The sequence below is a fragment of the Elephas maximus genome, chromosome 3 (genome assembly GCF_024166365.1).
Source record: "Elephas maximus indicus isolate mEleMax1 chromosome 3, mEleMax1 primary haplotype, whole genome shotgun sequence".
Lineage (NCBI taxonomy): Eukaryota > Metazoa > Chordata > Mammalia > Proboscidea > Elephantidae > Elephas > Elephas maximus.
In genome coordinates this window covers 150,848,118-150,992,296 of record NC_064821.1, presented here as the reverse complement: position 1 = coordinate 150,992,296, position 144,179 = coordinate 150,848,118, and the positions used below count along the sequence as shown (strand labels likewise).

At 40.4% G+C, this 144,179-nt stretch overlaps 3 protein-coding genes across 5 annotated transcripts; all 3 read left to right on the top strand.

Moving 5' to 3' along the window:
• The first annotated feature begins 46,011 nt into the window (after nt 1–46,011).
• On the top strand, nt 46,012–81,927 carry CDC7 (cell division cycle 7). 3 transcript variants are annotated; one of them, XM_049879824.1, is made up of 12 exons: nt 46,012–46,109; nt 46,753–46,944; nt 64,694–64,777; nt 66,539–66,674; nt 70,154–70,247; nt 70,333–70,475; nt 71,452–71,701; nt 72,360–72,455; nt 73,217–73,395; nt 74,203–74,285; nt 76,515–76,664; nt 80,129–81,927. In XM_049879824.1, the coding sequence occupies exons 2-12, from the start codon at nt 46,830–46,832 to the stop codon at nt 80,521–80,523; spliced, it is 1,725 nt and encodes a 574-aa protein (XP_049735781.1). In that variant the 5' UTR covers nt 46,012–46,109; nt 46,753–46,829; the 3' UTR covers nt 80,524–81,927. The 3 variants fall into 3 exon arrangements, with proteins under 3 accessions (XP_049735781.1, XP_049735783.1, XP_049735782.1); XM_049879825.1 differs by lacking the exon at nt 46,012–46,109 and adding an exon at nt 46,138–46,603; XM_049879826.1 differs by lacking the exon at nt 72,360–72,455.
• Nucleotides 81,928–120,996: 39,069 nt separating this feature from the next.
• LOC126071748 (thioredoxin-like protein 4A) lies at nt 120,997–121,425 on the top strand. The gene has a single exon (XM_049875986.1). The coding sequence runs from the start codon at nt 120,997–120,999 to the stop codon at nt 121,423–121,425; it is 429 nt and encodes a 142-aa protein (XP_049731943.1).
• Nucleotides 121,426–142,523: 21,098 nt separating this feature from the next.
• Nucleotides 142,524–142,952, top strand: LOC126071747 (thioredoxin-like protein 4A). Its single transcript, XM_049875984.1, has one exon. The coding sequence runs from the start codon at nt 142,524–142,526 to the stop codon at nt 142,950–142,952; it is 429 nt and encodes a 142-aa protein (XP_049731941.1).
• Nucleotides 142,953–144,179: the final 1,227 nt, after the last annotated feature.

Sequence of the window (144,179 nt, the reverse complement as noted above, 5' to 3'; positions counted from 1 at the left end):
AAACCTCTAACAGGGTGTACTGCCACCAATGACCATGTCAGCCCCAGGAAGAATCTTGCTAAATCTGAGAAACTTAACTCTCTACAGTGTCACAGCCATTTTATACTTGGAACTTACATCACCATTCAGGAAACACGTACACACCTTTCTTTAAACAGCCTCTAGTCTTGGTTTCCACATCAGCACACTCTGGATTTTCTTTCTACTCTATTGCCTAATTATTTTTTAGTCTCTTATGTGAGCTTCTCCTCCTCTATTCAACAATTAAATGTTGGCGTTCTTCAAAATTCTGTCCTAATCCCTCCACTCTTTGCTCTCTATACTTTTCCCTGAGGAAATATCATCGATTCTCATGACTTCAGTTATCTGTTATCCATATACTGACAAATCCCTAATTTGTATCTCTGGTGCAAACCATGCTTCTAAGTAAAATATCTGAATATGGAACTGCCTACATGACATTTCAATTTGGATGTCTCAAAGGCACCCCAAATACAGTATATCCAAAACTGAACTTGTGATTCTTTTCTAAGTAAATGTTCCTTATCTCAATAAATGGCTCCATTATTCATGAGTTACTCAGGTTATAAACCTGGGTGTCACTCATGACTCCAACTTCTCCCTCATCCCCACAACTAATCAATTAATCGATCAATCAACTTTCTTAGATATGATTCATCACTGTCGTCATCAAGTGGAGAGAGAGCCCTTGATCACAGATGCAAGCACCCTGGTCCCCAGATGGATATATCTCCATTATGACTGTCCATTTCCAAACCCTGAGCCAAGGAGAGACCATCATGTCTGTGCCAAACACTCTTCAGTGATGGTAGTTTATTGCCAACTGCTCCAGCAATACAATCAACTGTGAGTTATGTGTAGTTCCTGGCACTAATGCCAACTCTACCCATTTCCCTGTCACAAATGTTATGACACAAGGAGCTCTTCTTACTCTAACCCTTACTCAGAGTTTATGTTCAAAGCAAGTATTACATTCCTTGGGACAACTACTAATATATAGACATTCTGGCTTTTTCCATCAGTCTTTGTGGGCTGATGAATGTGAGCCAATAATGACAAATAGACCTATGTTGTAAGTGTTGATAAAATCCAGTTTCTAAATCTGTAGGGCTGAGAGCCAGGTCATGGACTGTGGTGAATTCAGCAAGATAATCCATCCTGTGGGGCCTTTTGAAAAGTAGCCAATCGATCTTGCCTAGAGATATCCATGTGCTTTCCATTTGAAATGTCTCTGAGACTTTCTTGGGAAGGTGCCTAAATCCCATGAAACACTAGTTACATATTGTTTAACTACAATATAAAGTAAAAACTGCTTCATTTAGTATAAGACACACACAGACTTCCTTTAGTCATGGGGGTTATTTGTAATAATATGCTGGAATCTCTAGCAGTGGAGGAAGTTACCTCACCAGCCATTCAGAGAGCTTAGCTCTGGTGTTCCTCCTATACTGGTAAATGCAGTAGCAACACAGAGAATTACAAATGTAGTATTTCTCAAGATAGAAGCCTGAATACAAATGCCTTTGTTCATCTAACATTTTATCCTTCACCCAAAGGGGACTTACCACCATAAAGAATATGCTTTTGGAGTCATGAGGAGCCCTGGTGGCACAGTGGTTAAGAGCTCAGCTCAGCTGCTAACCAAAAGGTGGGCAGTTCAAATCCACCAGCCGCTTCTTGGAAATCCTATGGGATAGTTTTACTCTGGCCAATAGGGTCGCTAGGAGTTGGAATTGACTTGATGGCAACAGGTTTGGTTTTGGGTTTTTGGAGTCAGGCTTGTGACGAGTCACCTCAGAGATGATTCAGTCCATACAGTTGCCTCTGGCACACCATGGCCAGAACACCAAGTTGGCTCACTGAAAGCATGCTGCTAGAGTCACTACAGCTTACACAGGAAAGAACCAGTTCTGGTTACTTCCCTCTGTGTGGCAGGCATTCTCATACTTCAGGGACTTCTTCTGTGGCCCATCCAATAGAGGTCCTAAACTGCTTTATGAATTTAGAAAGAGGAGGAACGGGAAAGTCAAAATAAAGGGCTTCATGGACGAAGTAGCATTCCTGGAGTAAAAGGGGTGAAGGTAGGGGCATTTCAGAGGTTGCCAAGTTTTGAATGCAAGAATGAGCTTTGAGGAGACCAGCCTGTAGGGAAAAACCAAAAACCAAACCCACTGCCATCGAGCCAATTCCGACTCATAGTGATCCTATAGGACAGAGTAGAACTGCCCCAGAGAGTTTCTAAGGAGTGCCTGGTAGATTCAAACTGGTGACCTTTTGGTTAGTAGCAGTAGTACTTAACCACTATGCCACCAGGGTCAGGCCATAATTAGAAATACAGTTCAAGTGGAGGGTTGTGTCAGATTGTGAAGGACTTAAAACCCAGGGAGAGAAGTTTAATCTTGATGTGGCTGGGAAGAGGGAACATTTTGAGGATAGGTTGGGGAGTGGAGGCTCAGAATCAGGAAGACTAACCAGATGGCTATTGTAATAACCAGGGCATTAAATCCTGAGAGTTTGAACTAAATCAATTGCCATAGGATAGAGAGGCATTCTGAAAGGAAAATGTTGTAGTGGGAAATAACCCAGTCCACACTGACCTGGACAATCCACACTACAAGACCCTACATGGCCCCAGGTTCATGCAGAAGAAATAGTGAAGGGCCCGGCACAATGAATCTCTTGGTGGGGCCCACAAAACACAATCACAGATATGCTCCTTGGGTTGCCTTTCATCACACAAGTCTTGACTTGATTGTCTGGGATGTTTTGCTGTTTCCTACCTGAGTTGCAGAACTTTTTGCAAAAACAGAAAGGTTTTTGGGCTTTTAGAAAACTCTTGGCCCACAAGGCAAGGAAATTTTCCTGGCTCTTTCCTCTCTCTTTACCACTTAAATTTCACTAGTTACTGTTATGGATTGAATTGTGTTCCCCCAAAATATGTGTTGGAATTCTAAACCCTATACCTGTGGATTAATCCTATCTGGAAATGTTTTATTTGTTATGTTAATTAGATCATACCTGAGTAGGTGGGTTCTAAATCAAATTTCTTCTGAATTATAAAAACTGCAGTTTAGACACTGAGACATGCACACATGGGGGAAGGGGACAGGGGAAAACAGATGCCATGTGAGAATTGTCTATAAGCCAAAGAACAAATGAACACCTGGGACTACCTAAAAGGAAGAGGTTGACATATCCAAGATCCTGATTTGAACTTTTGGCCCCCAGAACTGTTAGAAGGTAAATTTCTATTCTTTAAGGCCACCCACTTGTGGTACTTCTATTACAGCAGCACTAGGAAACAAATGCACGCCTCATAGGCATGTGAAAGCTGGACAATGACTAAAGAAGACTGAAGAAGAATTGGTGCCTTTGAATTCTGGTGTTGGCAAAGAATGTTGAATATACCGTGGACTACCAGAAGAATGGACAAGCCTCTCTTGGAAGAACTATAGCCAAAGTGCTCCTTGGAAGCAAGAATGGTGAGACTTCATCTCATATACTTTGGACGTGTTGTCAGGAGGGACCAGTCCCTGGAGAAGGCCATCATGCTTGGTAAGGTAGAGGGTCAGCAAAAAAGAGGAAAACCCTCAAAGAGATGAATTGACATGGTGTCTGCAACAATGGGCTTAAGCATAGCACTGATTGCGAGGATGGTGCAGGACTGGGCAGTGTATTGTTCTGTTATACGTAGGGTCACTATGAGTCGAAACCAACCCGATAGCACCTACCTAACAACAACAAGTACAGGAAACCAAGACAGTCACCAAGCCTTGAAAATTGTAAGCATTCTTTGTATTGCCCCTTTTCTCCATCCTCATTGTTTCTGTTCTCATTGCTACCCAGTTGTGTTCCTACCAGAGCCGTGTAACAGGTCACCCATCCTCCAGTGCTGCCCCACTCCAATCCATCCTACATACTTATAGTAATGAACTGGTATTCATTGTGAAACACAGGTCTGATCATGTCAATCCCCACTTTAAAACATTCAGTGATTTCCCACTGAATGTTTTTAACAGGAAGTTCAATCTCTTTCTCTTAACACACATAGGTCTTCATGATTTTGCCCAGATGTTGCATGCAGAAGTATTTTGCTTGATTCACGTGGTATTTTAATAGAGTGTTAAATTTCAAAGGAAAATCTGTATTTTAGGTTTCTCTTAAAAAATAACAAAACTATGTGACAATATTTGGGCACACATTCACAGCAGCAACATCAGGTTAGATTGAGGAGTGGTTGCCCATTTGGACATCGTATGTGCTCCCTGTTTTGTCACGGTCTTCACGCTTCATATTATTACCCAGCCTGTTTCACTCAGCAACCTTGTCTGCTTAGCCTCTGTAGGCATTTTTGTTTGTGGCCTACGGATACCCATCTATCATTCCCTATTGCTTCTTCCCACACACACTTAACTCACTGAACTATTTACAGCTCCTGCATGAGGTAATGTAATTTCAAGACTGTGTGCCTTTGCAAATGTTGTTTCCTCTGCTTAGAATATTCTTCCTTTCCCTTAATCCATTCTTTACCTACATAATACCAACTTCTCCTTCAAGACTCAGTTCAAGGACCCTTACCTAACTTTCCCTTAGCTTCCAGGCTGATTTCTTTGCCCCTTCTCTGTAGCTTTCAACTTTTATGATCTGACTTTTATTGCCCATCACACGCTATGCCTGTTGTCCCAAAACGCCTATCATATTGTGCAGTAATTAATGATGAGTTTTTTTTTTTATATTCTCTACAAAGGAGCCCTGGTGGCACAGTGGTTAAGTGCTCATCTGCCAACTGAAAGGTCAGAGGTTTGAACCCACCAGCCACTTCATAGGAGAAAGATATGGCAGTCTGCTTCTGTAAAGATTGCAGCCTTGGAAGCTCTATGGCACAGTTCTATTCTGTCTTATAGGGTTGCTATGAGTCGGAATTGACTCAACGGCAACGGTTTTTTTGTTTTGTATTGTTGCTTATATTGTCTAAGCTGGAATTCCTTAATGGATTTGCATTTCCATTGCTTAGCACCATGCCTGGTATATAATAGAAAATGAATAAATATTTGTTAAATGAATGTTGCTGAAAAGTTGGTTTAGAGGTAACAGGTGAAATAGAGAGTATAAAGGAGAACGTAAAGGAAGATGGAAAGAAGGTGAGGACTGAACATAGGGAAATGACAACAATTAATGAGTGAAAGGAGAAAGACCTGAGAAAGGAAACAAGGAAAGATCAGTATGGAGGAGAATTTGTAGTGTATACGGTCTTCAGAGCAAAGAGAAGAAAGAGTTTCAAGCACAAAAGAAGGAATACTCAGAGTCATCTAATGCCCTAGAACGGCCAAGAATAATGGAGCAACATGGTATATTGAGAAACCTCAGGCTTTAAACAAACTGAAGTCCAACCCTCTGTTCCACCACTTATTAGCTGCGTGATTCTAGCAAGTTACATAACTTAAGTTATTTAACTCCTTTGAGACTCATTTTTCTAATTTTTTAAATGGGACATACTATGACAGGATAGGGGTAGAGACCAGAAGTCAAAAACTGAGAGAATATTTTCACCAAAAACACTCCTATCAGTGTGTGGCAGAGGCATTCTTTCCCACTTCTCCACAGAACTCAGGTAGCTTTGGAACGCTGGGACTTCAGGCCATCAACAATGACAGCCAATGGAATTGACAGTGATGCCCAGCAGAAACAGTGGTACCTATTAGGAGCAGCAGTGGAAGACAATATTGATGTCTACTAACGGCATCGGTGCCCAGGGGAAGCAGTTCTGGTGTCCAGCAATCATAGCAATGTGTGCACGCAGGTACAGTGGTATCCAGGAAAGATGGTCACTGGCTAAACTCATCTGTGAACTCACGTGAGGCGCACTCTGGGGACTCCCAGAAAGACTTTAGGGGGGTGAGGGAGTTTGAAAGAGTTGATAAGTAGGGACAAGAGCCAGCAAAACTCAGGTTATAATACAATGGACACTTGTAAGGATTCAAGACAAGGCATGTAAAAGCACCTTCAGGGCACCTGGCACATTGCAGGGGCTCGGAAAAGATGACTTGCTCTTATCATTGTGGAAAGAGCCAATGCTACATCATCACAATGACCTTGTCACTGATCTGCCTTCCACTTGTTTTTTTCAGCACTGTATTTTACCTTTTCATTGCCTATGTTTAGGAGTCCTGTGTGGTACTCAGCTACTAACCCAAAGTTTGGCGGTTTGAACCCTTTAATGGTACCTCGAAAGAAAGGCCTAGTGATCTACTTCCAAAGATCACAACCATGAAAACTCTATGGAGTACAGTTCTAATTTGAAACACATGGGGTCACCATCAGTCGGAATAGACTTGATGGCAACTGGTACTGGTGTCTATGTTTATCTCAATGCAAATATTCAACCAAAGGGTCAGGCTTCTTTTCCATACCTCTCCACATTTTTATCGTATCTGTTTATTTTTTTCTCTCATCTTAGGAGGGAAAGCACTGACTTGATTATAATTTTTCAAATTGTCAGAGAGTTTCAGTTGAAGGATCTCACTTCATTTACCCATTAAAATATATCTTCTGGTTTTATTTGCAATGGAAGCTATGTCATCTGTTCTAATTTCCCAGCCCTTTTCCTCCTGGGCTCAACCTTCTATCTCCAAAGAATTTCCCTAAAATCTTTGAAATTCTGGCAACAGACATTTAATGAGGGCCCAAAAGGGCCTTCAGTTTTCCAGTCTCTTCTTAAGGAACTGAAGTATTTTATCTACTCCATGTATGACCATAGGGAATAATTGAACTCCTTCATGTTTCTAATTATCTTTGATAACTAACTCACTCAATAACCAAAAGATAAGAAATTATAGGATTATGTATCATTTAAAAAAACAGCTGCTCTTATGTCATTTTTATATCTGCTTATTTTGGTACCATTTTTTTTTTAATTGTTACATTTTCTTGTTCCACTTAAACATTGCTCACAATTTAAAAGTATTTATCAATGTTGCCATATTCTATAAGTGCCTCAAAGTAAAGAACAATTAAATTTTATTTTTGAAATGCTGTAAATTATTTTTTAAAAATAAGTATTTATATAATGCTTATATGATCTTTTAAAATTGAGTAATAAACCTATGTAAACTTGACATAAATAGGGTCAATGTATTTTTTTCATAAAAAGTAACTTCAAACATGCTATAAAGGCTGAGAGGGACATTTAAAAGAGGAACTATATAATGCCATGTGTATCAAAAAATTTATTTAAATTGACAAAAAACTAAAAGAACTACACTTCCTATGAACACAGAGCTGAAAACAAACAGTATTCCCTACACAAACTGAAGTTTCCAATAAGGGTAACCAGTGGAATTCTCTAGCAACAATAAGGGATAAAAGAAAGCAGAGTTAGTTAACTTCAGTTAGCTAATCATGTTCTAGGATGCCTAGTTAACTAGCTGACTCTGATGATTTTTAACAACCTAATTGTGATGGGGTGAATGTGTTTTGCTTGTGGCAAGGACATGAATTTTGGGGGCCAAAGGGTGAAATGTTATAAATTTAATTTTGCCCCCCAAAATACCCCTACCCATTGCCTTCCAGTCAATTCTGACTAACAGCAACTCTATAGGGCAGAGTAGAACTGCCCCGTAGGGTTTCCAAGGAGCAGCTGGTGGATTTAAACTGCCAACCTCTTGGTTAGCAGCCTGAGCTCTCAGCCACTGCACCACCAGGGATCTGTTAAATATATTGTAAATCCTGACTTCTATGCCTATGGTTATAATCCCATTTGGAAACGGCTTGTCTTTGTTATGTTAATGAGACAGGATTAGTGTAGGGTATGTCTGGAGTCCACCTCTCTTGAGATATAAAAGAGATTAAGCAAGCAAGTGAGTGAGCAGAGATGGGGTAAGATAGATGCCAAGACACATGGAGATCTCCAAGGAGCCAGAAAGCAGAAGCTGAAGAGACAAGATCCTCCCTCCAGAGCCAACAGAGAGAGAAAGCCTTCCCCTAGTGCCAACACCCTGAATTTGGACTTCTAGTCTCCTAAACTCTGAGAAGTGCCTTCCAACCTGGGGAGCTCATCTCCCAGCACTGTCAGACAACGTTCCACTGCTATTCATAAGGTTTTCACTGGCTAATGCTTTTCAAATGTAGACTGCCGGGTCCTTCTTCCTAGTCTGTCTTAGTTTGGAAACTCAAGTGAAACCTGTCCTCCGTGGGTGATCCTGCTAGTATCTGAACACCGGTGGCATAGCTTCCAGCTTCACAGCAACACGCAAGCCCCCACAGTACAACAAACTGACAGACACGTGGGGGCTCAAAGTGTTGAAAAGCAAAGATGTCACCTTGAAGACTAAGGTGTCTCTGAGCCCAGCCATGGTATTTTCAATCACATCACATGCATGTGAAAGCTGGACAATGAATAAGGAAGACCAAAGAAGAAATGACACATTTGAATCATGGTGTTGGTGAAGAATATTGAATATACCATGGACTGCCAAAACGAACAAATCTGTCTTGGAAGAAGTACAACCAGAATGCTCTTTGGAAGCAAGGATGTCGAGACTGCGTCTTACATACTTTGGACACGTTGTCAGGAGGGATGAGTCCCTGGAGAAGGACATCATGCTTGGCAGAGTATAGGGTCAGCAGAAAAGAGGAAGACCCTCAACAGTGGCTAGAACAATGAGCTCAAGCTTAACAAAGATTTTAAGGATGGTGCAGGACCAGGCAGTGTTTCATTCTGTTGTGCATAGGGTCGCTATGAGTTGGAACCGACTTAAAGGCACCTAACAACAGCAACAAACAACAAACTTTGAGAAAATAAATGTCTGTTTGTTAAAGCCACCCACTTGTAATATTTCTGTTATAGCAGCACTAGATAACTAAGGCATCACCTAACTCCTGAGGAGGCAAGCGGCCTTTCCAGGAATCAGTCTAGTGGGCTGCACCAGGAAATCTCTGTTTCCTGGAAAACATCATGGCTTCAGACCTCTTGTAATTTTTCTAGTAACTATTCTAACAGGCGATCACATGAATAGTTGAAAACGGGGATTTTATCCAGGTAGGAAATGTTTTCATTTTACTCATGGAAAATTAAGAGCTCTGAAAATAGTGGTGTGAAACATAGAAGAGCAGATGGTTTCAGGTTCTCTTTGCCACTCCAAATTAAATAGGCAAAGCAAGTTTAGGAAGCCACAGTAATAGATGTGAATAATGTAAACATAGGAGAAATGACTAAATAACATATCCATATATATATATATATATAATGATTTTTATATCAGAGTAAGGTAGCTGTTGGCCTACATAGTCCTAGAGTTAGAAACAAATACCAGCCTGCATCTCAGGTTCTTGGGTGATTTTGTTGAACTCATCACATCAGGGAAAATCTTGGGAATTAAGGCTTTTGGTATCTGTACCTTAGCGCCAAGTAAGAACATTTAATCAGGCTTACATAAGGTAGAAATAGGGTAACCATAAAATTTATTATCCAAGTGATGACAGTTTTGAGAGCAGAAAGGGAACCCTGATCAAATGGAAGAAGTGTTTAAGAGGTCAGGCTGCTAACCAAAAGGCTGGCAGTTCAAATCTACCAGGTGCTCCTTGGAAACCCTATGGGGCAGTTCTGCTCTGTCCTATAGGGTCACTATGAGTTGGAGTCAACTTGACAACAACAGGTTTTTTGGTTAACCAAATGGAAAGTCTATGGGTGGTACAAACAGTGTGAGCTCAACTGCTACCCACCCAGCATTATTTTGAAAGATAGGTCTGGTGATCTGCTTCTACTGTAACACATGGGGTCGCCATGAGTTAGAATTGACTCAATGGCAGCTAACAACAGCAGCAACAACCAGATGGAACATGAGGAAAACAAGCATACACTAGGACTGTCCCAGGCAAATCAGTATGTATGCTCATTCTAGTCTGAAAAAAAAAAACCAAAGCCATGACCATGGTACTCATGGTGACAGGGTAGAACTGCCCCACATAGTTTCCAAGGATGTAATCTTTACGGGGTCAGCAAAAAAAAGGAAGACCCTCAGCAAGAAGGATTGACACAAGGGCTGAAACATAACAATGTTTATGAAGATGGTGCGGGACTGGGAAGTGTTTCCTTCTGTTGCACATAGGGTCACTATGAAACAGCAGTCTTTATGGAAAGAGAATGTCACATCTTTCTCCCTGCGAGTGGCTGGTGGGTTCAGACAGGCTAACTTTCAGTTAGCGGTAGAGTTCTTAACCACTGTGCCACTAAGGTTCCTAACTCTAGTCTAGCTGAGGAGATAAATCTCTTCTCCCATCTCAGTTTTCCACAGGCATTTCCCAATTCCAGCCCTCTCCCACTCCCATGAGAGAGAAGTCCATTTTCATTCCTACCCTAACTTTTTCCCCTAGCTCAGAGATTCTGGCTTCATCTTTTCTTTGATCAATTTTTGCATCTGGTGACATTCAGCACTGCCTACATGTCCACCATCAACAAATCAAATGACTATCAAAATTACATAGATCATATCTGTCAACTAGGGAAAAGATAAAAGAAAGACTTTCAAAGACAAAAGAGATGTATGTTATCACCTATTGACACTTTAACAGTGTTGTGGAGTATTAATGGATTGTTTTTCTTTGACACTTCCACCTCATTTAGCATTTCCCCTCCTTCATTCCCTGAGGGACAGGGTGTTATAGGAGAAAAAAAAAGAAAGCAGATTAAAAAAAGAGTCTCTTCCTAGCTTCTGAGTTTCAAAAACTAGGCCCTAAAGGAAACAGAACAGGCTCAGGGCAGTTTAAAAAAAAGAAAACAAGGAAGGTAAGAGCTTAGTTTTAGGTCTGGGTGGTGGAGTCAAGGGGAGCCAATATGTTAAATATTTAAGTTCTTGAGAAAAGGTCCTCAATCTATCCCTCAGGGTGAGTTAAGACCTGGGTAGGTTTAGGAAACCCAAGAACAGAGATTAAGTTCTATATGTGGCAAGACTCCGGAGAAGACCAGCACATTAGACAACCTTTCCAACTATCTGACTTGGATATGCCCTAATGTGGTACACAAACCATGCAATGACTTCTACATGCCCAAGAACGGCACAAAACTGAGGAACGACCCTAACACAAACCTTACAAAATTTTCTATCATCCAGCGTGCCATGGGAGTAGCTGACCCTGCAGCAGAGGTGACTCAAGGGCAGCCCACACAGAGCACAAACTGATAGCCCAGTGAGCTGATGGTAGCCTTAGAGGATGTCAGCTTGACAAGATGACACTAAGGATTTAATGCTCAACCACAATCCCACAGCCTGGCACTCCTAAAACTTAGATGTAATCTTGGGAAAAGGAGAGGAGAACCAATTTAACAGAAATTATGTTCCTGCCATCAAACCAGAACTTGAGTTACAGAAAAATAAAGACGTTTATGTTTCTTATATATCTGGTTTGGAGATGAGATTTGAACCCAGCACATATAGACAAAGTCATGCTGGGTAACAGAATCATAGCACAATCTACTCAAAAAGAACAACAGAAGAATATAAACCTGAATGGCTTTGACTCCAGACCTCCCCCACTTGCCTGGTGAATCCAAATAGCTCCCCTGTTCATTCATTCTTCTGCAGCACCATTGGGTGGGTTCAAACCACCATTTAGGTTGGTAGTCAAGTGCAAATTGTTTGTGCCACCCAGGGACCTCGAAGTCTCCTTAAAAACACCCTCAGCCTTCGAGTCAATTCCAACTCATAGCAACCCTATAGGACAGCGTAGAACTGCCCCATGGGGTTTCCAAGACTGTAATCTTTACAGAAGCTGGCTGCTGCATCTTTCTCTCATGGAGTGGCTGGTATGTTGGAATTGTCAACTTTTTGGTTAGCACCCAAGTGCTTTAACCACTGAGCCAGCAGGGCTCCATAATAAGAATAAATTAGGAAAAAACAAAAAATGTTGCCATCAAGTCCATTCTGACTCATAGTGACCCTATAGGACAGAGTAGAACTGCCCCATAGGGTTTCCAAGGAGCACCTGGTGGATTTGAACTGCCAGCCTTTTTGGTTAGCAGTGGAACTTTTAATGACTGTGCCACCACTGTTTCAACAATAAGAATAGCAAGTAAACATTCATTTGGACCTCATTATGTGGCAAGGACTGTTCTGTTGCTGTGTATTTACGAACTTTTTAGAATTATCAGTCCTATGAGGTAGATAACCAAAAACTATGAGTCAGAATCAACTTGATAGCAGTGTTTTTTTTGTTTGTTTGTTTAAATGAGGTTGATGTTATTTTTGTCCCCATTTTACAGATGGGGAAAGTAAGGCACAAAGAGGTTGTTTGTCCATGGCTATTTTTTTTTTTATACAGCAAGAAAATGGTGAAGCCAGAAATCTGGACCCAGACTGTCTCCAGAGCTCACATTTTTAACCACTACACTATACTGCCTCTTTCTAGTTTCCTAACCCTCCCTACATATAACATGGTGCCTCTCCACTCCACACTATTCCTTGAAAAATCTTTCTAAATCAGAGATCTGAGCAGTATGCCTTACATAAAATCCTTCAATGGCTCCCACACTGCTTTAAGCATAAAATTTAAGCTTCATTAGAAAGGCATACAAGAGCTGACATGATCCAGCTCCTGCCCACCTGTCCAGCCCCATAGACATTCCCTGGTGGTATAAAACTGTTGGCAGTTACTCCTTGCCCCAAATAAGTGGACAGGTCGCACACACACATACATACACACACAAGCACACACCACACAGTACCACCACCAATTCCTACTCCTTTTAAGAGTCCATTTATGTGCCTTCTGGTTTTAGAGGCACTTTTTTTAGCATCCTGTACAGACCTCTATCCTAAAATACATAAAATTAAATTCTAATCAGTAATTTCCTTGTCTAATTGGTGATTTTTTTTTTCCTTTGGTCTGTCTTCCCCATTAGACTGTGAGCATCCTATGGTCAGGGTTATATTTCCATTCTGCTTATGCTGGGCTTGGAATGCAGCAGGCACCCAATACAATTGCCAAATGAAATAATCAAAGTATCTTCCACATACTCATCTTTTTTCTCTGATTCAACAAAAATTTCCCAATTTTAAATTAGGTGCCTGCCAGTGGCACTTTGACGTATACTTTTAAATTCAGCTCTCCCAGCAATACTGTAAGATAGATGTTATCAGATCAGCTGTGAAGATAAAGAAACCAGACGCTGAAAGAACACACATGGAATAAAACAAGACAATAATATATTATCATGCAGAAGCTTTTGAGAATTTAAGTTAATGTAAATAAGTACTAAGTCTGGGATTCTGTACATAGTAGGAACTCAGTAACTGATAATTCTTACAATTATTCATCAATAATAAGTGCCCGAAGGAGTCCTACTGGCACAACGGTTAAGTGCTGCTCAGCTGTTAACCAAAAGGTTGGCAGTTCAAACCCACCTAGCGTCCCCTCAGGAGAAAGAATTAGTGATCTGCTCCCCAAAAGATTACAGCCTAGAAAACCCTATGGGGCAATTTTACTCTGTCACATGGGGTCGCTATGAGTTGAAATCAAATCAATGGCACCTGACAACAATAAGTGGCAGGGCTACATGACAGACCAGATTCCATCACTTGTCTCCCAGCTATATGTCACTGCTGATCCAGATACACCACAGCTGCTTATCATAAAAAATTAATGAATCATCTTCTTTTCCTACGACTATTGCTTCCGTTCTTCAGCTTCATTCTTTCTGACTCTGCTACCCCTCAGTTCCCACAAGGCCTGCACTTGTAATTCCTAGAGATCATTTCGCCAAATGAGACACAGTCCCCCTCTGGGGACTTTCTGACCCCACTTTGGGGAATACATTCTTACATTTTCCCAGCATTTTGAAAGAATTTCCTTCCTGGCTTTGAGAAACTGAATGCTGCCCGCTTCTTGTCATTTTTAGAGTTGATGAGTTGCAGCCCGGCCTAGCAGTCAAACTAGTATTACTATTGAGGCCTGGGAAAAAGCCAGATGGCTCCACTCAGATGAACAAAGCAAGACACCCTCAAACATCAATTTCACTTTCCGGCATCTCTTATCTGTCACCTGGAAGTGCTCGTGTTCTTTAACGCCAATAGAGCATCAGTAAATATTTGCTTCCGGGATGGGCTGGCGCTGCCCAACACAAATGAACAGCCCCAACCCTGGCTGCACAGGCCCCTTCCCGGCACTTACATGACCACTTGTGGTTTTTAGGAAGAAGAGAGAGAAAGAGAAAAAGGAGAGTATAAACAACAGGCAGGAGGGGGTTCCTAGAATAGCTTATACTTGCTTAAAATGGGACCTGAATTTTAACAGCCTGGTGTTAGAGAATCAAGAAATTCTGGTGGCTCAATGTTTAAGCACTCAGCTGCCCACCAAAAGGTTGGCAGTCTAAATCCACCCAGCAGCTCTACATGGCAAAAGACCTGGAGATCTGCTCCCATAAAGATTACAACCTAGAAAACCCTATGGGGCAGTTCTATTCTGTCACATAGGTCACTATGAGTCAAAATTGACTCAACGGCACCTAACAACAATGACAACAGAGCTAGAGAGGAGTCACTGGGTGGTACAAATGATTAACATGCTACGCTGCTAACAAAAAAGTTAAAGGTTTGAGTCCACCCAGAGTTGCCTTGGAAGAAAGGCCTGGTGATCTACATCTAAAAAAAATCAGCCACTGAAAACCCTATGGAGCTCAATACTACTCCTGGAGTCACCATAAGTAGAAATTTACTCAGTGACAACAGGTTTTTGGTTTCATATTAAACATAGCAGAATAAGAAAGGATCTTAGAGGTCTTTTAGTTCATTTATTGGTGAGTAAATTTCTTTGCATGAGAGTCAATTCAGGAAAAATGAAAATGCTTAAAGATTTACCAGGAATGGATATTTACAGTTTAACAGACATTTTCTCATACCTCACAAGCCTTCTCTTTACTCAGGTAGCAAATTGAATACGAGACATGCATTGCATCAAAGAAAAGATGACATACCAGACTGTAGATAATAATTTGAGGTTTATGAATTTCAAAAACCTACACCTAGGCTTAATAATGTACTAACTAAGCATTTCACATGTATTATTTTATTTAACCCTCACAATAATCCTTTTGGGTGTAGTAGGCTTTCTCTCCATCAGCTCTGGAAGAAGGTCCTTGTCATCAATCTTCCCCTGGTCGAGGACTTTCTCAGCACAGAGACCCCCATAGGGTCGCTATGAGTTGGAATCAACTCTATGGCAAAGGGTTTGGTTTGGGGGATTTTTTTTTCATATGCATTTGAAAGTTGGACAATGAATAACAAAGACCGAAGAAGAATTGATGCATTTGAATTATGGTATTGGCGAAGAGTACTGAATAGACCATGGACTGTCAGAAGAACAAATTTGTCTTGGAAGAAGTACAACCAGAATGCTCCTTGGAACTGAGGATGGCAAGATTTGGTCTCATGTACTTTGGACATGTTATCAGGAGGGACCGGTCCCTGGAGAAAGACATCATGCTTGGTAAAGGGTCATTGAAAAAGAGGAAGAGCCTCAATGAGATGGATTGACACAATGGCTGCAACAATGGGCTCAAGCATAGCAACAATTGTGAAGATGGTGCAGAACCAGGCTGTGTTTCATTCTGCTGTACATAGAGTTGCTATGAGTTGGAACCAACTCGACGGCACCTAACAACAAAAACAAGGAACTAAGACAGGTAGGTGCCTTTGTTACCCGCATTTTATAAATAATAAATCTGAGACACAAGAGACTAACTTTCCTAAGGTGCCATAGCTAGTAAGTAGCAAAGGCAGGATACAAAAGGAACTGTCTGGTTCCAGAGCCTAGATGCTGGTCCACTACGCTGTATTGCTATATTGCATAAATCAAGAGATTAAGATAGGTGGGTAAGGACAAATTCTTTTTCACCACTAGGTGAAAAGAATCCTGGAGCCTGAGAGGGAGCCTTAGCAAACCCTCTTGAAAGACCAAGAACTAGGAAGGAGAAGGAGGGAACAAGAGAAACCCGAGACTGGGATCTAGGAGCAAGGTATGCCTTTGGCCTCCTGTCAAGGAGAGCCCAGGGAAGTGACCAGACCAGCATGGTGTGGGGGTAGAAGAAGTGGCTGGGTAGTGAGTTAGATGAGTGACACTGAGGCAGTCTCACTGAGTTTCTCTGCACTCCAGAGTGTCAGGGGAGCTGGGTATTTTCTTTATATTCAAAAGTGGCCTAAATGAGGGAAAAAGGAGAGCTATTGGACCTAAAAAGATCCTGAGGAAGGAAATTAAGACCATTTCATAGGGTCTTGCCTGGGCTGGAAGCCAAGGGCAGGAAGGGAAGAGGGACATCTCAGTGGACGCCAGCCCACATAGATAGCACAGCGCAGGTACCCACAGATGGACACATCTTGGCAAATATGCAAGTCTTGATCTATGAAACATAGATACAATTATAGAAAAAACTTACAGAAAAACTCTGAATATACAGATATTGACAAGCCACTGGATTTGTGAGCCTTGAATTGCTTATCATTGATCAAGTCCACCCTCTCATTTTAGAGACTGAAGAAACTGAGACCCATAGGGTTTAAATAACTTGTTTAGAGTGAAATTGCTAGTAAATCCTAGAATTGGGAATTAAGTTCATATCTTCTAATGCTGCAAGACTAGCGCTTTCTATTTCTTCCCCGGCTCCCTGTCTTACTTACTTACTTGGCATTTATTAAAAGACTACTGATGTTAGGTAATAGGGATAAAAAGGTGAGTTCCTTCCTAGAGCTCCTACCCCTTCACCTAAGGAATATTCCATGACGAAATATGGCCCACATGGTCCTGAGAGCTGCTGTTATTGCTGAATAAGCATGATCCACAACAGGTTACCTGACAGCACCCCTCTCCATGCTTAAAATAGGATTAAGTAAAATAATACTTGTAAAATGCTTAGCTAGTTCCTCTCTCAGCATCTGTAGTGGTTTCTTGGAGAACATAGGTGCTCCCTTCAGGCCTTGGCCTGTTTTCTTGGCAACCTGTTGCACTTAGCAGGTGGCCACTGACTCTTTCTTTTATTCACGACTAACTTTTTTCTTTTAAAAATAACTTTGTGTGTTGATGCAGTTTTAATATAAGGGTAATTCCCACTCACTGTAAATTTTAGAAAATAAAGACAACAATTTTTTAAAAGTATCTGTAATCCCATTTTCTAGAAATAAGCACCATTACTAGTAATATTTTCCTTCTAGCCTTTATTATGCACATAAAGAGTTGCTGTCAAGTTGACTTTGACGCATGATGACCTCATGTACAACAGAGCAAAACACTGCTCAGTCCTGCTTCACCTTATGATTATTGGCATGTTCAAGCCCATCGTTGTGTCTGTGGTGCCAACCCTTTACCAAAGGTTTTCCATGCCCTCACCGGCCCTCTGCTTCACCAAACATGATGTCCTCCTCCAGTGATCGATCCTTCCTGATGACATGTCCAAAGCAAGCCAGTTGAACAATGTTCCATTGTGATCCATAAATTTTTCATTGACTCTTATATGCATACACACACACTGTTTTGTACAATTAAATACATTACTTAAATAGTTCATTTTAATTTTTTCAACATAAAATATAACCATATAGTACAAAATTCAAAAGCACATGCGATTAAAGCTAATTTTTCCTCTCAACTGCCACCCACTTCTCTCTCCAGAGGTAGGCCTTATACAAAAGCTTATATATACTTCTAGAGACATTCTATGTATATACAAGAAAATAAATATTTTTTCCATAAATATAGTCCACTACCCAAACTGTTTTCTTATTACTTTACAAAATGTCTTGAAATCCTTCCGTATCAGTACATAGAGACTTTCCTCATTCTTTTTTCAATTCACTGTAGTCAAAATCACCAGGAACACACCTGTAGTTGAGCAATAATGAAGACAGCACACCAAAAAATGTCTCAGTAAGAGGATGTTAAAATGGATTTCTTATAGGCTTTAAGGAGCCTGGATGGTGCAAGCAGTTTGGAATCAGCTGCTAACCTAAAAATATGTCGATGGTTTGAACCCACCCAACTATTCTGCAGAAAAAAGGCCTGGCGATCTGCTTCTGTAAAGATTATAGCCAAGGAAACCCTATGGAGAGGTTCTACTCTGTAACACATGGGGTCACCACGAGTCAGAATCGATTAGATGGCAACAGGTTTGATTTGGGCTTTTATAGGATTTGGACTTGTATTAGATGATTTATGGGAGGGTCCAAGGAAGCAGGGATTTCCTCTGTGCTGGATGCTCTCAGGAAGCAGTGATAATAAGACAATTCCAAACCAAATCAAACCCACTGCTCTCGAGCCGCTTCTGACTCATAGTGACCCTATAGGACAGAGTAGAACTGCCGCATAGGGTTTCCAAGGAGCACCTGGTGGATTTGAACTGCTGACCTCTTGGTTAGCAACCATAGCTCTTAACCACTACATCACCAGAGTTTCCAATAGGAATCTTAATACATCTTATCAATAGGAAAGAGAAATGAATTGCAGCTAAGCTATAATTGGTAGAGGAGCTCAAACAGTCATTCCTGTTAGCCAAGATAGGGGAATGTTTTATCATTTTTGTGATTTCGACAAGGTTCATGCTTTGTTCAGAAATAAGTATGGCGTGGTCTTCTTTTTGCCTTGACCCATCACAGTCGCAGTGGGGTTCTCTGATGTTGCTGTTCTATAAAATGATGTTCAACAGGAGAATACAGTTGGCAGACAATCATGTGAAAAGATGCTCTGCAGCATCAGTCATAAGGGAAATGAGATAATACTATACAACTATTCTACCACTACCACCATTGCCGTTGAGTCAGTTTCAGCACACTTGGAGACCTCGTGTGTGTCAAAGTAGAACTGGACTCTACAGGGTTTTCCATGGCTGATTTTTCAAATATACATCACCAGGCCTTTCTTCCAAGGAGCCTCTGGGTGGGCTCAAACCTTCATCCTTTTGCTCAGCAGCCAAGCACATTAACTGTTTGCACCACCCAGGGACATAATATTACAATGGCTAAAATAAGAAGACTGACCATACAAAGTGTTGGTGAGGAAGTGGAGGAAAATTTAGAACTCTCAGCACTGCCGACAAGACGTAAAATGGTACAACCACTTGGAAAAACAGTTTGGCCAGATCTTAAGAAGTTGAACATATACCTACCATATTACTCAGCCATTCTATTCCTGGGTATTTATCCAAGAGAAAAGGAAATATATGTCTATACAAAGGCTTATACACAAATGGTAATAGCAGTTTTATAGGTAATAGCCCAAAACTAAAAACAACCCTAATGTCCATCAATAGGAAACGGATAAACAAAACATAGCATGTCCATACAATGGAATATTGTTATTGTTAGTTGCCGTTGTGTTAATTCCTACTCATGGTGACCCAATGCGTGCTGAATAGAACTGCTCCATAAGGTTTTCAAGGCTATGACTTTTTGGAAGCAGACTGCCAGGCCTGTCCTCCGAGATGCCTCTGGATGGGTTTGAACCTCCAACCTTTTGGGTATTTTTGCTTTTTTATTGCACTTTAGGTGAAAGTTTACAGCTAAAGTTAATTTTTCATTCAAAAATTTATACACATATTGTTTTGTGACATTGGTTGCAGTCCCCACAATGCAACAGCACACTCCGCCTTTCCACCCTGGTTCCCTGTCTCCATTAGACCACTTCGTGTCCCTTCCTGCTTTCTCATCTTGCTTTTGGACAGGAGCTGCCCATTTGGTCTTGTAAATTTGATTGAACTAAGTAGCACGTTCCTCTGCATGTTATTTTTGTTTCATAGACCTGTCCGATCTTTGTCTGAAAAGTGGGCTTTGAGAATAGTTTCAGTTCTGGGTTAGCAGAATGCCCGGGGGCCATGGTTTCAGGGGTTCCTGCAGCCTCTGTCACACCAGTAAGTCTGGTCTTTTTTCTCAAATTTGAATTTTGTTCTACATTTTTCTCCTGATCTGTCTGGAACTCTCTGTTGTGATGCCTGTCAGAGCAGCTGTTGGTGGTAGCTGAGCGCCATACTGTTTTTCTGGTCTCAGACTGGTGGAGACTCTAATTCATATGGTCCTTCAGTCCTTTGGGCTAATATTTTCCTTGTGTCTTTGGTTCTCATCATTGCCCTTTGCTCTGGGTGGGATGGGAGCAATGGATGTATCTTAGATGGCCACTCATAAGCTTTTAAGACCCAGATGCTGCTCACCAAAGTGCGGTATAGAACATTTTTTTATAAACTATGTTATGCCAATTGACCTAGATGTCCCCCGAGACTCTGGTCCTCAGCCCCCAGCTCCAGCTATTCGGTGCCTAAAAGTGTTGAATGTGTCTAGGAAACGTCTATGCTTTTGCTTTTGTCCAGTCATGCTGACTTCTCCTGTATTGTGTGTTGTCCTTCCTTCCACCAAAGTTGACACTTGTCTACTATGAACTGCCAGCCGAAAGCACTTAACTGTTTGGGTCACTCAGGAACTCCTATAATGGAATACTACACAGCAATAAAAAGGAATGAACTTTTGATATGCACAACATGAATAAATTTCATAAAAATTATGCTGAGTGTAAGAAGCCAGACCAAAAAAGAGTACATCTGTATGATTCCATTTTTATAAAATTCTAGAAAATGCAACTAATCTATAGTGACAGAAGGCAGACCAGAGTTAGCCTAGATAATGGGAAGGGGCTAGATGGAGAGATTATAAAGTGGAAGGAGGAAACTTTTGGAGGTGATAGATTCACTATCTCGATTATTGTGATGGTTTTATGGGATATACATATGTCAAAACTCATCAAATTATGCAATTTAAATATATGCAGTTTATTGTATATCAAATATGCCTCAATAAAGCTCTTTAAAAATGGAGTGGGGGTGGGCTTCAGGGTCCCTGGAGCTGGTAACTGTCATCATCAGAGACCCAGTACCTTTTGCTTTTTCCACTGTGCCTCCTGACTGAGAAGACAAAAATCTACCCCTGATTGACAGGGGGATCCCAATACCTGAGACCTGAAATTCACCCTGACTGGATATGCTTAGATTATTGGCTACTTCTGAAACAATTACTGTGGCCAGGGGACAAGAATACAGGCAGCCCCTGGATTATGAACAAGTTCCTTCCCTAAATCTTTCTTTAAGTTGAACTTGTACATAAGTCGGAACAGTTAGATATGGTCTGAAGCTAAGGTCAGTTAGTCAAATGTTTGTCTTAGTATATAGTATGGTGTGCCTTTCCATGTATAAAAAACATTGAAGAAACACTTCCAGATACTATGAGTCAGAATGGACTCGATGGTAACAGATTTGGTTTTTTTGGTGGTTTTCTAGATACACTAAAACATCTTTAACATAATAATACAGTAGTAATAATAATGTTTGATGAGTGTCTTAAAGTAGCACTCATTTGTTATTACAAATCATTGTATGTACCTTAAATTTTTAATATAATAGGCTTTAAGGAGGTTGGTTCGTGGCCACAGGTTGTACAGGTTGTATGTAAGTCGGACATTCATAACCCAAATGCGGACTGCCTGTATAGCGAACAGGGCCCACTGCCCTGGGAGTGGGGTTGTTAATCTTTGTATACCTGATTATTTTCTTATGAAAGCTAGAAATAAAAAATTTTGAGGTGTAATGTCCTGGGCTGGGGAGTGGGGAAATACTTAAAAGGGTAATTGAAGAGAATTTAATGGAGGGCTGTTTAAGTAGGTGTGAGAAGAAGTAAGGGCTAATGGAACTGCCAAGGACCAACTGAGTGAGGTGGGTGGAAAATGCTTTCCACTTTCCAGGCCTGAAGGTGTCAGAGGGAGCTGCTCCTGCAATCTGGTGAGAGTGAAAACTGTGGGAGAGGAGCTATTTGGGAGAATACAACCTGGGCAATTTGGAACCTACGAAGGAGGAAGCCGGTGAAATAAACAGCCTAACCTCATTCTCCTTCTTCTTTTCTCTCTCCTGCCCATTAACCAACCCCAAACAGAATCAGTAGAGTAAGGGAGCCTGGATGATGTGGACCAGCCAGTAGAGGTCAGCCTCCTAGGGCACAGAACAGAGTAGAAAAGCGGGCGTGGAGAGAAGAGAACATCCAACACGATACCTGTTGGCTTGGAGGCTGTGATCTGTATGGAAGCAGATGCCACATCTTTCTCCTGCTGAGTGTCTGGTGGATTTGAACCACCAACCTTTTGGTTTGCAGCCCAGTGCTTAGCCACTGTGCCTCCAAGACTTTTCTCATTCAGCGCAATTAAAAAAAAACAAACCCATTGCCATTGAGTTGATTCCAACTCATAGTGACCCTATAGAACAGAGTAGAACTGCCCCACAGAGTTTCCAAGGAGCATCCAGTAGATTCAAACTGCCAACTTTTGATTAGCAGCAGTAGTACTTAACCACTACACCACTAGTCTTTCCATTCAGCACAATACCCATTGCTAAATTGCTTTCCAAAGCCACCGCTTAAGAATTTCACTTGTATTATCCTTTCTTTAAGTACCTCCAGGAGGTGATTAATGAGAAACTTGCACACGCAGCTAAGAAACAGCCTCCCGCTGTTACAGGGCAAGGCTTCCCAGCTTGGGACTAAGCCCTGCTTAGGTCCTTACTTTTTCCGAGCAAGAATGACCAGGAGAGGCTCAGAGGTTCCACATGAACAAAGGTTTATTAGGTACAGGGTAAAAGGCTCTCGAGGGAGCAAAGAAGAGGGATTCCCACCTACGCTAGCCTCCAGTCTCTCCCAGGACAAAGGATTCCCTGGAGCTTATAAAGGTTTTAGGTGGGAAAAAGGCATTATCCTTATTCATTAGATGGGTGGAGATTTCCAGGAGAAGGGAGGGATTATGAAAATCAAATGCACGTGCAGTTAGAATTCAAGATGGACTTCTTCGAAGAGGTTGCTGGAACCAAGATGGAGTCTGTCACAAAGGCTGCTGGGAAGTCGAACAGGACTTATTCTGGGAAGTTATCCATGCGTGATGCCTCTGGACCTTGATTCAAGCCCCGATGAGGGGTCCCTGTTCATACTTGTCTCCTGTGGAAGGTCAGTCATAGGCCACGTTGATCTTTACTGCACATGCTCTGCACCTGGTGAGGCCTTGAAAAACAAGTCAGAAAGGTTATGGGTAATTTATAGTTGGTCAAGCACACATGGCCTTGAAATGTAGCCCTTTATCTTGTCTAAGCACCTAGTTTGTTAATCACAAGTAGCTTTTGGGTGCCAGCAGAAAAAGTTATATGGTGGTCTGCACTTAGGTTTAGATTCAGAGACCATTTAATTACAGCTGGTCAAGCATGCAGGGCCTTGAAATGTAGCCCTTATTTAATTTAGCCAGCCTGATCTCTTCCCTGTCTCACTGCCCCACCCCTGCACCCAAACATGAATTTTATGCTGTTTTACAACAACTGAAACCACTTTACATAAGAAAAAAGTCCAGGTTATCTCTTTCTCTGGGTTTCATCCCTCTCCTGACCCCAAATTCACAAGCAGAACATTTCTAACTAGATATAAAATTTAAAGCAGCAGTCTCCTCAGTTTGTCATGGAATATGTAAACACATAAGGCAGTGCCATTGAATGAAAAAAAGATGGGACATACTACCCGAGAATAAGCCGTATAAGGAAATAGGAAAGCAGTTGAGCAGAGATAGAGGCTCCCTTTCCAATGTAAAACAAAGAGAGGAATTCCTGCCTTTGGTTCGCAAGGTTGTGTATCTATTATAAAGTTGTGTGTGTTTAATTGAAGGAGCATAGTCTAAGCGGTGTCCAGTACTGGAGTCCTAATTTGTCTGGGCATGTCTGCAAATCACTCGAGCCAAATCCTATTAAACGAGGGCTAAGGAGCCTTCAAGGAGCCCTGGTGGCACAATGGCGCAAACGGTTTGCATTTGACTACTAACCTAAATGTTGGCAGTTTGAACCCACCCAACCGTACTGCAGAACAAAGGCCTTGTGATCTGCTTCTGGAAAGTTTAAACCAAAAACCACATCAAACCCATTGCCATTGAGTTGATTCTGACTCATAGTGACCCTGTGAGTCTGGAAAGATTATAGCTGTGAAAACCCTGTGGAACAGTTCTACTCTGAAACACATGAGGTTGTCATTAGTCAAAATCAACTTGATGGCAACAGGTTTGTTTTGGTTTTTGGGTTTGTTGTTGTTGTTGTCGTTTTTTGGTAAGAAGCCTTCAGGGGTCCCTGAGTGGTGCAACTGGTTAACACACTCATATGCTAGCCAAAAGTGCGGAGGTTCAATTTTACCCAGAGATACCTTGTTAGAAAGACCTGGTGATCTACTTCCAAAAAATCAGCCATTGAAAGCCCTATGGAGCATAGATAGTTCTACACATGAGGTCACCGAGAGACAGAGTCAGCTCAGAGTAACTGGCTTTTTAAGGAGCCTTCAGGGAGGAAATAAATCCTAGAAAGGAGAGTTTCTCAAACTCAATTGTATGTATGAATCACATAGGTCTATCAAAAAGGCAGGCTTTGTTAAATGGGCCTGGGATGCAGCCTGAGAGCCTGCATTTCTAATCTGCTCCCAGATGGTGTTGATACTGCTGGTCTTTGGACTGCACCTTGAGTAAAAAAAACAAAAAACCAAACCCATTGTCATCAAGTTGATTCTATAGGGCAGAGTAGAACTGCCCCATAGGTTTGCAAGAAGTGGCTAGTGGATTTGAACTACTGACCTTTAAGAGCAGCCGCAGCTCTTAACCACTGTATCACCAGGGCTTCTTAAGTAGCAAAGCTATAAAATAGGGGCGCAAACTCAGGGTCCAAGCTGGTAGCAGATGTGTAACGTAGGATACAATAAGACTAATGGGAACTGTGATGCACTGAAGAGTGCATGCCCTATCTTCAAGCATTTAAACAACATCGTGTTGGCCTAACATGTCTGTGGCTGAATTCTACCCCACAGTTTTCAGCTGCTGCACAAGGGAAGAGGCAGGCAGACGTCCTTGGACTAGTAGCAACACCTAAACAAGGGGGCTAATTCTGGCTTGTTCAGAAGTTTCTCTCAGTTTAATCCCCCATGGACTCATGTCTAAGTGTTACGGAGAACAGGAAGCACTAACTAGCATCATAAGAGCTGTCGCACTTATAATTCCATAAACTATTTGGCCATAAGCAATATACCTCTTCTTTCCAACACTAAAGGGTCAGAGAAGCATTCCTCTCCATTTGCAACAAGGTACAATTTTTTCATAGTGATGGTTCATCTGAAGTAACAGAAGGGGCAGTACCAGGTGCACAGAACAATCAAATGTTCTAGTAGACGTGTTAAAAAAAAAAAAAAGGTGAGATTCATCTTAATAAGATATTTTAATCCAATATATAAAAATATTATCATTTCAACATGTATTCAATATAAAAATTCTTAGTAAGCGTTTTTTTTTTTTTTTAATCATAGTGAGTCTTTAAAATCCAATGTGTATTGAATACTGCTACTGCTCCAGATGCAGTGGTTGCCAATGGAAGCAGCAGCCATGGTGCCAGGCAAATAAGGACGTGCCTATACAAGGCGGGATGGAGGAGGAGAAATTTAGAAAAAAACAAGCCACTTGGTAACTTAAAAGATTTGTTCATGGGAACCCCAGAGAACACCCGGAAACAACAGGGCAGAGTGGGGATGAAAGGCTTTCTGGGGCTAGGATCTGAATTGGTGGGTGGAACAAGAATCAAACACAGGTTACATCAGGATCACTGGGGAATGGTTCATTCATCTTATGAGATATCTTCGTTTCTACTTTTGAAACAGGTTGGACCTGCAGAGTCCAATAGGTATGTAATGTGAGCCACATATGGAATTTTAAATGTTCGACTCATAGCGACCCTACAGGACAGAGTAGAACTGCCCCATAGTTTCCAAGGAGCACCTGGTGGATTCGAACTGCCAACCTTTGGTTAGCAGCCGCAGCACTTAACTACTATACCACCAGGGTTTCCTTAAATGCCCTAGCAGACATATTTTTTAAAATAGGTGAAATTAATCTTAATAAAATGTTTTAATCTAATAATCAAAATATTATCATTTCAACATGTATCCAACATGAAAAAAAAATTCTTAATAAGACATTCTTTTTTATCATACTGAATCTTTGAAATCCAACGTGTGTTTTACTCTTACAGGACATGTCAATTCTAACTAGCCACTTTTCAAATGCTTGGTAGCCGTATGTGGCTAGTGTCTATCATATTGGACAGCACAGGGGTAGTCTGTACTACATTCTTGTCTTGTGGTTTGAGAACCTCATTTCACACACACATACACACACACATCCTTATTCCATAGGAACAATTTCCACAAAACATTAAATGTCATGCATTGTATCCTAGAGTTTGTGAGGACATTGGTGGTTCAGTGGTTGAATTCTCTCTCGCCTTCCATGCCAGAGACTTGGGTTTGTTTTTCTACAAATGCACCTCATGGGTAGCCACCACCATCTGTCGGTAGAGGTTTGCAGGTTGCCGTAATGCTGAACAGGTCTCAGTGGAGCTTCCAGACTAAGATGGACTAGAAAGAAAGACCTACTTTCAAAAATTAGTGAATGAAAACCCTAGGGATCACAATGGTCTGATCTGCAGCCACTCGTGGGAATGGTGCAAGACCAAGCAACTCCGTGGCAGCTAACAACAACAATCTTAGAATTTATGAAGGCAGCTATAGACAGTATAACTTATGTGACTGTTAATAATTTCAATAAAAATGCATTTTAGGTAACGTATTTATTTACTTACCTCCCTTTACTCCAAGTGCTTTGATGGAAACAAACAAAAAACTTACCGTCTGATCTTGAACATTTCTATTAAATCTGTTAAACATCATTTTTATTGAACAAGTCTTATGAATCCTGGGAGAGAATTCTCCATTGATCTCTCATGTTTCTGCATGCCTCGTGAGCAGAGCCACTGATAGCTTTTGTTACAGACTAGGATGTCTGTTTAACGGTCTTGGAAGACTGAGATAACATTTCTCCATGGGGCAGAGGGAAGATTTGTTTGCCAACCAGTAAAACAAAGGTAATGTCACCCTGTGGGTTAGAGAAAACACAGTCTGGAAGCCTTCCTTATTGGAGTGTTTCTCTGGTGTCACCCAAGACATCATGAGGTTTTCAGAATTCAAGATTACTTTCTGTCCTTCAGTCATAGGGGCAATTTCAGTTAAAGCCCAATAACCAGCTAAGTATCTCTCGAATGGAAACTTTCTGATCTAAAATTCCACAGGTTGCTGCTGGGAGTCAGCCACTGGCTTTCACCCTAAACCCCAGTCTGTGCTTCACACAGGGTTATTGTACAGAGAATCTGTTGGTACTGGCACTCCAACTTCTAACAGAGCATTAATTAAAGTGGTATTCTATGCTGTTTCAAATTAATGGCTTGTGTGGCTTGGCAATATTGCTGGTTCCCATTTAGCATGTTCAGTCAACACTGGCTTAAAGGAGGGTCCCTTACCTTCTAGTCCTTCCTAAAAATGGTGATCTATACACTTTAAGGATGTATAGCCACTGTCTCTTTCAGCTGTCATATAGTTAAGAAGGAAAGAGAGAAGAAAACAGAGGCCTAGGAATGAGAATGAATGGTGACTTATCCCACATAAAGTATAGAGCATAACACCCTAAATAAACAGCAGTCCTACAAAACAAAAATCTTTAAATAAAAAACAAAATATATTCTATTTTTAGATCCTGTCAACATACAATTGATCATATAAACACTTGATTTCTAAAGAGCAAGAAATCACATTTCCATGATCTACGCTAGGTTCTAGTACCTCAATACTTCTGGTCAGATGAAAGACATCTGGAACTTGTCAAAGCAAGTTAACTTTACAAGACAGCTCCTTGTAGCAAGACCCCTGGCCAACGTGTTCTTTCCACCACATTTCCACTGTGGTTTAACCATGAATATTAAAAATGAAGAATAAGTTCCCTTCAACTTTTTGTTTTGCTTGAACAAAGTGAACACTTTACCTTAAAAATAGTCTAACAACCAGAATTTCAAAATGTCTTGTTTTTTCTTCTTCTTTTAGTAAAACTAAAACTGAATGTGTTCATGTGATATACCTGCTTCCCTCTTGCATGCCATTTTGTGGTTATCACTTTACGTTTGCTCTTTTCCATTTGAGGTTAAGAAGTCTTACAAATAGAATTAATAGGGAGACTAAACACTCTCTTCAAGGTACCTGCAAAGTGGTGGCATTCTGTTAGAACCCAGGATCTCAGGCTCTTTGCCTTGAAGAGCTTAATCTCAACATGGGTACAGTAATAACTCTTCAAACATTCAGGACAAAACAATTGCTAAAGCTGAGACGTGTAAGATGGTATCATAGTTTGGGTTCTCCCGAAGGCCAACACAACTTATTTGAGAATGTGATCCCCAGGGGACAGGTGTGTGTGTTCCACGGCAGGAAGGAGAAAAAGCCAGGTCAAGGAGTGTTAAGGAGTTGACCACCCCTATGGGTGACTGATACATGATCCTACAGGATCTTCTGAGGAGGCATTTGAATATGTCACAGAAATTTCCATCTGGTTTCTAAAGGGAAGCAAATATTAATCCATTGGCTTCTGTTCCCCATTAGTCAACTACCTCCCCATTTCCGTGTTGCACATGCCACAGAGCTGAGTTCACATGGACGTTCGACACAGGGGTGTCAGAGGTTCCCCAGGGCAGAAAGCTAGAGGTACACTTCATAGGTCAATGCAAGGGTGCTATCAAATTATTTCCACACAAAATTAGTTGAGGTCTACATGAAACAAAGGAGCCCTGGTGGCTCAGTGGTTAAGTGCTCCACTGCAAACCCAAAATGGTTCGAACCCACCAGCCTCTCAGTGGGAGAAAGATGGGGCAGTCTCTTCCGTAAAGATCACAAACTTGGAAGCCCTATGGATCAGTTCTACTCTGTTCTGTAGGGTCACTGTGAGTCGGAATCAACTCAACAGCAACTAGTTTGGTTTGACATGAAACAGGTTGTTGCAGCAGTGGCTGAAATGAGAGGTAGGACTGATAGGACTTGAAGTAGTACATTGTCAAGAACCGTGAAAAATCTGAGATTTTACCCTACTTGCAAGCTAACAAGTTAGCCTGTTACAGTTTTCATGATGCTAGCAGAAGATACACGACTCCTGAGTTAGAGACAAAGGACATTATTGCTTATAGTACAGAAGGCAGGATAAGCTTCATGTTCATGCTGGATGACCTTGTCCCCAAGTCTCAGGGGGGCAATACAGAGGTGGGCCCAAGTAGATGTGGCACACATAATGGGTTTGTATCACAGCTGAGGAACCCAGAGCTTAATAACCTTTAATCTTTTACATGGAGGTTACAAGCAAACCTGCTCAACCTTTGCCCATAAGATAGTAAGTAGTAAAGAAATTAACTTTGCTCTGTCTCACAGAGACCTTATGTATAACAGAACGAAACATTGCTCATGTGCCTTTCTCATGATCATTTGTATGTTTGAGTCCATTGTTAAGGCTATTGTGTCGATCCACTTCATTGAGGGTTTCTCCTACTTTACCAAACTTGATGTCCTTTTCTAGAGACTGATCTTTCCTGGAACATTCCAAAGTAAACAAGCCAAAATCTCGTCAGCCTCCCTTCTAAAGAACATTCTGGTTGTATTTCTTCTAAGACTGATTTGTTCGTTCTTCTGGCAGTCCACAGTATATTCTTCATCAACACCATGTTTCAAATGCTTCAATTCTACTGTCTTCCTTTTTCATTGTCCAGGTTTCACATGCAAATAAGGTGACTGAAAAGGAACCATAGAAAATACAGAAACAAATGAGTGTGGCTGTGTTCCAATTCCAAAAAAACCAAAAAACCAAACCCCTTTCCATCAAGTTGATTCCAACTCATAGCAACACTATAGGACAGAGTAGAACTTCCTCATAGGGTTGCCAAGGAGCAGCTGGTAGGTCTGAGCTGCCACCTTTTTATTAGCAGCCTTAACTCTTCACTACAGTGCCACCAGGGCTCCATTGTTTATAGATACATAATTCTTATGTGTTGCAAAATATTAATCTTTAAAAATTTTTTTTTCAATCATTTAAAAATGTAAAATCCATCCTTAGCTTGTGACCTATACAAAAACAGGTGGGAACCTAGATTTGGCTTCTAGGTTTTTGCCTGCAGACCTGAGTGATGCTTCAAAATCAAACTAATGAGAGTCAAAGCTATCATTCATTGCCTTTAAAGCTTCAGAGTAAATTATGCCTATGCCTCCATTTAAAATCTTAGTATTTTGGGGGAGGGGCAGGAATTTATAACCTAACTTTAGAGTTCTTCTTTGGAATAATTTAGTATTTAAAACCTGAAACTAAGACAGTATTTGTTCTAAATATGAAAACCCTGTAGCATTAAACCCCAATGAACATGCCTATATTAAACTTTATCCTAAAAAATTGTCTTACAACACACAATACAGTAGAGGTCAGCACACCTGGAATAAACCAAAAGCAAAGAAGTTTCCTGAATACAACTGAATGCTTTGAAGGCCAGAGTAGCAGGGAGGGGGATCTAGGGACCATGGCTTCAGGGGACATCTAGCTCAATTGGCATAAGAAAATGTATTAAGAAAACGTTCTGCATCCCACTTTGGTGAGTGGCGTCTGGGGTCTTCGACGCCAGCAAGCGGCCATCTAAGATGCATCAATTGGTCTCAACTCACTTGGAGCAAAGGAGAATGAAGAACACCAAAGACGTAAGGTAAAGATGACCCCAAGAGACAGAAAGAGCCACATACACTACAGACTACATCAGACTGAGGCCAGAAGAACTAGATGGTGCCCAGCTACCACCCGTGGCTGTCCTGAAAGGGAACACAACAGTGAATCTCTGACGGAGCGGGAGAACAGTGGGATGCAGACCTCAAATTCTTGTAAAAAGACCAGGCTTAATGGTCTGAATGAGACTAGAGGGATCCTGGAGGTCATGGTCCCTGGACCCTGTGTTAGCCCAAGACTGGAACCATTCCCGAAGCCAACTCTTCAGATAGGGATTGGTCTGGACTGCAAGACAGAAAATGATACTGGTGAGGAGTGAGCTTCTTGGCTCAAGCAGACACATGAGACTGTGGGCAGCTACTGCCTGGAGGAGAGATGAGAAGCCAGTGAGGAACAGGAGCTGGTTGAATGGACATTGGAATACAGGGTGGAAAGGAGGAGTGTGCTGTCTCATTAGGGGGAGAGCAGAGAGGAGAACATAACAAGGTGTGCATAAGTTTTTGTATGAGAAACTGACTTGATTTGTAAACTTTTGCTTAAACCACGATAAATAAATTTTTTAAAAGTCTTAAAAAATGGACACACATATTTACATTTATAAAATAAAAGCTAATTAATTACAATCTTGTTCTGGAATTTAAAAAAATAAAAGAATATAAAATGTTTTACACGATATTGACATACCATTTCGATAATGTGCTTTCAAGCATATTTCTTTTCCAGCAAAAGAGCACAAAACAAAGTCCCTGAGCTTGGAATTTCTAGGGAATTTTCAAAACTTTAAATCGCCTTCTTTAAAGACAACAATTAGAATTCAAACCATTATGACTTTATTGCAGTGGGTATTTTTCCCATTAATGGCTGAGCTGACATTGTCAGCCTATTTCAGAGTGGTACACAGATGCTAGCAAGTCTTAATCCTTGGAGATGAAATTTGACACATCACAGTACTTGCTCCTTGACCTTCCAGTCTTTGTAGTATTTTATTTTATATTGAGGCTCCAGTGAATGTAAAAAAAAAAACTCAGCTTTCATAAGTTTGCATTTAAATTCTAAAAATATAAATTTGGTCCTATGAGTCTCTCTAAATTTTAGTGATGATAACATGATCTTTTCCAGAGTGTTTAAAATCTGTATGTTTTACAGGAAAAAATGTTACTTGTTATCTTTGTATCTGCAGGAATCCTCAAGCTCATCATATTTAATCCTATGAATGCTTTTTCTCCCTTGGTAGGTTTCCAGATATTTCTTTTTGAGCTTCCCATCATTACTCGTGTTTTTAATTCTTGAAACTGGATTACAACTACCCATAGGTACCACAAAGATGGATAGACGAAGAGAGAGAGAGCAAGATAGGTAGATAACTATTATACTAAACGGCCCGGTTTCCTTTGTTTTGTTCTTACTCAACCCTGAGAGATTTTATCTCCTTAAACTATGCTACAAAACAATAAGGCAAAAGTCAGTGTCCTCCTTCCAATAATAGAGCCTGAGGTTACTTGTACTTTCAAAATCAGTTTCAAATTTAGCCAGAGTAATTTATTTGCTGGCTATGTTAAAAAACAAAAAAACTTAAAAAAAAAAATTAAGTCTGATATAAATCAAGACATTTGCAATCAAAGACTCCTGTATTCAAATTCCAGCTCTGCCACTTACGGACTTGTGGTCATCAGCAATTTAGTTAGTCTTTTCTAAAGCTCATTTTTTCTGACCCATAAAATAGGTCCAATAATTAAAAAATTAATAAGATAACACACATAAACATCCTACTACAGTGCCTGGCACAGTGCTTAATCACAGTATCCATTAAATGAATTCCCTTCTCTTCCTCTCATTATGCCAAGAATTCAAATATACATCAAGTGTGATTGAGGGAATTGTGTAGGTTTTCCCTTATAGCACTGCTACTGAACTTCTCTAATTTTTGTACCTTGTGCCTGGATGGAGGTGAAGTCCCTCAGTTTAGCTGATAGAATTCACATCCCTCTATCCCAAACCAAAAAAAGCCAAACTGGTTGCTGTCGAGTCAATTCCAACTTACAGTGACCCTATAGGACAGAGTAGAACTGCCCCGTACAGTTTCCAAGGAGCACCTGGTAGATTCAAACTGCCAACCTTTTGGCTAGCAGCTATAGCTCTTAATCACTACACCACTAAGATTTCCAGTGAGGTTAGATATTATCTACTACCTCAACTCCTGCTGAATGCTAGAAAGGCCAGTGGGGGGAGCACTTATCCCAATATTCTCTCAACTACCCACCCCAAAACCAAAACCAAACCCACTGCTGTCGAGTCGATTCCGACTCATAGCGACCCTACAGGACAGAATAGAAGTGCCCCGTAGAGTTTTCAAGGAGCGCCTGGTGGATTCAAACTGCCGACCTTTTGGTTAGCAGCCATAGCACTTAACAACTACGCCACCAGGGTTTCCCAACTACCCACCAGGTTCTTAAAACAATCAGGCCTATTTATTAGAGAAGCAGTGGGGGAAAAAAGAAAGTGGTGTCACGAGCTGCCTAGCTCTTGTTGTGAGCCCACACTTTATATATAGGGATTATCTGATTTCTTTGTTCATAATCTCCCACCTTTGGACCCAAAGCAGCATATTCTCTTGTGTGGGGTGTTTTCCCAGAGAAGAAATGTGTCTGGAGGCAAGGGTCATCCATGTTAGTTACCTCTCTTGGACCATAGCTTTGACAGCTACTGACTCTCATCTTCAGTGAGGAGCTAAAAGAATAGAGTCAAGTCTCAATCCATCACCTAGATGAGCAGGTGGTTCCTCCTGTGTCCAGGGCTCAGGCTTTCCCCACCCAACCTCTACCCACAACAGGGACATACTGCTTACCTCCCCCAAACATGGCTACCTTAGAAGAAGGGACACATATTTCACTGGCTTAATGGTGCCTAAAATCCACTAATTAGGATCACTGACCTAATTATTATCAGTTCAACTGCTTTGTTTTGCAAAGAGATCTCCTTTGGTAACACTAGAAACAGAACATTCCTGTGGTCAAGTCAGCAATGACAGGAACGGTGGTGCTACTTTTACTTATTATAAGCCTTATAGTTCATAAACAAACAAGATGCTTGCTTTCATCATTTCTCAAGGAGAAACCAACACAAAATAGAAATGCCCTGTATGCGGCATAAGACCTCAAATAGGAGTAGAATCAAAACTTGAAGCTTTTCCAAAAAGGCAGTGATAGAGACCATGTTAGGTAATGTATTTCAAGTTCTTTCTCTCACTCTGTGTCTCGCTCTCATTCCCTCTCTCTTTGTCTTTCTCCTTTCTTTCTTCTTCTCTCTCGACATTTTTTAAAATCTCTCCTAGCTTACAGCCTCTTTCTCCTTTAATTCATCTCTCATCTTCTTTCCAAAGTGATCTTAATAAAACTTAGCTGTACTTCTATTTCTGCTCCATTTAATACGCTTCATTAGACCTCTATTGCCCTCATTTTGGAACAGTTCACAAGAAGCTTCCTAATGTGGTCCCTATCTACTCTTTAGCTCATCTCCCAACAATCCTTCTCTCTCTGTTTGTGTTAAAATAATACAAAACAACTAACTTACAGTTTCCTGAACATATTTGTCTGTTTAACAACTCTTAGAAGCCTTAGAAACTGCCTTTTCCGTGTTCTATATCCCACTTTGGTGAGTAGCATCTGTGGTCTTAAAAGCTTGTGAGCGGCCCTCTAAAATTCATCTATTGGTCCCATCCCTCCTGGAGCAAAGGAGAATGAAGAAAACCAAAGACACAAGGAAAACACTAGTCCAAAAAACTGAAGGACCAAATGAACCAGAGACCTCTCCAGCCTGAGACCTGAAGTACTAAATGGTCCCCAAATACCACCAATGACTGCCCTGACAGTGAACACAACAGACAGTCCCAGACAGAGCAGGAGAAAAACATAGAACAGAATTCAAATTCACGTAAAAAGACCAGACTTAATGATCTGACGGAAACCTGGTGGCGTAATGGTTAGGAGTTTGACTGCCTACCAAAAGATCGGCAGTTTGAATCCACCAGGTGCTCCTTGGAAACCATATAGGGCAGTTCTACTCTGTCCTGCAAGGTCACTACGAGTTGGAAGGAACTTGGCAGCAATGAGGTTTTTTTTAATGATCTCACAGAGACTAGAGGAACTCCCAAAACTATGGTCCCTGGACAATCTGTTAACCCAGAGCTGAAATTATTCCCAAAGTGCACTCTTCACACAAAGAGTAGACAGGATTAGAAAACAAAAAATAATACATGCGAAGAATATGCTTATTAGTTCAGTCAGATATATAAGAGCAAATGGGCAGCTCCTGTCCAAAAGCAGGATGAGAAGGCAGGAAAGGACAGGAATGGGACGAATGGACATAGGGAACCCAGGATGGGAAGGAAGAGGGTGCTGTCACATTGTGGGGACTGCATCCAATGTCACAAAACAATATGTGTATAAATTTTTGAATGAGAAATTAACTTGAGCTGTAAACTTTCACCTAAAGCACAAGAATAAAAAAAAGAAACTGCCTTTTCCTTTTCTATTCACCTGGTAAATTACTTTTAATTTTTCAAACCTCACCTTGGATTTCAATTTCTCCAGAAAAAGTTCCCTGGCCCAGAGTTAATCAATCTCTGTTCTGTGCACTTATTCTATTGTACGCTTTCATTTGCTTGGCAAATTCAGTAGCATTGGACAAATATTTACTGACCACTTAGTATGTGTCAAGTGCTGTGTTAGTGAATCTCATCCTCATTCTCATCATTGTCATCTTCATCATGGCTAACACTCACATAGAGCTCACCACAGGTCAGGCACTGTTCTAATCAAGCTGCATTTATTAATTCATTGACCTGCACAACTCTATGAAAAACACTCTGAGTCAAAACTGATTTGATGGCAATGGGTTTTTTTTTTTTTTTTGGCTCATCATTGTATGAACACAGTTACTGAAGTGCAGAGAGGTTAAGCAACTTGCCCATGGTAATCCGGGCAGACCAGCTTCCATGTACATGCTCAAGACAGGAATTGACCCTACCATCATGGAGATAATAAGTCTAATGAGAAAGATTGACATTAACAACTAGTTATAATAAAATGCGATAAAAGGGGAGTACAGGGAGTTACTCTCTTGGAAGACATACAACCAGAGTGCTCCTTAGAAGTGAGGATGGTGAGACTTGGTCTCACACACTTTGGACATATTATCAGGAAGGACCAGTGCCTACAGAAGGACATCTTGCTTGGTAAAATAGAGGGTTACTGAAAAAGAGGAAGACCCTCAACGGGGTGAATTGACACAGTGGCTGCAACAATCGGCTGAAACAATTGGCTGAAACATAGCAACAATTGTGAGGATGGTGCAGGACTGGGCAGCGTTTCGTTCTGTTGTTCATAGGGTCGCTATAAGTCAGAACTGACTCAACAGTACCTAATGACAACTCACTTATCAACTGTCTTCTTATCTGACGTTTCTCATTTACAACAATACCAAAAAAAATTTACCATGTGATTGTTTTATGTATTAATGATGTACATCTGGTAGTAACGTATGCCAAGGTGTGAGGCAAGAGTAACGGTGACTGTGATCATTAAGATTATGTGTCAGCTTGGCTGGGCCATGATTCTCAGTGGTTTGGCAGTTACACAATGATGTAATTTGGCAGTTATATAATGATGTGGTCATCCTCCATTTTTGCATAACACTGATTTTCACGTAACGACTTGGTCCTTGGCACCTAACCAGGTTGATAAGTTAGGAGTGGGTGTATACGTTTAAATAGAGGAAATAACTTTGACAAGCATTATGATAATGGGTTTTATAGATTAATGTGACCAATTTCTAAGTCATGATTCTCACCCTCGCTTACACACTGTAATCAAAATGGGAGGTTTAAAAAATGCTGATGCAGGCAGAACCAAGATGGTGGAATAGACAGACACTTCCGGCAAGCCCTCTTTACAACAAAGACCCAAAAAAACAAATGAAACGAGTATATTTGTGACAAGCTGGGAGCCCTGAGCATCAAAGGCAAGCTTAGACAATGAACTGAGGGGCTGTGGGAGGAAGAGACCGTTCAAAAGTGGAGAGGAGTTACTGGACCTGAATCACAGGAAGCCCTCAGGCACCATTCCTGGGGTGGCGGCGGCAGGCTGCTACTAGCATCTGGCAGCAGTTTCCTCAGGGAGAAGCCGCCAGCCACACAGCCTACTCATACCTCCGGAACCTGAGGAGAACGGCACTCTGGGCAAAACTAAGTACTTGCGTACATTTTACCGCGTCCCCCCCAACCCCAAGCCACCTTCAGCGGCTGAATCCCTGAGCCTGAGGTAGACCCTGGTGAGCACCTAGAGCCATCCTCCCAGCCTTGGGGAAGGAAAAAATCTGCAATTGGCGGGAAAAGATAATTCGCTAGCTCCATTAACTGGAGGAGCTCAGGACAGAAGTGGTTCCTGTCCAGGCATAAACCGTCTGTGGACTTTGAGCACCCTTCCCTTCTGCATGGACCTGTGTGGGCCTATTTAGGGAGAATAGGCCCTTGTTGGCAAATTCCAACCATTTCAGCTGTGCGGTGGAAAGGTGGGTGTTGGATGTTTGGCATTGCTTTGCCTATTAAACAAGGTCCTCACCTATCCACATCAGGGACCTAAGGACTGATAGCTCCACTCAGGTCACCCAGCCACCCACGACAGGGGTTCAAAGATAACTGGTACCTCCCAATCCTTACAACCAAAAACTTTGGGTGCCCATGGTCCCTTGGCAGAACCCACCCACCAGCATGCTCTAGGGAACAGAGATGCGTTTTCCTCAGAGACACTTGGGGGTCAGTTCTCAGCCTCCTGCCCTGTTCAGAGTGTGACCCCCTGCTGCAATCAGATACCAGTATATACGCCAATCACCCCTGCCCCTCTAAGACTGTAGGACAGAGCCTATACGACACACTTGATGATCAGCTACCTGGAAACCTGAGCTGAATTCATACAAGAAAACTGAATGGACTCCTAGACTGATATACCTGATAACAGATCCAGCCAGCTAGGGACAGGACACCAGAGCTCCAAAGGTGAAAATAATCAAGCTACCTCACTCAAGGAACCCATACGAGTATAACAAAACAAAGCAAGCAGCTACGACACAGTAAGCAAGCATAAACTAATACAATAACATATAGATGGCTCGGAGACAACAGTCAATATCCAGTCACATAAAGAAACAGACCATGATGACCTCAAGAGGCTCTCAGAACAAAGAATCCAAGGATCTTCTAGATGAAAGTGCGTTCCTGGAATTACCAGATGCAGAATATAAAACTTTAGTATACAGAACCCTTCAAGACATCAGGAAGGAAATGAGGCAATACGCAGAACAAGCCAAGGAACACACAGATAAAGCAACTGAAGATATTAGAAAGATTATTCAGGAACATAATGAAAAGTTTAATAAGCTGGAAAGATCCATAGACAGGCAGCAATCAGAAATTCAAAAGATTAACAATAAAATTACAGAATTAGATAACTCAATAGAAAGTCAGAGGAGCAGAATTGAGCACGTAGAAGCTAGGATTTCTGAACTCGAAGATAAATCACTTGGCACTAATATATTTGAAGAAAAAGCAGATAAAAGAATTTAAAAAAAATGAAGAAACCTTAAGAATCATGTTGGACTCTATCAAGAGAAATAATCTACGAGTGATTGGAGTACCAGAACAGGGAGGGATAACAGAAAATACAGAGAAAATTGTTGAAGATTTGCTGGAAGAAAACTTCCCTGATATTGTGAAAGACATGAAGATATCTATCCAAGATGCTCATTGAGCTCCACATAAGGTGGATCTGAAAAGAAAGTCACCAAGACATATTATAATCAAACATGCCAAAACCAAAGATAAATAGAGAATTTTAAGAGCAGAGAGGGATAAACGAAAAGTCACCGACAAAGGAGAGCCAATAAGAATAAGCTTGGACTACTTAGCAGAAACCATGCAGGCAAGAAGGCAATGGGATGACATATTTAAAAAATTGAAGGAAAAAAATTGCCTGCCAAGAATCATATATCCATCAAAACTGTCTCTTAAATATGAAGGTGAAATTAAGACATTTCCAGATAAACACAAGTTCAGGGAATTCGTAAAAACCAAACCAAAACTACAAGAAATACTAAAGAGAGTTCTTTGATTAGAAAATCAATAATATCAGGTATCAACTCAAGACTAGAACACTGGGCAGAGCAACCAGAAGTCAACCCAGACAGGGAAATCCAAAAAAAACAAAGCAAGATAAAAAAAAAAAAGCCCAACACGGTAATGGCGATGTTATTATATAAAAGAAGACAATGTTAAAATAATAAAGAGGGACTAAGAAATGTAATCATACACCTTCCACATGGAGAGGAAGATACGGAGATACAAAGAAATAAAAGTTAGTTTTAAATTTAAAAAATAGGGGTAAATAATAAGGTAACCACAAAGGAGACAAACGATCCTACTCATCAAAATAAAATACAAGGGAAAAATACAGACTCAGCAGAAACAAAATCAATAACAACAAATATGAGGAAAGGACAATATATAAAGAAAATCTACTCAGCACATAAAATCAAGTGGGAAAAAGAAACTGTCAACACAAAAAAAAAGACATCAAAATGATAGCACTAAACTCATACCTATCCATAATCACCCTGAAAGTAAATGGACTAAATGCACCAATAAAGAGACAGAGAGTGGCAAAATGGATTAAAAAACAAGATCCATCTATATGCTGCCTACAAGAGACACACCTTAGGCTTAGAGACACAAACAAACTAAAACTCAAAGGATGGAAAAAAATATATCAAGCAAACAACAATCAAAAAAGGGCAGGAGTGGCAATATTAATTTCTGACAAAATAGACTTTAAAGTTAAATCCATCAGAAAGGATAAGGAAGGACACTATGTAATGATTAAAGGGACAATACACCAAGAAGATATAACCATATTAAATATTTATGCACCCAGTGACAGGGCTGCAAGATACATAAAACAAACTCTATCAGCATTGAAAAGTGAGATAGACAGCTCCACAATAATAGTGGGAGACTTCAACACACCACTTTCGGTGAAGGACAGGATATCCAGAAAGAAGCTCAATAAAGACACGGAAGATCTAAATGCCACAATCAACCAACTTGACCTCATAGACATACACAGAACACTCCACCCAACAGCAACCAACTATACTTTCTTTTCTACTGCACATGGAACATTCTCTAGAATAGACCACATATTAGGTCATAAAACAAGCCTTAGCAGAATCCAAAGCATTGAAATATTACAAAGCATCTTCTCTGACCATAAGGCCATAAAAGTGGAAATCAATAACAGAAAAAGCAGGGAAAAGAAACCAAACACTTGGAAACTGAACAACACCCTGCTCAAAAAAGACTGGATTATAGAAGACATTAAGGATGGCATAAAGGAAATCAGAGAATCCAATGAGAATGAAAACACTTCCTATCAGAACAGGACACAGCAAAAGCGGTGCTCAGAGGCTAATTTATATCAGTAAATGCACACATCCAAAAAGAAGAAAGGGCCAAAATCAAAGGATTATCCATACAACTTGAACAAATAGAAAAAGAGCAACAAAAGAAACCCTCAGGCACCAGAAGAAAACAAATTATAAAAATTAGAGCTGAACTAAATGAAATAGAAAACAGAAAAACAATTGAAAGAATTAATGAGACCAAAAGCTGGGTTTTTGAAAAAATCAACAAAATTGATAAACTACTGGCCAAACTGACAAAAGAAAAACAGGAGAGGAAGCAAATAACCCGAGTAAGAAATGAGAGGGGCAATATTACAACAGCCCCAACTGAAATTAAAAGAATCATATCAGATTACTATGAAAAATTGTACTCTAACAAATTTGAAAACCTAGAAGAAATGGATGAATTCCTAAAAACACACTAGTGGGTTTGGTTTGGTTTGACCTAAACTAACACAAACAGAGGGAGAACAACTAAATAGACCCAAAACAAAAGCAGAGATTGAAAAGGTAATCAAAAACTCCCAACAACAAAAAAACCCTGACCCAGAAGGCTTCACTGCAGAGTTCTACCAAACTTTCAGAGAAGAGTCAACATCACTACTACTAAAGGTATTTCAGAGCATAGAAAAGGACTGAATACTACCAAAATCATTCTATGAAGCCACCATATCCCTGACACCAAAACCAGGTAAAGACACCACAAGAAAAGAAAATTATAGACCTATATCCCTCGTGAATGTAGATGCAAAAATCCTCAACAAAATTCTAGCTAATAGAATTCAACATCATATCAAAAAAATAATTCACCATGACCAAGTGGGATTCATACCAGGTATGCAGGGATGGTTCAACATTGGGAAAACAATTAATGTAATCCACCACATAAATAAAACAAAAGACAAGAATCACATGATTTCATTAACTGGTACAGAAAAGGCATTTGACAAAGTTCAACACTCATTCATGATAAAAACTCTCAGCAAAATAGGAATAGAAGGAAAATTCCTCAACATAATAAAGGGCATTTATACAAAGCCAACAGCTAATATCACCTGAAAACATTCCCCTTGAGATCGGGAATCAGACAAGGATGCCCTTTGTCACCACCTTTACTCAACATTGTGCTGGAAGTCCTAGCCAGAGCAATTAGGCTACATAAAGAAATAAAGGACATCCAGATTGGCAAGGAAGAAGTAAAAGTATCTCTATTTGCAGATGACATGATCTTATACACAGAAAACCCTAAGGAATCCTCCAGAAAACTACTGAAACTAATAGAAGAGTTCAGCAGAGTATCGGGATACAAGATAAACATACAAAAACCAGTTGAATTCCTCTACACCAACAAAAAAACATCAAAGAGGAGATCACCAAATCGATGCCATTTACGGTAGCCCCCCAAAAGATAAAATACTTAGGAATAAATCTTACCAGAGATGTAAAAGACTTATACAAAGAAAACTACAGTACACTTCTGCAAGAAACCAAAAGAGACTTACATAAGTGGAAGAACGTACCTTGCTCGTGGATAGGAAGACTTAACATTATAAAAATGTTCTACCAAAAGTGATCTATACATTTAATCCAATTCCGATTCAAATCCCAACGACATTCTTTAATGAGATGGAGAGACAAATCACCAACTTCATATGGAAGGGAAAGAGGCCCTGGATAAATAAGGCATTACTGAAAAAGAAGAAGAAAGTGGGAGGCCTTACTTTACCTGATTTTAGAACCTATTATACCGCCACAGTAGTCAAAACAGGCTGGTACTGGTACAACAACAGATACATGGACCAATGGAACAGAACTGAGAATCCAGGCATAAATCCATCCACATATGAGCAGTTGGTATTTGACAAAGGCCCCAAAACAGTTAAATGGGAAAAAGACAGTCTTAACCGTCTTTTTTAAACAAATGGTGCTGGCATAACTGGATATCCATCTGCAAAAAACTCCGTGCACAAAAACTAACTCGAAATGGATCAAAGACCTAAATATAAAATCTAAAATGATAAAGACCATGGAAGAAAAAATATAGACAACGTTAGGAGCCCTAATACATGGCATAAGCAGTATACAAAACGCTATAAAGAATGTAGAAGAAAAACTAGGTAAGTGGGAGCTCCTAAAAATCATCCAAAGACTTTGCTCATCCAAAGACTTCACCAAAAGAGTAAAAAGATTACCTATGGACTGGGAAAAAGTTTTTAGCTATGACATTTCTGATCAGCATCTGATCTCTAAAATCTACATGATACTGCAAAAACTCAACTGCAAAAAGACAAATAACCCAATTAAAAAATGGGCAAAGGACATGAATAGACACTTCACTGAAGAAGACATTCAGGTAGCTAACAGATACATGAGGAAATGCTCACGATCATTAGCCATTAGAGAAATGCAAATCAAAACTACAATGAGATTCCATCTCACTCCAACAAGGCTGGCATTAATCCAAAAAACACAAAATAATAAATATTGGAGAGGATGTGGAGAGTCTAGAACACTTATACACTGCTGGTGGGAATGTAAAATGGTACAATCACTTTGGAAATTGATTTGGCACTTCCTTAAAAAGCTAGAAATGGAACTACTATACGATCCAGCAATCCCACTCCTTGGAATATAAAACCACCACTGCCGTCGAATCGATTCCGACTCATAGCGACCCTATAGGACAGAGTAGAATAAGAATATATCCTAGAGAAATAAGAGCCTTTACAAGAACAGATATATGCACACCCATATTTATTGCAGCACTGTTTACAATAGCAAAAAGATGGAAGCAACCAAGGTGCCCATCAACGGATGAAATGGATAAATAAATTACGGTATATTCACAATGGAATACTACGCATGGATAAAGAACAGTGAGGAATCTGTGAAACATTTCATAACATGGAGGAACCTGGAAAGTATTACGCTGAGTGAAATTAGTCAGTTGCAAAAGGACAAATATTGTATAAGACCACTATTATAAGAACTTGAGAAATAGTTTAAACTGAGAAGAAAACATTCTTTTGTGGTTACGAGACGGGGGAGGGAGGGAGGCTGGGAGAGGGGCATTCACTAATTAGATAGTCGATAAGAACTACTTTAGGCAAAGGGAAAGACAGCACACAATATAGGGGAGGTCAGCACAACTGGACTAAACCAAAAGCAAAGAAGTTTCCTGAATAAACTGAATGCTTCGAAAGCCAGTATAGCAGGGGCAGGGTTCTGGTGACCATGGTTTCAGGGGACATCTTGGCATAATGAAATCTGTTAAGAAAACATTCTGCATCCCACTTTGGAAAGTGGTGTCTGGGGTCTTAAACGCTAGCAAGCGGCCATTTAAGGTCCATCAATTGGTTGCAACCCACCTGGATCAAAGGAGAATGCAGAGCACCAAGGATACAAGGTAATTACAAGCCCAAGAGACAGAAAAGACCACATAAACCAGAGACTACATCAACCTGAGACCAGAAGAACTAGATGGTGCCCAGCTACGCTGCCCTGACAGGGAACACAACAGAGAACCCCTGAGGGAGCAGGAGAGCAGTGGATGCAGACCCCAAATTCTCATAGGACCAGACTTAATGGTTTGACTGAGACTAGAAGGACGCCCGTGGTGATGGCCCCCAGACCTTCTGTTGGCCCAGGACAGGAACCATTCCCAAAGCCAAGTCTTCAGACATGGATTGGACTAGACAATGGGTTGGAGAGGGATGGTGGTGAGGAGTGAGCTTCTTGGATCAGGTGGACACTTGAGACTATGTTGGCATCTCCTGCCTGGAGAGGAGATGAGAGGGTGGAGGGGGTTAGAAGCTGGCGAAACAGACATGAAAAGAGAGAGCTGAGGGAGAGAGCTGGCTGTCTCATTTGGGGGAGAGTAATTGGGAGTGTGTAGCTAGGTGTATATGGGTTTTTGTGTGATAGGCTGACGTGATTTGTAAACTTTCAGTTAAAGCACAATAAAAAGTATATATATATAAAAAATGCTGGTCCTTGGATCTCACACCCAGAAGTTCTGTTATAATTGTTCTGGGGTGCAGCCTGGGCTTCAGAATTTTTAACAGCTCCTCAGGTGATTCTAAAGTGCAGCCAAGGTTGAGCACCCGTGTTCTAGAACAGTGCTTCTCAAAATGTAAAATTCATGCAAATCACCTGAGGGTCTTTTATAATGCAGATTTTGATTCAGTAGGTCTGAGGTGGGGTCCAGGATTCTGAATTTCTTGCCTATGCCTGTTCGCTGCAAAAAGTACTAATGGGGATCAGGGGAGGGGATTACTTACTGTCTGGGGAGAAAGTGGATTAGGTAAAATAACTGGTATCTCAGTGGTGGCCTGTGCATGGGTTTTGGAGTTAGAATAATCTTAACTTTTCACACCAAAATGAATCTTTTCCTCCAACAATTTTAGCTATCCTCTCCAATGATCTTATCTCTGAAACCCCAACTTTCACCATCTTATGCACCACCCTTACCTTTATAACTCATACCTCCATTATACAAATTCTTAGATTACATACTGATTTCCAATCCATTGTTCTCCTGACTTTTATCTTTCTACCAACTTCCCTATCACCATTCCTCCTAGCCTCCTGGATTCCATGATGCATCATTACAACCACTTCCTTGTAAATACCCTGACTTGCACTCCCTCTGTGCGAAGTGTTAAATCCACCTATGTTTTCCATGTCTGCATTCTCTTGGCCTGAAAGTTACTTGAGAACCCTGATGCCAATGTCATAATCTTTCTCCCAGTTCACATTCTCACTCAGAAGATACTTCAGAACTTTTTCTCGCTCCTCCGACTTCTAATACCCCTTCCTGCCTTTCTCTCAGCTCATATTTTATTAAGAAAACTGATACGATCAGGTAAGAACTTATTTTCCAACCCATACAAAAATCACCTGCGTCTGAATCCTTCTCTTCTTTTCCTGCCGTTAAAAGGATGGTAATCTGGGTTCATTTCAAAGGCATATCCCCCTCCATGTGCTTTGAATCCATCCCTTCATCCTCCTTGATAACTTCATTCCTGTAGGTATTCCCTTTTTCTCCCACATCAACAATTTCTTTCTCTACTAGATCAATCTCTACTGTTCACCACTCCCTTCCCCCTCTAAGACAAAAACAAAACCTCAAGAACATCTTTCGTTCCTCAAAACACTCTAGTCTTTCTGCCTTATTACATCTCTGAAACTGCTCTTTCTCCTTTTTTATTTCTTTGGGGCGCTCATCACTATCTGTAAGAATTTTATTCATTTGTCATCGCCTCACTAGAATTTAGCCTCATTAAGTGTCGACTATTTTTTTTTTATTGTCTACCTTGTTCACCTGCCTACCTCATAGTCAAGCACTCAATAAATATATGCTAAATGAGCGCCAACTGTACTTATTTCTGTGAATAGTCATAAACAATCAGGAATTGGCATTTTGCGTTTGTGTATTTTTACCGGAAAGGCAGAGCACTCAACGGAAAGGAAGTAAAAGAGCGACAAAGTACACGTCTTTAATCCAGGCTGCCCATGCCTTGGTGTGGCTACGGTATGGAGAAATGTGTCAAGACTCCAGAGCCTGAGGCTTTCCTTTTTCTGAACTATAGTCTTTCCTGAAAATAGTGTTGGACCCTTAACCTAATGGTTCACTCTATTTTTTAGTAAACGATTAACCTCAGATTTTATTTCTATAATCGCTCTTCTAGCCAAGTAGCAGCTAGCAACGGCCTTGGGGGAAGAAACCTAACCTTGCTGCGCAAGCGCCTAAAGTTTTCCAGTGCGCATGCGCAATTGAAACAGCGCGGCGGGAAGTCTAGCGCAGGCGCGTTTGGCCAGCTGCTAAGTGGGGAGAGCCGGGAGCCGGCGACCCAGGCATGTGGGGAGCCACGGAAGTCGTACTCCCTTAAACCGTGAGTTTCCAACGGTTTGTTCTTTCTGAGGGACTAGAAATGAATTCGGAATTCGTGGCTAGTCTTGTCGCAGTGCAGTACCCCCACCCCTTCTGGTCCCGCTGGCCTGCGGCGGGAAAATTGCGCGTCTGCGCACTAAGCATCCGCTTCGTCTCTGGTCTGAGCGGAAGGTCCTGCCCTACTGAGCTCGCGGCCGGATAATGTCCATTCATTGCCCATTCCCTTCCTCCGCCCGCCGCTAGTGGCTCGTGGCCGTATGAGTTCTCTGCCAACTCGCGTGAGTCCCCGTACTAGCTTCCTGGAGTTCCGTCTCAGTGGTCACAGTTTCCTCCTTCAGTCCCCTTCCTCAGGTCAAACCGCTCCGGGCACCCCTTCCACGCCCAAATACAAACGTCAGCAGTTCCCCACCACCCTTCCCATCGCCGCCAGCTGCTGATGTCCCCCGACATGACATTCTCCCTTCGGCCCCCTGCCGGGATTTCTGGGAGGTGAAGGTAAAAGCAAATGGAATCCTTAGAAATAGTTCACAGTTTCTCTTTGGGGATTTGAACATACAGTGCTTTTAAATGTTTGTCCCTTTGGAGACAGTGGCATTTTTTGGTGCTTGCTTCGGTGAGTGATTTAAATTTCTCATCTTCTCTAGCATTCTAATTTTCCCAGCTGCTTTGCTACCCCTGTGGACATGACCTCTTAGCTGGCACTTTACATCCCAGTTTTGTGATGGAGGCGTCTTTGGGGATTCAGATGGATGAGCCAGTGGCCTTTTCTCCCCCGTGTAACCGGCTTCAGGTTGATGGCTCGTTAAAAAAAGATGAGCAGAGTTTTAAACTTCCAGGTATGTGTTTCATTCCAAAGATGTACTTAGAGGTAACAATTCTGAGTTTGTTGCTTTAAAAAAAAAATAACTCGAATCTTTAAAGTGAGTTGTATATTTGCGTAGGAACATTTTACAAATCAGTAAAGCTTTATAAGATCTAGATTTAGGATTGGATTGCAGTTTAGAAAGAGGATTGTAATCCTGTTTTGTCATTGTACAGATGAAGTTGCTAAAGTCTGAACAATTACCCATTGCCACCGAGCCTTTTCCAACTCATAGCAACACTATAGAACAGAATAGAACTGCCCCGTAGAGTTTCCAGTGAGCAGCTGGTGGATTTGAACTGCCAGCCTTTTGGTTAGCGGAAGAGCTCTTAACCACTGTACCACCAGGGCTCCAAAGTCTAAACGTTAGTGACTGCCTGATAACACCAAGTTTGTTAATGCCCAACCTAGAATTTGCCTCTTCCTAGACCTATGGTCTTATCTCTTCTCACTGTATTGTCTTAAGCTTGACACTGGAGGGATCTTTACTAAAGTATTCAGAGGCAGAATTCACTGACACAAATACATGAAATGTTTGTAGCAACAATAAAGCACAAAACCTGTGGGAGCACCGGCCGCACCCAGTGGTGGCTCAGTGGTAGAATTCTTGCCTTCCATGCAAGAGACCTTGGTTTGATTGCACCGCATATGCAGCCACCATTCCTGTCAGCACAGCGAATGTTTGCATGTTGCTGTGATGATGAACAGGTTTCAGCAGAGCTTCCAGACTAAAACAGACTAGGAAGAAAGGCCTACTTCAGAAAATCAGCCAGTTAAAACTCTGTGGTTCACAGTGGCCTGATCCGTAGTCAATCATGGGGATGGCACAGGACTGGGCGGCATTTTGTTACTGTTGTACATGGGCCATTATAAATTGGGGGCTGATTGCATGTCAGCTAACAACAACAATCCTAGATTTTATTGAAAAATACAGTATAATTTACTTGATTGTTAATCTATTTGAATAAAAATGTGTTCCAAGTAATATATTTTTGCTCTTTTCCTGCCACTCCAAGTGCTTTGGTGGGGGAAGAAGAAAATTATGGTCTCATCTGAACATGTCTGTTACTAAATCTGTTAAGCATCATTTTTATTGAACACCTGTACATGTTGGAAGACAATTCTCCATTAAACTGTCATGGCAGCTAACAACAATGTATCTCAGTGTGTATCATGAAGCATTGTTTGAATTTATCCCAGACCTTGGGGTGAGGAGGAGAGGGTCAAACAATATCTAGTCTTGTACACTAAAATGTTTGTCTTCATTCCTGTTTTAGCACAGTGCCTGGGACATAGTAGGCATTCAGTAAATATTTGTTAAATGGAGGAGTTCCAGTTAACTGTTATTATTATTTTTTTTTTTTCCTTAAAAGCTGGCTAAGTCTTTTCCATCTTTCTTTTAAGTGAATTTAGTGTTTGTCCAAAGCCGATTAGTTTTGGCCTTTTGTCCATGCTCAGTGTATACTTATGCTTCCTGACTGAAAGTAAGCTCATTTTTGGTCTCAAAATGAGTACATTTCGTGGGTTCCCTAATTTTGGTGATGAATCCAGGTTACCTATGCTCAAAACTGTAGAGTTGTTACGGAGTTAATGCTTTGTATTTGCTTCCTAATCTAGTTCACCCAGCATTGTCTTCTTTCTTTTTAATGTGTATAGCATTGCCTCTCCATTCCCTCTGCCACCACATTAATTCATCCCTTTATCACATTGCTCCTTAATTGTAATGAAGTTTCTTACCTAAACTGCCTGCTTTCACTTCCTTTCCACACTCCAGTTCATCTCATACACTGGTACTAATAATCTTAAAATGCCCCTTTTGTCCAGTTGAATGAATGGTGTTCCTCTTCCATTTTTCTTAAGATTACCTGTATTTAACAATTCAGCCTTATTAATCATTTGCCACATCATTGTGCACTGCCTTGTGTTGTTATTCCTGTATTTTGAATCTCTTCAATGTATACTATAAGCTCCTTGAAGACAGTGTCTCCCATAGCTACTGACTTATGTTGTGTCCTAGGCAGGGTGCAAAGGATGAATCTGATTTGGTTCTAGTATTATGTTCAAAAAAACCAAAACCAAACCCAGTGCTGTCAAATCGTTTCTGACTCATAGCGACCATACAGGACAGGGTAGAGCTGCCCTATAGAGTTTCTAAGGAGCGCCTGGTGGATTCGAACTGCCAACCCTTTGGTTAGCAGCCGTAGCACTTAACCACTACGCCACCAGGGTTTCCGTATTATGTACAGGAGAACATAATATTCTAATACTCTTCTGAAAATCTTGAAAGAGTGGGGAGAATTTTATCCCATATTTCAAAAATTCTGGCCTTTACATGAAGGAACATTGAATAACATTGTAAATAGTGTCTTCGATAATCTATAAAATATGCTGGAATTTTATTTACATGGTTCTTTTTTACATGGCCCGTAATAAAATCTGAGGTTTTTATCGAAAATATAACTCAGTTCCATAAGGAATAAAGCGATGAGGTCTAGGCACTTAACTGTCTCATGATCTAACTTGGTATACTTTCCCCTGATGGACTAACTCTTGGATGGTGGGACTTGTTTTACATATCTTTGTGTTCTCAGAATCTAACTGTCCGGCTCATGGTAGGAACTTGAAAATATTTGAATGAATAATGTAATGTAAGGATGTAACACAATACCTGGAGTAATGGGTAATGAATAGCATGGTCTTTTTTTTCGGGGTAGTTTTATAACCCTTTTTCTTGATAAAGCTATACATCTTTATTGGAGAAAAATTAGAAAGCATGTAGAAGCCAAAATAAGGAAGTAATTATCTATAACCCCATATCCAAATATTGCCACCATTGACATTTTGTAGTCACTTAGTCTTATTCTGTATACATATGAAGGTGCCCTGAGGACACAGTGGTTAAGCTCTCCACTGCTAACCGAAAGGTCTGTGGTTCAAACCTGCCAGCCAATCTGCAAGAGAAAGATGTGGTAGTCTGCTTGCATAAAGATTACAGCCTTGGAAACCCCATGGGACAGCTGTACTCTGATCTGTTAATTGCTATGAGTTGGAATTGACTTGACAGCAATGGGTTTGGTTTAAATACGTTTTTAAAAGCTAAATTGGGATCATAGTTAACCTATCATTTCTAGTCTCTATTTTTTCTTAGCAATATATCTTGAACATTTCTTATGTAATTAAATATTCCATATCTTGATCTAAGTTGACTGCCTAATGTTCCATTGCATAGTAAGCATTTGCTTAATTACCTTTGGCTGTTGGACTTTTAGATTATTTCCCATTTTTTGCTGTGAAGAAAAATGCTACAATGAACAAAGTACCTGCCATAGTATAAAGGATCAAATGTTTATTGTTTTATTCATTCAGAAACTAGTTTTTTTTTTTTTTCAATTTTTTTTTTTTTTAGTGTCTATGCCAAGTAAAGAAGATATGTTCAGTGAAAAAATAAAGTATAAACTATATACACACAATGAATGTCTCCTCTATCCTGTTGAACTGTACCGAAAGCCCTTAGGCCGTGCTTCTGAAGTGGGTTATAGTTAGGGTGACCTTCCATCATGGTTTGCCTGAGACAGATCCAGATTTTGCCTATTGTCACAGTGTAGTTATTATTTGTGCCCCCTTTCTTTCTTGAGTGTCCCAGTTTGGACTAAATTATATGATCTTCCTGGTTTAAGAAGGTATAAATCAGACAGTACACAAAACCCGGCATAAACATGATATATATTCCTGGAGCGTCAGTTTTACACCATGGTAAATAATGAAAAAGATTTCATTTATTTGATAAATACTTATAAATGTGTATTATGTGCAGGCATTTTTCTAGGTGCAGAAGAAAATCAATTCATAAAATAGACAAAAATCCGTGCCTTTAATCCAATGGAGAGATATAAGACAATAAACAAAAGGAAAAAATTCAAAAGTGATTAGTGCTATGAAGAAAATATTGAGAGAAAGGGGAGTGTTGGGGGAGGCAATTGTGATTTTAATCAAGGTACCCGGTCATAGAAAACATAAGTGAGCTGACAATTGAGCTAAGCTTTGAAGGTGGTGAAGGTGTGAGCTATACAGGTATCTGGGGAAGAACATTCCAGGCAGAAGGAACAGCAAGTGTGAAAACCCTGAGATGGGATTGTGCCTAGAATTTAGGAACAGCAAGGACGTTGTGGCTGGACGCGGGAGAGTCATGGGAGTGAAATCAAAGAGAGATGTGCAGATGAAGGTTCTTTGGCTTTTGTATGGAGTGAGACCAGGAACCATTAGAGGGTTAAAGCAAATCACTGTGGCTGCTGTGTATGGGCAAGGATGGAAGCAGGGAGAATAGGAGGCTATTGCTATATTAAAGCCAACTCAAATATATTATATAGTAAAAGATGAAATTTGCATAAAGTTTCAAAATAGAAACCTAGACGCTCATGTATAAAACATGGGCATTTAAATCAATATTTAGCTTGTCTGGCTTAGACTTTTCAGCATCTTCCCCCAAATACTCAAAGTACATATTTATCTGCCTCTGCCCTTGGTAGTATTTGGCAGCTTTTTTTTTTTTTAATTGTCCTTTAAGTGCAAGTTTACAAATCAAGTCAGTCTCTCATACAAAAATTTATATACGCGTTGCTATATACGCCCAGTTGCTCTTCCGCCTAATGAGACAACACATTCCTTCCCTCCACTCTCTCTTTTCATGTCCTTTCGGCCAGCTTCTGACCCCCTCTGCCCTCTAATCTCCCCTCCATAGAGGAGATGCCAACATAGTCTTATGTGTCTACTTGAGCCAAGAAACTCATTCTTCACCAGTATCATTTTCTATCCCATTGTCCAGTCCAATCCCTGTCTGAAGAGTTGGCTTTGGGAATGGTTCCTGTCTTGGCCTAACAGAAGGTGTGGAGACCATGACCGCTGGGGTGCTTCTACCTCAGTCAGACCCTTAAGTATAGTCTCTTTAGGAGAATTTGGGGTCTGTATACCACTTTTTTTTTTTTATCCCACTGCTCTTCTGCTCCCTTAGGGGTTCTCTGTTGTCTTCCCTGTCAGGGTAGTCATTGGTTGTAGCCAGGCACTGTCTAGTTCTTCTGGTTTCAGGCCGATGTAGTCTCTGGTTTATGTGGCCCTTTCTGTCTCTTGGGCTCATAATTACCTTGTGTCTTTGGTGGTCTTCATTCTCCTTTGATCCAGGTGGGTTGAGGCCAATTGATGCATCTTATATGGCAGCTTGCTAGCGTTTAAGACCCCAGATGCCACTCTCCAAAGTGGGGTGCAAAATGTTTCCTTAATAGATTTTATTATGCTTGTTGACTTAGATGCCTCCCGAAACCATGGTCCCCAAACCCCTGCCCCTTTACACTGGCCTTTGAAGCATTCAGTTTATTCAGGAAACTTCTTTGCTTTTGGTTTAGTCCAGCTGTGCCAATCTCTCCTCTACTGTGTGTTGTCTTTCCCTTCACCTAAAATAGTTCTTACCTACTATCTAATTAGTGAATACCCCTCTCTCTCCGTCCCTCCCTGCCCACCCTCTAACCATCAAAGAATATTTTTTTCTCTCTTTAAACTGTTTCTTGAGGTTTATAATACTGATCTTATACAATATCTGTTCTTTTGCAACTAATTTCACTGAGCATAATGCCTTCCAGGTTCCTCCATGTTATGAAATGCTGCACAGATTCATCACTGTTCTTTATCGATGCGTAGTATTCCATTGTGTGATTATACCATAATTTATTTATCCATTCATCCATTGATGGGCACCTTGGTTGCTTCCATCTTTTTTGCTAAACAGTGCTGCAATGAACATGGATGTGCATATATCTGTTCATGTAAAGGTTCTTATTTCTCTAGGATATATTCCAAGGAGTGGGATTGCTGGATGGCATGGTAGTTCCATTTCTAGCTTTTTAAGGAAGCACCAAATCGATTTCCAAAGTGGTTGTATCATTTTACATTCCCACCAGCAGTGTATAAGTGTTCCAATCTCTTCGCAACCTCTCCAACATTTATTATTTTGTGTTTGTTTGGATTAACGCCAGCCTTGTTGGAGTGAGATGGAATCTCATTGTAGTTTTGATTTGCATTCCTCTAATGGCTAATGACTGTGAGCATTTCCTCATATATCTGTTAGCTACCTCAATGTCTTGTTCAGTGAAATGTTTGTTCATATCGTTGGTCCATTTTTTAATTGGGTTATTTGTCTTTTTGTAGTTGAGTTTTTGCAGTACCATGTAGATTTTAGAGATCAGGCGCTGACTGGAAATGTCATAGCTAAAAACTTTCCCAGTCTGTAGGTAACCTTTTGACTCTTTTGGTGAAGTCTTTGGATGAGCATAGATGTTTGATTTTTAGGAGCTTCCAGTCATTTAGTTTTTCTTCTGCATTGTTAGTAACGTTTTGTATACTGTTTATGCCATGCATTAGAGCTCCTAATGTCCCTATTTTTTCTTCCATGATCTTTTTCGTTTTAGATTTTATATTTAGGTCTTTGATCATTTTGAGTTCATTTTTGTGCATGGTGTGCATAGGCCTTGTTTCCTTTTTTGCAGATGGATATCCAGTTATGCCAGCACCATTTGTTAAGAAGACTGTCTTTTCCCCATTAACCGATTTTGGGCCGTTGTCAAATATCAACTGCTCCTATGTGGATGGTTTATGTCTGGATTCTCAATTCTGTTCCATTGGTCTATTTATCTGTTGTTGTACCAATACCAGGCTGTTTTGACTACTGTGGTGGTGTAATAGGTTCTAAAATCCGGTAGAGTGCGGCCTCCCTCTTTGTTGTTCTTTTTCAGTAATGCTTTACTTATCCGGCGCCTCTTTCCCTTCCATATGAAGTGGGTGATTTTTTTCTCCATCTCATTAAAAAACGTCATTGGAATTTGGATCGGAATTGCATTGTATCTATAGATGGCTTTTGGTAGAATAATCATTTTTTCAATGTTAAGTCTTCCTATCCATGAGCATGTTTTTCCACCTATGTAGGTCTCTTTTGTTTTCTTGCAGTAGTGTTTTTTGGTTTTCTTTGTATGTCTTTTACATCTCTGGTTAGATTTATTCCTAAGTATTTTATCTTCTTTGGGGCTACTGCTGTAAATGGTATTGATTTGGTGATTTCCTCTTCGATGTTCTTTTTGTTGGTGTAGAGGAATCCAGCTGATTTTTGTATGTTTATCTTGTATCCTGATACTCTGCTGAACTCTTCTGTTAGTTTCAGTAGTTTTCTTGAGGATTCTTGAGGGTTTCTTGTGTATAAGATCATGTCATCTGCACATAGAGATACTTTTACTTCTTCCTTGCCAATCTGGATGTCCTTTATTTCTTTATGTAGCCTAATTGCTCTGGCTAGGACTTCCAGCGCAATGTTGAGTAAAGGTGGTGATAAAGGGCATCCTTGTCTGATTCCCGATCTCAAGGGGAATGCTTTCAGACTCTCGCCATTTAGGATGATGTTGGCTGTTGGCTTTGTATAAATGCCCTTAATTATGTTGAGGAATTTTCCTTCTATTCCTATTTTGTTGAGAGTTTTTATCATGAATGGACATTGAACTTTGTCAAATACCTCTTCTGCATCAATTGATAAGATCATGTGATTCTTGTCTTTTGTTTTATTTATATGATGGATTACATTAATTATTTTTGTAATGTCAAACCATCCCTGCATACCTGGTATGAATCCCACTTAGTCATGGTGAGTTATTTTTTTGATATGTTGTTGAATTCTATTGGCTAGAGTTTTCTTGAGGATTTTTGCATCTAAGTTCATGAGGGATATAGGTCTGTAATTTTCTTTTTTTGTGGTGTCTTTTTTTTTTTTTTTAACCTGATATTGGTATCAGGGATATGGTGGCTTCATAGAATGAGTTTGGGAGTATTTCGTACTTTTCTATGCTCTGAAATACCTTTAGTAGTGGTGGTGTTAACTCTTCTCTGAAAGTTTGGCAGAATTCTGCAGTGAAGCTGTCCGGGCCAGAGCTTTTTTTTGTTGGGAGTTTTTTGATTACCTTTTCAATCTCTTCATTTGTTATGGGTCTATTTAGTTGTTCTACCTCTGTTTGTGTTATTTTAGGTAGGTAGTGTGTTTCTAGGAAATGATCCGTTTCTTCTAGGTTTTCAAATTTGTTAAGAGTACAGATTTTCATAGTAATCTGATATGGTTCTTTTAATTTCAGTTGTGTCTGTTGTAATATCGCCCCTCTGATTACTTATTCGGGTTATTTGCTTCCTCTCCTGTTTTTCTTTTGTCAGTTTGGCCAGTGGTTTATCAATTTTGTTGATTTTTTTCCAAGAACCAGCTTTTGGTCTTGTTAATTCTTTCAATTGTTTTTCTGTTTTCTATTCCATTTAGTTCTGCTCAAATTTTTATTTGCCTTCTTCTGGTGCCTGAGGGTTTCTTTTGTTGCTCTCTTTCTATTTGTTCAAGTTGTATAGATAATTCTTTGTTTTTGACCCTTTCTTTTTATATGTTTGCATTTATTGGTATAAGTTGACCTCTGAGCCCTGCTTTCACTGTGTCCCAAAGGTTCTCATAGGGAGTGGTTTCACTGTGATTGGATTCTATGAATTTCTTTATTCCGTCTTTAATATCTTCTAAAACCCAGCCTTTTTTGAGCAGGGTACTGTTCAGTTTCCAAGTGTTTGATTTCTTTTCCCTGCTTTTTCTGTTGTTGATTTCTACTTTCATGGCCTTATGGTCAGAGAAGATGCTTTCTAATATTTCAGTGTTTTGGACTCTTCTAAGGCTTGCTTTATGACCTAATATGTGGTCTATTCTAGAGAATGTTCCATGTGCACTAGAGAAGAAAGTATACTTGGCTACTGTTGGGTGGAGTGTTCTGTATATGTCTATGAGGTCCAGTTGGTTGATTGTGGCATTTAGATCTTCCGTGTCTTTATTGAGCTTCTTTCTGGATGTCCTGTCCTTCACCGAAAGTGATGTGTTGAAATCTCCTGGTGTGGTTGTGGAGCTGCCTGTCTCACTTTTCAGTGCTTTTAGAGTTTGTTTTATGTATCTTGCAGCCCTCTCATTGGGTGTGTAACCATTTAATGTGGTTATATCCTCATGGTATATTGTCCCTTTAATCGTTATATGGTGTCCTTCCTTATCCTTTGTGGTGGATTTAACTTTAAAGTCTATTTTGTTTGAAATTAATATTGCCACTCTGGCTCTTTTTTGATTGTTGTTTGCTTGATATATTTTTTTCCATTCTTTGAGTTTTAGTTTGTGTCCCTTAGTTTAAGGTGTGTCTCTTGTAGGCAGCATATAGATGGATCATGTTGTTTTATCCATTCTGCCACTCTCTGTCTCTTTAGTGGTGCATTTAGTCCATTTACATTCAGCATAATCTTGGATAGGTATGAATTAGTGCCATCATTTTGATGTCTTTTTGTGTCTGTTGTAGGCAGCTTCTTTTTCCCACTTAATTTTTTGGGCTGAGTAGCTTTATATTTATATATTATCTTTTCCTCTTATTTGTTGTTGTTGATTTTGTTTCTGCTGAGTCTCTATTTTTTCCTTGTCTTTTATTTTGATGTGTAGGCTAGTTTATCTCCTTTGTGGTTACCTTAATATTTACCCCTATTTTTCTAAATTTAAACTTAACTTTTATTTCTTTGTATTGCCTTGCCTTCCTCTCCATATGAAAGATCTATGACTACATTTCTTAGTCCCTCTTTATTTTTTTAATGTTGTTTTCTTTTACATAATAACATTGCTGTTTCCCTGTTTTGAGCATTTTTTTATCTTGATTTATTTTTGTGATTTCCCTGTCTGGGCTGACATATGATTGCTCTGTCCAGTGTTCTAGTCTTGGGCGGATACCTGATATTATTGATTTTCTAACCAAAAACTCCCTTTAGTATTTCTTGTAGCTTCGGTTTGGTTTTTACAAATTCCTTAAACTTCTGTTTATCTGGAAGTGTCCTAATTTCACCTTCATATTTAAGAGAGAGTTTTGCTGGGTATATGATTCTTGGCTGGCAATTTTTTTCCTTCAGTTCTTTATATAAGTCATCCCATTGCCTTCTTGCCTGCATGGTTTCTGTTAAGTAGTGCGAACTTTTCTTACTGACGCCCCTTTGTAAGTGGCTTTTCCCTAGCTGCTCTTAAAATTCTCTGTTTATCTTTGGTTTTGGCAAGTTTGATTATAATATGTCTTGGTGACTTTCTTTTAAAATCTACCTTATGTAGAGTTCGATGAGCATCTTGAATATATCTCATCTTTCATGATATCAGGGAAGTTTTCTGCCAACAAATCTTCAACAATTCTGTCTGTATTTTCTGTTATCCCTCCCTGTTCTGGTACTCCAGTCACTCGTAGGTTATTTCTCTCAATAGAGTCTCACATGATTCTTACGTTTTCGTCACTTTTTTGATTCTTTTATCTGATTTTTGTTCAAATATATTGGTGCCAAGGGCTTTATATTCAAGTTCACTAATTTTGCCTTCCACTTGCTCAGTTCTGCTCCTCTGACTTTCTATTGAGTTGTCCAGTTCTATAATTTTATTGTTAATGTTTTAAAAAATTTCTGATTGCTGTCTATCTGTGGAGTTTTCCAGCTTATTAAATTTTTTGTTATGTTCCTGAGCAACCTTTTTAATTTCTTCAGCTGCTTTATCTGTGTGTTCCTTGGCTTGTTCTGTGTATTGCCTGATTTCTTTCCTGATGTCTTGAAGGGTTCTCTATCTTAATCTTCCGTATTCTGCATCTGATAATTTCAGGAAGGCACTTTCATCTAGAAGATCCCTAGATTCTTTGTTTGAAAGCTTGTTGAGGCAATCATGGTCTGTTTCTTGATGTAATTTGATATTGACCCTTGTCTCTGAGCCATCTGTAAATTATTGTATTAGTTTATTTTATGTCTGCTTACTGTATCTTAGCTTCTTGCTTTGTTTTGTTTTGATATGCCCAGATGGGTTGCTTGAGTGTTCTAGCTTGATTATTTTCACCTTTGAAGCTCTGACATCCTGTCACCAGATGGCTAGAGCTGTTATCAAGTATACAAGTCTAGGAGTCTATTCACTTTTCTTGTATGGATTCACCTCAGGTGTCCAGGTAGCTAATCATCAAGTGTGTGGTACAGGCTCTGTCCTACAGTCTTAGAGGGGCAGGGGTGATTAGTATAGGTACCGATATCTGGTTGCAGCTAAGAATCGCCCCCCAAGTGTCTCTGAGGAAAGCATGTCCCTCTTCCTTAGAGCCTACAGGTGAGTGGGTTCTGCAGATGGGCACCCAGAGTTTTTAGTTGTAAGGACTGGGAGATACGAGTTATCCTTGGACCACGGTTGCGGGTGGCTTGATGACCTGAGTGGAGCCACCAGTCCTTAGGCCCCAGATGTGGGTAGGTGAGGGCCCTGTTTAATAGGCAAAGCGGTGTCAAACGTCAAACACCTGCCTCTCCACTGCACAGCTGAAACAGTTGTAGTCTGGCAACAAGGGCCTATTCTACTGAAATAGGCCCACATAGGTCCATGCAGGGGGGAAAGGTACTCAAAGTCCACAGACCGTTTATGCCTGGACAGGAGCCGCTTCTGTCCTGAGCTACCAAGTTTAGTGGAGCTGGCAAATTATCTTTTCCCCCAACTGTGAATTTATTCCTTCTCCAAGGCCAGGAGGATGGCTCTAGGCAGTGAACAGGACGTATCTCAGGCCCAGGGAAATCAACAGCTGCTGAAACTGGCTTGGGAGCTGGGGGACACGGCAAAATATAAGCAAGTACTTAGCTTTTGCTGAGAGCGCCGTTCTTCTCTGGTTCCAGAGGTGGGAGCAGGTTGTGTGGCTGGCTCCTTCTCCTGGAGGTAACTGCGGCTGAAGGCTAGTACCAGGCCGCTGCAGCCACTTCCAGGAATGGTGCGTGAGGGCTTCCAGCGATTCTGGTCCAGTAACTCCTCTCTGCCTCTGAACCTTCTCTTCCTCCCCCTGCTGCTCAGTTCATTTTCTAACTTTGCCTTTTATGTTCAGGGCTCCTAGCTTGTCATACTCCTTTCACTTGTTGTTTCAGGTCTTTGTTGTGAGGGGGCTTGCCGGAAGTGTCTGTCTATTCCGCCATTTTGGCGTCACCTCCTATTTGGCAGCTTTTGACGTGAATGCTCTTTTCTGGTGTCCCCTCTGATCTCCCACTTTAGAATTTGAAGATGTCACATTCACTTTGGTTGCCAGAAAGTTTTACTGTTGTTAAATGTCACGGTTGCTCAGCAGTGACAAGAAACCTTAATGTAAACATATCTTGTGTTCTGTAAAGATGGGTGAAAAAAAAAAAAAAGATGGGTGAGTACGTAGTAAATCAGTAGTGATGAGTGGAAGCACATTAAGCGTATAGAGTCACTCACATGGCTTATGCATGACAATCTTTTCTCATTATGTGTATTTTCTTTCTGTTGATGGCTAAACATTAACCAGCATCTGTATTCCTATTTGCCAGCTCATCCTTATGCAAAGAGAAGTGCCCAAGTATGGAAATCATAGGAAAATCATAGGCTGTTGTGGTAGGAAGGGAGCATGAAGTTCATCTAGTCCAACCCCTTTGTTTCACGGGTTAGGAAACTGAGGATTTAAGTGGTTAATGGTAGTAAGAGGAGTTGAATCCAGATGTTTAGATTCCAGACTTTATCTGTGCTGCCTGATAGAACTTTCTGTGATACTGGAAATGTTTCTGTATCTACACTGTCACATATAACTAGTGCAACTGAAATGAATTTTTAATTTTATTTAATTTAAAATAAATAGCCACATGGAAGTAGTGGACAGAGTGGCTCTGTATCATCCTACTGTAAAGCTTTCAGTATTATTAATCACATGCACACGTTATGACATGCATACGAACACTTCAGTAATACATTTAGTAATAAAAAGGCTGCAAAGAGGTTCTTAAAAACTTTCATCATCTAATGTCCTTCTCAGAAATGCTGTCTAACTGGTATATCTCCAGTACATACATAAAAAGGAAAATACACATTTAGGGCCTCTCTCTTCTGAATCACTTTTTATACTCAGACTCTGATGCCCTACCTCCCCACCACCTCAACATTGTCATCTGTACTTAAAAACCAAATATACTCCCATCGAGTCAGTCCTGACTCATAGTGATCCTATAGGACAGAGTGGATCTGCTCCATAGAGTTTCCAAGGCTGTAATCTTTATGGAAGCTAACTGCCATGTGTTTCTTCCACGGAGCAGCTTGTGGGTTCAAACTGCTGACCTTTTGGTTAGCAGCTGAGAGCTTAACTACTGCGAGAGCTTAACTACTGCGCTGCCAGGGCTCCTCCTCTGTCCTTAGTGATAAAGAATTTCTTTGAAGAATCCATTAAAAAAAAAAAAAAAAGCCTTTGTTATTACCCATTGCTGTCAGGTTGGTTCCAACTCTTAGCGACCTGATAGAACAGAGTAGAACTGCCCCATAGGGTTTCCAAAGGAGTAGCTGGTGGGTTAAAACTGCTGACCTTTTGGTTGGCAGCTGAGCTCTTAACCACTGAACCACCAGAGCCTTTGTTAATAGGCTTCTGGAAAAAAAAGACCATTTAATGTGGAGCTGGCCTACATTTGAGTTCCACTTCACCACCTCCATTGCTCCTGTCTATCAACATTTGGCTCTTAAAGATTAAGTGAATGCTCCTGTATGTTTTCCTGGAGTTTCTTCTAAGTTTTCCTGTAAATTTTGATGTTGGCCCATAGCAGTTGTAAGATGCATCCCAATTTCAGCGTTGTTAAAATTGTCTTAGAATCAAAGGAATCTGATGTCAAATTAAGCATACCATTTTAGTACCCATACGTGATGCCTTTCCTGTGACACTGTGGAATTTGAAACTGTTTGAAATCGACACTTACCAGGAAAGATTTACTTGACTTTGGCAACTGACTCCTTGAAAGCGATCTTTTGGTGTTGGCTTCCAGAGGTGGTGTGGTAGTTGATGCTGTCTTTGGCTTCACTCTCTAGTGATTGCTAAACTTTTGCTTTTTCTACAGCTATCTCTGAATGCCCGTAATAATGGTAATAATTGAGCAAATGTACCAGGCATTGTTCTAACTAAGAGCTGAGGGTCCCACAACAAGATTGGGTTGTGTTTTAAGTCAGTCTCTTTTGAGATACAAAAGAAGCAAGCAGAGAGACAGGGGGACCTCATACCACCAAGGAACAAGAGCCAGGAGAATAGAGCATCCTTTGGACCTGAGGTCCCTGAGCTGAGAAACTCCTAGATGCGAAGGAAGATTAATGACAAGGACTTTCCCCTAGAGCCAACAGAAAGAGGAAGCCTTCCCCTGGAGCTGGCACCACGAATTTAGACTTCTAGCCTCCTAGGTTGTGAGAGAAGAAATTTATCTTTGTTAAGCCACCCACTTGTGTTTCTGTTAAAGCAGCACTAGATGACTAAGACAGGAACTAAGGCTCACAGTATACCAAAAGAAGGTTATACCAGCGGGTAAATAGTGGGGCCAAGATTCTAATGTAGGCTTGCATCTCCAAAACTAGCAGTCAGAATTTTATATTGCAATCCATGAAGCTTCTCCAACCCACTTATGAAGCAGTTAGGAAGGTAAGGGTAATTTAAGTACATTTTTGCCTTTACTTCCTGAACTCTTCCCATTTCCTTAGATAGGTTGGTAAAGTAGACAGAACACTGAGCTAGATGTTCATAGTCTTTTATTTGATCTCCAGCTTTTAATGATCCTCCTCTCCTTCAGATCTGTCCTCCACTTACCATTTTCCTGCTTAAAAACCTTCCATAGCTTTCACTTGTACTCCGCCTCCCTCCTCCAGCCACATTGAACTTCATCTCTCCCAAATAATGCATGCCTTTTTCCTTTTCCATGCCTTTACGTACATAGTTTCTTCTTCCTGAAGTGTCTTCCTAAAATGTATTCTTCCACCTTTTTTAAGTGGTAAATACTGCAGAACAATCAGCCGAAGATGGCTTCCCACTCAAGAGGAGTTCATTTACCCTCTGTTATTACAGTTATCTCATTGTGAGCTTTTAATACGTGTCACCTCTGCTAGATTAAAAGCTCCTAAAAGCTGTACCAGATTTCTTCATTTTTGGTATGCCCACTGCTGAGCGTTTTTAAAAACATAGTGTTTGTTACGTGAATGAGTTTGTAGATTTACCAGCAATACCTCTGAAATTAGGCAAGTGATTTAGCTTCCTGGAGTAGTATTTCTTATCTGAAAAATCAGAATAATACATCCTGATCTGCCAATATCACTGTACTTTTGTGGAGATCTGAAAGGATAATGTGTGTAAAGTGCTTTGAAAATATCTTAAACTGTTAAACTATGCCGAGTATTATTGTGATAAAGTAGCTGATGCTTGCTTAGATACTATAATAAAGTCAGAAGATTCTTAGGTATGTAGCTCTCTTTTCTATCCAGTAGTTTATTGTACTTTGTATTATTGCTTCCCCTTATTTTGTAGCAAGCTTATATTTACTTAAAAGTAGCAGTTTAGCACCTGTCAAGGATAGAGAGTACTATTTGGTAATTTATATGTGTGTGTGTGTGTGTGTGTGTGTGTGTGTATTTCTTTTTTAATAAACATTTCTGAGAGCTTTAGTAGACGTCTCTGAGGGTATACTGTGAATAGTCAATACATGAAACTTTTCCAAACCTCTAAGATTTTGTCACAAATTTTGGGGAACCCTGGTGCCGTAGTGGTTAAGTGCTACAGCTGCTAACCAAAAGGTCAGCAGTTCAGATCCACTAGGCACTTCTTGGAAACCCTATGGGGCAGTTCTGCTCTGTCCTATAGGGTTGCTATGGGTCAGAATCGACTCCATGGCAATGGGTTGGTTGGTCGTATCAGATTTTGTACCTTTTGAGGAAGGAAGTAGTTTTGAAGAAAAGTATGTTGTGTCCTTGTCGTGCCACCTAGTGATTGCAGCACAAATCGTTTAGTTTTTTTAAATTTATGTTCTTCATTGTGTTGTATTCTGTTTAACGACAGTATATATGTTAGTATGTAATTAACAAGAGTACAGTCAGATGCAGACCATCAGGATACAGGATTCCTCGTGTTGCCCTGTAACCACACTCACTTCCCTCCTGCCCCCACCCCTTCCTTAAACCCAGGCTAATCTGTTCGTCATTTCTGGAATTTTATCATTTCAAGAGTGTTGTATAAATACAAATGTACATTACATAACTTTCCGGGACAGCCTTTTTTTCACTCAAATTAATTCTCTCAAGATTCATCCAGGTGGTTGTATGTAACAATAGTTTCTCTTTACCGCTCAGTATTATTCCATGGTATGGATGTGCACAGTTTATTTAACCATTTACCTGTTGAAGGACATCTGAGTTACTTCTAGTTTTGGCTATTATGAATAAAGCTGCTATGAACTTTCATATACAGGTTTCTGTGTAAACATAGGTTTTCAGTTCTCAGGGATAAGTGTTGACAACTGCAATTGCTGGGTCTTACGATAGTTGCCTGTTTATTGTTTTTTAAGAAACTGCCAAACTCTTTTCCAGAATGGCTGTTCTATTTTATATTCCCAGTAGCAATATATATATGTGAGTGATCCAGTTTCTCTGTATCCTCTCCAACATTTGTTGTCATTATTTTAAATTTAGATATTTATTTTATGATTTAACAACAGGGTTCCAACTTACGATGACTCTGTAGTCAGTCAGTTCTGGCATAGGATGAATACCTCTTTTTTTTTTTCAGTTTTCGTTATTATTGCCTTTTATTATCAGCATGTTTATAAATCTGATCTTTATTTGTCTTTGGGACTTAGAAACATTACATGTAAACTTGCAGATATATTTTGATACATGCCTACATAAAAAAAAATACACAAATCATAAACATTTACCCCCGTGATGAAGTAGAATAGGACGATGTTGGCTTTTTGTCAGTCGTGGTAATAACTCAGCTTGTGAAAGGTTCTGGATCATCTGAATTATCCCTGGGAAAGGGCATGGTGTTTCTAGTTAGAAAATTACTGAGAGTTGTCTGTATGGTCCTTTTCTTTTTTTTCTACGTATTATATTTTGTAACATCTCACTGAATGCTTCTTGAATCTGCCTATCGACTTCAGCAAAGCGATCAGCGTTTGGGTCTGTGTTTTCAAGCAACTGAAGCTCCTGAATTAGTTTAGAGAAAACTCTACCTAATCCTTTTACTGTAAAATTTTTTTTAACAACTTCTTTGCTTCCTCTTCTCGTTATTTCTTTCTTCTTCGGCATTTCTTTCCTCTTCAAAATTCATCAAGTCCTGGCCTGTCATTTCCCCTGCTTCATGATCTATGAGCTGTTCTGCATCGGCAATATCAAGTTCTAAATTCAGGGCTCTTGCCATATGGACGATTTTTTCCACAGGACTCTTCCATCGTATTATCCTGATCAAATGCTTGGGGCGTGTTCACGTAACTCAGCATTTTTTTCCATATCCCCTGCATGCATTTTCCTATAACTTCCTCCCAAGAACATGCAGTGTTCCAGATATACTGATGGTCCTGAGTGTGGTTTGTCATAACTTGCATACATCATAAGTCGGGAACTAACTGGAGCAGTAATTTTATGTGTGAAAATACTGGTTACTATCAGTTTTATCAGTCCAAGAGGAGTGTGTGAGTTACAGCAGCTTAATGGAGTTTTAATTATTCTTGTCATGGTCTCAGGGTTTGTTAAAACTTTATTTGTAATTGATTCGTCATGTTCAAGAATTCATTTCGCCAAGTCTTTTTAAACTATCAGTTATACATTCATTAATTATAACTATAAATTCTTGTTTCCCTAATAGGTGTTAAAAAAGATATTGAGAAGCTTTATGAAGCTGTACCACAGCTTGGTAATGTGTTTAAGATTAAGGACAAAATTGGAGAAGGTAATTTTGGGACATACCTTTACAAGGTTTTTTTCCTTGCTATTTTCCTGATGTAATCTTGATCTTACTATTATTTCTTATTGAAAAATATACCCCTTATTCTTCTAAAATATTAAGACCATGGCTATATTACTAATTGTGTTAACAGCTTTTCTGTTTTCCTATAATGAATGAAGGAATAAATATTTTTAATAAAATGAGCAGTCCTACTTTATTGTATTATTAAAAGTATTAATATACTAATTCTAGATTATCATAATAATTATTTAAAATGAGAAGTTTAAGATTCAAATGGGATGATTTGATCAAGGAAGTCAAATCTTTTTCCCTCTTTCTCCATTGCAGTTAGGTAGAATAATACATTGAAACATATATGAAGCCTAAGATGGCAAAACAATGAGAGTAGTATAATATTTACAGGATGGTCAGTATTAACATAAATACCATTGAGAGGTTAGCAGTCATATTGATTGATTGAAGGGTGAATTTGGCACACAGGTACAAAAGAAAAGACAAAGTAAAAGATGGTAGAGCTTTTTGATGGCCATGTTGAGAAATGCCTGAATAGTAAAAACTTCCAGTTACTTGATTACTTTTTTTTTTTAACAGTAAAAACTGTCAGATGAGAAAAGGCTGGGTCAGTGGGGGCAGAGAAATGATAAAATGAGATGATTTGGGATTGTAACTCAGCAGATGTAAGGAGCAGATCTTTATTTAATTCTCTTTCTCTTTAAGTTAGGGTTCACAAGCTTTGTTCTGGAGAATACTAGTGCCCCCACCCCAACAAATTGATAGCTGTTTCACAGGGAGGGTGTTTTAAGGCTAAATAAATTTGGGAAATGTTGCATGTTACAGCTCCCTCTTGGTTATTTATGATGTACTTAGCACATTAAGGAGCCCTAGGTGTTGCAGTGGTTAAGAGCTCTGCTGCTAACCAAAAGGTTGGCAATTCAAATCCACGAGCCGTTCCCTTGGAAACTCTATGGGGCAGTTTTGCTCTGTCCTGTAGGGTTGCTATGAGTTGGAATCGACTCAACAGCAGTGGATTTTGTTTTTTTTTTAAGCACGTTAAAGGCTCTGAAGGTTTTATAGTAAAGCAATCTATTTAACTCGTTGTAATCAGTACTTATCAAACTTAATTGACCACCAAATCTTAACTTTTCAATTTAACATTATATTTAAAGGCCCTCATATTTTTGCAGGTTTTTTTCTTTTTCCCTGTAAAATTTATCATTCTAACAGACTAATACCTTGATCTTAAGAAAGTTCAAAGGATAATATTACAAAAAAATACTAGAATAGGTTGTGATAACCAAGTCAAACAGATTTACTGTGGAGTGTTGGCAAATTAACGTACCTGCTACAAATGTTAAGGAGCCCTGGTGGCATAGTGGTTAAGCCCTTGGCCGCTAACCAAAAGGTCGGCAGCTCAAACCTACCTGCTTCTCCTCAGGAGAAAGATGTGGCGATCTGTTTCCATAAAGAAGCCTTGGAAACCCTATGGGGCAGTTCTACTCTGTCCTCTAGGATTGCTATGAGTCGGAATCAATTCCACAGCAATGGGTTTGGTTTGTTTTTTGTTTTGATTCTACCGATGTTGAACTGAGGACAGTTAAGAATTTATTAAAAATTAAAAATGAATTTACTTACAGATGACTGATAATTTTGTGGGTTTCAGACAGTTTTTAGGATCTGTTTCAGTACTGTTTCATTAACATTTTAAAACATCAAATATGAAAAATCTAATAAATTGTTTTACAGGTACGTTCAGCTCTGTTTATTTGGCCACAGCACAGTTACAAGTAGGACCTGAAGAGAAAATTGCTCTAAAACACTTAATTCCAACAAGTCATCCTATAAGAATTGCGGCTGAACTTCAGTGCCTTACAGTAGCTGGGTAGGCAATTTAAAGATACTTGAACTAGTTGTATATAACTTATAAGATTTTTAAGTGAATGGTTACCAGGGATGATGAGATTGACCCTGAATTAAACATATCCTTCAGTCAGGTGTTTACAGTTCGGTAGCGTTTTTCTTCTAACCTAATCAATTTATATTGATTCTCTTAGAGTGGATTTCCCTAGAGGCCTAGCTTGACTTCCTGTTGTTTTACCACTTCTTTTTGTAACCTTCCTGCCAAATCATAAACCTGGGCTTCCATGGTCCAGATTTAACATAAAGTGTGAGGAATTCATATTTCATGTCTCCCTAATTATTATTGACATCCTTCATCTCATATTTTACTGAAAACAAGAGACTCATCTGGCATGTCATTCTTATTGGTCTCTTTGAGGAGTCATTCCTGTCACCATAAGGATATGATCTAGCATCTCTTGTCCTCCCTGAAGCACCCTCCTTCTTCCAGCTGCCCTATCATTTCTTTCCTCCCCTCACAGCCAGACTTTTCAAAAATTGTCTGTACATATTGTTTTCACTTCCACACCTTTTCGCTACACAATAAGTGTGGCTGCTCTCCTCTAGGGTAAACTGACACTACCTTAGTTAGAGTCACCCATGACTGCCATTTTACCAGTTCCTGTTCCTGTCTTAGGAACTCTCAGCGGCATTCAACATAATTGACTTGAACCATTGCCTTTTGCCACACCCTCTTGGTTTTCTTTCTGCCTCATTTGGTCTTTCATTTTCAGTATCCTTTGCCAGCTTTTCCTCTTCTACCTGACCCCTGAATGTTGGAGTTCCTCAATGCTTGATCCTGGGCTTTTTTTCTCTATATTCTTCCCTAGGTAGTATCATGCATTTCCACATGGCCTTAAATACATACTAATGTTTCCCAAAAGTATTTATGTATCCTCAGACCTCTTATCTTAACTGCAGATGTGTATATATCCACCTATTTGACATCTCAGACACCTCAAAACCTAATACGTCCAAAATGAGATTGTTAATCCACTCTCCTGCCCAAAAAACCCACAGCAATAACCTGTTCTCTCATCTGCCCAGCTCAGCAAATGGCACCACGACTTCCCTAGTTTTTCAGACAAAGAATCTAGAAATCAGTTCTCAATTTCTCTCCTAAACCACATCAATTGCCAAGTCCTGGCCGTTCTGCCTCCAAAGTATGTCTAAAAACCCATCCATTTCTTCTTATCTCCACTGCATAGTACCACCTTAGCCCAAGCCTAGACTACTTCTCTTCTTCCCTCTAATCCTATCATTGCACAACAGCCACGGTTATCTTTAAAATATAAATATACGTGTATAACATAAATTGGATAATATTAGTTCCACCACTTAAAGTGGTTCAAAGGTTTACCACTGTACTTTGGGGGAAAAAAAAATCTAAACCTTATCATGACCTTTTAAATTTCTGTTTAACCAAGGGCTTGCTTACCTCTCTGTCTCTCACTACGTTACCTCACGCCAGTCTTCCCACCTCTCTCACTATCCAGCTTCTTTAGTTCCTCAAATTTGTCTCAGGAGCTTTCTTACCGTGGAGCCACTGCACATGCCGTTTCCCCATCTGGAAGACCGCACCCGGTCTTTGTGTGCTGACTCATCTTTCTGATCTCAGCAAGAGTGGCACTGCTTCAAAGTGGTCTTCTATGAATTAAATTAGACCCTCCTATTTTTCATTGGTGGCATAGTGGTTAAGTGCTATGGCTGTTAACCAAGAGGTTGGCAGTTCAAATCCGCCAGGTGCTCCTTGGAAATGCTATGGGGCAGTTCTACTCTGTCCTGTAGGATCGCTATGAGTCGGAATCGACTCGACAGCACTGGGTTTTTTTGGTTTATTTTTCGTTGCCACAGCACCTTTTAATTTCTTTCAAAACCCTTATCCTAATTTGCCATCATTTGTTACCTTGCTTGTTTTCTGTATTGTCCACTAGGTAATAAACTCCACGAGCGCAGAAATCATATTAATTTTATTCACCTTTGCATTCCTAATGATTAACATAGTGTCTGACACTTGGCAGTGCTCACAAAGTATTGAATGAATGAACGAACTAATTCGCTGTTCTACTCCTCTGTTTATTATAGATGATGAGATGGCAGCCTCTCTAAGGCATGATTACATGAATTCTAGTCCTCTCTAATAAGGTCCTTTCTTCCTTTTCCCACACTTTCAGTATCTCCATCTACCACTTTTCCTTTCCCTGTGCCTCAAAAAAGTACATGTTACACTGAGTCTTCATCTGATCTTCCTGCCCTTCTAGCTCTCAGAGTGTTTTTTCTTCTTGCCCTTGCCAGATATTTCAGGCAAATTGCCTTTATGCTTTGCTTCCATTGTATCATATTTTCCCTGCTGAAATTTTGTTTTGCCTCTTCCTTTGCACTTAAATGCTCTCTGAAATATTACCAGGTAATTGCTTTTTACCAAACCAAAAGCCTTCCCTCAGTCCTTTTTCTCTTTGAGCTCCACGTTGATCACCCTTTCCTTTAAAACATCTCACTTTGGTGATGTCCCTATCTGAGCTTTTTGTCCCTTCTTCCTTATTTTTCTGTCCAACTTTAGACTTTTTCCAAGGCACAGTTTTCTCTTTTCTCTACTCATTTTCACAGCTTTAGGCATCAGTTCTCTGCACATACTCAACACTGACTTCTTACCTGATTTTTCACTTAAACTTTAATCCCCTATCTAGGTATCTCTATCAAAATGGTGAGTTTTTCAGTTAGATGCTTCTTTTCCTGGTTTCTCTACTTATTTTGTTGTTATCCTCATTCTTTTACTCACTCAAGCTCAAATCCATGAAAATAACTTTACCCCATTTTCCTCATAAATTTATGAGGCTGTACAGCATAGTGGTTAAGAGTGTAGGTCTGGAGCACACTGCCGGGATTCAAATCCTGGCTCTGTGACTGACTCATTGACCCTGGGGAAGTTCCTTAACTTCTCTGTGCCTCAATTTCCTCATCTGTAAAAGGGGGATGGGGTGATAGCACCTACCTCAAGGGTTGTTCTGAAGGCTAAAGAAGTTTGTTAGTATGTATGAAGTCTTTAGAACAGAGTTTGGCATATGGTGAATGCTTAATAAATGCCAGCAATTACTGTTATTTTTAAATGTATTTATTACCATGATCATCTTATCTGCTATGTCCTGATAATTCACTCTTGTTATTCAACCTTTTGTTCTCATACTGCCATGTCCCCAGTTAAAACTATAATTATTTCATACTTGAATTATTGTAGTAACCTTATAAGTGGTGCTTTTTTTTTTTTTTTTTTAAGAAAACAGTCTCCTTGTGCCAGTCAGTTAAATGTGCATATATCCTATATGGTGATGATTTTAGCTTAGTTTTCTAGCATTATTTATGTATCGCTAAAATTATGTTTTAGGAAAAAAAAAAAAAAAACAGGAATAAAGTTTCAGTTCGTTTGACCTTTTCTCTAAAGTTTATTTTGTATTTTTCCACTAGGGGGCAAGACAACGTCATGGGAGTAAAATACTGCTTTAGGGAAAACGACCATGTGGTTATCGCTATGCCATATTTGGAGCATGAGTCCTTTTTGGTGGGTTTGAGTATTTCTTGAGTTTTCATTACCTAAATATTTAATCAAAAACAATTTTATGACTTCATTCATAACTTTATTTTAGGACATTTTGAATTCTCTTTCTTTTCAAGAAGTGCGGGAATATATGTTTAATTTGTTCAGAGCTTTGAAACGCATTCATCAGTTCGGTATTGTTCACCGTGATGTTAAGCCCAGCAATTTTTTATACAATAGGCGCCTGAAAAAGTGAGTATGAAAAGTTACCAGAAAATATTTATACTTGAAGATTGTGGGGACCATGTCTTACTCATAGAGCATACTGAACAGATTATTTATTTCACATTTTCATTGTGATTGGGGAAGAGACATACCGTGAGAAAACAAAATTGTATTAGCAAAGCAGTATGCATATATCGTGCGGCCATACCGTGACTCAGTGGAAATTCACTGAGCTAAAAGTCAGGAGATTTAGAAAGGGTCTAGTTCTATTTGGCCTTATGCATGTCTTTTATCTCTGAGCTTCATTTTTGTTTCCTAGTAAATGAGGAGATTGAGCCATGTGATAGCTGATTTTCTGTTTCAACACTAAGTTCTGTTTTTATGTATATTTTTATGTTGATTATATACATACAGGTATTGTAAGTTGAAAATTACTTAAATATTGCTGTTTATACAGTGGATTGATCATGTTGAGTATGATTAAGAACAGAACTATAACTTACTCTTTTGACTTTTATACCCTGGCTTTTTTCTACCTTCTTTAGTTAAATCAGATTTTAAAACCATAATTTTAGTTTATTTCTTTTAAGCTTTTTAATTAGAATTTATATACTATGATGCCATCTCTGCCACCGCCAGAGAGCGAAGTATTGTGCTTGCATTCCTCTTCTGCCTTATCAGTGGCAGATCATTGGAAAAAGAAAAGATTTATTGGTTTATTGACTGACTGGAATGCATCTTCCCTTAATTTTAACCCTAAAACCAAAAAACCAAACCTTTGCCATCTAGTCGGTTCCAACTCATAAAAGACCCTATAATTAGCTATGAAATGCTTACTTTGCCTGGAAAACTTGTTTTTCTTTTCTTTTTTCAGGGTCTGACAAATTCTTAATTGATCTCCTCAAAAATTACAATTTCTTATGAATATGGTTTGAGAGTATTATGATGTTACTAAAGCTTTGATTGTTATAACTAAAAAAAATTGCTTAATTTTGTTTCTTAGGTACGCCTTGGTAGACTTTGGTTTGGCCCAAGGAACTCATGATACGAAAATAGAGCTTCTCAAATTTGTCCAGTCTGAAGCTCAGCAGGAAAGTTCTTCACAAAATAAGTCCCACATAATCACAGGAAACAAGATTTCATTGAGTGGCCCGGCACCTAAAGAGCCGGATCAGCAGCCCATCACAAAAACGTCTGTTAAAAGGCCCTACACAAGTGCACAAATTCAGATTAAACAAGGAAAAGATGGAAAGGTTCTGCCTCTTTTATTTCTTAAGTGCTAACACTGTTTCAGAAATGTACTCTTTCATCCAACAGAGGGTGATATAATACTAGGATAGTACTTGCAATTAAAAAAAAAAAAAAATTTTTTTTTTTAACATTTGTTATGTGTTCAGTTGATTAGATTTTCACAAAGTTTGTACTGAATCATTTTGCTTCCTGTTTCAAAACTGAAATTGGTAGATTTATAATATCTTTGTTACCATGTATCACAAAATTAGATGACAAAATGGGAAAATAATATATTTTCTCTGCATGTTAAAAAGTTCAGATTAATTATCCTTTTCAAAAAGAAGCAGTAGCTAATAGGGGAAAAATTCTAAAGTGTCTATCTCCATTTTAGCTGCACAGCAAAATGTAATAATATCCATGCAGGTGTGTTTTTTTTTTTTTTTTTTTAATTTTTTAGGTATATATATTTGTGGGCTATGATAACATTGTGTGGGTGTTAAGAGTTCTGTCTAGACTATTTTCTCCTTTCACAGAAGTGTTTTTGGTGCCTGAGAATGACTTGGATGCAGCTGTTTTTGTTTTATGTCACTTAACTCTTTCAAAACTATGGCAGAGTACAGCTGGCAGAAAGTGTTACAGATATAATCCTTATTTTCCTTGTTTTTGTTGGTATTGTAGGAGGGATCTGTAGGCCTTTCTGTCCAGCGCTCTGTTTTTGGAGAAAGAAATTTCAATATACACAGCTCCATTTCACATGAGAGCCCTGCAGTGAAAGTAAGTAATGTAGCTTAATAGTGCAATGATCAGTCAGTCGTACCTTGAAGACCATTTAGGTAATGACTGGGTTAGCATTTATTATCCGCAATTTTTAAAAAGTAGAATTTTGCTTTGGCACAGGGTATTACTGCTTAGAGCATTGAGCTAAACCTTTTGTTTCCCCCAGCTCTTTCCTGAATTGTTCTGGTAGAATTTTTCATCATTTTTGGTTAGCTAACTGTTATTGCTCTTCCACTCAAGGAACATTTAGAACATTAAGGTCTTTTCTCTCATTACTGGCTAGAATGTGAGCTCCCATCACCTAACACAGCTCTGACACACAGTTAATTGCATAAAAATATTTGTAAATTTAACAAATTGTCATTAGCAGTAGATGTTTCTAAATGTTCTGTGACAGCTAGACAGCATGAGCAACAAATTGAAACTCTGATTTTAGCCAATGTAATTGTGCAGTCTACAGTTCTGAAATGGAGTTAGACACTAGAACGTAACTGTTTTATACTCCTGTAAATATATCAGGAAACTTGCCAATGAAGTATAAGTCAACTATTTACCAAATTAGGACAATTAGTAAATTTTAATGAAACTTTATTCCACAGAAAAACCTTAAAATTTTAATAGAGAACTGTTTTTTTCACAATCATATGGCACATCCAGCAGCTTTAAAAGTGATGCTTCCACTACTGGTTTTTGCCATGGCAGCATTGGAAGGCATGGTAAAAATCATGAAAACAGAAAATGTGACTCTTCTTTTACAGCTTATGAAGCAGTCAAAAACTGTGGATATATTTTCTAGAAAGTTAGCAACAAAAAAGAAGGCTATTTCTACAAAAGTTATGAACAGTGGTGTGATGAGGAAAACTACCACTTCTTGCCCAGCTAACCCAACCTGCGACTGTTACGCAACAGATAAAGTTTGCAGCATATGCCTTTCAAGGTAACGTGCTTTGATGGTGCTATAAAATCACCAGCGTATTGTCAGACAAGATTAGAAATTTCATTGAATCTGGTGTGCAGTTGAATAGTTGAGTGAAAGGGAACAGGACAAGTCTGTGAACTACACAGACGCTGATGGCGGAGCTGTACCTTGAAAGACAGATCATAGCTTTTGTCATATGTTGTTCATTTGACATGCACATGCTCTTTGGAAAACACATTTGCTGTTATATGCAGATAATTTTGAAAAGGGGAAATAGCTTTTTTGGAACCATACAATCTCACATTTTTCTTGCTGATGTAATCTTTTCTGTTTTTCTTTATTCCTGTCTGTGTGGAATAAACAGAACCAAATAATGGAGCTCCTCTCTCACTCCCACCTCCGACTTTTTGCCTCATAAATATCTACCTCTCCTTCAAGACTTGGCTTTCATTAAGCCTTTTCTGATTAATTCAATTGCATAAGTGAATAAGTATATCAGTAATTAATCATTCCAAACTGAAATTATTTTTTTATACCTCAGAATACCTATTTTATTTTTCTATTATGGCTCTCATTATCTACTTCCTCTTTTTATGCTTGGAAGTTGGCCTTAAAACTTTTCTGGCATAAAACCAGGGAACTAATGGGGAGGGGGGAGCAAACATAAAATCTAGGATATTCAGCACCCAGGATTATCATTTGCATTATAATAACTTTAAGTAGATGCCAAGTTAAAATTTACTGTAAACTAAATAAATGTTATTTTTTTAGTCTTAAGTGTTAAACTTTCACATGACTAGAAAAATCTCATTTCTTTATCATAAGGCGGCAACAAGTTGCCCCGAGGGCAGGTACACCAGGATTCAGAGCACCAGAGGTCTTGACCAAGTGCCCTAATCAAACTACAGGTATGCTGCAGTGGAACTACAGAACCTAATTCAAATTGGATTGTCCCAGATATATTTTGTTCCTTGGTCATTGTCTGGTATGACTAATAGTTGTGCTCTTCTACTTTTAATTAAGTTATGCAAGCATGTCTAGCAGTGTGGCGTTCCCGTTTTTGAGATATTACTGTTCTTTATGGAAGTTTCCAATACTAAAATTAGTGTTACTTTCTTTTACATTTGTTTTCTGTAGGTTGCATTTTGTGTATCTGCTTACAAGATGATCTTACCAGGAATTTTGTTAATATCACCTTTGTGGTGGTATATTTAGTAGTTTTTGCAACTTGTTTAAGGCTTAGAGCATTTCATTTGTTTGCATGATACATCAAAAGTCTTCTGTGATGCAGATATTGTTTTGTGTATGATTATATTATTCGACATGGTGAAAACAGTATAATAATGGCATTAGTAGATTTTTGAAAAAGAAAAAAGGTCTTCTTTAGTTTAGAAAGTGGTCATGTAACCAGAACCTAGTAGAGGTCATATTGAGTAGATGATTCCTGCTATTCACTTGGATTATGGGTTTTAAGGAAATGTATTTAGTACATACGTGTTTACTCTGTAAATGATACAAAAATGCATAAGCCAGTCTGCTTGCACTCTAGTCAGGATGCACTCCCAAATTTGGTAATCTGTGGAGTACAATGATAAACTTTTATACAAAGCATTCTAGGGTTAGGTCTAACTAACCTAACCTGAGGGATTATGGAAAGAAATTCATGAAAGAGAAGACCACCGAGATGAGAATGTAAATTGGTGTGGGAGGTTGGCACTGAGACATGAGCAGCAAAACTCAAGTTCCTCTCAAGAAACAGCATGGTCTAGTCATGCAGGAGACTAAAAGTTTAGTGTTGCTAGAATATAAGGTACGAGTCCAGGAATGGTGAAAATTAAGCTTGGAGAAAGGGGTAGACAAGGTCAGATCATACTTCTTAAAGAGCTTGGACTATATTCTGTAGGTGTTGGAAAGTTATTCAAGGGAAAGAAATGGCAATGTTGGACTCGAGGTAGATCATTCTGGCAGGTGTGCAGAGAGAGTGTATTTTGGAGAGTGGTGGTCTGCAGTGGTCTAGGTGAGAGATGATAAAAGCCTAAATGAAGGGTTGGTAGTAGGAATGGAAAGGTGAAGGATTGGAGAGGCAGAGCTTGGTGGGTAATTAGATGTGGGATTTTGGGTAAGGGGTGGTGAGAGGAAAAGGCATCTAGGATGTTACCAGATTTCTAGCTTAGGGGACTTAAATGAGTACTAGTAACCAAAATGGAAAATAAAGGAGGTTTAACTGGTTTATAGGGAAAATTAAGGTTGGTTTGAGGAATAATGAGTTTCAGATATTTGTGGGATATCCAGATAGAGATGTCTAGTGGAATGAAAGTAAGTCTGAAGCTCAGGGAAGGTGGGAACGCATTTGGGCTGGAAATACAGTTGCATGTGATCATTATACACATGGTAGTTAAAGGCGTGAGGTGGATGGGGACCCATCAGGGAGAGTATACAGAGAAAGAGGTCAGTACTCTGGGGAGGGAATGTCAGTACTGAAGGCCGGGGAGAAAACATCAAAGGATCAGTCAGAGGTGTAAAGGGAACGAAAAAGGCAGGCGATACAATGGCCAAAGGAGTAGCGCAAATGATTTCATGATGCTGGGAGGTCAACACCTAGGAGAGAATGTCCCCAAAAAGAAGAAAAAAAAGAAGAGCTTTTTTACATGAGGCTGAGCTGGTCCTAATTTTATCTGCCAGAATTGTAGGGATTAGAGTTTCTATAGCAATAGTTGGAGTTAGCGCATGATTGAAGAAAAGTTTCTGATGTTCCGTACTTTTCACTGAAATGAAAACTTTTACTACTTATAGTGTATGATTCCTGGGTAGCACCCCAAGTTTTGCCCACATAGCTATTTTTGAATTTCCTTTGATCTTATAAAGTGTGTGTTAGTGTTTTCTAACAATGAAATATTCTTTTAAACTTACTAGCATGTTACTGAAGAAAGAGAGCATTGTATTTTATATTAAGGATCTAGATCAGGAATTCTCAGGCCTGACTGCATTAAAATCACCTGAGGAACTTGGGGTTGAGAATGACATCAGAAATTTTGAAGGTTCTCAGGGTGATTCTAATACATAGTAAAATGAGAACTACTGATTGAGATGATCAAATTGTAGATAAGGGAGTTTTAAAAGTTTGTTTTCTGTTGCAGCAATTGACATGTGGTCTGCAGGTGTCATATTCCTGTCTCTGCTTAGTGGGCGATACCCATTTTACAAAGCAAGCGATGATTTAACTGCTTTGGCTCAAATTATGACTGTTCGTGGATCCAGGGAAACTATCCAGGCTGCTAAGACTTTTGGTAAGCAGTTTTATATTACAGACCAAAAGAAATGCCTTTGATTATTTCCTACAAATCACTTGATAAATTATTACAAAATTCTCTTTACAAATAAACATATTCTTATGTCCATAAAGTTCTCTAAACTTAGGGAGAAAGTTTCTCAGTTGGTTGAAAATAAATTGCATTTGTATAAGAAACCAGTTTAACATTACTTAAAATTTATCTTCATTCTCTACATATAATCCTTCAAACTTATCAGACACAAAGTACTGCATTGCTCCAGTATTTAAAGTTTAGAATTATAGCCTTAAACAAAAGACTAAGGCATAAAATTTTAACTCCCTGTAATTGTGATTTGACATTATTACAGGAATATTTTAATAATAATTTTTTTTGTGTGGGTGTATATTCATTAAGCATCAGGTGCCCTGCTTGGTGTTGAGTATGGAATAGCCCTGGCCTTAAATGATATTAGTCTATACCAACAAGTAAACAGTTAAGTACAACGCAGTATAAAAGACAGCAGTGGGGAAGAGAATAGAATGTGTTATAGTTGTCAGGCTCCTTAGGGTTAGGATAGCAGAAAAGAGAAATGAACAGAATATTTTTACTGAAGTAAGAATATATTGGACATGGGAAGTCATCTCCTTAGCCACATGAGTTCTTGTTTCTCAAGATTAGGATGTGCAGTGTACTTCATAGTGGACCTGAGAATTATCTCAGCCTTGCTCTGGCCAGCAACCTGAACTCTTGTGCCATTCCTGTGTTTATTCTCAAGCATAATTATAATTAATATTTTCCAAAGAGTGGATGTCATTGAGTTGGCTTGCAGCCACACCATATGGAGCACCTCCACGGGACAAAGGTTCAGTGAACCCACCTCATAAGTAGCTGGACTACCTTGTACCCAACCCCAGGATCAGTGGGTCTTAACCAGGGGTACATTTCAAAATTATCTGAGGCACTTCAAGAAATACATATGGTTGTCCCACCCCGCTTCTTCCTGGAAAATGAGATTCAGAAAAATACAGTCTTGAGAAGGGTCAGACTTATTAATTTGAAAAAAAAGTGATTGTGACCAAGAACTACTTCTGGTTAAGAATCACTGCTGGGGACTAATCATCCCTTGCTCATGCACCAATGCCATGTAATATACCAGGAAGACTTTGTGGTGATTGTGAAGAAAGGCCCATGATAGAGGCTTACCAGAAAATGTTTCTGTAGCGCAGTGAACGCACGGTTACAGCGTAGATTTTTATCTCGTACCTATCATAAGAAAATTTTGTTTGTGAACAGTAAACTGAAATAATCCAGGCGCGTAAGGAGAAAATGACCGTGAATGAAAAGCATCTTAGAAATGGTGTTCTTACAGAAGTCTGTTTTATTCTCAATTGAGAAAACGTTCATCCAGTATCGAATAACTTTGAGACATTTATGAACATGAAGTTTATCAGCCAACACAAAACCATTATGTTGAAGAGTTTATATCTCCCCCATCTATAGTCAAAATTACAATGAAGGCCAACAGGGAAAGTACAATTTCTGATACAAAATCCCCCAGGGCAAGCACCATGATAGCAGGCAAGGGCTTTTAGAGATTTACCATCGTAATGCTGTTTATCATATTTTAAAAAACAGTATTGCCGTATAGGACTTGTCTGTGCTTTATCAGTATGACTTAATGTAGTTATTTCAGTCAGATCTTACTATAATTTTGGGCTAAGTGCAGAAGACTGCACATTTCGACAACCACAAGCTATAAGTGTCCCCCCGTTATGGTCCAAAGAAATGACATGCCAGAGGTTAGCAGAGCAAGTACTTGTACTTCTCTTGCCTTGTGTCTAACCTGCCTCACTGCCCTGAACCCTTGGAACTGGCCCCATAGTAAATTGTCATTAAGTGCTTCTTGAATTGTGTCAAATAAATTCAAAAGAAAAACCTTGAGCCAAAAAAAAAAAATGCCTGACACATAGTAGCCTGTAACAAGATACTTTTTCATTGGCTGTGTTAGTTTAAATTATTTTCCATGACTGTGTTTAATGAACCCTCTCTTTGGCCATGTAAAAGTATCAAACTAACAAATAATGTAGGCCTCTTAAGTGGGTTGAAGAGATGCTATAACATAAATTGTAAATTATTGCATGACTTCAGAGTAACCTAATAAATGGAGTAAAGCTGTATTACTATTCTCCTCTGGCTATGACTTTCTTTCGGAAAAGAGTAGGTTTAAAAGTAAAAAAGGATTGGCATATTACACCTCAACAAGCTTAGTTTTTGGCCATTTGTGTCCTTTGGCCCTTCCCTGCCTGCCCCCCCCCCTTTTTTTTCTGCGTTAGGGTACCAGTCCACTAATCAGGTAACTTTTTATAATCCAAAGTTAGATTTATTGCTTTGTTTACAATTCACATACCCTAGACATTAATCTAAATGCTGTCAACTCATTGATTAGAGCCACGTTTCTGTTTTAAAAAAGAAATATAAGGTGAAAATAATAGCCAATTGACTGTTTGCGTGCTTAACATTTAATTCGTTCAGAAACATTTATTGAGGCCAATAGGGTCGCTGTGAATAGGAATCGACTCCACTGCAACAGCTAATGGTTAATGGGTGCCAAGTACTATTCTGAATGTCTGTTCTCATAGTGCTTAAATTTTAATGGGGACTACATAGTGAATATGTTCTATCAAAGATGAGTGCTCTGAAGAGTGAAGAGGAGGGCACTGCTGTTTTGGGTGGGCTGGTCAGGGACAGCATCTCTGAGCATGTGACATTTGAACAGAGAGAGAGAGAGTGAATAATGCCATTTTGCCCAATCCAGAAAACATTAATTGAGCATCAATATGTACCAGGCATTGTCCAGGTTTTAGGGGATCAAAGATAAATAAGGCACTCTCTTCAAAGCTCACGGTCTAGTAGGCAAGACAGACATATATCTTATCAATTACAGTGCAGGATAGAAAAGTAGCAATAGAAATCTACAGCAGACGCTTAAAATGATTAACTCAGTCTCTGAGTGTCAGAGGCCTCACAGAGATAATTCTTGAGCTGGGAAGTGATAACGTGTCCTGGGCACACACGGGCACAGGGCCTCCTAGGCAAAGACAGGAGCCACGTAAGCAGAGGCATGTTGTTATTAGGTACTGTCTAGTCGATTTTGACATAAAGGCCTGAGAAAGTGGGGAGCTGCAGGCAGCTAAAGGTTAAAGAAGCATAAGATGAAACTGAGGAAGATGGCAAAGTCAAGCAAGTCCCTGACACAGCACAGTACACCACTGCTTTCTACTTAGTGTCATCCACTTTGTTTGCCCTTCAACTATGTTCAAACACAAATACAGCATCTGGCGTGCTATCTCGGTGTACCCAGTGTAGGTGTGCCCATAAAGCACATGGTGGAACTTGCTTGTTTACTATATGAGAGGCTTCTGACATATTCAGATGTTACAATAATAAAAGGCATGTTTTTTGTTTTTGTTTTCTTTTAGGCAAATCAATATTATGTAGCAAAGAAGTCCCAGCACAAGACTTGAGACAACTCTGTGAGAGGCTCCGGGGTATAGATTCTAAAACCCCCAAATTAACAAGTGGTATACAAGGGACTGTTTCTCTTGACCCAGCTTTTTCAGAGACAACTGACCATAAAGCTGCTCACCTCATGCCTACTCCTCAAGCACAGCGCTCCGGGAGTTCATTGCTTAAAGGAGACAGTAATGGCTGTGGAAATCGTTTTGAGGAGGATACTACCAATTTAGAAGGCTGGGATAAGGTACCTGATGAAGCGTACGACCTGCTTGATAAACTTCTAGATCTAAATCCAGCTTCAAGAATAACAGCAGAAGGAGCTTTGTTACATCCATTTTTTAAAGATATGAGCTTATGATTATAGTTCTTCATTTAATGTCTACTGTTACATATTGTTGCGGGCGGGAGAGATGTGAGTTTTTGTAATAGCTATTAGCTCTTGATTAGATGCCAGGGCAGGTAACATTTTAAAATTTTAATATTTGCTCTCATGGCTGATTCTCAAGTACAGTTCTATATAAAAACTAATGGAAATTTAAGATTACTGAAGGTAACCTGGCATACTTCTTTGGACCAACAACATGATCTTCTTTGAGTTAAATCCACTGGAGTAAAATCGGATTTTTAGTTTCCCTAATTACTTTTCACTGCCATATGCAGAAAAAGGAACAGGTTTAGCCTAGTATGTAGGGGTTCAGGGTGCAAGTCTTAAAATTAATAGATGTAATAGGGGCTAAACGAATCAAAGAACTTAGTTTACTGGTTTTGTAGAGCTATGAACTATGTATACTTTTGGAAAACTCAACTTGGTGCTAGTACTCTAACAATTCTATAGGTAAAGAAGTTAATTTCTTTCCTAGAGGTATGTGTTTTATCTTTTATGAACACTAAAGAAATGAGTAAGAAAATATTGGCCATGGGACAAAATATTGCTTAAAATTGAATTTATCCATTTTAAAGTATTTTATGAAACCACCTTTGTGTGAATTGCCATGTTTTTTTGTAAGAATGGTTTCTGGATTTTGTTTTCCTCTCTACCTCTACCTAATACATTCTCTTTGGAATCTCTAGGTGCTTACCATGAAGTTTCTGGGTGCTTTATTAAATATCACATGTGTTTACAGTTGGGAACTTAAAATGATGAGTACACTGGTTGATAAGGGGAAGCTGCAGGACTAAGGTGAAGATTAATAGTTCAAAATGCTTTTCTTTTTCTCTGAGCGGATGTGTCTTCTCATACCATCTTAGGTATAATTAGGTACCTGTCAAAAGGAAAGGGGAACACAGAATTGAGAGTATTATTGGAGATTTTTCCTCTGCTTACAGCTATCCAGGTCTCGATCCTGTTTTGACCAAGTTGGTCCTGCTCAGAGAAGGGTGGCTACTGAGTTCTTGGGTGGATTGAGAAGAGAAAAAATGAAGTAAGCAAAGTAGAAAAAGACCTGAGGTAGAGGCTTACGTATTATTTACATTTCAAAATGACATATCAGTGGCAGCATGTCAAACTTATTATGGGAAATAACTCTCTTTGGGAGTGGTTCGGCTGAGAAGTTTTCCTATTTAGTAGAGTATAGAAACAGCTAGAGGACACATAATGTACTCATTTTATTATTTTGAACATTGAAGTCAGTATTTGTATCTAACCTGTTTGATGAGTATAGTGTTCTCAGATAGAGTTTTTGGATTTTGTATATATAAACCATTACCATTGATCTGCTTTGTCTTCTCATGTTGTAATCTTAAAAACAAAACACCTGAATGGTCTTAAATTCATATGTTTAATAAAGTTCATCCTTTTACATTTTTTAAAAAGTGTCGACGACTGGGAGTATTTTCCTTCTGAGGTGAATGAATGCGCTCCAGTGAATAGTGAGTACTAGATTAACAAGTATTGACCTGGCTCAAGAAGTAATATGAAAGATAGGAACAGATTTTTCTATAGAAAGGTGCTCATTGACTTAATTTAAAGAAGATCTGCCACAGTAGTAGTAAAATAAGCCATTTCAGTAGAAGACAGCCCTGGTCAACGTAAAGTCTTTCCTTAGTTGAAGTACTTATAAAAATTTGTGACTCACGGTCAAAATAACATATCCTCAGAAAATTAAAAGGAAGGAAATTTTAACAATACCAAAAGGGAGAAAGGAAGACAATCTCCAAGAAAGTTTAAAATTCAGGGTTGCCATTTCAACTTCTCGTTAATGTCACTTTGAGAATAGAACTTGGGTTGTTATGCGAGGGGGAGGTAAAGAGAGCTCATGTTTAAAAAGACTATCCAGTGTTACAAATTAGTTCCTGGGTAATTTCAGTCCTACTAGATGGAGAATGTTGCCTCAATTTTTAGTGCCGTGTGGATCAAAATTAAAAATTATTAAGGAACTTCCGTATTCATGTTCTTCAGACTTTTTATTGTGGTAAATATATATATAACAAATTGCCAATTCAACATTCTTCACATGTACAGTTTAGTGGCGTTGTGTTTATCATGTTCAACCATCACCATTATCTATTCCCAAATTTTCCTCACCCATAACAGTATCCACTAAGCGGAGTCTTCTTTTCTCTCTCCTTTCCTCCTGACCTCCCTCTTCAGACTTTTGAGCCTTCAGAACACCATTTTATAATGACAGATAACTCCCCAAAATATTATTAAAACTCTGGCAAAATAATCATTTCTATGGAAAGATTGATAAGGTAAGTAGTTCATGCCATTTCCTATTATTATGGAAATTCCCGGAATGTTTAGCTTTTTTCCATTGTCAACTTTTTAAGATTTTTGTTGTTCAGACTTTTGAGAGAAAACTAAGGGCGTTTTCATTTAATAAGCCTAGACATTTAGAACTATTAACAAGCTACAAGTACTGGTTTTTGAAACAAGCTGCAGCTTTTTAGCATGTTTAATGAAACTTTTCCTTATAAGGAGATGATTATGGTTGTCTTAATGACCTAAATAAAAATGTGGCTCAAGAACGATTATGCCAAAGAATTAAGCTTATTTCAAAATCTGAACAAAAGCCATCACATGATACGAATATCTTGTTCTTTCTGGCATCTGCATTTTAGGGAAAAAATGATGTTACAAATGTCAGAATATTGATTGCACAAACTTGTGAAACCCGAAAAACTTGTGGGCTTAGGTTTTAGTCATTTCTGCAGTTTATGTAATTTCAGTCCTACACATCATCAAAAAGTTATTTATCTTAAACTGTGGCCAAATTTGACTAGTAATGCTATCTGCCATTGTCTGCAGATGTATCGTTTCCACCCACTTTTGTGCGTGCTGTCTGTGGTCTTTAAAGAACACTGTTTAACACCAGGTAGAAATGTCAACTCTTCAGGTTTTTTCCTATGTTCTTAGAACTGATGTTGCTGTTTCCTAGTTTTGTCAATTACTAGTTTTGTCAAATTATGTATCTAAACTGTCATCCTTCCTTGAAAGGTGGATATTATCACCAATGTACCAGATAAGAAATGAGAAGTAGTTAATCCTATTTCAAATTACAGCAAGGTTTTCAACAAAATAACCAAAAAGGTCAGTGCTGAGGTGAGTATTTAGTAAGTAATGACATTTTAGTTATCTAAAGTGAAAAGGCGTGGTCTTAGGAAAGTAATTACAAATTGGGTGAGTAAATTATGAAAGTAAAGTTCAGAATAGAAAAGTGATTGCAAAATAGTTCAAGAGCTAATTTGACCAATGGCTGCTAATTTTTTTTTTCCCCTCAATAGAAGAAAATGAAATAAAAGGATGAAATTGTTTTCAACCATTGTTTAGAGTGCTTTAAAAATTTAACAGAACAATATATGTGAAAGAATTCAAAAGGATGAGCAAAATAAAAACTGATTTGGGGAGTGTGTGCATACTTTTTATAAGGCAAAAAAAATGAAAGCCTGACTGCTTAATAAATGAATAGATGTGAATAGTTTAGAATTTCTATTTAAACATTCACTATGCACAAAACAGGAGTCCTGGTAGTGTAGTGGTTAAGTGCTATGGCTGCTAACCAAAAGATCGGCAGTTTGAATCCACCAGCCGCTCCTTGGAAACCCTGTGGAGCAGTTCTACTCTGTCCAGTAGGGTTGCTCTGAGTCAGAATTGACTCCATAGCAATGGGTTTGGTTTGTTTTTTTACGTACAAAATACCCTTTTGTATTTGCCCTTACCCTGAAGCAGATTCAGATCCTGCTGAAGCAATTTTTTGAGGAAAGTATCAAGTTTAGAAAATCGTAATTCTTATGAAGGCAGATTACAAACCCATTGCCATTGAGTTGATTCTGACTCATAGTGACTCTGTAGAACAGAGTAGGACTGCCCCATAGGATTTCCAAGGTTCTAAATCTTTACGGAAGTAGACTGCCACGTCTTTCTCCTGAGAGAAGGCAGACAGTTAAGGGAATAAAGAGCTCATAGATTCATCTCAGTAAAGGTGTGCATCAAGGTGGTATCCTTTCACCATACTTACTCAATTTGTTTGCTGAGCAAATCAAGAAGCTGGACTATATGCAGAAGAACGGGGCATCGGAATTGGAGGTAGACTTATTAACAGCCTGTATATGTAGATGACACAACCTTGCTTGCTGAAAGTGAAAAGGACTTGAAGTACTTAACTGATGAAGGTCAAAGACTACGGCATTCAGTATGAAGTACACCTCAACATAAAGGAAACGAAAGTCCTGAACAACTGGACCAATAAGCAACATCATGATAAATGGAGAAAAGATTGACGTTGTCAAGGATTTCATTTTACTCAGATCTGCAATCAACACCCACAAAAGCAATAGCAAGAAATCAAAGGATGCATTACATTGGGCAAATCTGCTCCAGAAGGCCTCTTTAAAGTGTTAAAAAGCAAAGATGTCACTCTAAAGATGTGCCTGATCCAAGCCATGGCGTTTTCAGTTGCCTAATATGCATGCAAAAGCTGGACAATGAATAAGGAAGACCAAAGAAGAATTGATGCCTTTTAATTATAGTGTTGGCAAAGAATATTGAATATACCATGGACTGCCAAAAGAATGAACAAATCTGTTTTGGAATAAATACAGCCAGAGTGCTCATTGGAAATAAGGATGGTGTGACTTCGTCTCACATATTTTGGTCATGTTATCAGGAGGGACCATTTCCTGGAGAAGGACATCATGTTTGGTAGAGGGTCGGCAAAAAAGAGGAAGACCCTCAAGGAGATGAATTGACACAGTGCCTGCAACAATGTGCTCAAGTTTAACGATATTTGTGAGAATGGCACAGGAACAGGTAATGTGTCATTCTCTTGTACATACGGTTGCCATGAGTCAGAACTGACAACAGCACCAAACAACAACAGATTTATCTCTAGAAAAGAACATGGTTGATTAAGAGGAGAGTCAGCGAAGATGAGGGAGGCCCTTGGTTAGGTGGATTGACAGAGTGGCAAAACAATGGACTCTGACAGCAACAATCATGAGGATGGTGCTGGACCTGGCAAAGTTTCGTTCTGTGATACATAAGGTCACTGTGATTCAGAACCTACCCTATGATAACCAACAAGATTCATCTCGAATTCTAAAATCCGAAGAGGCCAATGTGACTCCCTTTAGGAGGAAACCAAGAAAATGAATCAAGGGATGGAGCTTTGTCATCCTGAAATCAGAAGGGTAATAACTAAAAGTGTCAACTGTGGGAGTGCATAGCACCAACCAGAAAACGAAAGATCAATATGATAAATCCTCTCCTTTCTAATCAGATTTTTTTGCATATGTACCTTATCTGTGTTTCACTAATGGTGTGTTTTATATGTATGTGTTTAATTATGTACTTGCCCTTTGTGTAAATTCCTTCTGTAACTTCTCCAAAGACTAGCATATAATGATCCAGGAATGACTCCAACTATGATGAGACCAAGAAAGCAAATCAGAAACAAATGTATGGCTCTACAGTCTCACATTACTGTTACTTTAAAAAGAAAAAATATATATATATTTTTTTGTTACTTTAGCCTTGTCCTTAAGGAGCAGGGGAATGAGGAATTCAGCCACCCCTGGGTTTCTCTGGACATTGTTCTTAATGCTTTCCTTACCCAGTAGAAGTTTGTTTCTTCCGTCATGTTGCTGATCACTATCTTCCTACACTCAAATGTTCTGATCAAAAGCAAAGCCAGCCACAGTGCATGTGTATGTATATGAATAATCGTTAGATCAGTATTAGCAATACCGTTTTACAGTTTTCTCCAAGATTTGTGAAATGAATGCCTGGTGTTCTGTGTGTGTCCTTTCAGTCATTTTAATTTGTTATTTTAAATGGCCATATCAATGTGTGCTCCTTGTAAAAAGGAAACTTGTTACCAATTTTATGTTAAAAAGTTTTGAACACCAGCTTTATTCATAATTGCCAAAAATTAGATGTCCCTTGATAGGAACGGATAAACAAAAATCCATACAATCAGGTGTTATTCAGCAATAAAAAGAAATGAGCTGTCAAGCTGTGAAAAGACATGGATGAATCTTAAATATGAATTGCTAAGTGAAAGAAGCCAGGCCAAGAAAACTACATACTGTATAATTCCAATTATATGACCTTCTGGAAAAGGCAAAACTATAGAGATACTAAAAAGATCAGTAGTTTCCGGTGGACCAAAGGGAAAAGGGGAGATGAATAGGTGGCACACAGGGTGTTTTTAGGGCCATGAAACTATTATGTATGATACTTGTAATGGTGGGTACATGACATTATGCATTTGTCAAAACTCATAGGACTGTACAACACAAAGATCGTTTACCTGGCATTTATTGAGTGGGTGCTCAATAACTATTTGTTCAGTGAATACATTTAAGTTACATTTCATTTGCTTTCTTGGGAAAATGTTAAGCCAAATGCTTCTCTTAGCAAGGATGCCTGTTTTCCTAGGTGTGGAATATTTTCTTTGATTGAGGGTGGCACCAAATGGTAAGAAAGGTGAAATGGCCTCATTTCTCTTACATAATCTCTTTTCAGTAACCCCCTCCAATAAAAATGTAATTTAAATGAAGGCAAAACTCTGACTCATGCTTTAGGCTTAGAGTAGCCCTCATGGGATCTTTAAGTACTGACCTGATGGACTTTGTAGTTCCATTACCTAGAATGCATATCCCAAATTTATTCATTCTTATAAGGCCATCAGAAGTCCCTCCTCATTCCACAAAGATTTGTTGTTGTTAGCTGCTGTAATCCTGTGTACAACAGAACAAAACACTGCCTAGTCCTACCTCATCATCTCAGTCATTATGTTTGAAAACATTGTTGGAGCTACTGTTAGTCCATCTCATTGAGGCTCTGCCTCTTTTTTGCTGACCCTCTACCAAACATGATGCCCTTCTCCGGGGACTGGTCCCTCCTGATAACATGTTCAAAGTACGTGAGATGAAGTCTTGCTAGCCTCACTTCCAGGGAGCATTCTGGCTACACTTCCAAGACAGACATGTTCGTTCTTCTGGCAGTCTGTGGTATATTCAGTGTTCTTCACCAACACCGTAATTCAATTCTTCAGTCTTCCTCATTCATTGTCCAGCTTTCACATGCATATGAGGTGATTGAAACATACCATGGCTTGGGTCAGGTGCACCTTAGTCATCAAAGTGACTGCTTTTTAACACTTAAAAAAAGTATTTTGCTGCGGAGTTGCCCAATACAATGCATTGTTTGATTCCTTGACTACTGCTTCCAAGGATGTTGATGGTAGATCCAAGTAAAATGAAATCCTTGACAACGTCAGTGTTTTCTCCATTTATTATGATGTTGCTTATTGGTCCAGTTGTGAGGATTTTTGTTTTCTTTATGTTGAGGTGTAATCTACACAAGGCTGTAGTCTTTAATCTTCATCAATAAGTGCTTCAAGTCACCTTCACTTTCGCAGGGATGGTTGTGTCATCTGCATATTGCAGGTTGTTAATGAGTCTTCCACCAATCCTGATGCTACATTCTTCTTCATATAATCCAGTTTTTCGGGTTATTTGTTCAGGATACAGATTGAATAAGTATGGTGAAAGGATGCAACCTGGATGCACACCTTTCTTGATTTTAAACCATTCAGTATCCCCTTGCTCTGTTCAAATGACTACTGCTTGGTCTATGTACAGGTTCCTCATGAACACAATGAAGTGTTACAGAATTCCCATTTTTCCCAATATTATCCATAATTTGTTATGATCCACACAGCCAAATGCCTTTAAATGGTCAATAAAACACAGGTAAATACATTTCTGGTATTCTCCGCTTTCAGCCAAGATCCATCTGACAACAGCAATGATATCCCTTGTTCCATGCCCTCTTCTGCATCTGGCTTGAATTTCTGGCAGTTTGCTGTTGAGGTACTGCTGCAACCACTTTTGAATGATCTTCAGCAAAATTCTACTGGTGTGTGATATTAATGAGATTGATAATTTCCACATTCTGTTGGATCACCTTTCTTTGGAGTGGGCACAAATATGGATCTCTTTGAGTTGGTTGGCCAGGTAACTGTCTTCCAAATTTCTTGGCATAGACGAGTGTGCACCTCCAGCACTGCGTGCATTTGTTGAAGTGTCTCAATTGGTATTCTGTCATTTCCTGGAGACTTGTTTTTCAACAATGCCTTCAGTGCAACTTAGACCTCTTCCTTCATTACCTTTGGTTCTTGATCATATGCTACCTCCTGAAATGGTTGAATGTCGACTAATTCTTTTTGGGATGGTGACTGTGTATTCCTTCCATCTGCTTTTGATGTTTCCTGCATCATTCAATGTTTTGCCCATAGAATCCTTCAAAATTACAATTCGGGTTTGAATTTTTTCTTCAGTTCTTTCACCTTGAGAAGTGCCAAGGATGTTCTTCCCTTTTGGTTTTCTAACTCCAGGTCTTTGCACATAATATTTTACTTTGTCTCCTTGAGCTGCCCTTTCAAATCTTCTATTCAGCTCTTTTACTTCATTTCTTCTGTTCGCTTAACTACTTACATTCAAGAGCAAGTTTTAGAGTCTCTTCTGACATCCCTTTTGACCTTTTCTTTCTTTCTTGTCTTTTTAATGACCTTTTGCTTCCTTCATGTATGATGTCCTTGATGTCTTCCCACAATTCATCTGGTCTTCAGTCATTAGTTTTCAGTGTGTCAAACCTATTCTTGAGATGGATACACTCAAGGCATTTTGACTCTCGTGGACTGGTTTCAGTTTTCTTCAGCTTCAACTTAAACTTGCATGTAAGCAGTTGATCTGTTCTGCTGTCAGTCCCTGGCCTTGTTATGACTGATGATATTGAGTATTTCCATCGTCTCTTTCCACAGATATAGTCAGTTTGATTCCTTTGTTCTCTATCCAGTGAGGTCCACATGTATAGTCATTTATATTGAAAAAAGATATTTGCAGCAAAAAAGTCATTGGTCTTGCAAAATTCTATCATGTGATCTCTGACATTTCTATCACCAAGGCCATATTTTCCAACTACCAATCCTTCTTTTTCAACTTTTGCATTCCAATCACCAATAATTATCAATGCATCTTCATTTCATGTTTGATCAATTTCAGGCTGCAGAAGTTTTGGTAAAAATCTTCAGTTTCTTCATCTTGGGCCTTAGTTGTTGGTGCATAAATTTGAATAATAGTTGTATTAACTGATCTTCCTTATAGGTGTATGGATATTATCCTATCACTGACAGTGTCGTACTGCAGGAGATCTTGGTATGTTCTTATTGATGATGAATGTGATGCTATTCCTTTTCAGCTTTTGTCATTCCCAGAATAGTAGACCATATGATTGTCTGATTCAAAATGGCCAATACCAGTCCATTACAGCTCGCTAATGCCTAGGATGTCGACCTTTATGCATTCCATTTCATTTTTGACAGCTTTCAATTTTTTGGATTCATACTTCATAATCCAGGTTCCAATTACTAATGGATGATTCCAGCTGTTTCTCCTCACTTTGAGTCATGCCACATCAGCAGATGAACGTCCCAAAAGCATGGCTCTATCATTGTCATTAAGGTCAACTCTACTTTGAGGAAGCAGCTCTTCCCCAGTAGTATTTCGAGTGCCTTCCAACCTGGAGGGTTCATCTTCTTCACTGTATCAGACAATGTTCTGCTGCTATTTATAAGGTTTTCACGTGTCTGTCAGTTTGTTGTACTGTGGTGGCTTGCATGTTGCTGTGATGCTGGAAGCTTTGCCACTGGTATTTCAAATACCAGCAGGGTCGTCCTTGGTGGACAGTCCTCAGTGGAGCTTCCAGACTAAGACAGACTAGGAAGGAAGGACCTTGCAGTCTACTTCTGGAAAACATTGGCCAGTGAAAACCTTATGAATAGCTACTAAAGCTTACTTTAGCTCAAATGATTCATCCCTTTATCTCCTGTACACAGATTATACACTTCTGGGAGGTACAGATGACGTTTTAAATTCCTCACAGTTCCGTCACTACGTTAGTGACTCAAGTAAGCAGTCAAAACTTTGAGGTTGACTAAGAACCTGACAGAAGGGGGTATTTTGAAGCCTCCTCAGAGTAATGATAAGGAAAGCCTGCGTTACTTTATTATTATTAAATATCTACAAGATTACACTTTTTCCCTTGTTGATTGTCCTAAAACTTCGCAGCACCCCGACTCCATCGCATCTATATCAGTTCTAATTTGTCTCTACTCCAATTCGCTGCTGCTCCATTCCCACTGCCTGACCACAATGGAGACAGAACAGCTGGTAGACATTCGATCTGTAATAACCCTTCAGATCCTTGTAGAAGAGGTGGGTGAGCCAAAGTTTCATAACTCTGAACTATAGTCATGTTTTCAGCTCCTGTGTGCCAGGCACCATAACAATTTAAAAATCAATTTGTTTTAAGGACTTAATAAGTATGTATAAAACAGTATAGAAAAGGGAAAGTAGTGTATACAAACTTGAGTATGCTTTGCTAATGGGATTCATCTTCATACAGGCAGGACCCTGTTCATCTTGGATTTTTTTCTTTTTGAAACTACTTCAATTGCAAAAATGTCAGTCCTCACTGATGTGTTCTGGGAATTCCAACATTTCTGCATCCAAGTAGCATTTCTAAGAATGCCCCTTAACTAGAAGTAGTATGAAATTGTTGAAAATGCCTTCCAGTATGTTCATTATAATATGTGGCATCTGAAGCTATCTTTGGTTTTGGAACCGGCTATTTTATGTATACTATTGAGTAAAATGGAGATTTTTCCAATGAATTTGAGTACTAAGTTGAGCTTTAAGTATTTTCATTGAGGTTCTCAAATTTAAAAGTATAGATGTCACAACTGGGGAACATTTTTATGCCTCCTTACTCACCCTTTGTTGATTAAAAAATAAGCCCTGATGCGAGGCAACGTGATGTGAGTCAGCCACAACTGGCTCTTCCCTGTATGGTGAGCCTCAGTTTCCTCAACTACAAAATGGAGTTTATATGCCTGCCCCACTGTTTTGAGGAGTAAATGAGATTATGCATGCTACTATCATTTGTTGGCAGTAGGTAATTGTTTCCCTTCTCTCCTTCCTTTCTTCCCCTGACTTCCCCTTCACCTCCCCCTACAGGGAAACAGTGCCTGAGAATATTCTCACACATTTCTTTTTTAGCTTTTTTTTTCCCCCAGGACTTTTAAACATTGAGTGAAAAGTTGCAGTACTGTTGAGCCTGACACTACAGGAATGCTTATTTTTTTACCAATCGTGATGCCACCAGATGGCAGGAGTCCCTTTGGCATGTCCTATGAGGAGGCTGTCCACACGTTTGGACTAATGTATATAGTAAAGCTAGTAAAAGAGAAAACAAAATACACCAAAAAACTGGCCCTGTTATCTCCTATCATACCTGTTGTGACACTTACCAAAAAAAACCAAAACATTGCCGTCGAGTCTATTCTGACTCACAGTGACCATTTAGGACAGGGTAGAACTGCCCCGTAGGGTTCCCTAGGCTGTAATCTTTACAGAAGCAGACTGCCTCATCTTTCTCCCCCTGAGCAGCTGGTGGGTTCAAACCGCCAACCTTTTGGTTAGCAGCCAGGTGCTTAACCACTGTGGCACCAGCACTCCTGTTGTGGCACTTAGAACACTAAATTATCAGTGCTTTAGTTGACTATCACCTGTACTGTAAGCTCCAAGACAACAAGACTCATGTCTATTTCATAGACTATTGTATCTCCAGATCCTAAATAAATAATAGGTCCTCAATAAATACTGTTGGAAAATAAGCACATGACGCTATAATATATATACATATATACGTGTATGTGTACACACACAGGATGACTGATGATACAATTTTTTTTTCAGGAGCTCAGGGAAGGGGAGAGAGCAGAGATCTAGACTAGGTTTCCTTTTGCTATAATAGCATTTGTGCTTTCAGGGTCAAATGGGCTTGATAGAAACTTTACAATATATCTTATGTCAGTATGAATTTTCAATGAGTGAGCTAACTTTATGATCAATGAAACATGTTTTGTAGAGTAAGGATTTGGCGAGGCCACGAAGGATTGAAGACATAGGAAAGATGATTGTGACCAGTCATCTGGTGACTAAGCAGAGATGGTGTTATAAAAATGTGCAACAGGAGAACTTACATGGATGGGTTCATATAGTTAACTGAGAAAGGCTGAGGTGTAACATTTAGAAAAAGACTCACAGACTTGAGCACGAGGAGCACTTCTGAAGCTGCACTCTGGGTCTTGAGCAGCAATTGATGCGCACATACAGGAATGTCAGAGGCTTCCTCTGCAAAGGCCCCAAGATAAATGGACAGCCGGCTCTAGCCAGGGTCTCTCAGAGACAAGAGGGGCCCAGGTCACCTTCATGTTTTAAGGATCCCAACTTTTTTTTTTTTTTTTAAATATAGCAAAGTATGTTTAAAAAAAGTAATTTAAAATATTTTCATTTAATAAATACCTTTTACAATAATTTAGGATCCCAATAAAAAGAAGAATGAAATGACAAAGTAGGTTTACAAAAATTATGATAGGTTTTAAATATTGTCATTTAATGAACACCTTTGATACATAATTTACCATGAGTTTATGTATTAATGAGTTAATGTAATTGCCATAAGCAATTGTTGATTCCGTTTTTAGACCTAGAAGAGCAACAGTTTCATTGAGTTCAACCTAATATAACCTCATTTTGAGATAAATGTCAGAAGTCTAACTTGAGGAACAAGCCAGGTGCACCTCTGTCCACCCTCACTGCCCCCACACTGACAATAACTTTAAGGTTAGGAGCGCCTCTGCTCTACGTAAGCATGAACTCTCAATCTCCAAAACAAAAGGGTTCTAAGCTCTCTGACCCAGGGGTGGAGGCTGAACACCTGGCCAAGGGAAAGCTAAATTCTAGAGACAAGTCTGTGTTCTATCTAAGGCTGGGAAGATATCTGGTATATCAAGTACTGGAGGCATCCCTCCTGAGTTCCCAAGTTGAAGAAAATGCCGCAGTTCCCGACATACGGTATTGTTGGTTTCCATTGAGTTTAGTCCAACTCATGGTGACCCTCTGTCAGAATAAAACTGCTACATAAGGTTTTCAAGACTGTGATCTTCCAGAAGATCCCCAGGGCTGTCCTCTGAGGCACCTCTGTGTGGGTTCAAACTGACAACATCTTGGCTAGTCGCAGCGCACTTAACCTTTTGCAACACCCAGGGACTCCTCTGACACGTTGTTGTCGTCGTGTGCCATCAAGTCAATTCCAGCTCACAGCATCTCTATTTGACAGTATAACTGCCCTATAGGGTTTCCTAAGCTGTAATTTTTACAGGAGCAGATCGCCAGGCCTTTTCTCCCATGGAGCCAGTGGTGGGTTCAAACTGACAACCTTTTGGTCAGCAGCTGAGTGCTTAACCATTGCACCATCAGGGCTCTTTCTGACACATTATAGGTCTACAAAAATATTGACTAACTCATTTCCTCCCTCACTGAACTGATCACTTCCCTGCTTCCTACTGCCAAAGATGGGATTGATTTTTTGTTTTTTAATCGTTTTTGTTTTTTAACTTACTCTCCTCCACTTCAATAGCGAAAACACTGCTAAACAACTTCAGGGTCTTTCGTTTCCCTTTCCCCTGCTCCTGAACAAACATCCTTCTCCTCCTCCATCTTCTCTCTCTGTTGCATCAGCCTTTCCTTCGTCTGCATCCCCACTCTACCCCTGCCTCATCCTGTGGCTCCAGTAACTACTGACTTAGAAACAAGCCAAAAGGGCCAGTAGAGAGTAAGCTGATTGTGGACCTTGTGAGGCCATGGGGTGCACCTTTGGTGCTCTCCATAAAGCAAAGTTGTTTTGATAACCCCAGTGGGACCAAGATGTTTAAATTCTTTCTCTCACTCTCACTACCACAACGTGATGTGGATCCAAACATGTTGCAACAGCATGGTGTTGGGCCTGCAGCTCTCGAGTTATGAAATGTTGCCACAATCGCTCCTTGTACAGTGATGTTATCAGTGAAGAAATTTAGCCTTAGCTTTACCAACAACAAATCTATAGTGCTTTCTCTCATCTGTGTCCACAGCTCTCCAGAAATTTCTCCCTGATTGAGTAAGCATCTGCAATCTTTGTGGGAGTATAGATAGGACTCCTCTGGCAATTCCCTTTTTCCTTCCCAGATACCACGTTCACACAGTCCCTCCAAGTGGGGGCTTAGCAGTGGTGCCTAAATCCCCTGAACCTGACACTTCCCTAGTTGCAGGTTTAAGGGGTGGCAGATGTTTGAACTGGCAGCTGGGCTACAGTAAGTGAAATAAGAACACTGTGTTCCCTTCCACACAGATCATGTATTGTTTTTCCAGTATATAACGAAGTGTAGTAAGATGGAAAATCTGGACTTTAGCTTTTTGGTTTTCTTCTGGATATAAATTTTAGGGAATTTCTCCTCATTGTAAAACCGCATAACACATTGTACATCTCTTGGAGCATCACTTCCTTTATCCTGCCTTGCATTCTCATGATTTATGTGCCTATCCTATCCTTGAGAGCAGTGGCCAGGTCTTAATTTTCACATCCCAACCCCATCCCTTTCCCTACCCAGTGTCTAGTGCAGTATTTTGCACAGAATAAGCATTCAATGTATTTGTTGAATTGTTAAAGTTGCTTTGCTTTGGAACTATTTTTAACCAGCCCTTCCATTGCCCAATTTTATTTGGGAGACTTAATATTTAATATGGAGTCCCTGGGTGATACAAAGGGTTAACATGATTGGATGCTAACTGAGAGGCTGGAGGTTCAAGTACACACAGAGGCATTTCAGAAGAAAGACCTGGCGATCCACTTCCAAAAAATCATCCTTTGAAAACCCTATCAGACACCGTTCTACTCTGACGGCCATTGGGTCACCGTGAGTTGGAATCGAGAGCCAACTGGTCACTGGTTAACAATATATTAGAAAGATGGCTGGGAGACTCAAATTGGGGTATGTCCAATCTCAATAGTTTCTTTTTTCTTTGAAAAACACTCTGAATACACAGGGGTAGTCTCTCAAAGTTTATTTGCACAATGAACAAATTCTGTGACCCCGTCCCACCTTCCAAACATACCTATCATAGCTGATTGACACCTAACCTAGGCTATTCCCTCAAATTTTCACTTCCAGGTATTTCAGACTTTAAGGGCATGGGCCTGGCCTGATCCTATGAAAGGCTGGGACCCTGAAGGGCGATTCAAAGAATCTTACTGCTGGGGCTGCCCTTGTTAAAACTTTACATGAGATCTGGTCCTTCAGTTCCTCTTTCAATTCTGTGAGCTGACCTAGCATCCTTCCAGGAAATCCCTTTTGTGCTCAAGTTGGCCAGGAGAGTACCAGGACTTGGGGGGAGGGGGAGGGGGAATGTGAGTTTGGACTAGATCATCAGAGACCACAAAATTTAAGCTAAGGGGTTTGGATTTCATTGTGCAAATAATATTTTGTAGCATCCTGAGAACTTTGGACAGGGGAATGACGTAAGAGCTACATGTTAGGAATATTACTCTGGTGTCTTTGAATAGGATGGGGTAGAATTTAAGAGTCAGATCAACAGGACCTAGTGATTAAATGGATACGGGATGAGGGAAAGATGGGAATAAAAACTAACTCCAATATTTCAAGACTTTGGACTGAAGGATAATATTGTTATTAATAGATATAGACATCTGAGGAGAAGGTAACAGTTGGAGGCTTGGCAGATAAGTGGGCAGAAATGATAAGGTGGGTTTCAGACATGCTGAGAGTGGGATGACACCAGCACATTCATGTGACCGTATTCAATAGGCAGTTCCCTTGTATTGCTGTGTTGTGTGATTCTCTGGCATTGCATGCATGTGTCTCAGCTCCCCAACTATGTCCCCAAAGGACTTGTGCTTACTGTCTTCGTCCCTCCCCAACACCCAGCACACAGCCTCACTTCTCTGGTACCTGCCTTTTGGGAGGTTTGCCCAGACTATTTCTCAGGGGCACATCCACCAGAACTTGTCCACATGAAAAAGGAATTAGTTTGGGCTCTCTGACTGCCTAGGGGTCTAAAGGTATTGTAGGATTTACAATTAAGTTTACTCAGAGGATTTGGTCTTTGTCTTTGGTTCCTGAGAGATAACCTCTAACCCTTGGAATTACCCCAGTGATTCAGGTGTCTTTGATGAGGTCTTCAGACCACACTTGAGGACTCGTACTAATGAGGTGGCTCTTGATTGAGGGCTGGCCAGACCAAAACACCCACTTCCTGCTATTAGCCAACCTCAGGGGAGGGGGGCATGATACAATCAATCATGCCTATGTAATTGAGGTCCCAGTAAAGGCTTTGGACAAAAAAACTCCATGGGCTTCCTGGTTGGTGATAGATATGGTGCACCGAAGGGTAGCACATCCCTTTTTGGGATATGGAAGCTTCCCATTGGGAACTTTCCCAGACCTTCCCCTATGTGTCTCTTCACTTGTATTCTTATTGCTATAATAAAACTGTAGTCATAAGTATAGAATTTTCCTGAGTTCTGTGAGTCGTCCTAGTGGATTAGCAAACTCAAGGGAGTAGTGGGAGCCAGCAGGATAGCAGTGAGGGGAGGCTTGGGAACTCCCAAGCTTACAGGTGCTATCCTGAGAGAGTAATGGAAACCCTGAATTTGTAGCCAGCAGATCAGAAGTTAGGGTATCTTGAGGGCTCCAAGGCTGGTAGCTGGTATCTGAGGTCTTGGACAGACTCAACAGTCTGGAAAACTGGGTCCTTTAGCTTGCAAGGTCTGACCCGGCCCTGAGTGGTTAAGGTCAGAGGAAGAAGTGTTGTGTGTGCAGCTTGTGGCAGCACAGAAGTAAAACTGAGGGGAATAGAATTGGTAATAAATTGATTTGGATTGATCAACATACTTGGTACCAGAGAAGTGGGATTTTTATATCCTTACAGGTATCACAAGTTTACACATCCAGGACATTGATAAGAGACTTAATTTCAGTGAGCCTTGGTTTCCTCATCTGTAAGTAAAGGGCCTTTCTAAGTGTCTTCTAAGGTACTTTTTGATGTCAATATTTTGTGAACCATTTGTGAGGCTTTGTGATACCAGGAAGGTACACAGTGGATCAGGGAAATTGCTTGCTTTTATTTTGTCAACATCAACCTTAAGCAAGTCTCTTCCATCTTGCCTTCTACCAGACCTTGGTAACCTGAGAAAAAAACAATTCCAGAGGTGTCAGTGCTTCCCTGTTCCCTGTCCCTTCCTCAGAACAAAGGCTTCCCCTTATTCCTGGGATAAGTTGCCCCATCTGTTGGGGTCAGCACCTTCCAACTTTGCTTCAAATGTGATAGGCAGATGTTCAGTCACTGAGCCTAATCAGCACTTCTCTGGAGTGTCCTAATTCTACTGCAAAAATGTGGGTGTGAGTGGATCATCAATGGCAAAGTCACCATGTTGAAGAAGAAAACAGCCAAGAAAAAGAAGGAAGAAAAGAAGTCACATTTATTAAGGGCCTTCCATGCATGAACCTCTGCTGGATTCCCTGGGTTCCTGTTATGGCTTGAATTGTGTCCCCCCAAAATGTGTGTCAACTTGGGTAGGCCATGATCCCCAGTATTGTGTGCTTGTCCACCATTTTGTGATCTGATGCGGTTATCCTGTGTATTCTGAATCTTAACCTCTATGATGTTAATGAGGCAGGACTCAATCTACAGGATTAGGTTGTATCTTGAGTCAATCTCTCTTGAGATCTAAAAAAGAAAATCAAGCAGGGAGGAGAGGGGACCTCATACTACAAGAAAGAAACACTGAGAGTAGATAGTGTCATTTGGATTTGGGGTCCCTGAGCTGAGAGGCTCCTGGACCAGGGGAAGATTGATGGCAAAGACCTTTCTCCAGAACTGACAGAGAGAAAGCCTTCCCCTGGAGCTAGTGCCCTGAATTTGGACTTCTAGCTTCCTAAACTGTAAGAGAATGAATTTCTGTTTGTTAAAGCCATTCACTTGAGATATTTATGTTATAGTAGCACTAGATTACTAAGACAGTCCCCTGTTAACCACTCCTATAGTGCCTTGATCGTCTGTTATCACCAAGCTGGTAAATATATGTTCAGTGTCTCTATTTCCGTTAGAGCGTATGCTCCATGAAAACAGGGACTGTGTCCATCTAGTTCACTACTCTGTTCTTGCTTCCATATAGAGTTCCCTTTTCCCAAATGGAGTTTCTCAAATGGGAATGCTGGGTAAATATTAAATGAATAAGTGAATAAATACATTTACTCCAAATAGTTCTGCAAAGTAGTAGTATCTCCATTTTATAAAAGAAATTGAGACTCAGAAGGATTTAGTGACTTACCTATGGTTACAAGGCTAAAAAGTTGAAAAGTTGGATAACTAAAGATCTAGATGACTTCTACTCCCCTTGTATGTCCTCTATGAAAACTGCCCCAAGCAAGAATGCCACAGCAATGTTCTGTCTGTTCTTTGTAACAGAAGTGGACCACAGCAAATTTAAACAAAAAAGAATTTGTTGGAATGATATCAGGAGCTCACAGAATGGAATAACAATTAAGGAACTGGAGAAGACCTAGGATTCAAATAGCAGGATTAGGTAAAGGTCTAGTGAGCACCATGGCATCAGTTCCTACCCAACAGTTGTGTTTTTTTCTTCATTCTTACCTACCACTCAGGTCATGATTCAGAGTCCAATCTAGGTCAACTGGCATAATAAAATCTATTAAGAAAACATTCTGCATCCCATTTTGGAGAGTGGCATCTGGGGTCTTAAACGCTAGCAAGTGGACATCTAAGATGCAACAATTGGTTTCAACCCACGTGGAGCAAAGGAGAATGAAGAACACCAAAGTCACAAGGTAAGTATGAGCCCAAGAGTCAGAATGGGCCATATAAATCAGAGACTACATCAGACTGAGACCAGAAGAACTAGATGGGGCCCAGCTACAACCAATGACTGCCATGACAAGGAGCACAACAGAGAATCCCTGAAGGAGCAGGAGAGCAATGGGATTCAGACCCCAAATTCTCTTCAAAAAGACCAGACCTACTGATCTGACTGAGACTGGAGGGACCCCAGAGCTCATGGTCCCCAGACCTTCTGTTAGCCCAAGACAGGAACCATTCCCCGAAGCCAACTCTTCAGCCAGGGATTGAACTGGACTATAAGACTTTTATAAGACAGAAAAGGATACTGTTAAGGAGTGGGCTTCTTGGACCAAGTAGACACATGAGACTATGTGTGCAGCTCCTGTCTGGAGGGGAGATGTGAAGGCTGAGGGGGCCAGAAGCTGGCTGAATGGACATGGAAACACAGGGTGAAGAGAAGGAATATGCTGTCTCATTAGGGGGAGAGCAACTAGGAGTATATATAGCAAGGTGTATATAAGGTTTTATATGAGAAACTGACTTGATTTGTAACTTTCACTTAAAGCACAATAAAAATAAAAAAAAAAAAAGATTCAGAGTCCAGGAGACAGTTTAAATGACCAGAGGATGGAAGGATAACTGTTATTGACAGCCACACCAAGGCTGTACAGAAGGGGAGAGAGGAAATTCCCAAAAATAAAATCCAAGTGATCTTAACAAAAGAAAGTGGGAGTGAATGGTGGGCATCCAAAAAACTAGCAAGTGTTCACTACAAACTGTCACGTGGAAGACTGCCAGCATCCTCAGCTAGAAATGAGTGGTCCCCCTCAAGCTGCCACTCCCGCCTCCTCCTCCCCGAGGAGGTGTTAATGGAGGGATAGAGGTAGAGGGGTCTATCACAAAGCCATCTTTGAATGCTAGCTGGGCTCCCTTTTAGAAGTTCTCAAAGTGTTGAAGAAAGTGAGAACTCACTTGACTCTCACCCAACACCCCCCAGTCAGACCTGGCCTGGCTGGTTTTGTTTGTTGCTTCTGCTGTTATTCACACCTTCCTGTGGGATCATTTCAAATCCCTATTTCCTGATGACCCAACATCCTTCTTCAATCAACTGGCAGGGAGTGAAGCCTGCCAAAACCTCAGGTAGCTGCCCTGCCCAGCACCATTTTCAGCAACATCCTGTGTTCACAGCTTTCCAGATCTGCTCCAAATGCCAATTTTTGTTTGTGAAAATTTCCATGGCCTCCTGCTAGGCTAGTGTTCACATATCCCAGCCCAGAGGCACCGTGACCGTGGCCAGATTATATTCCTCTCATGCTGGGCCTCAGCCCCACCCTGTGCTCTGTGCTATCATTACCTTAGGACAATTTTAATGTCAGCAGTGAGCTCTGACCTTCCAACAACCTCATTTGGGAGGTAGGACATTTCTTAAGAATTCAGTGAGGTTAAGGAATCTTACCATAGTCAAATGGTGTTATTGTGGCAGAACCATTATTAGAGCCAAGGCTTTGGCTCATGGTCCCAGGATTTGTCATTAATAATGCTGCTAAATTGAGTCAGTGAGAGACCTATAATTCTGCTACAAAACACCCAGAAGACCCATAATTCTACAGTTACATTAAAGCCCTGTTCTGGATTTTATAGTATCCCCCAAAAATGTGTGTCAATTTGGCTAGGCCATGATTCCCAGTATTGCATGGTTGTCCTCTGTTTGGTAAGCTGATGTAATTTTCCCATGTGTTGTAAATCCTAAAATCTCTGCTTGGGGTTAATGAGGCAAGTTTAGGTTATATTAAAGAGAATTAGGGTGGGATATAACACTCTTACTCAGGTCACAGCCCTGATCTGAAGTAAAGGGAGTTTCCCTGGGGTGTAGCCTACACCACTTTTATCTTACAAGAGAAAGCCTTCCCTTGGAGGTGGTGCCCTGAATTCAGACCTCAAGCCTTCTAGACTGTGAGAGAATAAATTTCTGTTAGTTAAAGCCATCCACGTGTGGTATTTCTGTTATAGCAGCAGTAGATAACTAAGACAAGCCCTGAATTTTATGTAGAAGTAATTGGTCTAGAATTTTCTCTCATCAAGTACCTACTATGTTGTCAAGCTCTGGTTAAGCACTTTATATAGATTACCTTCAATCCTCAATACTACCTTGGTTTTTACTATTAGCCCCATGTCACAGAGGGCAAAACTGAGGCAAAAAGAAGTTAAGTAATTTGTCTCAAGTTTGTACAGTTGATAAGTGGGAGAATCAAGATTCAGACCCAGCAGTCTACCAACAGATGTTCTATGTTTTCCTAGTGCATTTAAATTTATAACTATCTCCTGTAGCTGTTTTCTCTCCTCCTTTGACTACTTCTACTACTACTGTTACTACTACTACTACTACACACACACACACACACACCCCACCTTCTCCAAAAAAAAAAAAAACTCTGTAGGGGCTTCCTTGTCCTTTGTTTTAAAACTTTATTGAAGTACAGTTTATATACCATGAAGTTCACCTATTGTAAGTGTATAGTTTGATGATTTTAAGTAAATTTATATGGTTGTACAATCATCATAATTATCATAAAAATCCAGTTTTAGAACACTTCCATGCCCACAAAAAGTTTTCTCCTGTCCAACTGCAGTAAATTCCTGCTCCCACCCCTATTCCAAGACAAACTCTGATCTTCTATCTCTATACTTTTGTCTTTTCTAGAAATTTCATGTAAATGAAATCATACAAAAGGTTTTGTTTTTTTTTTTTTGGACGGGGAGTTTTGGTGTCTTTTTTCACTTAGTATTTTTTTTTTTAAGTTTGTTCATGTTGCATTTTCTAGTAGTTCATTCCTTTATATTGTTGAGTGAGGGTTTATTTCTGGAATCTCTATTCTATTCCGTTGATCTCTATGTCTATCCTTAAGTCAATACCACACAGTCTTGATTACTGTAGTTTTATACTACGTCCTGTCTTTCATTTTCAAAATTATTTTGACTTTTCTAGGTCCTTTGTATTTTCATATAAATTTTAAGATCTACTTGTCAAGTCCCACTCCCCTCACCAAAAAAAATTCTCCTGAGATTTTGATATGGATTCAGTTGAAACTGTAGATCAATTTCCTAATTTAGCAGTGCTGAATCATCTAATCCATGAACATGGTGTACCTCTCCCTTTGTTAAATTTCTCAGCAAAATTAGATTTTGAGGTTTTCACTGTATAGAACTTGCATTTCTTTTATTACTAGGTACTGTATTCTTTTTGATGCTACTGCAAATGTAATTGTTTTCATAATTTCATTTTCATATTGTTCATTAATAGTATATCTTGCAATCTTGCTAAACTTGCTTGTTCTAGTAGATTTTTATAGATTCTTTTCTACACGCAAGATCATGTCACTTCCAAATGAAAACAGTTTTATTTCTTTCCCTCCAATCTGTATGCCTCTCTTTTTCATGTCTTATTGCACTGGCCTGTACAATGTTGAATAGAAGCGGTGAGAGCAAACATTCTTGCCTTGTTCTGCCCCATCCTTTTGACAGGTTCTGGCTGCTGTCTTTTCAAAGCGAAACCTGACACCTCTTACTTCCAGAAAAAGAGGAAGTATTGCAGATACCCAGGATCTCAGAGTGGAGCAACTTTCCAGCAGTAGCATGAGACTTTCTTGTCATCTTGCTTCTCCTTTCCTTCTGATCTCCTCTCCTAAAGCTAGTTTCCTGCCCTTATAGCCAGTCCTATGCCTCAAGCCTTTCTGCTTCCCTAGAGGATCCCCTCAGCATCTATCTCCTCCTGTTATTTTGGCTCCATGAGTAAAAGACTTGTGAGATGCATGAGAGACATTATTTCTCTCTCAAAAAAACCCTCTGGAGCGGCCTTGTCCTCTCAGCACAGGAGTTTTACTACTTCAGAAGAGTAGTATGTGCTTTCCTTCCCCCTTCCGTGAGCATTCAGTCAGGGGAAATTGAAAATCAATTTAAGTGCTTAGAACTCTGATGAAATATCTCTGTAACCCCCAGAAGGGGCTGCGGATGAGCCTCAGAATATACTGTCAGCTGAGACCTTCTGGGCACTGTGGGGTCCTGAAATGAGTTTCTCCTTTCCATACCAGCTGCCTATGCTCTCTTCACTCCCATGCTCTTCAGAGCACCTGCTAAACTCCTAACAGCCTAATCTCTCTAAAGCCCTGATCGTCTCAGCATCTTTGGTTATGCTTTCCCCTTCTCTCCTAGAATGTCTTCCCACTTTTCTTTGCCTGTCCACATCCTGCCCATCCATCAGCACCTAACTCCAGTTCTCCCTCTTCCACAAAACTTTCCCTGATCACTCTGCCCCCCTCAGGGATCTCTCCAGGGCTGTACTTGACTGACTGCCACCCAATTTAGCACATGATCACAGCAAGTTTGTACTGTGTAATTAGTATGGATTCTTCCAGATCACTTGGATGCAAGAAGCTTAACATGTATTTGTTCTAAACCATCTATGGCTTGGACCCACCCACAAATACTGCTGAAAAATCCAGCATAACCCACTATCAGAGATGCCACCTCCTCTTTTAAGTCTAGAGAACTCTGAGGTTTGTATAATCCAGCGAGGTTCATGTAGTGGTTGTAGAGACAGGTTTTCAGTACACTTCGTCTCTGCTGAGTTATTCACTTCCTACTCCCCCAAAAGCCCATTAGGTAGGCAGTGGGCACCAAATTCAGCCGCCATGCTGAGGCCAGTGCAATTACCCAGTATACCCTTGTTGACCAATTGGCAGATAGATGTTGGATACCCTCCAACAACTCTCTGACTTGTTCTTTGTTCCTACCCTCCTTACAGAGATGTGCCCCAGCTGTCCTTGACAACCTGTACTGCAGTGCCCACCCCAGATTGGCTAACCCTATCCCATGTGATCACAGAAGTAAAGGAGCCTGAACAACTTCAACTCACTCTGGGAGCTGGAAGTAGCCTAGGAGTGCAGGGCTGGGAAGTGCAGCAGGAGCACTTGGACTAGAGGCTTTGCCTTCAATCAAGCCCCTCCCTCACAGTCCCTTCATCCCTGAGGCTGCCCCGGGCCTTGTGAAGAACCCCCATCATGACCCTGGAGCCTGTAATTGCCTCTCTTCTCTGCCTGTAGAGTGCACGCCTGTCTGGCTGTTTTGCCAGGGTTTCCATCGCACACCGAGGGTCGTGAATTACAAAAGTTACTTTTCTCCAGTCAATTCAAGCCATCCTGGCATGAGTCCCTCATTCTCCTTTGTAAACTAGGCAAAGATTCAGTTGTTCACCCAGCTTTGTCTTGCAGTGAGGCCCCTCCTTCCCTGCCCTTCTTTCTTCCCACAGAAGCCCCAATTGTGCCTTTCTCTTGACCTTGCTCTGAAATGTGTGGAAAACCTGCCTTGGGCCCAGATCCCAGGTATTCTGCTCTTAATTTTCCCTTGTCTCTACTGCCCTAGTGGGGCTACTCCTTGGCGGATAGGGCTGGAGATGTTGGTTGAAATTTTTTATTAATTGATAGGTGGTTAAACCCATTGCTGTCCTGTCAATTCCAACTCATAGTGACCCTGTAGGACAGAGTAGACCTAACTGCCCCATAGAGTTTCCAAGGAGCGCCTGGTGGATTCCAGCTGCTGACATTTTGGTTAGCAGCCCAGCCATCGCACATAACCACTACACCACCAGGGTTTCTGGCAGATCGTTATTTTCCTACAGGGCAAAAATGATCTAAACACCCACAGGGGGCATGTCTCCAAAGCCCTAGGCACAGTATGTGGCCCGGAACTCTCCCTTCCCCCTACCCCCTCAGTAGGCTGCTGAGCGCTTGGGTTCTCACCATCTGAGCTGTTAGAGTACCCTGTGGGTCCTTGATAAACTGAAGTATTTCTTTCAGACTTTTAAAACCCAATGGTTTTGCAGGGCAGCCCTGTAGGACTTGTTCCTTCCTGCCTCAGTACCGCCACCTTTCAGTCTCTCAATTCAGCAACCTTCTCCATCTACTTCTGCTAATCCCCCTGGATTATCTCCAGCAAAATATAGTGTGAAATTGACTTCTACCTGGAAGCCGCTCTCCTCTAGCCCCACCCAGTTTGGTTTCCCATGTATTTTCAGCACTCTGGTGTTTGGTTTCCTTTTTATGTGTTTAGACGTGGTTTTGAAAGGTTCTGAAATCTTATCCCTTAATTAAATGTCCCTAAATCCAGAAAGGAACCCTTGGGTGGTGCAAATGATTAAACACTGGACTAGTAACTGAGAGGTTGGCGGTTCGAACCCACCCAAAGTCACCTTGAAAGGAAGCCCTGGTGATCTGCTTCTGAAAGGTCACAGCCATTTAAAACCCTATGCAGCACAGTTCTCCATGAGATTGCCAAGAGTCAGTATAGACTTGACTGCAACTGGAAAACCAAAAACCAAACCTCTTGCTATGGAGTCGATTCTGACTCATAGGACAGAGTAGAACTGCCTCATAGAGTTTCCAAGGAGCTCCCGGTGGATTCAAACTGCCAACCTTTTGGATAACATCTGTAGCACCACCAAGGTTTCCGCAAGTGGTAAAGCCAGAGATTAAACCCCACCCCACCTTGTTCAGTTCTTGGCCCACAGTATATTGACCAGCTCCTAAAAGCCTCACATATGTAGCACAGCTAAACCTCAGGACATCTGAAGGAAACATTTCCCCCAAGAGTGGCTCCTTGAACCTGGAAGAACTGTCCCTCTAAATGCCCCATCTCTGAATTGCCAGGTCTACTAACACCTTCTGTGTGTAGACTGAGGCATATTCATTAAGGTTAACAGGTTGATTCCATTTGTACTCCCTTAACCTAAAGAAAAGCCTGAGCCCTGGTGGCACAGTGGTTAAGAGCTCAGCTGCTAACCAAAAGGCTGACTGGCACTTTGAATCCACCAGCAGCTGCTTGGAAACCCTATGGGGCAGTTCTACTCCGTCCTACAGGGTCTCTGAGTTGGAATCAACTCATGGCACCTAACACCACCACAACAACCCAAAGAAAAGGTTTGGTGGAATTTAAAGCAGCTGGAAATTCTTGTGGGGAAGCCATTTCATAACAGGCCTTCCCAAGCTCTCAATGCAGACCACGTAGGTGACTGGGGCCCCAGAGTCTGTAATTTAGACAAACAACCCAGGTGATGCTGATGTACTGTTAGGCATGAGTACTGATGGTAGATCCTGCTGCTGAAAGTGTCGGCCCCAAACAGCATCAGCATCACCTGGGAGCTTGTAAGAAATGTGGAATCTCAGTTCTCACACAGACCCACTGATTGAGAATCTGCATTTTAACAAAAACGTCCTACATTTTTTCAAATGATTGGCATGTTCAGGAGTTTAAAGTGTAAGAACCCCTGGTGTACTAATGATCACACTGGGAAATAGATTTAAACTTGGGCAACCTAGACTTAGGGTCACCCTTTCTAATAGGGAGAAGGTAAGTGACAGAGGCATAGGGAAGGTAATGAGCACCCAGGGGCAATCTCTAAATTTGTGCTCCCCCTTGTCACAAAAGGATGATTTGCCATCTGGCCTCATCTGGTGCCCCTTAGACTTGCCAGATGTTGGAGACCTGTGAAATGACAACCAAAAACAGTGAAAAGACTGGATGTGCAAGTGCTCTGTTTTGAACCACAAAGCTTCAGATCCATCTAGGATCTTTGCTGGGCTTTGAGAACAGAAGATATTCATTTAACCTTATGCCATGTTGCCTGTGTACTCATCAATTAACAGGTTAAGGAAAAAATAAAGGACAATTCTTACTCTCAAAGAGTTTAATTGAAGTACACTAGATAACACACTTTAGATAACGCACTCTAGGTATATGTATGCTATACAAGAAAAACAAAGAAAGGACACTTATTCTGCACCCTGCCTCACCCCATTTCCAGATAGACATTGAAACCTTTTATTCATGTTTTGGGGTTTTAAAAATACTTTTTCCTTACTTGTATTTTCTTTATATTTTTCCTAAAATATATAATGAAATGATTATTTACAAAAATAACAAGAAGTAAAATATTAAACCAAGAAGTCAATTAGCAAAAGAGTTCATCTAAATGTTCACTTTTCATGCATTAGCCACTGCAAACTGGTTTATTATTTCTTTTAAATTCATTTTCTTTAGTGTTTCTTTTTCCACACTTAAAGGAGCTAAATCACCTAGGTGCTGACTTAGTTATCTAGTGCTGCTGTAACAGAAATACCACAACTGGATGGCTTTAAGAAACAGAAATTTATTTTCTCACAGTTTAAGAGGCTAGAAGTCCAAATTCAGGGTGCTGGCTCTTAGGAGAAGGCTTCCTTTCTCTGTCAACTCTGGGGGAATGTCCTTACCTCTTTTGAGCTTCTGCTCCTGGGTGGTCTTCAGGTAGCTTGGCATCTCTTTTCTCCCATCTCTACTTGCTCGCTTGCTTGTTTGTTTAATCTCTTTTATATCTCAAAAGAGGTTGACTCAAAACACATCCTACACAATCCTGCCTCTTTAACATAACAAACATAACCTAGTCCTCATTAACATAACCTAACCCTGCCTTGATGTTGTTGTTTGGTGCCATCTTAGTTATCTAGTGCTGCTATAACAGAAATACCACAAGTGAGTGTCAGCTCCAGGGGAAGGCTTTCTCTCTCTGTAGGCTCTGGAGGAAAGTCCTTGTCATCAGTCTTCCCCTGGACTAGGATCTTCTTAGTGCAGGGACCCCAGGTCCAAAGATGTGTGTTCTTACTCTTCTTTCTTGGTGATATGAGCTCCTCCTGTCTTTCTGCTCTCTTCTCTCTTTTATCTCAAAAGAGATTGGCTGAGATGGAGCCAAGATGGCTGACTAGGTAGATGCTACCTCGGATCCCTCTTGCAACAAAGACTCAGAAAACCGAGTGAATTGATCACATACATGACAATCTACGAACACTGACCATCAAACACAGATCTAAAGAGTTGACCTGAGTGACAGGGGAGTGAAAAGCTGTGCCCTGAACCAGCGACCGCTTCTGGAACCCATGACCCGCTCCACAGCCTTGAGGCCTTGCAGTTCCCTGGTGCCGAGTGGCGGGGCTGATAGCAGCTTGCTGAGGCGGGGCAGGCACGGGACATAGCCCTAACCCCTATCCCCCTGGGGTAACCTCTGTAGAGACTCAGCCAGCGCAAGCAGGCTGCACACTGAGGCGGCTAGTGAGAGAACGAGCAACCACGGGGAGGCAGCGACTGTTTTCGGAGCCTCGAGCCAGTGTCCCAGTCACAAAACCTTGGCGCCGGGCTTTGGACTGGGCACAGGGGAGATGAGCACGACATCCTGAGACAGCACGAACACGGGACGCAGCCCTAGCCCCCAGAAGTGACCTTGGGGGAAGCCCAGCCAGTGCACGCAGGCAGCACAGCAACACAGCTGACAGGAGGAGAAGTCACCTGGAGGCAGCGACTGGTTTTGGAGCTTGGAGTGCGGCGTCCCAGCCGGGGAACCTTGGTGCTGGGCTTTGGACTGGGAGCGGAGGAACTGACCATGGCTTCTGAGACAGCACAAGCACAGGATGCGGGCCTGACCCTCGGGGGCAATCTCGACCCAGCCAACGCACACAGGCTACACACCCCTCGGGAATCTCAGATAAAACAGTCATCACCAAACAAGATAAGTAACGTTGTCTATATTCCGGGGTGATACTCTCTCCTATTTATCTGATACCTTCCCTGCCCTTCCTAGGTGGCTTCATTAACATTGGAATTGCCTGAGCCAGAGAGTGAAGTGCTCTGGGGTTTTTCTTTTTTCTTTTGGTCTTTTCCTAACCCATTCTCCTGGCCTGAGAGAAGCAGCTACAAAAAACCCAGGGACCAAGAATCCTTCCCTGACCTCCCGAAATTGGACTAAAAATACAGAACCAGCTCCAGCCAAGCATATGAGATCCACAGTCTTGGGCTTTCATCCCTACAGGGAACAAGGTGGCTATTATAATGCAAAGGCAATTCTGATAGTGATCTGACTGCATTTGTTTTCGCAGATTACTGGAAAGACAAGTTTCCCAGGTCTGATATCTCTACCTATTAAACAGAGCCCTCACTGACCCACAAGGGGGAACTGAGAGCTGAAGCTCCACCCAAACCACCTAACCTCCTGCCATAGGGTTCTGAGGATAGTGACATCTACCAATCTGTAGAAGTACATGCATTAAGTGCCTAAGGTACAGCAGCAGAGCCCACCCACCAAAGTGCTTTAGGAATAGAGACACACCTACCTCACTGGCACTTGGGGGAAGCCTGTCAGCATCTTGCCTCCCCTGGAATGTGACCCCCTGCTGCTACTGGAATCTGGTGCACACATCTATCACCACTACTCCTCTAAGCGAATAGGTGACAGTCTAACCCACACAATTGGTGACCCAAAATCAGATTCTACTCAAGCATAGTGAATGGACTCTTAGGCTTATATTTCTGGTAACAGCCCAAACTAGCTGGTAAGAGGACATAAGTGATTCAAAGGCTACAACAATCAAGACAGCACAATCTAGTAGCCCAACTATGTATATTGAAAGAAAACAGAACAAGAGAAGACTCAGTGAGAAAATATAAAATAAATCATTACAATATCTTATAGATGGCTCGGACACAGCAGTCGATATCAAACCACATAAAGCAGACCATGATTGCTTCTACAACTCCCCAGATTAAAGAATCAAAATCTTTCCCAAATGAAGATACAATCCTGGAATTGCCAGATGCAGAATATAAAAAACTAATTTACAGAATGCTTCAAGACATCAGGGATGACCTCAGAAATGAAATAAGGCAATCTATAGAAAAAGCCAAGGAACACACTGATAAAGCAGTTGAAGAAATCAAAAAGGTTATTCAAGAACATAGTGGAAAAATTAATAAGTTGCAAGAATCCGTAGAGAGACAGCATTCAGAAATACAAAAGATTAACAGTAAAATTACAGAATTACACAATGCAATAGGAAGTCAGAGGAGCAGAATCGAGCAATTGGAATGCAGAGTGGGGGAGGTGGAGGATAAGGCAATTGACACCAATACAGTTGAAGAAAAATCAGGTAAAAGAATTTTAAAAAATGAAGAAAACCTAAGAATCACGTGGGACTCTATCAAGAAGAATAACTTGCATGTGATTGGAGTTCCAGAACAGGGAGGGATAACAGAAAATACAGAGAGAATAGTTGAAGATCTGTTGGCAGAAAACTTCCTGACATCATGAAAGATGAAAGGATATCTATCCAAGATACTCATCGAACACCATATAAGACTGATCCAAAAAGAAAATCACCAAGACATATTATCATCAAACTTGCCAAGATTAAAGATAAAGAGAAAATTTTAGAAGCAGCCAGGGATAAAAGAGAGGACTCCTACAAAGGAGAATCAATAAGAATAAGTTCAGACTACTCAGCAGAAACCATGCAGTCAAGAAGGCAATGGGAAGACATATATAGAGCACTGAAGGAGAAAAACTGCCAGCCAAGAATAATTTATCCAGCAAAAGTCTCTCTCAAATATGAAGGCAAAATTAAGACATTTACAGATAAACACAAGCTTAGAGAATTTGCAAAAACCAAACAATAACTACAAGAAATACTAAAAGAAATTGTTTGGGTCAGAAAATCAATAACATGAGATAACAACACAACACAAGGTCACAGAACAGAACATCCCGATATCAACTCAAATAAGGAAATCACAAAAACAAATTAAGATTAATTTTAAAAAGAAAAAAATGCTCAAAACAGGGAATCATTGAAGTCATTATGTAAAAGATCACAATAATCAAAAAGAGGGACTAAATATAGGAGGCATAGAACTGCCATATGGAGAGGAAAACAAGGTAATATAGGACAAGTTAGGTTTTTACTTAGAAAAATAGGGGTAAATATTAAGGTAACCACAAAGAGGTCTAACAATTCCATAATTCAAAATAAAAACCAAGAAAAACATAACGACTCAGCAAACATAAATTCGACTACTATGAAGATGAGGAACACACAATTTACAAAGAAAAATATCTCAGCACAAAAAAGTAAGTGGAAAAATGAAGTTGCCAACAACACACACAAAAAGGCATCAAAATGACAACACTAAACACATACTTATCTATAATTACACTGAATGTAAATGGACTAAATGCACCAATAAAGAGACAGAGAGTCTCAGAATGGATAAAGAAACATGATCCGTCTATATGCTGCCTACAAGAGATGCACCTTAGACTTAGAGACACAAACAAACTAAAACTCAAAGGATAGAAAAAAGTATATCAAGCAAACAACAATCAAAAAAGAGCAGGAGTATCAATATTAATTTCTGACAAAATAGACTTCAAAGTTAAATCCACCACAAAGGATAAAGAAGGACACTACATAATGATTAAAGGGACAATTGATCAGGAAGATATAACCATATTAAATATTTATGCACCCAATGACAGGGCTGCAAGATACATAAAACAAACTTTAACAGAACTGAAAAGTGAGATAGACACCTCCACAATTATAGTAGGAGACTTCAACACACCACTTTCGGGGAAGGATAGGACTTCCAGTAAGAAGCTCAATAGAGACAAAGAAGACCTAATTGCTACAGTCAACCAACTTGAACTCATAGACTTATACAGAACTCTCCACCCAACAGCAACCAAGTATACTTTCTTTTCTAGTGCATATGGAACATTCTCTAGAATAGACAACATATTAGGTCATAAAACAAACCTTTGCAGAATCCAAAACATCAAAATATTACAAAGCATCTTCTCAGAGCACAAGACCATAAAAGCAGAAAACAATAACAGAAAAATCAGGGAAAAGAAATCAAATTTTTGGAAACTGAACAATACCCTGCTCAAAAAAGACTGGGTTATAGAAGACATTAAGGAGGGAATAAAGAAATTCATAGAATGCAAAGAGAATGAAAACACTTCCTATCAAAAACTCTGGGACACAGCAAAAGCAGTGCTCAGAGGTCAATTTATATCGATAAATGCACACATACATAAAGAAGACAGAGACAAAATCAGGGAACCGTCCCTACAACTTGGACAAATAGAAAGCGAGCAACAAAGGAATCCATCAGGCACCAGAAGAAAACAAATAATAAAAATTAGAGCTGAACTAAATGAAATAGAGAACAGAAAAACAATTGAAAGAATTAACAAAGCCAAAAGCTGGTTCTTTGAAAAATTAACAAAATTGATAAGCCATTGGCTAGACTGACTAAAGAAATACAGGAAAGGAAACAAATAACCCAAATAAGAAACGAGATGGGCCATATCACAACAGACCCAACTGAAATTAAAAGAATCATTTCAGATTATTATGAAAAATTGTACTCTAACAAATTTGCAGACCTAGAAGAAATGGATGAATTCCTAGAAAAACACTACCTACCTAAACTAACACAATCAGAAGTAGAACAACTAAATAGACCCATAACAAAAAAAGAGATTGAAAAGGTAATCAAAAAACTCCCAACAAAAAAAAGCCCTGGCCCGGACAGCTTTACTGCAGAGTTCTACCAAACTTTCAGAGAAGAGTTAACACCACTACTACTAAAGGTATTTCAAAGTATAGAAAATGATGGAATACTACCTAACTCATTCTATGAAGCCACCATACCCCTGATACCAAAACCAGGTAAAGACATCACAAAAAAAGAAAATTACAGACCTATATCTCTCATGAACATAGTTGCAAAAATCCTCAACAAAATTCTAGCCAATAGAATTCAACAACATATCAAAAAAATAATCCACCATGACCAAGTGGGATTTATACCAGGTATGCAAGTTTGGTTTAATATTAGAAAAACGATTAATGTAATCCACCATATAAATAAAACCAAAGACAAAAACCACATGATCTTATCAATTGATGCAGAAAAGGCATTTGACAAAGTCCAACACCCATTCATGATAAAAACTCTTCTCAGCAAAATAGGAATTGAAGGAAAATTCCTCGACATAATAAAGGACAAAGCCACAGCCAACATCATTCTAAATGGAGAGAGCCTGAAAGCATTTCCCTTGAGAACGGGAACCAGACAAGGATGCCCTTTATCACCGTTCTTATTCAACATTGTGCTAGAGGTCCTAGCCAGAGCAATTAGGCTAGACAAAGAAATAAAGGGCATCTGGATTGGCAAGGAAGAAGTAAAATTATCTCTATTTGCAGATGACATGATCTTATACACAGAAAACCCTAAGGAATCCTCCAGAATACTACTGAAACTAATAAAAGAGTTTGGAAGAGTCTCAGGTTACAAGATAAACATACAAAAATCACTTGGATTCCTCTACATCAACAAAAAGAACATCGAAGAGGAAATCACCAAATCAATACCATTCACAGTAGCCCCCAAGAAGATAAAATACTTAGGAATAAATCTTACCAAAGATGTAAAAGACATATACAAAGAAAACAACAAAGTACTAGTGCAAGAAACTAAAAGGGACCTACATAAGTGGAAAAACATACCTTGCTCATGGATAGGAAGACTTAACATAGTAAAAATGTCTATTCTACCAAAAGCCATCTATACATACAATGCACTTCCGATCCCAATTCCAATGACATTTTTTAAAGTGATGGAGAAACAAATCACCAACTTCATATGGAAGGGAAAGAGGCCCCGGATAAGTAAAGCATTACTGAAAAAGAAGAAGAAAGTGGGAGGCCTCACTCTACCTGATTTTAGAACCTATTATACAGCCACAGTAGTCAAAACAGCCTGGTATTGGTACAACAACAGGCACACAGACCAATGGAACAGAATTGAGAACCTAGATATAAATCCATTCACATATGAGCAGCTGATATTTGACAAAGGTCCAGTGTCAGTTAATTGGGGAAAAGATAGCCTTTTTAACAAATGGTGCTGGCATAACTGGATATCCATTTGCAAAAAAAATGAAACAGGACCCATACCTCACATCATGCACAAAAACTAACTCCAAGTGGATCAAAGACCTAAACATAAAGACTAAAACGATAAAGATCATGGAAGAAAAAATAGGGACAACATTAGCAGCCCTAATACAAGGCATAAACAGAATACAAAACATTACTAAAAATGACGAAGAGAAACCAGGTAACTGGGAGCTCCTAAAAATCAAACACCTATGCTCATCTAAAGACTTCACCAAAAGAGTAAAAAGACCACCTACAGACTGGGAAAGAATTTTTAGCTATGACATCTCTGACCAGCGCCTGATCTCTAAAATCTATATGATTCTGTTAAAACTCAACCACAAAAAGACAACCCAATCAAAAGGTGGGCAAAGGATATGAACACGCACTTTACTAAAGAAGATATTCAGGCAGCTAACAGTCACATGAGAAAATGCTCTCGATCATTAGCCATTAGAGAAATGCAAATTAAAACCACGATGAGATTCCATCTCACTCCAACAAGGCTGGCATTAATCCAAAAAACCAAAATAATAAATGCTGGAGAGGCTGTGGAGAGATTGGAACTCTTATACACTGCTGGTGGGAATGTAAAATGGTACAACCACTTTGGAAATCTATCTGGCGTTATCTTAAACAGTTAGAAATAGAACTACCATGCAACCCAGAAATCCCACTCCTCCGAATATACCCTAGAGAAATAAGAGCCTTTACACGAACAGATATATGCACACCCATGTTTATTGCAGCCCTGTTTACAATAGCAAAAAGCTGGAAGCAACCAAGGTGTCCATCAACGGATGAATGGTTAAATAAATTATGGTACATTCACACAATGGAATACTACGCATCGATAAAGAACAGTGACAAATCTGTGAAACATTTCATAACATGGAGGAACCTGGAAGGCATTATGCTGAGTGAAATTAGTCAGATGAAAAGGACAAATACTGTAGAAGAACACTATTATAAGATCTTGAGAAATAGTATAAACTGAGAAGAACACATACTTTTGTGGTTATGAGGGGGGGAGGGAGGGAGGGCGGGAGAGGGTTATTTACTGATTAGTTAGTCGATAAGAACTACTTTAGGTGATGGGAAGGACAATGCTCAATACAGGGAAGGTCAGCTCAATTGGACTGGATCAAAAGCAAAGAAGTTTCCTGGATAAACTGAACACTTCGAAGGTCAGCGGAGCAAGGGCAGGGCTTTGGAGACTATGGCTTAAGGGGACTTCTAAGTCAATTGGCATAATAAATTCTATTATGGAAACATTCTGCATCCCACTTTGAACTGTGGCGTCTGGGGTCTTAAATGCTAATAAGCAGCCATCTAAATGCATCAATTGGTCTCACCCCACCTGGATCAAAGGAGAATGAAGAACACCAAGGTCACATGATAACTATGAGCCTGATTCAGAAAGGGCCACATGAACTAGAGACTTACATCATCCTGAGGCCAGAAGAACTAGCTGGTGCCTGGCCACAACCGAGGACTGCCCTGACAGGGAGCACAACAAAGAACCCCTGAGGGAGCTGGAGAACAGTGGGATGCAGACCCCAAATTCTCATAAAAAGACCAGACTTAATGGTCTGACTGAGACTAGAAGAATCCCGGCGGTCATCTTCCCCAAACCTTCTGTTGGCCCAGGACAGGAACCATTCCCAAAGACTGCTCATCAGACATGGAAGGGACTGGACAAGGGGTTGGAGACAGATGCTGATGAGGAGTGAGCTACTTGTACCAGGTGGATACTTGAGATTGTGTTGGCATCTCCTGTCTGGAGGGGAGATGGGAGGGTAGAGAGGGTTAGAAACTGGCAAAATCGTCACAAAAGGAGAGACTGGAAGAAGGGAGCGGGCTGACTCATTAGGGGGAGAGTAAATGGGAGTATGTAGTAAGGTGTATACAAGCTTATATGTGACAGACTGACTTGATTTGTAAACTTTCACTTAAAGCACAATAAAAATTATTTTTTTAAAAAAAGAGATTGGCTTAAGACACAGCCTAATCTTGTAGTTTGAGTCCTGCCTCATTAACATAACTGCCTCTAATCTTGCCTTTTTAATATCATAGATGATTCAACCCTGACACACACCTTCCTGACTAAACCACAAAGTATCCTCTTGCACTCTTCGAATGACTGTCTCTTGGACTAAGTACAGGTTCCTCATGAGCACAATTAAGTGTTCTAGCATTCCCATTCTTCGCAATGTTATCCATAATTTGTTATGATCCACTTTCCACACAGTTGAATGCCTTTGCATAGTCAATAAAACACAGGTAAACATCTTTCTGTAATTCTCTGCTGTCAGCCAAGATCTATCTGACTTCATCAATGATATCCTTTGTTCCACGTCCTCATCTGAATCCAGCTTGAATTTCTGGCAGTTCCCTGTCGATGTGCTACTGCAACCACTTTTGAATGATCTTTAGCAAAATTTTACTGTGTGATATTAATGAGATTGTTGGATAATTTCTGCATTCTGTTGATCTCCTTTTTTTGGGATGTGTACAAATATGAATCTCTTCCAGTCGGTTGGCCAGGTAGCTGTCTTCCAAACTTATTGGCATAGACAGGCGAGCACTTTCAGGACTGCATCCGTTTGTTGAAACATCTCAATTAATATTCCATCAGTTCCTGGAGCCTTGTTTTTTGCCAATGCCTTCAGTGCAGCTTGGACTTCTGCCTTCAGTACCATCAGTTCTTGATCACATGCTACCTCCCTAAATTCATTTTTAAGTGACTCTATATTGTATGAGGCATCCACAAAGTTCATTGTTTTATCTTGCAACCATTTCTGAACAAGATCAACTTTACTTAAAATTTGATTTCAAAACTGAATGAGGGCAAGAAAATCAGATGTTGAATTTTTTTGTAAGATATTTTCAGCTTCACATCTAGTTTTGGCTGATGTATTTTTATCTTCAGACTTTTTTTTTCAAAAAACTCACTAAGTTGTCAAGTCCTCCAAGAATAGCGCTCGCTAACACCATCAATTCCAGTGCTCCAACTTTTCTGTGTCTCACGCGTCACTGTCTTTTTAACGATAGTCTTTAAAAGATTCCTTCGAATAGGTGAGCAAGAGAAAACAAATATTTTTGACAGTTCCAAAAAATTTGTAATGTGTGGGGACTTGTTTTGTTGCATATATTCCTGCTAGATTTAAAGAACGGTTGTCAAAGTTTATAAAAAATGCTTGATGGTTTAAGATGCATATTCTTTGCTGAAGTCCAGAAATAACTCCAACCATCACGGACGCATTATCGTAGCACTGACACCTACAGTCAGGTAATGGAATGTTATTGCCCTGCAATTTCTCTGTAATAACTTTTCTAAGGCTGCACCTTTTGCATAAACCTGAATAAACCCTAGAAATGATTCTTTAATAGTTATAGTCTTCTTGGTGAAATCAATATCCACGTTTCTAATTACTTCTGAAAACTGTTCTCTGTGTGCAGTATCAGGAGAGGAATAAAGCACCCCATAATATTTATTTCATATAAAGTCACTTAATTGGTTTCTTACGGAAGAAGCTAAAATGCGAATGAATTCATTTTGAATCTGTGGCGACAAGTAAGATACAGACCATGAAATTTCTTCACCGTGTCTAAATTGATTTCTCAAAATGGGATCATATTGAGATACAAGTTTTAGAAGTCCTAGAAAGTTTCCTCTGTTTAAATAGTCATCGTCAGCCAGTTTTTCAACATGTTCATGCAGAGGTAAATTTTGAGTGACAAGGAACCTAATATAAGACACAATTATTTCTAAAACTTCATGCCATCACTCTTTTTCTAATTGTGCTTCAGACTCCGTTGCAGAATTAATTCCTTTCTATTCAATTACCCTTAGTTCAGCTTCTTTCCAGGCAGTGAAGAGGGCTCTTTTAATCAGCTCCTATCTTTACTGATTCTTTCTACTTGGTAAATCCACCAGCGGTTTTGAAACTTGAATTAGAATTTGAACTCGATGACATAAAAAGAAGACAGTAAAACCATTATGCTGCTATCTTTGAAGGAGAATAAAGCAGACATAATTGATTTCCTTCTCCACCATGTCCACGTGCAAGTCGTCCCCTAAACCATGATAGGGGTCTGCGAACAGACCTTTCCTGTTTTGTAGCTTTTCAGGTGACAATTGATAATGTCATTTCATCTCTCTCTGTATTAATTTATTTATAGGTTCTTCATTCTGTTTGTCTGAATCTTTTAATATAGGCTCTTCTTTCGTTTTGTTTGTTTGACATTCATTTACAGGGACTTGTTCCTCTTCATCAGAGTTTTTTTCAGTTGTTTCTTCTTCAATCTTTTTTTTTGGTATAGACACACCTAACTCTATATCTTCTCTGTTCACTTCCTTTAAAAAGTTTTCATCAAAGAGCAAGAAAAGAAAATCAAATACGTGGAAACTGAACAATACCTTCCTTAAAAACCACTGGGTAATGGAAGAAATAAAAGATGGAATTAAAAAAAAAAAATGCTTTAGAAACCCTATGGGGCATTTCCACTCTGTCCTATAGGGTCACTGAGTCAGAATCAACACAACAGTGACAGGGTTTTTTTTTGTTTTTTTTTTTAACATTATTTGCTAGTTTCTGTTCAACTTGTAGTCAGTGTGTTGTTTTGCCCATTCCATGGAGGGGATATGCCCAATAATAAAACAAATAAGAATCTCTCTCTCTCTCTATGTATTATATGGCAACACACAGGATGAGAATAGGAGGCCTCAACAGAGAATAACTGGATGACTACTTTGAATCAAGCTGTCAGCAAAGGGCTCTCTGAGGAAACCATATTTAAGCACAGGTGCAAATGAACAAGAAGAGCCTTTTCAGAAAGGGAAGGAAATAAAAATTAAAAACAGAAACAAAGAACTCTAGTCCTAAGGCCCTGGGACTAGAGGAAGCTCTACATTCTCACCTTACTCATTGTTCCACCCGATTGGATTGTAAACACATGGCATATTGCATTGGAAAGATCTCCTCCAAAATTACCTCTTCAAAGTGTGAAAAGGCAAGAAGGACTAAGATGCACCTGACCCAAGCCACAGTATTTTCAACGGTCTCCTTTCCATGGTCAACGAAATGAAGACTGACCACAGAAGAACTGTCGCCTTTGAATTATGGTGTTGGTGAAGAATACTGGATACACCATGGACTGCCAGAAGAAGGAACAAACCTGTCTTGGAAGGAGTACAGCCAGGACATTCCTTAGAAACCAGAATGGTGAGAATTTGTCTCACCTCCTTTGAACATGTTATCGGGAGGGACAGGTCCCTGGAGAAGGACATGGTGTTTGGTAAAGTAGAGGGTCAGCAAAAAAGAGGAGGATCCTCAACAAGACAGATGGGCACAGTGGCTACCAGGATGGGCTAAAACAAAGCAAGGATGGCCAGGAAGGCACAGGACCCGACGGTGTTTCAGTTCTGTCCGACGTAAGATCGCTAGGGGCAAAACCGCCTCCACCTCACGTAACTCTGCATAGTCAGGGAGTGGATGATCTCTCTCTAGGATGGAAAAGCAGTTTATTAAACTGACCCATTACCTCCTTCAGTCTTGTGTAAACTTTCTAAAATATGAATCAGAATTTCTCAGGAATTCTCTACAATCACCGCCTTGGACAAGGCGACCGCTACGCCTAGTTGTTCCAGCAGAAATCTGGGAGTCATTCAAGACTCCGGTATTTGATCAAGATACTTTTCTTGGTAAGCTGGCTATTGTCGATATGGTCCCCACACCCCCCACCCTCTGACTGGAAAAAGATCATTCAAAATGGCCATCCTCTGGAGACCTCCCTGGTGGCGCAGTAGTTAGGAGCTACCCGGCTGCCAAGCAAAAGGTCAGCAGTTCCAATTCATCAGCTTCTCCTTGGAACCGTACAGGGGAGTTCTTCTCCTTCCTGATAAGGTCACTGTGAGTTGGAATTGACATCAACGGGGGACCTAAAACACCCTAGATCCTTTCTTCTTTTCTTTTACTCTCGAACTGAGGCATCCCCACGATGCCTAAGTGAGCTCCACATTTCTTGATAACTCAAGTCTGAAATGACCACATCTCAGGGGACACAGGAACTACATAAGGTGGTCGCCGAAGCTCAAGCCTGAAAATTCTGGTTTCTTTTCCCAGAGAGGGCTTTCTTCCTTCCGCCTTTAGAGCTGAAGCTGCATCCAAGGCGCCCTGACGGTTAATGTTACGTGTCAACTTGGCTCTGGGCCTTGATGCCCAGCATTAAGCAATCACCTGGGTGGTGATGAGATCTGACAGGAGGCGATCGCCTCTGGGAGGAGATCCGAGATAAGGCAGTCACCGCCCTGATGAGATCTGCTCTGAGGCGCCCAGCAGTGGAAATGGGAGCTTCCTTGGGGGCGCAGCCTGCCTCCCCCCCCCCCCCCCGGGGTATAAATGGACGTTCCCACAAGGCGGTCAGTCTCTCGCTCTGGACCCGGCGTCCCGCTCGTCTCTGCATCCTCTGACCTCCGGTTCTGGGTGCTTGAGCCAGCGACCGGCCTTGCCTCCCTGCCCGCGGATCTGGGGACCGGTCCACCTCCACAGCCCCGAGGCAGCCTGCCACGGTCTCAGCCTCCAGCCGAGCTCGCCTTCCACCCGTCAGCCTCAGCTGCAGCCCGGGGGCCGGCCACGTCGCCTCTGCAAGATCTCCGTGTCAGCTGTGGTTCTCCTTAGTCGGAGGTTGTCGCTGGGGCCCTCGAGATGTCCTACACGCTTCCGCATCTAGAGAACGGCTGGCAGGTGGACCAGGCCATCCTTTCCGAGGACAACCGCATCGTCGTCATTCGCTTTGGACACGACTGGGATCCCACCTGCATGAGAATGGACGAGGTTCTCTATAGAATCGCCGAGAAGGTCCAGAGATTTGCCGTGATCTATCTGGTCGATATCACCGAGGTGCCTTGCTTCAACCAAATGTATGAGCTTTACGATCCCTGCACCGTCATGTTCTTCTACAGGAACAAACACATCCAGATCGATCTGGGCACTGGCGACAACAACAAGATCACCTGGGCCATCGACGACAAACAGGAGATGATCGACATCGTGGAGACGGTCTACCGAGGGGCGCGCAAGGGCCGGGGGCTCGTCGTGTCTCCGAAGGACTACTGCACCAAGCACAGATACTGACTCCTCCACGTGGCCTTGTGTCCTCAGCTCTCCTCGGACACACCGCCCTGAGGCTTTGCCAGGTCCACAGAAGGAATTCTCCAGGAACATGCCCTCTCCCTCGTGACCACTGGACAAAACTCAGTGTCAGAACACTGGACACAGTGATGCCTGTTGACCTTGGGTTTGCCTTGATTCCTGATGATAAACGTGGCCACCTCAGAGTCATCCTCTGAGGGCCATCCCCAAGGTGGCCAATCAGCATACTTGTGAATTTTTTTCCCAAATAAAGCATTTCATCTGTTTTCAAACCTCTTTGGACTCTTGTCACTCATTTATTCAAATAAACAACTGGGCAACTGCTCTCCTGTGCTGGAGGCCCGTGGGTGCAGTGCTTAAGACTAACAGGGCTAAACAAACAAACAAAAAGAGCACTTGCAACCCTCCAGCCACTCCTTGGAAACCCTAAGGGGCACTTCTACTCTGTCCTGTAAGGTCACTCACCACGAGTTGGAATCTACTCCACCGCAATGGACTTGAGTGTATTTTGTTTATTATTTTTTCAGTATTTGCTAGTCTCTGTTCAACTGGTAGTCAGCTTCCCCCATTCCAGGGAGGGGATACTCTGAATAATAAAACAAATAAGGCCCCAAAACAAAAATATCACATGGCACCTCAGGGAATTAGAATAGGAGGCCTCAATGGAGAATAACTGGATGACTGCTTTGTATCAAGCTGTCAGTAAAGGGCTCTCTGAGGGAAGGACATGTAATCACAGATACAAATGAACAAGAAGAGCCTTTCTGGAAGGGGAAGGAAAAAAAAAATCTAGTCCTAAGCCCTTGAGACTAGAGCAAGCAAGACTTTCCCTACCTGCTCACTCTTCCACCCCACTAGATTGTGAGCACCCAGCGCAGCATGTTGGGATGTTCTCCTCCAAAGGACCTCTTTAAAGCATGAAAAGTCAAAGAGGACTAAGGTGCACCGGACCCAAGCCATGGTGTTTTCAGTGGCCTCCTTTGCTCCGTCAACGAATAAGGAAGACCGACCACAAAAGAATCGATGCCTTTGAATTATGGTGTTGGCTAAGAATATTGAATACACCATGGACTGCCAGAAGAAGGAACAAATCTGTCTAGGAAGAAGTACAGCCAGAATGCTCCTTAGAAGCCAGGACTGTGAAAATTCTCTCACCTCCTTTGGACATATTATCGGGAGGGACCGCTCCCTGGAGAAGGACATAGTGCTTGATAATGTCGAGGGTCAGGAAAAAAAGAGGATCCTCAACAAGATGGATGGACACGGCTTTTGCGAGGATGGGCTCGAACATAACAACCATGGAGAGGAAGGCACAGGACCAGGGTGGTATTTCAACTCTGTCATACGTAGGGTCGTTTTGAGACATTACGGATTCCGTGGCACCTAACAACAGCAACAGAGTGTGAACTCTGCATAGTCAAAGAGTGGATGATCTGTCCCTATGACAGGAAAGCAATTTATTAAACTGGCCCAGTACCTCCTTCAATCTTGTTAAAACTTTCTAAAATATTTATCAGAATTTTTCAGGAATTCTCTACAATCTTTGCCTTGGACAAGGCAACCACTATGGCTCATTGTTTCAGCAGAAACGTGGAAGTCATTCAAGACCTTGGTACTGCAAGACTTCCGACCAACATGGTGCCATAGACAGAAGCACTACGTTGTCCCTCCACAGCAAAGACCCATAAAATTAAGTAAAACAGAGACCAATGTCATTGCTGGAACCTGAAGTGTCACATGAAGACATAAAGAACTCAGCCAAGTGCTGAATGGAATAAGAAACTGACAGAAGACAGAGAGTGAGGAGAGATACATGAAGAGGGCCCCATAGCTAAGGCAGCATGGATCTACCATCTTGGACTCCTGTCAGGGATCAGCAGACAGGGATCACCAGAAAGCAGCTTAGGGGAACTCCCAGCAGGAGACAGAGCACCCAGTAACCAGTGAGACATGCTTTCTCGCCCCCCAATTCTCTCCCCGCTGCTCTACCTCAGAGCTTCCTGGCTGGCTGCAGTGGCTCATCTGTGAAGCTTAGATTCACCCCAACCACACTGCAGATCAGCGGAAAGGGAGTACAGGAAAGCAGCTTCATGAAGTTCCCAGAAGGAGACAGAGCACCCGGTAACGAGCCATATATGCTTTCCTAACCACCCTCTCCCCTCTCCCCCTGCCCCCCACACCCCCACTTCAGCCTCCTCTGCTTCCTGCCAGCCGCAGCCTTTTGGCCAGGAGACAACTGCTGTGGCCTCAGGCTGGTTGGATTCTCCCTGCCCACACTGGCAGGGCCCATGAGCTGGTGCTGGTTCTTTCCACCTCTTTGGTTTCTTCTGTGCCTCCTACCACCTCCCTCACCTTTCTCTGGAACACCTGGCTTCATGCGCCATCTTTGCTTCTTCTTGAAAGGATGTGAAGCCATGCAGCACTGGGGAACCACTCCGCCGGCCTACAGCACCACACTGGTGGGATCCCTGGGGCTTTTCTCCTCCTTGTTTTGTCTTCTGTTTGTTTGCTTTCTTTTTCTTTTTGCAGCTTGGAAGCCCTTTCTAGCTGAACTGCACCACACGACTTAGGAGCCACTCTCCCAAACTACACAGCCACATAGGTGGGATCCCTGGGGTCATTTCTTTTTCTTTTCTCTCTCTTTTTCCCTTTCTGTCTTTCTTCACTTCTCAGTTCTTGTCTCTCTACATTTTATCTTCTTTTCCTGTCTCCTGAATACCTGGTGCTGTGTGACATCTATACCCCCTCTAGCCAGGCCATAATCTGCAGCCTGGGAGCTACTCCCCCTGTCTAAACAGCCCCACTAGTGTGACTCTGGGACTCCTGGAGGCTTTTCTTATCTTTTTTTATTTTCCAAATTTTTTTTTTTTATAACTTTTATTAAGCTTCAAGTGAACGTTTACAAATCCAATCAGTCTGTCACATATAAGTTTACATACATCTCACTCCCTACTCCCACTTGCTCTCCCCCTCTTGAGTCAGCCCTTTCAGTCTCTCCTTTCTTGACAATTTTGCCGGCTTCCCTCTCTCTCTATCCTCCCATCCCCCCTCCAGACAAGAGTTGCCAACACAATCTCAAGTGTCCACCTGATATAATTAGCTCACTCTTCATCAGCGTCTCTCTCCCACCCGCTGCCCAGTCCCTTTCATGTCTGATGAGTTGTCTTCGGGGATGGTTCCTGTCCTGTGCCAACAGAAGGTCTGGGGAGCATGGCCGCCGGGATTCCTCTAGTCTCAGTCAGACCATTAAGTTTGGTCTTTTTATGAGAATTTGGGGTCTGCATCCCACTGATCTCCTGCTCCCTCAGGGGTCCTCTGCTGTGCTCCCTGTCAGGGCAGTCATCGATTGTGGCCGGGCACCAACTAGTTCTTCTGGTCTCAGGATGATGTAGGTCTCTGGTTCATGTGGCCCTTTCTGTCTCTTGGGCTCTTAGTTGTCGTGTGGCCTTGGTGTTCTTCATTTTCCTTTGCTCCAGGTGGGTTGAGACCAATTGATGCATCTTAGATGGCCGCTTGTTAGCATTTAAGACCCCAGACGCCACATTTCAAAGTGGGATGCAGAATGATTTCATAATAGAATTATTTTGCCAATTGACTTAGAAGTCCCCACAAACCATGTTCCCCAGACCCCCGAGCTTGCTCTGCTGACCTTTGAAGCATTCATTTTATCCCGGAAACTTCTTTGCTTTTGGTCCAGTCCAATTGAGCTGACCTTCCATGTATTGAGTGTTGTCTTTCCCTTCACCTAAAGCAGTTCTTATCTACTGATTAATCAATAAAAATCCCTCTCCCACCCTCCCTCCCTCCCCCCCTCGTAACCACAAAAGTATGTGTTCTTCTCAGGTTTACTATTTCTCAGGATTTTATAATAGTGGTCTTATACAATATTTGTCCTTTTGCCGCTGACTAATTTCGCTCAGCATAATGCCTTCCAGGTTCCTCCATGTTATGAAATGTTTCACAGATTTGTCACTGTTCTTTATCGATGCGTAGTATTCCATTGTGTGAATATACCACAATTTATTTACCCATTCATCTGTTGATGGACACCTTGGTTGCTTCCAACTTTTTGCTATTGTAAACAGAGCTGCAATAAACATGGGTGTGCATATATCTGTTTGTATGAAGGCTCTTGTATCTCTAGGGTATATTCCCAGGAGTGGGATTTCTGGGTTGTATGGTAGTTCTATTTCTAACTGTTTAAGAACGCCAGATAGATTTCCAAAGTGGTTGTACCATTTTACATTCCCACCAGCAGTGTATGAGAGTTCCAATCTCTCCGCAGCCTCTCCAACATTTATTATTTTGTGTTTTTTGGATTAATGCCAGCCTTGCTGGTGTGAGATGAAATCTCATCGTAGTTTTAATTTGCGTTTCTCTAATGGCTAATGATCGAGAGCATTTTCTCATGTATCTGTTGGCTGCCTGAATATCCTCTTTAGTGAAATGTGTGTTCATATCCTTTGCCCACTTCTTGATTGGGTTGTTTGTCTTTTTGTGGTTGAGTTTTGACAGAATCATGTAGATTTTAGAGATCAGGCGCTGGTCGGAGATGTCATAGCTGAAAATTCTTTCCCAATCTGTAGGTGGTCTTTTTACTCTTTTGGAGAAGTCTTTAGATGAGCATAGGTGTTTGATTTTTAGGAGCTCCCAGTTATCTGGTTTCTCTTCATCATTTTTGGTAATGTTTTATATTCTGTTTATACCTTGTATTAGGGCTCCTAGGGTTGTCCCAATTTTTTCTTCCATGATCTTTATTGTTCTAGTCTTTATGTTTAGGTCTTTGATCCACTTGGAGTTAGTTTTTGTGCATGATGTGAGGTATGGGTCCTGTTTCATTTTTTTGCAAATGGATATCCAGTTATGCCAGCACCATTTGTTAAAAAGGCTATCTTTTCCCCAATTAATTGACACTGGTCCTTTGTCAAATATCAGCTGCTCATACGTGGATGCATCTATGTCTGGGTTCTCAATTCTGTTCCATTGGTCTATGTGCCTGTTGTTGTACCAATACCAGGCTGTTTTGACTACTGTGGCTGTATAATAGGTTCTAAAATCAGGTAGAGTGAGGCCTCCCACTTTCTTCTTCTTTTTCAGTAGTGCTTTACTTATCCGGGGCTTCTTTCCCTTCCATATGAAATTGGTGATTTGTTTCTCTATCCATTTAAAATATGACATTGAAATTTGGATCGGAAGTGCATTAAATGTATAGATGGCTTTTGGTAGAATAGACATTTTTACTATGTTAAGTCTTCCTATCCATGAGCAGTGTATGTTTTTCCACTTAAGTATGTCCTTTTGAATTTCTTGTAGTAGAGCTTTGTAGTTTTCTTTGTATAGGTCTTTTACATCCTTGGTAAGATTTATTCCTAAGTATCTTATCTTCTTGGGGGCTACTGTGAATGGTATTGATTTGGTGATTTCCTCTTCGGTGTTCTTTTTGTTGATGTAGAGGAATCCAAGTGATTTTTGTATGTTTATTTTGTAACCTGAGACTCTGCCAAACTCTTCTATTAGTTTCAGTAGTTTTCTGCAGGATTCCTTAGGGTTTTCTGTGTATATAATCATGTCATCTGCAAATAGTGATAACTTTACTTCTTCCTTGCCAATCCGGATGCCTTTTATTTCTTTGTCTAGCCTAATTGCCCTGGCTAGGACTTTCAGCATGATGTTGAATAAGAGCAGTGATAAAGGGCATCCTTGTCTGGTTCCCGTTCTCAAGGGAAATGCTTTCAGGTTCTCTGCATTTAGAGTGATATTGGCTGTTGGCTTTGCATAGATGCCCTTTATTATGTTGAGGAATTTTCCTTCAATTCCTATTTTGGTAAGAGTTTTTATCATAAATGGGTGTTGGACTTTGTCAAATGCCTTTTCTGCATCAATTGATAAGATCATGTGGTTTTTGTCTTTTGTTTTATTTATGTGATGGATTACATTAATGGTTTTTCTGATATTAAACCAGCCTTGCATACCTGGTATAAATCCCACTTCATCAGGGTGAATTATTTTTTTGATGTGTTGTTGGATTCTATTGGCTAGAATTTTGTTGAGGATTTTTGCATCAATGTTCATGAGGGATATAGGTCTATAATTTTCTTTTTTTGTAATGTCTTTACCTGGTTTTGGTATCAGGGAGATGGTGGCTTCATAGAATGAGTTGGGTAGTATTCCGTCATTTTCTATGCTTTGGAATACCTTCAGAAGTAGTGGTGTTAACTCTTCTCTGAAAGTTTGGTAGAACTCTGCAGTGAAGTCGTCCGGGCCAGGGCTTTTTTTTGTTGGGAGTTTTTTGATTACCGTTTCAATCTCTTTTTTTGTTATGGGTCTTTTTAGTTGTTCTACTTCTGAATGTGTTAGTTTAGGTAGGTAGTGTTTTTCTAGGAATTCATCCATTTCTTCTCAGTTTTCAAATTTGTTAGAGTACAATTTTTCATAACAATCTGAAATGATTCTTTTAATTTCATTTGGTTCTGTTGTGATGTGGTCCTTCTCGTTTCTTATTTGGGTTATTTGTTTCCTTTCCCGTATTTCTTTAGTCAGTCTAGCCAATGGTTTATCAATTTTGTTAATTTTTTCAAAGAACCAGCTTTTGGCTTTGTTAATTCTTTCAATTGTTTTTCTGTTGTCTAATTCATTTAGTTCAGCTCTAACTTTTATTATTTGTTTTCTTCTGGAGCCTGATGGATTCTTTTGTTGCTCAATTTCTATTTGTTCAAGTTGTAGGGACAGTTCTCTGATTTTGGCTCTTTCTTCTTTTTGTATGTGTGCATTTTTCGATATAAATTGACCTCTGAGCACTGCTTTTGCTGTGTCCCAGAGGTTTGGATAGGAAGTATTTTCATTCTCGTTGCTTTCTATGAATTTCCTTATTCCCTCCTTGATGTCTTCTATAACCCAGTCTTTTTTCAGGAGGGTATTGTTCATTTTCCAAGTATTTGATTTGTTTTCCCTAGTTTTTCTGTTATTGATCTCTAGTTTTATTGCCTTGTGGTCTGAGAAGATGCTTTGTAATATTTTGATGTTTTGGACTCTGCAAAGGTTTGTTTTATGACCTAATATGTGGTCTATTCTAGAGAATGTTCCATGTGCGCTAGAAAAAAAAAGTATATTTTGCAGCAGTTGGGTGGAGAGTTCTGTATAAGTCAATGAGGTCAAGTTGGTTGATTGTTGTAAGTAGGTCTTCCGTGTCTCTATTGAGCTTCTTACTGGATGTCCTGTCCTTCTCCGAAAGTGGTGTGTTGAAGTCTCCTACTATAAATGTGGAGGTGTCTATCTCACTTTTCAGTTCTGTTAAAATTTGATTTAGGTATCTTGCAGCCCTGTCATTGGGTGCATAAATATTTAATATGGTTATGTCTTCCTGATCAATTGTCCCTTTTATCATTATATAGTGTCCTTCTTTATCCTTTGTGGCGGATTTAAGTCTAAAGTCTATTTTGTCAGAAATTAATATTGCTACTCCTCTTCTTTTTTGCTTATTGTTTGCTTGATATACTTTTTTCCATCCTTTGAGTTTTAGTTTGTTTGTGTCTCTAAGTCTAAGGTGTGTCTCTTGTAGGCAGCATATAGACGGATCGTGTTTCTTTATCCAGTCTGTGACTCTCTGTCTCTTCATTGGTGCATTTAGTCCATTTACATTCAGCGTAATTATAGATAAATAAGTTTTTAGTGCTGTCATTTTGATGCCTTTTTATGTGTGTTGTTGACAATTTCATTTTTCCACATACTTTTTTGTGCTGAGGCGTTTTTCTTAGTAAATTGTGAGATCCTCATTTTCATAGTGTTTGACTTTATGTTAGTTGAGTCGCTACGTTTTTCTTGGCTTTTACCTTGAGTTATAGAGTTGTTATACCTTTTTGTGGTTACCTTATTATTTACCCCTATTTTTCTAAGTAAAAACCTAACTTGTATTGTTCTATATCGCCTTGTATCACTCTCCGTATGGCAGTTCAATGCCTCCTGTATTTAGTCCCTCTTTTTGATTATTGTGATCTTTTACCTATTGACTTCCATGATTCCCTGTTATGTGTATTTTTTTTTTAATTAATCTTAATTTGTTTGTTTTTGTGATTTCCCTATTTGAGTTGATATCAGGACGTTCTGTTTTGTGACCTTGTGTTGTGCTGATATCTGATATTATTGGTTCTCTGATCAAACAATATTCTTTAGTATTTCTTGTAGCTTTGGTTTGGTTTTTACAAATTCTCTAAACTTGTGTTTGTCTGTAAATATCTTAATTTCGCCTTCATATTTCAGAGAGAGTTTTGCTGGATATATGATCCTTGGCTGGCAGTTTTTCTCCTTCAGTGTTCTGTATATGTCATCCCATTCCCTTCTTGCCTGCATGGTTTCTGCTGAGTAGTCTGAACTTATTCTTATTGATTCTCCCTTGAAGGAAACCTTTCTTTTCTCCCTGGCTGCTTTTAAAATTTTCTGTTTATCTTTGGTTTTGGTGAGTTTGATGACAATATGTCTTGGTGTTTTTCTTTTTGGATCAATCTTAAATGGGGTTCGATGAGCATCTTGGATAGATATCCTTTCATCTTTCATGATGTCAGGGAAGTTTTGTGTCAGGAGTTCTTCAACTATTTTCTCTGTGTTTTCTGTCCCCCCTCCCTGTTCTGGGACTCCAATCACCCGCAGGTTATCCTTCTTGATTGAGTCCCACATAAATCTTAGGGTTTCTTCATTTTTTTAAATTCTTTTATCTGATTTTTTTTCAGCTATGTTGGTGTTGATTCCCTGGTCCTCCAGATGTCCCAGTCTGCATTCTAATTGCTCGAGTCTGCTCCTCTGACTTCCTATTGCGTTGTCTAATTCTGTAATTTTATTGTTAATCTTTTGGATTTCTACATGTTGTCTCTCTTTGGATTCTTGCAACTTATTAATTTTTCCACTATGTTCTTGAATAATCTTTTTGAGTTCTTCAACAGTTTTATTGGTGTGTTCCTTGGCTTTTTCTGCAGTTATCCTAATTTCATTTGTGATATCTTTAAGCATTCTGTAAATTCGTTTTTTATATTCTTTTATCTGATAATTCCAGGATTGTATCTTCATTTGGGAAAGATTTTGATTCTTTTGTTTGGGGGGTTGGAGAAGCTGTCATGGTCTGCTTCTTTAAGTGGTTTGATATGGATTGTTGTCTCCGAGCCATCACTGGGAAACTAGTTTTTCCAGAAAATCTGCTAAAAAAAAATGCAGTCAGATCCCTATCAGAGTTCTCCCTCTGGCTCAGGGTATTCGGATGTTAATGAAGCCGCCTGGGGAGGGTGGGGGAGGGAACAGAGAGATAGGAGAGTAGCACCTCAGAATATAGCCAGAGTTGCTTGTCTTGCTTGGAATGACTATTATATCTGAGATTCCCATGGGCACGTCACCTATGTGTACTGGCTGTGTGGAGATTGCCCCCAGGGGTTCTGGCCCACTGGAGTCACGGTCAGATCCTCTGCTTCCAGTCCCACGCCCAGCGCCAAGGCTCCCCTACTGGGATGGTGCACTCTCGACTCCAAAATCAGTCGCTGCCTCCCGGGGACTTCTCGTCCCTCCAGCCGCATGGCTGTGCTGCCCCCACAAACCAGGTGGGCCCCCTCCCGGGGTTAGTTCAGATGGGTGGAGCAGCTCCCCGTGCTTGTGCCATGACCGAGTGTTCCAGCTGGGACGCTGTTCTCCCTGCTCCAATACCAGTCACTGCCTCCCAGGGACTTCTCCTATCGGCTGCATCCCACGCCGCCCGCGTGACCCGGCCAGGCCCCTTCCCAGGGTTAGTTCAGGGGGGTGGAGCAGCTCTCCGTGTTTATGCCGTACCTGTGTCCAGTCCAAATCCCGGCGGGACGATTCCCTGGCTGGGACACTGCTCTTCCTGCTCCAAGACCAGTCACTGCCTCCCAGGGACTTCTCCTACCGGCTGCGTCCCACGCCGCCCGCGGAACCGGCTGGTCCCCCTCCTGGGGTTAGTTCAGGGGGGTGGAGCAGCTCTCTGTGCTTGTGCCGTACCTGACTGTTACGCTGGCTCCAGGCTCTGGAAACAATCGCTGCTTCCCCGTATTAGTTCGTTCTCCGTCTCTAAATCTGTGTTTGTTGTTCAGGTTTCGTAGATTGTTATGTATGTGATCGATTCACTTGTTTTTCCCTGTCTTTGTTGTAAGAGGGATCCGAGGTAGCGTCTGCCTAGTCCCCCATCTTGGCTCCTCTCCTATTTTCCAAATTTTTATGAAGGTATTTTTATCTTTTTGTGTTTTTTCCATTTCTTGGTTTCTATCTCTCCACTCCAATGGCAAGCTCCCTTAGCATTCTTTTTTTCTTTCTTTCTTTGCTTATTCACTTTTGGCTCCTGTTTCTCTCTCCTCTCTCTCCCATACCCCTGTTAGCTCCACACATCACAACCTCCCCCCTCATTCCTGACAACCTGCACCATACACTAAACATCACACCCCTGAACAGCACAGGCATGGCCTTCTGGAACCTGCCCAGCACTGATTCCTCGCCTGCCCTGTTGGCCCTAGTATGTACCTCAAACAACCCATCCCAGCCCAACCCCTTCAGCTGCACCTGCCCTACTGCACCATAGCTGAATGACTGGCCCTGGCCATGGGAAAAGTAGGTGAAAAGTATCATGATTACAGATGAGCAAGCAACAAAGAATGCACAGCCCACCTGCTCAGACATAACCAAATAAAAAGAAAAAGCAGGATGAAACAAACAAATCTACAATGGAAAAACAAAGAAAATAACTACTGAATGTTCTGAAGACAGCAGACAATATCTATCTATCTATCTATCTATCTATCTATCTATCTATCTATCTATCTATCTATCTATCTATCTATCTGTCTGTCTGTCTGTCTGTCTATCTATCTATCTAATCATCTATCTATCTATCTAAACGACCGAGTGGTTCCAGCGGGCATCCAAAATAAAATACCAGATGACTTTCCATTAGAAGAAAAGGCACTAGAACTACCTGACAGGGAATTCAAATGTGTAATATTCAGACCAATCCAAGAGTTGAAGCAAAAAAGCAGACAAAAATGAGGAAATAATAGACCAATTTTTGGAAAAGGCAGACAAATTCATGGAAAATACAGACCAAAAGAATGGAACAATTCAGGAAAGTAATACAAGAACAAAATGCCAAAGCTATTTCACAACTAGAAATACAAAAACAACAATTAGTAATCCAAAAGATAAAAAGATTTCAGAAATGGACAGTGTCATAGAAGGGCTGAGGAGCAGATCTGAAATGATGGAAGACAGAATCAGTGAAATTGAAGACAAACACTTGCATACAACTCTGAGAAAAAATCAGGAAAAAAAAACAAAGAAAAATGAAAACTTTGAGAATTATGTGGGATACAATCAAAAGAAAGCATTTGTGGGTGATAGGAGTTCCAGAACAGGGCAAGAAAATAGAAAACACAGATGGGATCATGAAGAATTGCTGACAGAAAACTTGCCTAACATCATGAATGATGAAAAGCTGACCATCCAGGAAGCTCAATGAACCCCATATAGAATAGACCCCAAAAGAAAATCACAAAGGCATATCATAATCACACTCGCTAAAACCAAAGACAAAGAAAAAATTCTGCAAGCAGCTTGAGAAAAACGAAAAGTAACATACAGAGGAGAAACAATAAAGCTTACTTCTGATTATTCGGCAGAAACCACACAGGCAAGGAGGTAATGGGATGACGTACATAAAACCCTGAAAGAAAAAAATTGCCAACCAAGAATCATATATCCTGCAAAACTTTCATTCAAATACAATGGTGAAATTAGGATATTTCCAGATAAACAGAAGTTAAGGGAATATGTAAAAATCAAGCCAAATTTACAAGAATTATTAAAAGGGGTCCTTCAGACTGAGAACAAACAACATCAGACCACAGCCTAATCTAGGATGCAAGATTGTACCAGCCAGATACCAACCTAGGAAATGAACTCTCCAAAATCAAAACAATTGCAACAGGAAACCAGAAAGGCTCATCTGTAAGTGACAACAATGTCAGAACAACAAAAAAGGGAATAAACAGTATAGGTATAAAACATTCTAATGGAGAGGAAGGTAAGGCAATACCAAGTAATAATAGACTGGTTCAAACCTAGGAAGATCAGGGTAAATTTCGAGGTAACCACAAAGAAAATAAACAAACCTACTCATCAAAATAAAGAAGAAAAACCTAAAGTCTCAATAAAAACAAAATCTACAAAAACAAAAGAAATCCACAGACAAAAGGAACAAAGAAACTGTTAGCACCACAAAAAAAAAAATGCACTACAAAATGACAGCAATAAACTCACACCTAGCAATAATTATTCTGAATTTAAATGGCCTAAATGCACCCAAAAAAAGACACAGTGACAGAATAGATTAAAAAAAAAACAGGATCCACCAATATGCTGTCTACAAGAGACACACCTTAGAAACAAAGACGTAAATTAAAAAAAAAATCAAAGAATGCAATAAAATATATCAGACAAATAACTACCAATAAAAAAGAGCAGGAGTGACAATACTAATCTCAGATAAAATAGACTTTAAAACAAAATCCACTATAAAAAGCAAAGGGCACTATATAATGATTAAAGGGATGATCCCTCTTGAAGACTTAACTACAATATGCATCTACACACCCAATGACAGGGCTCCAAAATACATAAACTCTAACAGCACTGAAAAGAGAAATGGACAGTTTCACAATAATAGTAGGAGACTTCAACACACCACTCTAAACAAAGGTCAGAACATCTAGAAAGAAACTCAGCAAAGACACAGAAGAGCTAAAGAGCACAATCAGCCAACTTGATCTTATAGACATATATAGAACATATATAGAATATTCCACCCAACAGCAGCAAAGTACACATTCTTTTCCAAGGCACATAGAACGTTCTCCAGAATAGACCACATCTTAGGGCACAGAGCAACCCTCAACAAAATCAAAAAACATTGAGATAATACAAAGTGTCTTCTCTGACAACAATGCCATCAAAGTAGAAATTAACAACAGGGAGAGTAAGGAAAAAAAAATCAATTACATGGAGACTAAACAACACGCTGCTTAAAAACCACTGGGTAACACCCTGCTTAAAACCACTGGGTAATAGATGGAATCAAAAAGTTCCTAGAATCAAACAAGAATGAAAACAAATCATCCCAAAACCTTTGGGATACGGCAAAGGCAGTCCTCAGAGGTCAAGTTATAGCACTAGGTGTACACCTTGGAAAAGAAGAAAGGGACAAAATCAAATCATTAGCTAAACAACTTGAACAAATAGAAAGAGAACAGTGAAAGAAGTCCACAGCCACCAGAAGAAAGGAAATAATAAGGATCAGAGCAGGAATAAATGAAATAGAGAATTAAAAAAAATAGAAAGAATCAACAAAACCAAAAGTTGGTTCTTTGAAAGGTTTGACGAAATCGACAAACCATTGGCCAAATCGACAAAAGAAAAACAAGAGGGAGTGCAAATAGCCCAAATAAGGAATGAAATGAGGAAGATGACAAAAGACCCAACTGAAATAAAAAGGATCATAACAATATTATGAAAACTATACTCCACCAAATTTGAAAACCTAGAGGAAATGGACAAATTTCTAGAAACACACTCCCTACCCAAACTAACACAAAACGATGTTGAAAATCTGAACAGACCCATAACAAGAGAAGAGATTGAAAAGGTAATTAAAAAAAAAAAAACTCCCAACCAAAATCATTCTGGCCCAGACAGCTTCACTGGAGAATTCTACCAAACATTCAGAGAAGAGCTTACACCAGTATGACTCAAACTATGTCAGAACATAGAAGAGGAAGCGATACCTCTGAATTCATTCTATGAAGCCAGCATAACCCTGATGCCAAAACCAGGCAGAGACACCACAAAAAAAGAAAATTACAGACCAATATCTCTCATGAATACAGATGCAAAAATTCTCAAAAAAATTCTAGCCAGTAGAATTCAGCATCATATCAAAAAAACAAATGCACCATGACCAAGTAGGATTCATACCGGGTATGCAAGGATGGTTCAACATAAGAAAAGCAATCAATGTAATCCACCACATAAATAAAAGGAAAGAAAGAATCACATGATCATCTCAATTGACACAGAAAAGGCATTCGACAAAGCCCAACACCCATTCCTGATAAAAACTCTCAATAAAATTAGGTATAGAAGGGAAATTTCTCAACATAATAAAGGGCATCTAGGCAAAACCAACAGCCAGCATCGTTCTCAGTGGAAAGAGGCTGAAAACATTCCCCCTGAGAACAGGAACAAGACAAGGATGCCCTTTATCACCACTCCTATTTAACATTGTGTTAGAAGTCTTAGCTAGAGCAACAAGGCAAGAAACTGAAATAAAAGGCATCCAAATTGGTAATGAAGAAGTTAAACTATCCCTATTTGTGGATGATATGGTACTATACTTAGAAAATCCAAAAGATTTGGAAAACCACTGGAATTAATAGAAAGTTTCAGCAGAGTATCAGGATACAAGATAAACACACAAAAATCAGTTGGATTCCTATACACCAATAAAGAGAACTATAAAAAAGAAGTCAGGAAAACAATATCATTTATAATAGACCCTAAAAAATAAAATATTTGGGAATAAATCTAACCAGGGATGTAAAAGACCTATCCAAAGAAAATTACAAAACACTACCGCAAGAAACCAAAAGAGATCTACATAAATGGAAAAGATGCCATGCTCACGGATAGGTAGACTTAACATTGTGAAAATGACAATTCTACCCAAAGTGATTTATAAATACACTGCAATACTGATCCAAATACCAATAACATTTTTTAAAGAGATGGAAAAATTTATCATTAACTTTATATGGAAAGGGAAGAGGCCCCAGATAAGTAAAACACTATCGAAGAAGAAGAATAAAGCAGGAGGACTCGCACTACCTGTTCTCAGAACCTACTATACAGCTACGGCAGTCGAAAACAGCCTGGTACTGGTACAGTGACAGATACACTGACCAGTGGAACAGAATCAAGAACCCAGATGTAAATCCATCCACCTATGGTCACCTGATCTTTGACAAGGGCCCAAAGTCCATCAAATGGGCAAAAGACAGTCTTCTTGACAAATGGTGCTGGTAAAACTGCATTTCCATCTGCAAAAAAATGAAATAAGGCTCATACCTCGCATATACAAAAACTAACTCAAAACGGATCAAAGACCTAAATATAAAGCGAAGAACTCTGAAGTTTATAGAAGAAAAATTAGGATCAACACTAGAAGCATTAACAGGATACAAATCACAACCAACAGCACACAACCTCCAGAGGATAAGCTGTATAACGGGAATCTTCTAAAAGTTAAACACTTATGCTCACCAAAAGACTTCAATAAAAGAGTAAAAAGAGAACCTATAGACTAGGAAAAAAAAAATTGGCTATTACAAATCAGACAAAGGTCTAATTTCTAAAATCTACAAGAAAATCCAACACCTCTACAACAAAAAGGCAAATAATCCAATTAAAAAATGGGCAAAGGAAATGAACAGACACTTCACCAAAGAAGACGTTCAAGCGGCCAACAGACACATGAGGAAATGCTCATGATATCTAGCCATCAGAGAAATGCAAATCAAAACCACAATGAGATACCATCTCACACCAACATTACTGGCATGAATTAATAAAACAGAAAATAACAAGTATTGAAGAGGCTGTGGGGAGATCAGAACTCTTATGCACTGCTGGTGGGAATGCAAAATGATACAACCATTTTGGAAAACGATATGGTGCTTCCTTAGAAAGCTAGAAATAGAAATACCATACGATCCAGCAATCCCACTCCTAGGAATATGTTGTTGTTTTTAGGTGCCGTTGAGTCGATTCCAGCTCATAGCGACCCTATGCACAACAGAACGAAACACTGCCAGGTCCTGTGCCATCCTTACAATCATTGTTATGCTTGAGCTCATTGTTGCAGCCACTGTGCCAATACACCTCGTTGAGGGTCTTCCTCTTTTCCACTGACCCTGTACTCTGCTAAGCCTGATGTCCTTCTCCAGAGACAGATTCCTCCTGACGACATGTCCAAAGTATGTAAGACGCGGTCTCGCCATCCTTGCCTCTAAGGAGCATTCTGGCCGCACTTCTTCCAAGACAGATTTGTTCGTTCTTTTGGCAGTCCATGGTATATTCAATATTCTTCGCCAACGCCACAATTCAAAGGCGTCAATAATTCTTCGGTTTTCTTTATTCATTGTCCAGCTTTCACATGCATATGATGTGATTGAAAATATCATGGCCTAGGTCAGGCGCACCTTAGTCCTCAGGGTGATGTCTTTGCTCTTCATCACTTTAAAGAGGTCCTTTGCAGCAGATTTGCCCAATGCAATGCGTCTTTTGATTTCTTGACTGCTGCTTCCATGGCTGTTAATTGTGGATCCAAGTAAAATGAAATCCTTGACAACTTCAATCTTTTCTCCGTTTATCATGATGTTGCTCATTGGTCCAGTTGTGAGGATTTTTGTTTTCTTTATGTTGAGGTGTAATCTATACTGAAGCTGTGGTCTTTGATCTTCATTAGTAAGTGCTTCAAGTCCTCTTCACTTTCAGCAAGCAAGGTTGTGTCATCTGCATAACGCAGGTTGTTAATGAGTCTTCCTCCAATCCTGATGCCCCGTTCTTCTTCATATAGTCCAGCTTCTCGTATTATTTGTTCAGCATGCAGATTAAATAGGTATGGTGAAAGAATACAACCCTGACGCACACCTTTCCTGATTTTAAACCAATCAGTATCCCCTTGTTCTATCTGAACAACTGCCTCTTGATCTATGTAAAGTTTCCTCAAGAGCACAATTAAGTGTTCTGGAATTCCCATTCTTCCCAGTGTTATCCATAGTTTGTTATGACCCACACAGTTGAATGCCTTTGCATAACCAATAAAACACAGGTAAACATCCTTCTGGTATTCTCTGCTTTCACCCAGGATCCATCTGGCATCAGCAATGACATCCCTGATTCCAAGTCCTCTTCTGAAACCAGCCTGAATTGCTGGCAGTTCCCTGTCGATATTCTGCTGCACCCGTTTTTGAATGATCTTCACAAAATTTTGCTTGCGTGTGATATTAATGATGTTGTTCTTTAATTTCCACATTCAGTTGGATCACCTTTCTTGGGAATAGGCATAAATATGGATCTCTTCTACTCAGTTGGCCAGGAGGCTGTCTTCCATATTTCTTGGCATAGATGAGTGAGCACCTCCAGCGCTGTATCTGTTTGTTGAAAGATCTCAATTGATATTCCATCAGTTTCTGGAGCCTTGTTTTTCGCCAATTCCTTCAGAGCAGTTTGGACTTCTTGCTTCAGTACCATCGGTTCCTGATCATATGCCACCTCTTGAAATGCTTGAACATCGACTAATTCTTTTTGGTATAATGACTCTGTGTATTCCTTCCATCTTCTTTTGATGCTTCCTGTGTCGTTTAATATTTTCCCCATGGAATCCTTCACCATTGCAACTCGAGGCTTGAATTTTTTCTTCAGTTCTTTCAGCTTGAGAAACGCCGAGCGTGTTCTTCCCTTTGGCTTTCCAATTCCAGCTCTTTGCACATGTCATTATAATACTTTGTCTTCTCGAGAGGCCCTTTGAAATCTTCTGTTCAGTTCTTTTACTTCATCAATTCTTCCTTTTGTTTTAACTGCTTGACGCTCAAGAGCAAGTTTCAGAGTCTCCTCTGACATCCATCTTGGTCTTTTCTTTCTTTCCTGTCTTTTCAGTGACCTCTTGCTTTCTTCATGGATGATGTCCTTGATGTCATTCCACAACTCGTCTGGTCCTTGGTCACTAGTGTTCAATGCATCAAGTCTATTCTTGAGATGATCTCTAAATTCAGGCGGGATATACTCAAGATGATGTTTTGGCTCTCGTGGACTTTCTCTGATTTTCTTCAGTTTCAGCTTGAACTTGCATATGAGCAATTGATGGTCTGTTCCACAGTCGGCCCCTGGCCTTGTTCTGACTGATGATATTGACCTTTTCCATCGTCTCTTTCCACAGATGTAGTCAATTTGATTTCTGTGTGTTTCATCTGGCGAGGTCCATGTGTATAGTCGCCGTTTATGTTGGTGAAGGAAGGTATTTGCAATGAAGAAGTTGTTGGTCTTGCAAAAGTCTATCATTCGATCTCTGGCATTGTTTCTATTACCAAGGCCATATTTTCCAACTACTGATCCTTCTTCTTTTTTTTCCAACTTTTGCATTCCAATTGCCAGTAATTATCAATGCATCTTGATTGCATGTTCAATCAATTTCAGACTGCAGCAGCTGATAAAAATCTTCTATTTCTTCATCTTTGGCCCTAGTGGTTGGTGCGTAAATTTGAATAACAGTTGTATTAACTGGTCTTCCTTGTAGGCATATGGGTATTATCCTATCACTGACAGTGTTGTACTTCAGGATAGATCTTGAAACATTCTTTTTGACGATGAATGCAACACCATTCCTCTTCGAGTTGTCATTCCCAGCAGAGTAGACTATATGATTGTCCAATTCAAAATGGCCAATACCAGTCCATTTCAGCTCACTAATGCCTAGGATATCGATGTTCCTGTGTTCCATTTCATTTTTGATGATTGCCAATTTTCCTAGATTCATACTTCATATGTTCCAGGTTCCGATTATTAATGGATGTTTGCAGCTGTTTCTTCTCATTTTGATTCGTGCCACATCAGCAAATGAAGGTCTCGAAAGCTTTACTCCATCCACGTCATTAAAGGTTGACTCTACTTTGAGGAGGCAGCTCTTCCCCAGTCATCTTTTGAGTGCCTTCCAACCTGGGGGACTTATCTTCCAGCACTATATCAGACAATGTTCCGCTGCTATTCATTCAATGTTCTTTGCAGCATTGTTTACCATAACAAAAAGATGTAAACAACCTAGATACCCATCAACAGAAGAATGGGTAAACAAAGTGTGGTACATACACACAATGGAGTATTAAGCAATGATAAAGAACAACCATGAGTCTGTGAAGCATGTCATAACATGGTTGCATCTGGAGGATGAGTGAAATACTTTGATCACAAAAGGACAAATGTTTTATGAGACCACTACTGTAAAAACTTATGAAAAGGTTTACATAAAAAAAGAAATAATCTTTGATCGTTACAAGGGAGGTGAGGAGTGGGGATGGAAAAACACTTAATAGACAATAGATAAATGGTAATTTGTTGAAGGGTAAGAAAGTACACAATACTGCAGAAGCCAGCATAACCTTAAAAGGCAATGCCATGGTAGCTCCATAAAAAAAAAAAACACATCCAAACTCTTTGAGGGACCGAATTGATGGACTGGGGGCTGTGGGGACCATGGTCTCAGGGAACATCTAGCTCAACTGGGATAACATAGTTTATCAAGAAAATGTTCTACATACTACTTTGGTGAGTAGCATCTGGGGCCTTAAAAGCCTGTGACTGGCCGTCTAGGACGCTCCACTGGTCCCACCCCTTCAGGAGCAAGGAAGAATGAAGAAAACTAAAGACACAAGGGGAAGATTAGTCCCAAGGACTAATGGACTACATCTACCATGACCTCCACCAGCTTGAGTCCAGTACAACTAGATGGTGCCTGGCTACCAAAACTGTCTGCTCTGACAGGGTTCACAATAGAGGGTCCTGGACAGAGCTGGAGAAAAATGTAGACCAAAATTCTAACTCAAAAGGAAAGATCAGACTTGCTGGCCTGATAGAAACTGGAGAAAACCTGATAGTATAGCCCCCAGACACTCTTTCAGCTCAGGAATGAGGCCACTACTGAGGTTCACTCTTCAGCCCAAGATTGAACAGGCCCATGGAAAAAAAAAAAAAAAACCAAGAGGGAAAGGGCACATCAGCCCTGGGCAGGGACTGGATGGTAGGAGGGAACCGGAAAACTAGTAATATGGAACGAAGGATTGAGAAGGGAGAGTGTTGACATGTCCTGGGGTTGTTAAACAATGTCTTACAACAATGTGTGTACTAACTGATGAGAAAATAGTTTGGTCTGTAACCTTCATCCAAAGTTCGATACAGAGGGGGGGAAAAAAAAAAAGACTTTGGTATTTCACCAAGACAATTCTCTGGCTTTTTTCATTATGGTTCCCACACCTCCAACCCGGTGGGTGGAAGATCATTTAAAATGGCCACCTTCTGGAGCCCTGGTGGCACAGTGGTTAAGAGCTAAGGCTGCTAAGCAAAAGGTCAGTAGTCCAAATCTAACAGCAGCTCTATGGAAACAGTATAGGGTAGTTCTACTCTGTCCTGATAGGGTCGCTGTGAGTCCGACTCGACTCGACGGCAACGGGGGACCTGAAACAGCCTAGATAATTTCTTTTCTCTCACTATCGAACTGAGACATTCCCACGATGCCTACGTGAGCTCCTCATTTCTTGATAACTTGGGTCTGAAATGACCACATTTCGGGGTACAGAAGAACTAGGCCAGGCAGCCGTGGATGCTCAAGCCTGAAAATTCTGGTTTCTTTTCCAGAGAGGGCTTTCTTCCTTCCGCCTCTAGAGCTGAAGCTGCATCCAAGGCGCCCTGACGGTTAATGTTACGTGTCAACTTGGCTCTGGGCCTTGATGCCCAGCATTAAGCAATCACCTGGGTGGTGATGAGATCTGACAGGAGGCGATCGCCTCTGGGAGGAGATCCGAGATAAGGCAGTCACCGCCCTGATGAGATCTGCTCTGAGGCGCCCAGCAGTGGAAATGGGAGCTTCCTTGGGGGGCGCAGCCTGCCTCCCCCCCCCCCCCGGGGTATAAATGGACGTTCCCACAAGGCGGTCAGTCTCTCGCTCTGGACCCGGCGTCCCGCTCGTCTCTGCATCCTCTGACCTCCGGTTCTGGGTGCTTGAGCCAGCGACCGGCCTTGCCTCCCTGCCCGCGGATCTGGGGACCGGTCCACCTCCACAGCCCCGAGGCAGCCTGCCACGGTCTCAGCCTCCAGCCGAGCTCGCCTTCCACCCGTCAGCCTCAGCTGCAGCCCGGGGGCCGGCCACGTCGCCTCTGCAAGATCTCCGTGTCAGCTGTGGTTCTCCTTAGTCGGAGGTTGTCGCTGGGGCCCTCGAGATGTCCTACACGCTTCCGCATCTAGAGAACGGCTGGCAGGTGGACCAGGCCATCCTTTCCGAGGACAACCGCATCGTCGTCATTCGCTTTGGACACGACTGGGATCCCACCTGCATGAGAATGGACGAGGTTCTCTATAGAATCGCCGAGAAGGTCCAGAGATTTGCCGTGATCTATCTGGTCGATATCACCGAGGTGCCTTGCTTCAACCAAATGTATGAGCTTTACGATCCCTGCACCGTCATGTTCTTCTACAGGAACAAACACATCCAGATCGATCTGGGCACTGGCGACAACAACAAGATCACCTGGGCCATCGACGACAAACAGGAGATGATCGACATCGTGGAGATGGTCTACCGAGGGGCGCGCAAGGGCCGGGGGCTCGTCGTGTCTCCGAAGGACTACTGCACCAAGCACAGATACTGACTCCTCCACGTGGCCTTGTGTCCTCAGCTCTCCTCCGACACACCGCCCTGAGGCTTTGCCAGGTCCACAGAAGGAATTCTCCAGGAACGCGCCCTCTCCCTCGTGACCACTGGACAAAACTCAGTGCCAGAACACTGGACACAGTGATGCCTATTGACCTTGGGTTTGCCTTGATTCCCAATGATAAACGTGGCCACCTCAGAGTCACCCTCTGAGGGCCATCCCCAACGTGGCCAATCAGCACACTTCTGAATTTTTTTCCCAAATAAAGCATTTCATTCGTTTTTCAAACCTCTTTGGACTCCTGTCACTCATTTCTTCCAATAAACGTCTAGGCGACTCCTCTCCTGTGCTGGAGCCACGATGGCCCAGTGCTTCAGCCTTCCTCAGCTAAACACAGAAACAAAAAAAGTAGCACTTGGAATCCTCTAGCCACTCCTTGGAAACCCTGCGCGGCACTTCTACTCTGTCCTACATGGTCAGAAGGAGTCGGAATCGACTCCATGGTGATGGGATTGAGTGTTTTGTATTTATTTGTTTCTTCAGTATTTGCTAGTCTCTGTCCAACTGGTAATCAGCTTCCCGCATTCCAGGGAGGGGAAATGCCCAATAAGAAAACAAATAAACCCCCGAAACAAAAATATCAAGTGCCATCACCGGGAATTAGAATAGAGGGCCTTAATTGGGAAGAGCAGTGTGACTATTTTGTACCAAGCTGTCAGCAAAGGTTTCTCTGAGAAAGGATATTTAAGCACACATACAAGTGAACAAGAAGAGCCTTTCTGGAAGGGGAAAGAAATAAAAATAAAAAAAAATAGAGTGTAAGCACCCAGCATATGGCATTGGGTGTCTCTCCTCCAAAAGACCTCTTTAAAGCGTGAAAAGACAAAGAGGACTAAGGTATGCCTGACCTAAGCCATGGTATTTTCAATGGCCTCCTTTGCACGGCCAACGAACAATGAAGACCGACCACAGAAGAGTCTATGCCTTTGAATTATGGTGTTGGTGAAGAACACTGGATACACCATGGACTTCCAGAAGAAGGAACAAATCAGTCTTGGAAGGACTACGGCCAGAATGCTCCTTTGAAACCAGGGTGGTGAGACTTTGTCTCACCTCCTTTGGACATGTTATCGGGAGGGACAGGTCCCGGGAGAAGGACATTGTGCTTGGTAAAGTAGAGGGTCAGCAAAAAAGAGGAGGATCCTCAACAAGACGGATGGGCAC

What these genes read in the sequence shown, in the direction of transcription:
- CDC7 (XM_049879824.1), top strand. Translation starts at nt 46,830, where the DNA reads ATGGAGGCGTCTTTGGGGATTCAGATGGATGAGCCAGTGGCCTTTTCT. An exon ending in TACAATAGGCGCCTGAAAAA is followed by an intron (nt 70,476 to 71,451) that starts GTGAGTATGAAA and finishes TTTGTTTCTTAG; the next exon opens with GTACGCCTTGGTAGACTTTG. An exon ending in TGCAGCATATGCCTTTCAAG is followed by an intron (nt 73,396 to 74,202) that starts GTAACGTGCTTT and finishes CTTTATCATAAG; the next exon opens with GCGGCAACAAGTTGCCCCGA.
- LOC126071748 (XM_049875986.1), top strand. Translation starts at nt 120,997, where the DNA reads ATGTCCTACACGCTTCCGCATCTAGAGAACGGCTGGCAGGTGGACCAG.
- LOC126071747 (XM_049875984.1), top strand. Translation starts at nt 142,524, where the DNA reads ATGTCCTACACGCTTCCGCATCTAGAGAACGGCTGGCAGGTGGACCAG.